Source organism: Canis lupus, chromosome 22, assembly GCF_011100685.1.
Source record: "Canis lupus familiaris isolate Mischka breed German Shepherd chromosome 22, alternate assembly UU_Cfam_GSD_1.0, whole genome shotgun sequence".
Classification (NCBI taxonomy): domain Eukaryota; kingdom Metazoa; phylum Chordata; class Mammalia; order Carnivora; family Canidae; genus Canis; species Canis lupus.
Genome location: NC_049243.1, coordinates 61,127,366 through 61,242,649, shown reverse-complemented (window position 1 = coordinate 61,242,649; position 115,284 = coordinate 61,127,366). Strand labels below are relative to the sequence as shown.

Sequence of the window (115,284 nt, the reverse complement as noted above, 5' to 3'; positions counted from 1 at the left end):
CCATACTATGAGGTGAGAGAGGTGGGAGGAGGCCGAGGAGGTGAGAGGAAAGTGTTGCCGTGTGGAAGGTTCTAGCTGGTCAGTTTGGGGTTTTGCTGGGGGACGGGGGGCACACCATCGGCCAGAGTGTCTGCAGAGGGGGCCAGGCCCGAGGGCTGGGGTGGGAGGCACATTTGTCCTGACTGCCTAGACCCACTTAGGTTGGACACTGGGCAGGGCCAGCCTAGGCCTACGAAGTCCTGAGGCCATAAGGGGTGCTGGGAGCAGGCCACTATATCATCCAAGGGCCTGCGGATCTGTTTTTATTTTAAACAATGTAGAGAAACAGTAAGAAGGAAATCACAGTTAACCCAGTTTCCCACTTCTTGGAATTAACAGCTATTTTAATATCTGGGCTCATTTGCTTCAACATTTTTTAAAAGAAAAATGTCTCTAATAGAGATATTTAGATACAAAATAAATTACTTGGTAAAACTGACACACAGTCCTTTTAAATAACTGGAACTCACCCGCTTCTAGGTCACCCAGACTCCCGCTCACAGCTTGAGGGTCACACAGGAGCTCGTGGGCTGGAGCCCGGACGCACACAGCGCCCACTCGAGTAGGGGCTCCACGTCGGCTGCTTGGGGCCTTGACGGTGTCATTACTACCACCACCTTCCCCCAGACCTGTAGATGGGAGAGCTTCCGTGAGGCAGTGTCACCCCGTGTCCGTGCACATGGCCCGTGTCCTGCCCATTGCTACTCACACAGGGGGTCTCGCCTGTATCAGCTAAGATGTTGGGATCCCTACCTCACTCCCAAATCTAGGCTGAGAATGGGTGGGTCTTTCCTAAGCAGATCCTGATGTTCCCCATTGCTTCTGAGTGGATGTGGTCGTGGATTCAGCCGCACTGGAAGCAGCATGGTGGCTTTGTCTTCTGCCCCTGGGACCGGACAGTCCCGAGTCCGCCCACCTGGCCCCATGGTCTTGGCAGCCCACCCGATGCCTCTGCTGCCCAAGAGAGCCCGCTGGCCACGGGCCACAGAACCGGGCCTTGGCTGTAGGCGGCCGCTTGGCCAGTGGGTAGGGGACTGGGGGTAGGTGGGCAGTCTGTCCTGCTGCTCTGCTGTCCTACCATCTTGGTTTTCTGCAGAGCTGAGGCTTTCTGTCCAGCTCTGTTCACAGTCACTGTGGGGTCCCTGCAAAGGGAAGGAGGACAGCTGACTTATCCCAGAGGCAGCTATGATTGGAAGTGGACACCCCGGAGCACACCCCAGAGGGAAAAGCAGAGGCCATGGTCTTCTGAGAATGGACAGGGCTTGGTGTGGGGAAACCTGGAGATGGCCTGTCTCTGGGGCCGAGGGGAGCGTTCTGGTTTGGCTGGTCTATGAGGTCTCTCATGGTCAAGGAGCCCCTCCGGTTAGGCCTCCCAGCGCAGAGGATGAAGGCCCTGGGAGGGCTGGAGAAAGCTTGGACAGCTGGTGGGAAGGCAAGCCCAGCTCTGCACGGGAGTCTGCTGGTGTGTGCAGGAAGCTGGGCCGGATAGGGGCATGCACCTGTGGGGAGGGGTGCTGCCTGTGGCCCAGGCTCTGAACTCAGGGGTGGGGGGATGCCTGGCTCTCATCTGCTGTGGCCTCCTCTCGGCCTCTAGGACCAAGACCAGCTGGGTGTGCTGCATCCCGTACTCCACCAGAAGGAAGGCGAAGGAGAGCGTGTAGCAGCCTGGGACAAGGTAGTTTGCACCGGGACTGGGTGGAGGCCTACCTCTGCAGGAGGGAGAATAGAGGGGGCTGCTCTCCTGACCTCCCAGCCCTCTCAGTCCTGCAGAGACCTGCGATGGAGGGACGAAGGGATGGGGTTGGGGATGCCACAGGCAGCCCTGAGAAACAGCATTCAAACCCTTTCAGGGCATTGATGACCACCCAGGTGTGAACCACTGATCTGCTGGCTAAGCCATGATGCCATCTTTTAAAAAGACACAATAAAGTGTGAACAGAAGGTGTTCTCCTTCTCTGGTCCCGCTTGACAATTCTCTGAAACGTGATGGAGGGACGGGGTGTGAGCTCAGGGACAGGTGGCTGTGCCTCCCAAATCACGTGTGCACGATGGCAGCTGTGATCACCCAGCCCTACCCTTCAGATCCTAGGAACACCCGGAAGCAAAGTCAGATCCCTTGGGGTCTGGGGGCAGGCTCTACTCTCAGAGATGGCCTGCAAACTTGGCCCCAGTGAGAGCAGCCTGGAGGGAGGCTGGCGTGCTCCCCGAGGCCAAGATGTGAGCAGGCCCAGAACTAAGCCATTCTTGCAGCTGGACGTGGAGGTCCCAGGGCCCGTGCCTCACAAGGGCCCCTGCCTTGGGCATCAAGGCTCCGGAGATGCTGCTTGCGGGGACAAGGGGCAGGGGCAGAGGATCATACAAAGGAAGCTTGACAAGGGGTTCAGACTGTGTTTGTTCAAACCACCACAGGCCAAGTGAGCAAATATTTTTCATTTCATGTGGCCCAACCAAATGCTGAGAAGGCAGCACACACACCTTGCTCACTCTTATACACACACATGCATGCTTGAGTGCACAAGCATGTGTACATGCACACTCACACATGCATGTGTACATGTACACATAGTGTGCATTGTGCATGGATACATACATCTACACACCATGCACGCACACACACGTGCACATGGACACGGGCACACATGCACACATGTGTTATATGTGGGCGCATATACACTTGCACACAGAGCACACGTGTGGGCAGTCACACCCACATATATATACACACGTGCATGCACACACACAAGCATACAGGACCACGTGGTCTGGTGACACGCAGCATCTGAGGGTGAGGAATATCTGGGCCCGGAGGTCAGAGGGGTCAGACAGATGAACCTCTCAGGTGCCCATCTTGTGTGCAGGTGGGTTGGGCACCACGGTTCCTCTGCTCCAATGCTGTCCGTCTGGGAACAGGGAGCCTCAGAGCAGCTGGAAAATGCGTGCTGAGTTGCAAGCATGGAAACTGGCTTCCCTGGCCGGGTGTATGGGGCTGCAGCCTTGCTGTCACAGGACCAGATCACAGACGCACGGAGGACCTCAGCCACCCTAGGCACAGGGGCCGCTGCTTGTCCCCCTGGAAAGGAGATGTGGAACATCTGTGTCCCAGCCCCCAAACAGGCAGGCCCTATCCCTGCCCAAATTCGAACTGCTGTCACCAACTAGAACGGCACCCAGGAAGCTTCTGCAGAGACAGCTGTGCTGCCCCTTGCTTGGCCAGGAGGGAGGAGTAGACCTCCATGTCTGGGGCCCAGGGGTACTACCACACAGAGCAGCACTGCCAGACTGGCTTTGCTGGTTCCTCTGTGACCATGCTCAGCTGCAGGCCAGGAGGGAGACAGGGCCTGGGTGGCCTGCTGTCCATTCGTCTGTCGTTCATCCCTTGTCATGGTGAGTGGCTGCTGGCCTCTTAGGGCCTAGGAAGCAGGGAGGCCCCACGTGTGCACAGCATGGCTACCTTGGTTGCAGCCTTTCAGCAGTTAAGATGCATGAGTCTTTTCATTAAGCCTCTGAACCTCAAGGTTTGAGGTAGCTCTGTTCCATGTGGCCTGGGGCTGTCTGCTGGGGAACCAGTCTAGGGCAGGCCTGGGGGTAACTGGAGAGGCTTGGCCTGCAGATGTGGTGGTTTTGGCTCCGGTCTCCTAGCCACATGCCCAGTCCCTGAGCTGCCGGCAGGGGTGGCCCTGGAAGCCAGAGGGTCTTGTGGGAGGGGACACACCAGGAAAATGTCAAGCCTCCATCGCAGGCGTGCACCTCTGCCCTTGCCGAGGCTTCCATGGAGCAGGCACAGCCCTCTCTTGCCAGAGAAATGCACCAGTCCCGGGGGCGAGGTGGGGTGGAGCAGGCGTGGACACCGAGCAAGAGCACTCAGCCCTGAGGGCACCTGTTCTCGCGCAGTAGGGGCCAAGCACTTACTGCCGGGGACATGGCACGCTTGGAAGCCAGAAGGAAACCAGAGCGTTCAGCTCGAGGCCTTCAGCAGCCGCCCAGGGTACGGCCAAGCTGCTGCTGCCCGGCCTGTGCTCAGACGCTCAGCCAGGGGGCAGTGGCCAGCAGGTGGGGGGCGGGATGGGACACCTGCTGGGCAGTTTTGGAGTTTTGGGGGATGTGAATGCCAAGCTGGCCAGGGGAACCCTCCTCTTGCCTCCCTGCTCAGAGGCCCCTGGTCCTCGGGGACACTGATGCGGCTCACTGCTGGCATTTTGTCACAGGCTTGGCTGATGGCCCCAGGTGATGGCTCCCAGCCTGACCTGGTTTCGTCCTTGACTCTCTGCCGGCCTCCACCTACTCTGCGAGAGGCCCACAGAACCGCCCTGGGGCAGGGCCAGGATGGGCGGCTCACCGCCCCGCTCACCCTCCTTGCCTCCAGCCTTTCAATGTTGTCCCCTTCACTTCAAAGCCAATATGCATCTTCCTTGTGGGGACTAACAAAAACCATTGAATTTGTTCTCTCTTTTAGACTCTCTGTTAGAATTTTCATGTATTTCTCTCTCTCTCTCTCTCTCTCTCTCTATATATATATATAAAGAGCTATGTATGGAGACAGATGGATAAATACAGCTCGTTTCCAAAATCGGCATCACATTGCACCTGTTTATTTGTTTACAAGTTTTCATTCTGTCACAAGCATTTTCCTGACCTCATCTGTGTGCCAGACCTGGTGACTGAAGCACGCTCTCCACCTCTCGGCGTTTCCCTTCCCGGGGGCAGGGCGGGGAGAGAGTGGATGTCCAGTGTATCTTAATTTATTTACACATTGTTCTGGGGAAACTAACTTCATCGCAGTGAGAAATGACCTTCCTGCCACACTGCCCAGGGCACAGGGCATCACAAAGATAAATGTGATATGAAAACAGTGCCCGGCCCCCGAGGAGTCATGACGGCAACAGCCACAGTACAGAGCAGGTGTTGGCTCTGCATCAGGCACAGGACACGGTCTTGGCAGTTTTGCAGATTTTAAGTCCTTAATCCCACAGCAACCTACAGGGTGGGTTCTATCCTCAGCCCCGTTTTGTAGTTGAGGACTCTGGGGCGCGTCCTGGTTGAAGCCCTCAGAGGTTACTGTGCCCCTGAGGGCGGACCTATCTATGCTGCTCCGGCTGTGGCGGCTGGTTTGTGGTCTCCTCCTGCTACCACCTAGACGGCCGTGTGGAAGGCACATCTGCTGCCGTCAGCTCTGGACACCCGCCCCTGCACCCAGCCGCACCCCAGTGCTCCTGCCCCCAGCCCTGGACACCCCAGCGGCTCCCTCAGGGTTAGAGGCGCTTGCTCAGTGCACCCCTGGTGGCGGGCCTGGGGCAGCGCATCACCTCCTGTGTCCTTCAGCGGGGAGGTCACCGGCACCGTCCAAGAGGAGGCGACGGAGAGTCACTTCATCAGTAGAGAATTTTAACTCTCATGATCCACTAAAAGGGGAGGCTGGAAGGTGAATGCATTGGTGGCCCCCAGTTCATGGGAAGGCCCGGGGCTTGAGCCAGACCCGGCTTGCCTGTGCGTATCTGCTCCTCCAGGTCAGGGCGTGGAGCTTCCACATGCAGCCCAGAAGTCAGATACCCCCTGCACTGGCCCTCCCTGCCCTCTGACCTCCTGACCCATGACCCCTCTGTAGAACAGACAGACAGACCTTCTTGGCACCTGTATTTAGAGCATCCTGGGCGCCTCGCAGGGCTGGACAATCCTTGGTTCATGGGGAAACACACCCCCAAGTAGATCTTCCCACTATAACCTGAGATGTTTCACTCCACAAAAGATGGAAGTCCTTCAAACTGTGGTCGTCCTGAGGCCCTTTGTGAGCCCTGGTGTCACCAGATGCCCTGGTCCCAGTGACATGGCATCACGGAGGGCCTGCCTTGGCAGACAGGAGCTGAGTGCGACCGCCTAGCCATTGCCCAGGGACCTGGGGGTGCTGAGGCCTTGGGAGGTGAGAAGCTTCCCAGGGAGACAGGACGACCAACACAGCCAGCCCTGAGTCGTCTGAGACCAGCCCAGGCCCGGGCAGGAGGTGAGGTGCTCTCCCCCAAGGCCCTCCCCTGTCCCCCGAGGCCTGTTGCCCCAGGATGCCGCCTGCCTGACTATCCCAAGAGCCCTGGGAGAAGCAGCAGGAGAGAGGGAGAGCCCTGTGCGAGCGGAGCGGGGCACAAGCCCTGGTGAGGACTGCCTGGGCGTCCCCACATTCTCCCTTGGTCTTGGAGGGACAAGTTCTCTGGGGGGTGCAGCACACACACAGCAGGAGGTTGCCGCCTGTCAACTCCTTTTGGCCTCAGGACCCTGACCCACATGACCTCTGCTGGGAGCAGGGGAGCGAGCCCTCCAGGCTGCAGGGTAGGACCGCGTCCACTCTGACAGGGCCTTGAGGCCGGGGGAGACTGGGCGCTCCCATTGTAGAGATAAGAAGACTAAGGAGCACTAAGGAGACTAAGGAGGCTGCTGGGTCACGGTCCTCATTCTGGCCCACGTCACAAGTCCCCCACCCCAGTCAGTGGGGACCCGGCCCCGGCTTCTCACAGAGGTCCTTCAAACACCCCAACAACCCCGCTGCTTCCTTGGACGCTGCAGCTAGTGGGCCCCGGGGGGCAGCCTTGTTCCTCCCCGGTGGGCTCGCACCCCCGCACCCCGGGGCGTCCTGGCCCCTCCTTCTGTGTACACACCCCAGTGAAAGGCGTCCCGGGCTCCACCGGGTCAGCATCTTATTTGTTTCAAAACAGCCTCGCTGCTGTCAGGAGACAGGCTTCTGGGTCCAGCAACCCGACCTGGGCCCTGACAGCCCCTCAGTCGTGCGGCGGGGCCGGCCCCAGGGGGGAGGGGGCATGTGCCCTCCCGCCTTGAGTCACAGCCCCTGTCTCTCGGAAAGCACGTTTCCCCACCCCTGCCCCGGGGTCCGCAGTCCGCAGTCCGGGCAGGCCGGAGCAGAATTCCAGCGGGAGGCCCCGCCCTGCCAAGATGTGCCGAGGGACGACCGCTCAAGCCAAGCACACGCGGGGCCCAGGAGGAGCCCCTCCCGAGCCGCAAAGCCAGCGGCCCCCCCCCCCCCCCCACCGCCTGCCGCAAGGGCCGGGCCCCGGTGATGTGAAGCGGTCACCTCCCGTGGGGCTCGAGGACTGTCGTGGGGATGTCCGCGAGCGTCCTAGGGCTGCTTCCTTCCCGCGTGCAGTGGGAATGCCAGTCCCGGGGCCCGCGGTGGGGGACGCTCAGACATCCTGCTCTGTCTTCCTCGGCCTGCAGCTTCGGTTCTGGGCGAAGGGACACAGTGTCCGGCTGCTGGACCTGCCCCTCGGTGCCCGACTCCTCCCTTACAACCTGGGCTCCAGGCACAGGCAGGTTTTCCAAGTACATAATCGGGAAATGCGGTTCCCCTGGCTCCTCTGATTCACACGTTGTCTGTTGCAGCCGCTGAACGAAGCTGCAAAATACAAACCAACCTCCAACCCTGAGACACGTGATGGTGTCAGGGGCCGCTTAGGTTTTCTGCCCCCAAAGCCCCGGGAGGGCCCTACCTCTCTCTGGCTCAGGGCTGGCTAGCGGGCGATGAGGGGTGGGTGCAGGGGGGTGACAGGAGGCCCGGAGACACAGCGGCGGTGGTCTGAGGTGGAGGGGCAGATCAAGGTGGAGTGGGTGCAGGGTGAGCGGGGTCACCAGCCAGTGTTACTGCGACGACCTTCCCAGCCCAGTGCCTGCTGGCGTCAGTCCCAAAGCACGAGGGGCCGGCAGCACTGCCCTCCCACCCTGGTGCAAGCCCCGCTAGAGCAGGGGTTCCGAGGGGACGGCTCAGGCCCGGCTCTGTTGGCATCTGTACCCCACATGAAGCCCTGGGGGGTCTGCAGAGGTCAGAACAGAGTCCCCCTTCCCTCTGCTGAGGCCTCCCCTCCGCCGCCACACGGCCTGTGGGAGCCAAGAACGGGCGATGCCAACACCGCTTCCTGACTCCCTGGCACTTGTTGGCTGTCCTCGATCCCGCTCTGGCCCCCGCTGCCAGAGTCAGCGTGGCCCTGCAGGCCCCAGGCTCCATCCCACAAGGCACCACCGCCGCAGAGCCAGCTGCAGCGGGGACCCCAGGGCACCCCACACCGCCAGGGACCGCAAAGCAGAGCTTAGTGAACTTCACGGTCCAAGAGCTTTGATCTTCGTTGTCGATGGATCTCGTCAATGGCCCATGGTGACCGGCTCTACCACCAGCAGCCCGGGGGGCCTGCGCACCTGGCCAGGAGCCAGAAGGCCAAGTTGGGGGAGGGGTCCTTGTGAATAGCCAGCGACACGCCTCTCCCTCGGGAATCAGGTTCTCCGTGCTGGATTCCGGGCAGAGGGTGGCCCCTTGGCCTACCTGGCTCTCCATTTCCCTCATGCTTCCATCAAATATATCTTAAGTATTTAACATTTTTGATGCCAAAAACATGAACTTGCAGGTACTTCCTTGCCCTCCCCGCCCCAGGACAACCCCCGCCCCCACAGCAAGCGCATTGCCATCTCCCGCAGGTGTTCTTGAGGAAAGCAGGGGAGCGCTCCCGGCAGTGGGCGTCTGCGCTATCCGTCCAGCGGTGGTTTTCCCCCTAGATCACTGTGTCATATCCCAGCTGCAAATGTGTATTTGGACAGGTTTTGAGAACTTCACACCAGCTCTTAGGAATGATGAGAAATGCCCCCAGGCCCCACAGTGGGATGTCCGAAGACAGCCCGAGCCCTGCCCTACGGCTGGTTTGGTTCTCCAGGACTTCCAGCATGCCAGGGCTTGACGTGGGTTCCTGGAAAAGGCAGGATGAGCAGTCAGGGCTGACAGTCCAGAACTATGGGGGAGGGGGCTAGGAAGACACAAATCACACCCCCAACCCCTACCAAGTGGATGCAGTAGGGTGCTGACACCCAGAGACGTCCCTAAGGTGACCCCTGGCTGACGGTGCCGGAAGTGGCCACGCTCCAGGTTTCTCACACCCCTACTGCCTGCTCACCCACACAACAGTGTATCCAGGGGCCTCTCCCGTCAGCCGGAAAACCTCTACAGCCTCATGCATTGCACGTTTGAGAATCAAACATGAAGGTGCAGGACCACAGCCAGCAGGTGAGCCCGTGTGTGCAGGAGTGCCTGCCGGGGAACACCTGGCCTGTTCAGTGAGTTTTCTGAGTCCTGGCCCCTGGTCCCTGCACCCCTGCCTTTCCCAGGTCCTCTTGGCCCCCCGGGTACTCCTTCCTGAGTCTGTGCAAGCCCTCACTCTCCTGGGTCTCATCACCTCGGATGAATAAACAGGCTTATTAGCCTCGGAGCTCCCCACTTCCCAAGGAGTCATCCGCCAAACCCTTGGTGACCACATGAGGCAGGAATAAAAATTCTACCCCCGAGCTCCTGCTCCTTCGGATGGCAAATAGGGGCAGCACCCTCCGCCCCATCTGGGTAGGGGTTTGGTTTTCCCACGCCCCTGGGGCCTGCACCACTGCCTTACCCACCCAGGAGCCCAGATCTGAGCCTGGCCCTACAAGCACTCCTGCCTCCTGTCCGCTCCGAGCTGTGTGGTGAGGGTCGTCCCCAGCAGAGCTCGGGCCCTCATGTCCAGCAGCCTCCTTGCCTGTTCTTATGACTCAGCGGAAGACCAGCGCGCCCGTCTCCCTACAGAGAACCTGCTGCATCCGGCCCTGGGTGTCACATCTGATCAGCTGCAGACAGACTTCACAGCCCCGGTGCTGGATGGTTGTCATACGTGCCACTCTTCCCGGCCGCCTTCCTAGTACAGGGCCCCTGGGCCTGGGAATTTCGGCAGGAACTATGCACTGGTTAAACCTCTTCCCAGACGGGATGCGGCAAAATAGCCGCAGACACAGACTGGCCTTGCCAGGGCGCTCAATTAGCATGGAGCGGAGTAAGCCAAGGATCTAACCCAGCTGACTGCCCCCCGGCTGACCATGTAACCCAGCTGACTGCCCCCCGGCTGACCATGTAACCCAGCTGACTGCCCCCCGGCTGACCATGTAACCCAGCTGACTGCCCCCCGGCTGACCATGTAACCCAGCTGACTGCCCCCCCAGCTGACCATGTAACTCACATGACTGCTCCCCGGCTGACCATGAAACCCAGCTGACTGCCCCCCGGCTGACCATGTAACCCAGCTGACTGCCCCCCGGCTGACCATGCAACCCAGCTGACTGACCCCCGGCTGACCATGTAACCCACATGACTGCTCCCCGGCTGACCATGTAACCCAGCTGACTGCCCCCCGGCTGACCATGAAACCCAGCTGACTGCCCCCCGGCTGACCATGCAACCCAGCTGACTGACCCCCGGCTGACCATGTAACCCACATGACTGCTCCCCGGCTGACTATGTAACCCAGCTGACTGCCCCCCCAGCTGACCATGTAACTCACATGACTGTCCCCCAGCTGACCATGCAACCCAGCTGACTGCCCCCCGGCTGACCATGTAACCCAGCTGACTGCCCCCCGGCTGACTATGTAACCCACATGACTGCTCCCCGGCTGACCATGCAACCCAGCTGACTGCCCCCCCAGCTGACCAAGTAACCCAGCTGACTGCCCCCCGGCTGACCATGTAACCCACATGACTGCCCCCCGGCTGACCATGTAACCCAGCTGACTGCCCCCCGGCTGACCATGTAACCCAGCTGACTGCCCCCCGGCTGACCATGTAACCCACATGACTGCCCCCCGGCTGACCATGTAACCCAGCTGACTGCCCCCCGGCTGACCATGAAACCCAGCTGACTGCCCCCCGGCTGACCATGTAACCCAGCTGACTGCCCCCCAGCTGACTACCGGACCAGCCACTCTAAACCAGTGTCTGTCTGGGAGAGGGTTCTGTGGTCACCTGGGGCAGTGTGCTGCTCAGCACTCACAGTGGGATGATGACCCTCACACAGTAGTCCCACCATACCTGGACGTGAGGTCAACCTGATCCCGTCTAGACCTCGGGAGCCACACTGATCACATGATTCCAGAGGGATGCATGTGCCTTTATACACATACCTGCAGACTTCACCTCCACACTCCTCTGATGCTCATCCACCATGTGTTCTCTGGGCAGCTGTGGGGTCTTTGCCAGAGAGCTTGCAGATGCCAGGGAGGGAGCTGGGTCTAGGAGGCACTAGAGCTTTTGTAGGATAAAATGAAAAGTTCTTGGCGATGTATGTCCAATTCTGGTAGCATCTTTAGCCTTGGGTGCTCGTACCCGTAGTAAACAGGTAGCAGTGGGTTTTCCACCCTGTACTTTAGGTCACAGGGGCAGTGAACTGAACCTTAGGGATGAAGCATCCTCCTCTGAGTATTGACCAACCAGCTATTGGCCTCAGAGTGGTGCTCATGGCTGACCACTGGGTTCTGCTCTAGATCTTGGCCTGTCTATGCGCTGGACGAGGCTGACAATTTTCAGAAATGTTCACAAGTTTGGAAGAGAGGGTCAATATGGAGAAGGCAGACTCAAGATTCTAAATCTCTCACTAAACGAATGGGCGAACTTACAATTCAGTGTCACACCGATGCATCATCTACACTTTGCTTTACTTAGAACAAGTCTGGGGACCTTGACTTGGCAGCAGGTCATAGAAGGAAGATCCTATGGTTCCGGTGGACCACAAATCATGTGAGCCATGGTGTGGCCATGTCGTATCTGGGAGAGGGCACCATGCCTGCCATCTTTAGGAGGGCACACCCGGAGGGTCCTCCCGTGGGCCCAGGGGCCACTCCCAGCTCAAACACATACCTGCCAGCACAGTTAAAACTCAGCCCATGAGCCACAGTGTTGACCACCCAAAGGGCACTTGCAGGGAGGTGACATGGATGTGGAAGCAGCTGAGAGGAGCAGCACTCTGACGGGATGAGGAGCGCCCACAGAGGGTTCCCCAGCTGCTCAGGCTGCTCTGCTTCTGCAGCACCGGGACCGCAGGCTGATTTTAACTCAGCGTGAGGACCACTTTGTACACGGGAGCCTGCACGCTGACGAGCTTCCTGCCTGCCATCGTGGCAAGCCTGCCCTGCGGTTGGTGTTGGAGAGCCGGAAAGAGAGACTTCCAGGAACTTCCCTGGTCAGGGTGGCTGGCTGCCAACGGTCTTCCCGGGGCGTCAATCCTGAGTCTCCGCACACTCTCCCCTGTGGTTTAGCGCAACAGTGGTCGTGTCTGCTGTGGCTTGGCTGGTTTCTATTTCCCGCTCCCACGACTATTGGCTAAGGGAAGTCCTCCTGAAAGGAGAGGTTTCCGCTTGTCTTCAGCCGGTCACTCTGGCATGGACTCCAGCACCCTGCGAGGTGGACTCCAGAACCATCTCCACGTGTGTCGCAGGGCCAGGATCCCTCTGTGGCCCCCGGCAGTGCCTTCAGGCTATGCCCTGTGTCCTCCAGCAAGCTCTTACTCTTCTAATTAGTTTATTTGGGAGCATTTCCTGGTTGTCCACCTGCATAGGATGTTCCAAGCTCATCTGTTTTCCCTGCGCCACTGAGGGCTGAGCCAGCCTCGTCTCCAAGGACCTGGGTCCCCTTGTCAGTAAAAGCTCCAAGTGGAGATTGCAACCAGAGGAGAAAACAGCCTGAAAGGAACCCCCGCCCCCTGCCATCTGGCCCAGGCCACCGCTGTCCCTGGCGGGACCCAGGCCCAAGCCTGCGGCTGAGAGACAGAGGCAGGGACAGGGCAGGCAGTATGGATCCCTTGTGCTGTGGAGGCCGCTCTGCCGGGGCCGGGCCGTCCTCGCCCTTTGACGGGTACCGCGGAGGTGAACCTGCCACAAGTCCTCACCCAGATGCACGGCCACTCTCCCGCTTGGTCTGAGGGGAGACCGTGCTCAGGCGGAGGCACTGCCTCCAGCCACCACCCTGAAAACCTCCTCCCGAAGGACGTGCTGCACTCGCAGAGTCCCAGGTGGCAGCTTCTGGGGGAAGCTCAAAGCAGGAGGGTCTTCTGCTTCAGTGTGGGGCCTGGCCGGCCAGGCCCCCTCGCCCCCGTCCTCCCCAGGCCTGCTTGGCTTCGCCCCGGACCCTCCCCTCCCCACACCGGGAGTCCTTTCCAGGGGACACTGCTGACTTGCGGAACGGCTATGCCTCAGGACTGTGGCTCCCACTCAGCTCGGAGGTGGCTCTGGGGACATGGCCGGGGACATGACTGGAGCCTGGTCCCTGAGGCGTCAGGACCCGACTCACTGGCCAGCTCACTCACGGGGTCGTGTCCTGCACCTGGATCACTCTGCCGGCCGGGCTTTCTCTAGGACGCCAGCAGATCCCTTTCACAGGAACCACTATCACCTTTACAGGACCTGAGACCTTGGACCCCTAGGTCCTGTGTAAAGCCTCGGAAACAGGGATGGTCACTAGCTCTATTTTGCAGATGACAGTGAGGCCACAGAGAGGTTGGTACCGTGGCCCAAGACACAGTACATGAAAAGGAACCTGGGCCCCACACTCTCCTTTTTGGGACTAAGACTTATAGTTATGCCCACTTCACAGGAGAAAAAACTCCAGGCAGCCTCAGGTCTCCAGGCACCAGGCCTACGGAGGCACCGGCCTAGGGTTCCCTCAGGCCTGTCCTACATCGCTGTCCTGGGTGGTGAACCCCAGCACCCCCGTGCTAAACAGTGACCCTATCATGGAACCGGGGACAAAGGGCGGGTTCAGGAAGACTTCCCAGCTATAAGGGAAGCTGAGTTTCCAAAAGGGAGCAGGGTCAGCCGGGTGAAGGCTATTGGGAAGGGGTGCTGGGCAGCAGGGACGTGTGAGCCAGGATGTACGGCAGGAGGCACTGTGTAGTTCACCACGGGAACCCAAAGGACCCTGACCGCAGTGACACCTGCGGAGGCTCACCTCTCCCCCAGACACCCATGTGTCCAGGGGCAGGGGGTGCCCTTGGTGGTGACCCCAGGGCCCTTGTAGGAAGGCAGGCTGGTGAGAGGCAGAGGGAGACAAGGTGCTGCCTGTGGATTCAGAGGGAACCCAGTGAGTTCATCTGCTCTCATCTGCTCTGACCCCAGATTTACAGGATGACAGTGGTGGTAGCTCCAGCTGCTCCATCTCCGTTATGATGGGCAGTCACAGAGTCCAGGCAGAGGGGAGGGGATCTGATTACCCGGTGGCCAAGGTGCCCAGGTGTGAATAGGGGTCTTGGAGTCCAGGTCAAGTGTCCTGTGTTAGCACCCGGCGACTTCCCACTTGGGACCTGGACTCACCCACCCAGGCCGGCCCCTGAATGATTGCATCTTGGCTCCTACGCATGTATCTGCCTCTTCCTACTCCACGCTCTTGAAAAAGGCTTTGAGCTGGATGGAAAGCTAGGACGAGTCCGTGTCCTGCACTCGGGAGCCTCAAACTCAACGGACAGTGCGTTCTTCTGGCGGCCGGGGCCGGCACAGCTCCTCTGGATCTGAAGTCAGCATTTGGTTTGGGGGTGTCTCATACAGCACGAGGCTTTCCTGGCCATGAGCACAGTTTCGGAAGTTGCTGGTGGGAGCTGAGCTGTGGCAGAGCGCCCGGCGGGGCGGCCCCGGTGGTTGGTGCTCTGGGAGGCATTGGGGCTGTGGTCCCGCTCTGCACCAGGCCCATCGCCAGAGCAGAGAAGGAAGGCATGGAAGCCAGCACACAAGGCCTCCAGGCCCAGCAGCGGACCAGGAACCCCGGGGGTGTGTCCAGTTTACCCCCAAACAGTGGTTGCTGTGAGAACAGGAGTTCTGGAGGCCTGGTTGTTGTTGGGAGACGGATGTCGGTGGCTCCACCAATCCCATCCTCAGGAGGAGGAGCTCAGTTTTCTGAGAGGTGTTTAGAGGATGATTTGAAATCCAACAAAAGCAGGAGCTGTGGGATCAGGATGGGGCTCAGACAGAGGCACTGTGCCACAGCTTTACTGGTTAGGCACAAACGCCGGCCAAGCCAGCCCCAGGCCAAGGAAGACTTTCAGGCCCATTTTCCACTTTCCGGCCAAGTGGCTGACGGCCCGGGGCTAAGGCACAGAGGACTGCCTGCTGCAGGAGGAGAGACCACAGGAGGCTGCTGTCTGTGGCCAGGATCCGGGGCGCGCCTAGAGGAAGAGTTATAGGGTCGCCTGTGAGGTCAAGTGTGCGGGAGGTCCAGGCGCCAAAGAGCGGGCTCCAGTAGACGGGGAGGAGGGTCCGGTTCCTTGGACTTGGCAAGAAGGAAGAGCTAGAAAGTGTTTCCCTACAGGACCATACCCCATCCTGACTCTGGAGGGCTGTGGAGATGCAGGTCCCATCTTAGGATGTGGGCCCTCTTCCCACTACAGCCCCTCCCAGCTGGTTTCTGAAGATCCTCAGTCAGCTTGCCTGGTGAGTCCTACATCACCTGAGTTCCTCTGTGAGTCCGTGGGACCCATGAGCTTGAGCGGCTCACCTGAGCTAGTGGTGCCATGCAGAGCAGGGAGGCCACATGAGGGCCTTACGGGGTGAAGGAAGGTAGGGTCCAGACAGGTACCCTATAACCAGAGGGGGCAGGTCAGTGCCACCCTGGGGTCAGCCAAGGAGCACGCAGAGATGAGGTTGACACATCAGGTAGCGCCAGGCTGCCAAGGACCTTGAAGGCCAGACAAGAAGGAGGAGTTGTACCCTGGGCTGTCAGCCAGGAAGGTTTGATGGAAGGTGATGCAGAGCCCATGGCACTTTGAGGACACCGAGCCCCGAACAGCTCCAGGAAGGACGGCACTGGCCACAGAGGATCCAAGGAATGGCTAGGAGGGTGTGACCCTGTATACTCATGTTGTTTTTTTTTTTTTTTTTTTTTTTGTTTGTTTAGTTGTTTTGTACTCACGGTTTTTAAAGTATTCTTTTCTTTGGTGTGACTTTATTGCATTAAAGTCAAAGCACAATAAACTACATAAAGCTGGAGTGTGTGATTTGGTTGCTTTTGGACATATGTGTACACTGAAGAGACCATCATCACAAGATCATGAACATTTTCTTCACCCTTCGGGGCTACATGTAGCTCACCCATCTCTGCCTTGTTCCCAGAAACCAGTCATCTGCCCCTGGTCACTAGAAACTAGTTTGCATATTATGTATTTTATATGATTGGGATTATATAGTATGTACTCAGTTTTGAGATTTATCCATGCAATTGCACATATTCACCCCAAATATACTCCATCATATGGCACACCACAGAGTGTGCGGGCATTCTCCAGGGGTGGACTCAGGGCTGTCATGGTTGCACGTGTCTCACATATAGCTTCGTGCACACATCTTGGTGCTGACTTTGTGTTTCTTTCCTTGGGGTAGTATCCCGTGGAATGGTTGGATTGTGTAGTGGTGTACGTCTGTGTGTTTTGCTTTTTCTTCTTCCTATGGTGTCTTTTGAAGACCACATTTTTAACTTTGGCAAAAGCAACTTTATCCATTTACATTTTTGTTTTATGCTTTTTGTGTTCTAAGAAATTGTTGCCTACCCCAAGCAAAAGATGATGCCTGTTTACATGCAGATAATTTATACTTTTAGAATTTACTTAGACCATAATCCCCATTCAATGATTTGTGTGCATGTATCCCCTGAGACCCATCCTGCTTTCCCCCACTAAGTCGATCCTTGGGACCAACACTTTGTGGATAAAACTGTTTTTCCCATTCAGTTATCTTGACATCGATGTCGAAAATTAATTTACCATATTTATGTGGGTCTACTTCTTCTATAAAAAGTGATTTTTCAACAGAAAATTAGAACTCTGCTTCAACTCTTTGTCCAGATTCTGTTCCACAGCTTCCTCCTCCACAGCTTCCTGTTCCTCTACTTCCTGCTCCACAGCATCCTCCTCCACAGCTCCTCCTCCATATCTTCCTCTCCACAGCTTCCTCTTCCACAGTGTCCTAAAAAGTTAAATGTGTGCCCACAGGATGACCCAGCAAGTGCACTCCTGGGCATTTAACCTAAAGAAATGAGATATCTATATTCACACAACACTGTACACAAGTGAAAGCAGCTTTATTCATGGAGCAAAATTGTGGAAACATCCCAGATGTCCTGTAGTGGCTATACAAACTGTGGCCACCCACAGAAGAATAAAAAGGCATTAACAGAAATAAAAAGGAATTAACTACTGAATTAATTACACAGCCTGGATGTGTCTCAAGAGCATCGTGCTTGTTGAACGATCCAACCTCAGAGGTTGTATATGATATTCCATTTACATAGTGTTCCTGAAATGACAAGTTATAAGATGGAGAAGACACCAGGGGGTGCCAGGGTTAGGGAAAGGGCAGCATGCAGGAGTCCTTTCTGTGACCAGGAGGTTTTGTGTCTGGAGTGCGGTTGTGGTTTCAGGAAACTGCATATCACAGAATCACTGCACAGTGTCATATCCAAATAAATGCACACATCTAAAGTCACGCCAACACTGCAGGCTGGTTAATTGTTTATGCCAACATTGAGCCACTGGTTTTGGTAACTTACTGTCATTATGCAAATTTTCATCATGGAAGGTTATGTGGAAACTTTCTGTACTATTTTGTAACTTCTTGTGAATTTATAATTAGTTGAAAATCCAAAGTAAAATACAGATACTCAGAAATAAATTCAACAAGAGATATATACAAGATTTATATACTGAAATTTAAGAACATTGCTGAGATGAATTAAGGAAAACCTAGCTAAATGAGGAAATATGGTATTCACATCAAGGAAGACTCAATATTGTTAAAATTATTAAAATGCCAATCTCCCCAGATTAATCTTTGGAATCAACACAATCCTTGTCAGAATGCTTGGAGGTTTTTGGTAGAAATTGACAAGCCAATTCCAAGGTTTATACAGAAAGGTAAAGGATTTAAAGTTACCCCAGTGAACAAGAAAAGAAGAAAGTTGGAGAGTTTACATAACTTGATTTCAAGGCTTATTAATAAGGCAGCAGTAATGGAGGCTGTGATGCCATCATTGTTAGAAGGAGGTAGATCAGTGGCCCAGATCAGAGACCCCAGGATAGATCTACTCAGCTACTGTCGATTGACTTTTGACAAAGATGCCAAGACAATTCAGCGGGAAAGAATACTCTTTAAACAAATGATGCTGTGTCACTTAGACATTTATGTGCAACAAAACAAAACAAAAATCCCCAAAACTCCTGTCTTACACCACATAGAAAACTTAAGTTGAAACAGATCATAAATCTAAATGTGTGAACTATAGCAATAAAAATTATAATAAAAATATAAGACTAGGGATGCCTGGGTGGCTCCGTGGTTGAGCGTGTGCCTTCAGCTTAGGTAGTGATCCCAGGGGTCCTGGGATCGAGTTCCCCATTGAGATCCCCGCAGGCATCCTGCTTCTCCCTCTGCCTATGTCTCTGCCTCTATTTGTGTCTCTCATGGATAAACAAATAAAATCTTAAAAAAAAGAATTCTTACAACTCAATAATAAGACCATTCAATTTAAAAACAGGCAGAAGAATTGAATGGATACTTAATCGGTAACAGATGTGTGGATGGCCCCGAAGCATAGAGAAAGATGCTGCACAATGAGACACTGCAGCACAAGCACTAGAGCAGCTAAAATTAAATACACAGGCCGGCCAAGGGTTGGCAAGCCCCTACAGCACCTGGAAGTCCTGTAGACTGCTGGCAGGACTGCAAAGTAATAAAACCACTTTGGAAAATACTTTGGTAGCTTCTTAAAAAATGAAACTTCTGAGCATATGACCCAGACATTCCTGGTACATGAATGATGACAACTGCTTTACTTTTAATAGCCAGAATCTAGAAGCAACCCAAATGTCCACCAACAGGTGAGCAGATAAACAAATGATGACACGCACAGGAGAACGCTCCTCAGCACTAAAAGGAAATGAATCGTTGGGTTCATTTGAAAATAACCGTGCAGCATCAATAAGGTCGGGCAGTAGAAGCATCCGTGATGTATTCTGTTGATGAAGACTTCCAGAACATACAAATTAGTCTCTAGTGGCGGAAACGTCAGCGATGCCAGGGCTGGATGAGGGAAGGGGAGAGTGGACGTGCTGGGGGTGATAGACAGGTTCACAGTCGTCTGATTGTAGGAACACCTCTGTGGGTGTATCCGTATGTCAGAACTTGCTACCTGTATATCTTCACTATGTGTTTTCTTGTTTGTCAAATATGCCTCAATAAAACCTCATAACAAATCACACCTAACTGTAATAAGGGGGATTTAGGGCAAGATGATTTCCTTAAGGGGCATGATGCCTGCTCACAGGTTTTGCTGTTTTGTGTGATTGAAGTAGGCATGAGTGGACACTGTGCCAATGACCCACAAGTTACTTTATGTCACTTCTGGGAGACGATGTGGAAGTGACAGGAGGATGGACTTGGAGTCCTGTGGGGCCCTGCACCTTGCAGAGCATGTTCACGCCCTCCAGCTGAGGGTTTCCCCACAGTAGAGGTGGCCTCTTCTTCTAGAGTGGCTGAGTGTCTTGTCCATCATCTCTCGCATCATTAAGGCCCCACCCTTTCTCACCTGGACAATTCCAAAAGTCCACAAACTGGGGAGAGGATGCACAGATCATGTCACGCCTGCCTGGCAGGACTCTATCCAGCAAGGACGACCATTGTGCATCACAGAGTGAGTGGTAAAGAGAAGAAGCCAGACCTGAAAGAACGCACAGTTTGGTTCTGTCTGCACGAAGGCTCAGGACAGATGAAAGGAAATAGGCCAAGGGTGGCCTTGGGATGCAGGGGTGCCTGGAGTTCGCAGCAGTCTTGCAGCCATGCGTGTGGCATGTTTCAACAGACAAGTTTAGTCGATCCAGTCACAACAAACGTGTCTAAATCTGTCCTCCCAGAGGCTTGAACGATCGCCTGGTGTGTCCCAGAGGCACTCATGGGCCCCTGCCTGGCTTGGGGACCTGCCTTGACTGCCTGCTCACCTACCCCCCGACTCCTTCGAGCTATTTCTGGCAGCCCTCAAGGCCCACTTTGGATCATCCCAGGTGGAGCCAGGTCACATCTTCCCCATCTCTGCCATGGGCCGCAGCTTCAGAGTCCTCACTCTGGTCTGGGGCTCTGGGGCTCAGCTTCCCCTGGTGCAAGGAACTCAGGAGGACCTACCAGGGAGAGAGGCATGGTCCTCCAGTAGCCAGGAGTGGAGGTGGCTCTGGGATCCCAACCCCAGGAAAGCATGGGATCCATTTGTCCACAGGCACCAGGGAGACCCAGCAGAGCATCTCCAGAAAGAGACAGGTGTGTGTGGCACAGCCACCATGGCCAGCATACCCAGAGTGGTCCTCGAGGGCACAAGGAAGTGACCAACTTTGGGAAGAGATTGTACCGTCTTGGTGGCTTGTGTGGTCTGCTGAATGAAAGGACACTACTCGTCGACCAGTATTGGCTAGATGGAATATTGGCCATGTCTTCGATGGGCTTCCCTGCAGACACGGGAGATGTGGAGGGGAGGAAGGGCTTTCCTGGGTGGGCGGGGTAATGGTACCAGGGGCGGGAGGGCTGCGCGGGACCTGCAGCTATGAGGCTGTTGGTTCTCCTACTGGACAGAGGAGGAAAAGTCTGAGTTGATCAAGTAGCCACATTTGAGTCCCCGGCAAATACAGGGGAGTCTCACCATTAGAGCAGTGGCTCCTAAATCTGCAGCATCTCTGGACAGACTCAGAAATGCAAGGCCCTTCCCAGACTCAGTAAGAGTGCAGGACCCTGACCCAGAGGACACAGCCCCACACGGCACGGCACGGGGGTCCATGTGGGAGGAAACCACTGAGCTCCAAGCCCTGGCTCATTCCCTGCCTTGTCAGATGGGTTGTGCATCTAGGAGTCTGCACTGTTGACGACCCCAGGACACAGGCTGTGAGGTCCTTCCAGGTAAGGCCGGCTTCTGAGGCTCCCAGAGAAAGGAGGCAGCTGCCCATGTGGGGGTGGGGGGCACACAGTCCGACAGCAGGCTGCCACATGGGAGATCTGTGTACATGAACCTGAGGAAAAACCACCGGAAAACCCCTCTGGGATCAGGATTCCTTTCTGCCACCTAACTCCATTTTGCTGATGCTGCCCCTCCAGAAGAAGGAACCTCAGCTCCCCTGCGGGCCCAGGCCAGGACAGTGAGGGGCAGACAGACGGCCAGCTGCAGGTGGCACCTGCCCTTGCTGGGAGCTGGGCTGGCCCCAGGAGGGGCTGCATTCTGCAGGTGGGCCCGGGATGAGGGCTGATGGACAGATGCTGTGCTGACTGCTCGCTCAGGCTGTTGTGTGACTTTATGGAGCCTATCATCCTGGTTAGTGCATCCAAGGCTTAGCTGCCTCTGACCTTGGCCTAAATCCCAGTCCCTCAAAGGCACAGACTGGATGTCTCCTTAACCAGATGCTGGCCCCATCTTTGGCATCCAGCCCTTTCCCATCCTGGACAGAGTGGTGGAAGTGAGGACCCAGGGAACGTGACACTGAGGGTCAGCAGCAGAGACCCCTCCGGACAAAGGCACAGGGTCATGATGAGAAAGCAGGCCCTGGGGGAGGCTGGGGGCACTGGTGCTCTAGCAGAGTGGTGCAGCCCATCTCTTGAGGAGAGCTTGCTCATGCTGTCTGCTGCAGGAAGGTGCACCCCGGGGAGGTGGCTGTCCCTGCATGGTGGGTAGTCCGCTGATGAGGGACAGGAGCTGAGAGGTGCTCCGGGGCCCATGTGGTCTCAAGGCTGCCGCGGAGAGCCAGGCCCCCTAGGGGAGGCCTGTGCCTGTAAGGAGAGACCACGGAGCCTGAGCCTGTCGGTGATGCTGGGACCCCCACGCTGGCCAGTCAGCCCCACTCCATCGGCACAGACTTGCTTCTTAAAGAGCCATAAGAACAAAAATGCCCAGCGTCCAGGTCAGGAGTGTGCCCATCTTCTCTGATGGCATGGTCTCACCCTGTGCTGTGTCGAGGCCCGAAGCCCTCGTGCTCCACGCCCAGGAACGGTGCTGAGTGTGCGTCTGGCTGCGGAGATGTGACAAGTAGTCATCACTTAAGAGAATAAACAAAAGTTCCACTTCCCATTTAACTACTCTGGGCCATGTTTAGAGTCAACGTTTCAAAACATCTGGAAAAACATGGCAGGTTTGCTTCCAAGAGCTCTGCTCCATTTTGTGGGTGGCAGCGCGGCGCCCCGTGTGCTTTTACCAGGAAACATGGCTCTGCTGAGCCACCTTCCCGCGGACCACGTGCACGCATTTCCCGGATTGCAGGAGAGCTGTCCTGGGACACTGACGAAGCTGGACATAGAAGTGGTCTGACCGTCCAGGGCCAGTGGAGCAGCAGCCTGCCGTGAAGTCGGGCCTGGAAGCCAGCGCCAGTGTGGGTGATGCTGCACTTGGCCTAGGAACTGGAAGCTCCGGCACATTCAGGCCTGCCTGAATCTGCTGAGTCATCGCTGCCGATCACTTTGGTCTCCCTGATGCAAGGCGACTGCCGCTCCCCAGCACAGTGGGTGTCTGTCCTACCACAGGAGGTGGCCAGACCAGACGGGGCAAGGCTGGGGTGCAAGTCTCCCTCACAAACAGGCATCTCCAGGCCTTCAGTGGGGTGGGAGGAGGTGGGAAGGGAGAGAAGGCCCAGCAGCGTCCCACTGGCTGGGGGTGGCTGGGGGTGGGGGGGTGGGGGGGGTCCTTGGTGTGCAGATGATATCCCCAGAGCAGCACAGCTCAGAGGCCCCTAGCTCTGCTCCAGCCCTACAAGCCAGTGGCTCACCCCACGCAGACAGCACCCATCCTGGTAGCCCTTGCTAGGGGCCTTCCTTGGCCTGAACCCCTCCAAACGTCCAGGGGCAACAGCAGGCAGCCTGATGCTTCGTCCCAGGGGCTCTGGGCAGGGAATCGATGACCTCCTGCTTGAATACAGCCGCAGGTGTGATGCTTTGACCCACACGTGCGTGAGGTGTGCTCTGTCCAGTGGCACCCGGCAAGAGCTCCAAGAGCCAGCGGGGACTGCGGCTACCAGATGTGAGCCCTGCCCCGCCCCTGAGGCTGAAGCACAGAGAGGGCAGGCGGGCGGGCAGCTGCTCAGAGGTCCTGCGACAGATTCAGAAGAGGCCGCCTTCAGCAAGCCTCAGACTCCAGGCTGCCTGGGGCCCCGGGGGCCCGACATGCTGGCAGAGCAAGAACCGGAGCCTGTAGGGGGAGAGGTGGGAGAGGTTTGCTGGAATGATGTCAGTGACTCACTGTCGCAAATGTAAAGATAGATTCGCCCATAAACTCTCTGTTTTCTGTGTACCTTATCGAGGTGAAATTCATGTAACAATCAACTGCGTTAAGAGGACACGATTGTGTGGCATTCACAGTCTTGTGCCACCTTCAGCTCCCTCTAGTTTTACAACATTTTCGAGACACCCCAGATAAACACCTCATGAGGGTTCTGCAGTCGCTGCCTACGCCCCCGGTCCCTGGGGACCGCCAACCTGCATCGCGTCCTTGCGGATGCGCCTCTGCTGGATATGTCGTATGAAAGGGAGGGCAGGACATGCAGGCTGTGGTGTCTGGCCTCCTTCACGGAGCATGTTCTCAAGGTTCAAACAAGCTGAGGGGCGTCGGCCCTTCATCCCTTCTCACAGGCGAATACTGTCTGATGGTCGGAGTGCACTTTATTGTTCATCTGTTGACAGACATGGGCTGTTTCCACCTTGGCCACTGTGAATAGCACTCCCATGAACACTTATGTACGAGTTTCTGCGTGGATATCGTGTTTTTGTTTCTCTTGGATAGACACCTAGGAACTGAGCTGCCAGGTCATACAATAATTCTATGCATAACTTTTTTGAGAAAGCCCCACGCTGGTGACCACAGCAGCTGCTCCCTTTTGCATTCCTACGAGTCATATCTGAGGGCTTCAGTTTCTGCACATGTTTACTTTCCCCCACTAAAAATAATTATAGCCACCCTTAAGCTTGTGGAGTAGCACCTCATTGTGGTTTTGATCATATTTCCCTAATGACTAATGATGTTAAATTTCTTCTTATGTGCTTTTTGGCCATTTATGTATCTTCTTTGGAGAAACATCTGTTCAAGTTCTCTGCCCATGTTAAAAATCTAATTGTTTGCCTTTATGCTGTTGAGCTGTCAGAGCTCTTCATACACTCTAAACACTAAACCTTGATCAAATCTACAATTTGCAGTTATTTTCCACTGTTCTATAGGTTGTGTTTCTACTTTCTTAATAATGCCTTTTGACGCACAAAAGTTCTTAATTTTTGTGAAGCTTATGTACCTGTTTTTTTCTTTGGTGCCTGCGCTTTGGTGTCAAACCTAAGAATCTACTGACAGATTTGAGGTTACAAGGATTTATTTCTACTTCTTTTTTTTTTTTTTAGATTTTATTTATTTATTCATGAGAGACACACAGAGAGAGGCAGAGACATAGGCAGAGGGAGAAGCGGGATCCTCACAGGGACCCTGATGGGAGACTTGATTCCCAGACCCAGCATCACGACCTGAGCCTAAGGCAGGCCCTCAACCACTAAGCCACCCAGGTGTCCCTATTTCTATTTCTTTCTAATACTTTTGTAAGTTTTAGTTCTTATATTTAAGTCATCAATCCATTTCAAGTTACTTTTTTTATATAGAGTGAGGTGGGGGCCCAAATTTATTCTTTTGCATGTGATTCTCCAGTTGTCCCAACACCATTAGTTGAAGAGACACTGTTTATCCCCAGTTGAGTGATCTTAGCATCCTCACTGTAAATCAACTGGTCCTCAGTGTTCAGGCTTATTTCTGGGCTCTTGATTCTATTCCCTTGGTCCATACATCTGTTCTTATGTTAGTACCACCTTGTTTTAATTACCATAGCTTTGTAATCAGTTTCAATATTGGGAAGCATAAGTGCTCCAACTTTGTGCTTCTTTTTCCATACTATTTTGGGTATTTGGGATCCCTTACTATTCCATATGATTTTGAGGATTAGCTTTTCCATTCCTGCCAAAAAAGACATTGAAATGTTTGTGATTTGTGTTTGTGACAGGGATTGTATTGAGTCTATAAATCACTTTGGGAAGTATTCCATCTTTACAATATTTTCTTCCAATCCATTGAAATGAGGTCTTCTTTAATTCTTTCAGCAATGTATTGTAGCTTTCAGCCTATAATCTTTCAATTCCTGGGTTAAACTTATTCCTACATATTTTATTCTTTTAGGTGCTATCACGGGTGGTATCATTTTCTTAATTTTCATTTTGGGTTATTCATTCATGATATATAGAGACATAACTCATTTTTTAGTTGATTCTATATCCTAAAAGTTTGCTGAATCTGTTTATTAGCTCTATTTTGTGGATTATTAGGGATTTTCTGTATTCTGGAATCATACCATCTGAAAATATACAGTTTTACTTCTTCCTTCCCAACTTTGATAACTTTATTTTTTTTTCTTGTTTAATTGCTCTGGCTAGGACTTCCAGTACAATGTTGAGTAGCAGTGGTGGAAGTGGGCATCTTTGTCTTATTGCTGATCGTTGGGGGAAATCTTTAATCTTTTACCATTGAGTATGATGTTAACAGTGGGTTTTTTGATAAATACCCTTTATCATGCCTTCTATTTTTAACCTGAGTATTGTTTGTTCATTTGTTTCTTTCTTTCTTTTAAATCATGAAAGAGTGTTGGGCAGCCTGGGTGGCTCAGCGGTTTAGCGCCGCCTTCAGCCCAGGGCCTGATCCTGTGGACCCGGGATCGAGTCCCATGTAGAGCTCCCTGCATGGAGCCTGCTTCTTCCTCTGCCTGTATCTCTACCTCTCTCTCTCTCTGTGTCTCTCATGAATAAATAAAATAAAATCTTAAAAAAAATAAAGTGTTGAATTTTGTCAAATACCTTTTCTATATGGAGATGACTATGGGTTTTTTCCCCCTTTATCCTACTAATACAGTGTATTACATTGATTGTTTTCTTAAGTTGCATCACCCTTATACTCCTGATAAACTCCACTTGGTCATGGAATTTAATCCTTTTTATGTGCTGTTGGATTTGGTTTGCTAGTATTTTGTTGAGTTTAACCTCTGTATTAAACTTATAATAAGGGATACTGGACTGTAGTTTTCTTGTAGTGTCTTTCTCTGGCTTTGTTTTCAGGGTAATGTTGGCCTCATGAAATGTGCTAGGAAGTATCCCCTCTTCCATTTTTTGGAAGAATTTGATAATAATTGGTGTTAATTTCTTTTTCCACAGCAGGCACAGGGCAAGCATGGCTTGTGGAGAGAACATCTGTCTGTTTGGAATCACTTGAAGAAGCCTGGAGATGTGAGACTAGTCAATCAAGAGGCAGGTGAACTTGTCAGATGGATGGGATTGCCATGGGAGGGTGCTGGAGAAGAGAGCAGGACAAGAGGCAGAGCCTGAGTGTATCCCAGCTAGGGTGTGAGGGGAAGAGGTGGCTTCAGGGAGACAGGGGGAGGCCGGGCAGAGTGATCTACCCATGAGCCAGGGGATGAAACATTTCAGACTAGACAGGGAGATAACTTATCCAGTAGGGAACAGTATCAGGCTGAGAAGAGCCCCAAGGCTGAGGATTAGGTGTGAGAACACTAATGTTTGAGGACAGTGTTAATGCTGCTGTTGGGGAAGCCAGCGTGTGAGACTTGCTGTGCGGGCCTCCCTGCTAGCTGCACAGGTGAAGAAGAGCAGGTATGAGGACCAATGTCACTGGTGGTTCTCTAGTGACCCTTCAGGCAGGGGGAGGGCAGCCCACCACACATCTCTGAGTTCTGACCCTGGACACTAGAGAATATCTATGTGGTAGGAATGACAATACACTCTTTGACCAATGGCAGGTTCTCACTGCAGAGCTGCTTAGAGTGAGGGTGGGTGTATAATAATGCAGGACAGAACCGTGTTAACAAACGACCCAGTGTCCCCAGGGAATCAGGTGAGTTAATCTGCCAGGAGATTAGTCCTTTCACTGCAGGAAGGAGCAAACACCGTGAAGCCATGAAAGGATGTGTTTGTTTCTCAATGAGTAACAACTTATCTTGGAGAACCCTGTCACTGATCATGAGAGCAAGTTCAGCAGCATGTTCTGAACTCAACTGGGTAATGCAGGCTGAGGTTACATACCTTGTGAAGAGCCCTAAGAAAAATCTCTAAGCCCATGTTAAGACTTCTGCTTTTAGAAGGAAATTAACTGGACTTCATGTGTGAAGAGGATGGCCAGGTGGAGGCACATGGTGCAAAAGCAAGTGCAGGCTGAGTCAGAGTGAGCTCTGTGAATGTAGAGTCTATTCTTGTCACTGTTTCTCCCCGCCCAGAGCTATGCCGGCCCATGACAGATGCAGAGCAGTGAGCACTGTCAGCTGTGAAACTGACTCCAAACCTTGACTAGGAGTGAATGAGAGAAACACCAGCCCCACTATTGAGAGCTTGCTGCTGGGACAAAACTCTTTTCCCCGAGTTCACGCACTGGAGCCCTCATGCACAGTGTGATGCTGCTAAGGTGTGGGGCCTTGGGCACAGCATTAGATGAGGCCATGGGCACAGAGTGCCAGCAGTGAGACCAGTGTCCTTACAGGAAGGGGGAGACCAGGACCAGAGATTATTCACTCTCCATGAGGACACAGTCTTCCCTGGTGGGAGCAAATCTGCCAGCACCTCTGATGTGAAATGTTGGAGTCCAGGAGCAAATAGTCAAGAAAGAATTCTTGAGACATCTTTGGTGCAAAAAGGTGGTTTTATTAAAGCCCTGGGACAGGATCCAAGGACAGAAAGAGCTGCACAGGGGTCATGAGAGGTGACTGACTGTATACTTTCAAGTTGGGAGGAGGTTAGGGAGAGCTTAAGTCTCAATGGAATTTAAAAGCAAGGTTTCCAGGACCTGAGGGGTTAGCTATTGTTGGGAAAAATTACTACTGTTCAGCAAACCCTCAGTCTTGAGACCCTTCTAATGTGTATCAGGGGGTCATATGCTTGGAGGATGATTGCTAACATATATCTTGGGGGCTAGAATATGCAAAAGGAAGTAACCAGAGGAAACTCTGTATGTTAAGGTAGACTCACAGGGTCCTGGGGGTCAGGTTTGCCATGAGCAAAGTGTCAGCATCCAGGCAGCCGAGCTCCTAGAGGGAGGTCACTCTGCCTGCCCAAGGACCTGTCCACAGGCTGTACTTTAGAAGGAGGTTTAATGGTTTTCTCTATTTCCTTTGCCTTTGTTCTGCACATGACCTTCATCTTAGACGTCCAGCCTCCAGGCCCCTGAGAAACAAACTCCTACTGTGTAAGGCCCAGCACTGATTGGAGCTGTGGTGTCCGGGTTCTCAGAGGACCCTGGCCTTGCCCAACCAAGGCAGCCACACCTGCAGCTTTCCACAAAGGCCAGACTAGAGGCAAAACACACTATTGGAAGAGGGACTCCATTTCACAAAGCGGGGTTTAGGTCATCATAAGAGGAAACAATTTGTTTAAAAGAAAATAAAAAGAAAACATTATTTTGACTGTGAATCAAAGACTGCATTTCAAAGGATTCCTGTCAAGTGAGTTGTTGGTGATCGTAATGCCCTTGAACTTCCTCTCTCAGCCAGAGAGTAACCAGTAAAAAGAATCCTCCTTTCTTCTATCAGGAAGACTGGGCACAATTCCCGACTCTTGGGGATTATTTTCAACTTTGAAATTGATTCCCCCAAAAAATTATGGGTCAAATGTGAAGATAGAATGAAGATGTGTTCTGATACACACAATTTTTACTGAAAGTTACAGGAGGATATGCTCCAGAAACATGAAGGAGAAAATAAATAAAGAAGAAGACAGATAAAAAAATAGTGGATCCAGTTCAGAAAAGCTGTGTCATGAAGTGCGAAGAGCAGAGCCACTGGGGCTGGAGAAGCCGCTCTCAGGGGTGTGGGACAGGGTGCCAGGAGCCTGTCCTCATGGAAGGCCAGTCTGTGGACTGCCCATCAGCGAGGGGAGAAGGAATAGAGCCTGTGTTAAGAGCACACAAACAAATATGAAATCATATCAAGGGAAAACGTTAACATTGTCAGGGGGATGAAGCAGGGGGACTGTGTTCACAGAAGGAAAAACAATCTTAGTGCTTTCCTGGCTCTGCCAGAAGTGGTATCTATATAGTTGTGAAAATGGAAACACTGCTATGGACTTAACTAAAGATAGGGTGCTGTAGTGGCAGTGGGAAGGTGGAAGCATAAACACCTGCCATAGGAGGGAGTAGCAGGTGTTGTCTAAATTTGATAAAGAAAAGTATAAAAACAGAAGCCTATGATTCACTGGTAGAAAAGTCCTTTTAGGATAAAGTCTCTAAAGTGCAGAGCACTTTTCTCTGCGTTGCACAAAGAGAAATAAGACATGGTTATGTGGGGACACCTGATTATCAGTTCCAGGTAAGCTTTTTGACCCTGTTTCATTTTACAGTGTGATTTGTGTTATGTTGCACAATTATTTTATTTAAAATGTCGTATGATAAGATAATTAAAGTATAAAAAATAAAATGAAGCGTCCAGGGACACCTGGGTGGCTCAGCGGTAAACATCTGCCTTTGGCCCAGGGCATGATGCTAGATTCCCAGATCAAGTCCTATATCGGGCTCCCTGCAGGGAGCCAGCTTCTTCCTCTGCCTGTGACTCTGCCTCTCTCTCTGGGTCTCTCATGAATAAATAAATGGAATCTTTAAGAAAACAAAATGAAGCATCTAGTTCCAGCAGGAGCATGGGGAGGGGACCAGAGGTTGGTCAGGTGTCTGGCCCCTGACAGGTGGTCAGAATAGCTCTCGGTGTCACAGCAAGGAGCCCTGAACACAAGGTCATCCCCAAATCATAGCACAAAACCAGAAAGCAGAGCAGGGAAAGTATTTGCAGCAACTATGACACAAATGTTGGTAGTTACAGATTTCACACCCATGCAAGGGCTTTGAGCACGAAGAATCACACGTGCGCCTGTACAAGCAAAGTAGGAGGGAAGCCCAGGTCCCCCAGACGTACCACACAAAGGCAAGAGGAGACTGTCACTGAGGAAATGCAAATACAGTGTGTTCTGCTGCATTTCCACCACACTTTTACATGTGGCTAGAGTGAGGGTACATGCAGAGGCCACAACCCTGGGAATGCAATTGAACAAAAATTCATGCCTCTCAACCAATTTAACCCATACAGAACTAATTTACAGAACGTATAGTAAAGCTGTTTATGTACAAGTAGAAAACAGTTCAAAATATCCAGCAATAGGGCAATTGAGTAAATCACATACCTATTTTATGGCTTTTTATCATTGGTAAGTGTAAATTTGTAAAGATACAAATAAAAATTTCTTATCTGAAAAAAACTGGAACATTAAGCAGTGTATGAACAATATTGAAATCATGTAAATGTATGTACACATACGATTAAAGGTTTGAGAACAGGGATAACTCATAAGGCTGGTAAAAAGAGCGAGCAACTTTTGTGTCTTCAGTATTTTATTTTATCATATGTATTTTATTTTATTTTTTTAAAGATTTTACTTATTTATTAATGAGAGGCAGAGAGAGAGAGAGAGAGAGAGAGAGGCAGAGACACAGGCAGAGGGAGATGCAGGCTCCATGCAGGGAGCCCGATGTGGTACTCGATCCTGGAACCCCAGGATTACACCCTGGGCTGAAGGCATGCACCAAACGGCTGAGCCACCCAGGCGTCCCTGTATTTTATTTTATTTTATTTATGTTACAGAGAGTGAGAGAGCAGGGAGGGGAAGAGGGAGAGAATCCCAGTCAGACTCCTGCTGAGTCCAGAGCCGTGCACAGGGCTCAACCTCACGATCTTCACTGAAACCAAGAGTTGGATGCCCGATGGATTGCGTGCCCCAGGCACCCTCTTTCTCTAGTACTTTATTTTATTATTATTTTTAAAGATTTTATTTATTTATTCATGAAAGACACAGAGAGAGGCAGAGACACAGGCAGAGGGAGAAGCAGGCTCCTTGCAGAGAGCCTGATATGGAACTCGATCTGGGGTCCCCGGGGTCATCTCCCAGGCCAAAGGCAGATCACAAATCCCTGAGCCACCCGGGCATCCCACTAATATTTTAATAGTAAAATGAAATTGTCCTGTACATTGAACTATAAATTTTCACCTGACATAAGAAGTCAGTAACTCCATTTGTTAGAAGAGGAAATGTGTGATCACAACTGAATTAACTGGGAGTAAATATTCAGAACTGTAATTCAACTCCTGCCCAACTCATCAGGCACAGAAAATTACAAGCATCTTCAGATGCCCTGGTTTGTTTTAAATATTTTATTTATTTATTTGAGAGACAGTACAAGCAGGGGGAGGGACAGAGGCAGAGGGAGATGCCCTGCTGAGTGGGGAGCCCAATGTGGTCCTAGCCCAGGACCCCAGGACCGTGACCTCAGCCAAGGGCAGACACTTCACCAACGGAGCCACCCACATGCCTCGAAATTCCCTGTTTTTTATTTGATTTATTTAGGCAGAAATAGTTGAGCCACCTCTCCCACACGCACCTCAGCAGCCACCCATCTGCCCCTGTACCTGCGAGCCTGTTTGCTGTGTACACACTCCATATAAGACAGAGCATGTGGCGTCTGCCTCTGACTTACTTCACCGTGCCCTTGTTTTCCACCCATGTCATCGCAAATGGCAAGATCTCATTCTTTTTGAGGACAGGGTCCCTGCCTCTGGAGTTTTGTGCCTCCTCTCACTAAAGCCTCGTTTGCCCCATTGTCACTCCTGCAGCAAGCACTGCTCTTACCTGTGTCGCCCTCTGGGGAGGGAGCAGGCCAGACTCAGACGGGCAGCAGTGAGGCAGGGCCCCAAGCCTCCTGTGTTTGGGGGCTTTCTCACTACGGTGTCCCTGCCGCTGCCCGCACTCTGTGCTGGGGCCACAGGGATGGACAGCGCGGTGGCTCGGGTGAACGGGGGCCGAGGTTGCCAGCTCCAGCCTGCAGTGGCTGCTCCTTCCACCTCTCCCTGGAGCCCCACGCCTGCATCTCTCCTTGCCCTCTTGCAGTGGGATTAACCCTCCTACCTTCCTCTGGTCAGTTAGTAAATATCTGTCGAGTTAAATTCCACGTCCACCCAGGAATAAAGACAGCAATAAAATTCCAAGTGGACTTTCTGCCCTAAGCCTGTCCTCTCGTGGGCTCTGCCTACAGGCTGGCTGACGGCCAGCTCTGAGCAGCGACAGGCACATAAAGGTGGCCACATGGGGACCTTAAACCGGTGGCCTGAGCTGCAGGCTGTCGAGGGCAGGGCTGAGAAGAGGGATTGACAGGCTTCCCAGGGGAGGTGAGGGGAAGGCATTCACATTCCATTTAGGAAATGATGTGTTTTTGATAAAGCAGTAAAAACCAAATGATGAAATCTCTCATGTCTGCATTTTAAAGCTTAGATATAGCCTTTTCCTAAGCTGCAGTCTGGGAGCTCTGCCCTCTTGGAGCTTGAAGTGAGCCACTAAAGCGGGGCAGGCCCTGGAGAATTAGAGGTTCTAATGAAGAAGAGGGAAGACAGGGTAGGACTATACCAGGAGGGTCAAATTTCACAATGAACAAAAACAGAGCATATGACTATTTACTTGAAGCTGGGGTGGGGGCAGCAGGAAAGGAATCAAGGCAGATTGCGACACACTGTATTTAAAACGGATTTTCCTGGCATAAGGAACAGTCATGCCTGCTTTTTGGCACCAGGCTTGCCTGAGTCCAGAGTCTTCGATGTCGACATTCACTAGCTCTGTGGCTTCTGTCCGGGCACCCATTCACCACTTTGGGCTGCTAGCCCAGGGACATGGGTGTAGGGCTCCTGGCCAGGTCAGGGACCAACCAGAAGATCCTTCCACCTATGGCCTCACTGTGTTTCAAGCCAGTTTAAAACTGAGGTATGAGTGTGATCTGCTGGAGGTGCTCTAACATGAACCAGACACATTTTTAAATGCCCAGCCTCAACAGCGATAGAAATATTTGCAATGATCTTTGGAACTGATTGAGCATTTGCCATGGGCCAGGAACTAAACGAGCACTTTCCGTAAGTCTTCTTTGTTAGGACCTCATGGACCCTGCCTAGCTGCCACTGCAATGCTCGGGAAGTTGTCCCATCCTGTAGCCCAGCAAGACCATGGAAATGAGAGATCAGGGCCCCAGAGCCTCTGGCTGAGGCCCACCCTCTACAGCACTGTCCAGCCACCCTGAGGTGGGGCCGCAGGAGGAATGGGAAGGTGGCTAACCCCAGCTGGCATGACCAGGAAAGGCAGGGATGCTGACCAAGGTGGCTGTGGGGCCATGACTGTGAGGGCTCTTATGTTACACACCAGCAGGGGCAGGGGATAGGCCAGGCCCAGGCATGGACGTGAGGACTCTCAGGGACCTGACTCCTTGACACAAAGCAGGGCAAAACCAGTGACCACTGCAGGAGCCCCCCAGCACCCTGGAGCCAGGCCGGGGGTGGCCCTGTGTCCCTCCGCAGCAGCCTGGCCCACATGCAGCACCTTGTCTGGCACTGCCGGCTGCCACACCTCTGCACCTTCTTCCCCTACTATTGGCTCGGGCCTTGCAGGTGAGACCAGCCGGTGGCCCACGGCATCTCCAGACCCTCGGTGGCCCAGACAGGGACTCAGCTGTCTACACCTCTACTTGAGAAGGAGCAAACTTGTCCACCAGAATGGCACACCTGCAGCTGCAGGGGCAGGATCAAGGTCATCCCAGGGTCCCCTCCCCTCCCCTTGCTGGGGAGCCAGCAGAGGAGCTGCCCAAGTCCCCAGATGCTCCAACTGACCCAGCCCGCCCACCAGTGGCTGTGGACAAGCCAGAGCTGGGTCATGTACCCTCCTCAGGGGCAGAGACAGAAGGGCGGGCCAACGTCGTCGTTGTCACTTGAATTGCAGGAAGGGCTTCCCGCCAGGAGAGGGGCTCCTGGAAGCAGAAGAAACACAGACGGAAGAGTGGGTTCCTGGGCAAAAGGCCCCCTGAGGATAAACCAAAAGAGCATGTTCCCAGAGTCAAGTCCTGGGGCTGAAGCAGGGTAGGGTCTAAGGAAGGGCCCTGGGGAGGGGTCCCGGGGCAGGCTTCCCAGGGCAGCCCTGGGGTTGGTGTGAAGCTGGGTCCCTGGTGCAGCCCTGGTCTGAGGGAAGCCAGAGTGGGCAGTCGTTGCCCCAACACATCATGGCTTCATTGGGTCAGAGACCAGAGGCCACACTTTTCCCACACATTGTGGGGCCTCTGGCATGGCTCCAGAGCTGGTGTAGGGGACTCGGACCCAGGCCCTTGAGTCACGCAGCCTGAGCCGGGTTGTGCTCAGTAACCAACACTGTGCTCGGGTCAGCCAGGCTCCATCCCCACCGGCTTGTGACCTCTGAGACTCAAGCTGAAGGGGTCTCTGGATGCAGGGAAATTGGAGACCCCCTGCCAAGAGGAAGGGCATGTGGCAAAGCGCATGGTGTCCCCAAGGCACCTGCGCGGATGCGCAGATGCGACTCACATTTCATCGGCTTAACCCAGTCTTGCAGTCGAACCAACCAGAGTGCAGCGGCAGGGAGGGAGGAGCATTAAGTCCTTTGAAAGACAGACCGACCAGCCTCCTGCACACACAGCCCTGTCGGTAGCTGTCCCCCCTGGTCAGGCGGGCAGTCGGGGGCCCCAGGATGTTTTTACTGGAGGGTGGCCAGTGGGCAACCTTGCCCAGCATTTCCTGTTCAACCTTGTCACTGCAGGCACAGCACGGCCAGGCCCTCCTTTGCAGACGCCAGACTCCTTATCACTGTGGCTTTGGAACTTCTGTCTCCACAGAGCCCACTCTCGGCTTGAATTTCTCCAACGGCCCTCAGCCCAGCCACGTCCAGACCTCAGGGTCCTCCAGGTCTCTAAATTCTAGGGTGTCTTCCAAGGTAACAGCTGCTGGGCTGGGTACAGAGCTTCCTCCCTCGGAGGTGTGACCCACGCTCCCAGCCATAGATGCTGCTCACCTCCCGCCCTGGGCCTGGAACTGTGTCCCTTCTGCCTCAAGTGCCCTGGGGCCTATTTTCCTTTCCTTTTTCCTTCATTACCACACTTCTGGTTGACTTCACTTACAGTGTGAAGTGGGGAGGAGAAACCGAATCGACACCAACCCCCTGGTCCAGGACTTGTCTGGAAATAGCAAAACTAAGGAATCTTCTCTCTTCCTCCAGTGGAGGATGGTAATTGTTCTTATAACCTCTCTAGAAGGGACAGGTTCCTCAGGCCACTGTGGGAACAGTTCTCCTACCACTGGATCCAGAAGCAGGAGAAAAGCAGAGACATTGCCTGTGTAATTCACCAAGCTCAGCTGTCCCCTTCAATGGAACTGTCCTTAAATCCTCCACTGGGTAATTGGATCCTGCTGTGAGCCTGGGCTTTGCTCAGCAGAGACTTCTGAGTATTACCAAGACTTTTGTAAGCTCTACTGTGAAGTTTCCAGATTTTATAAGCACTTTCTCCGTAAGATAAATAGGATGTTGAAAGAGTTGGCATCCTCTGAAGGCCTATTGTTATTGTAGCTGCTCCAGGAACTTCACATCAGTGAGGACAGTTTCACACCATGGTGGGAACATAAAATGTACAGTGAACCTCCCCACGGCTGTCCACCCCATATCATGATGGGCCCCCATGCTTTTTCTCCTCCTTGCTGTTTGTTTCCTACGAAACCACTCTACAGTTTGAAACCACAATTGCAAAGAAGAAACTCACAGAAACACAGCAGGATTATCTAAATTGTTTGTCAAGGACATACTGGTCTTCCAAAATCCTCTTGTACTTTTCTACGACCTTGTCGTGGGCCAAAAAACCAACAGCCATCCAGACAGTCAGGGAAAGACAGTCAGTAAAGGGCTTCATTCACTGTTCCTCCACCAGCAGTGAACTTTCTGATGCCAGGAAAGATATCTTGATTGACAGTGTGATTAGGACATGCTTGATGCCTTTTGAGCTAGAAATGCTTTGAATTGTGCTCTTGAGGGAGCAGAGACTGTGACCAAGGAGGAAAACATAGGTGCCTCTTTAAATGCAAACATAATAATACCTAACGGGGTTATGATCACCTGGAAGTAAATGCCCTTAGTGGTGTGTCTGTGTAAGACACACCAGATACCACTAGGACTGCTAAGCACCAGGACATCAAGTCTGTGCTGGCCAACACTGGTGGGATGCCAGCCTATTCATCCTCCCACCCGGGCTGCCTGACTCCCCAAGCACTCATTCTGCATTCTTATCCACCACAGGATAGAGCATTCTTTCCAACTTAAGGATTTGTTTGAACCAAGCATGAGTTCTCTTTCCATAAAACACAATTAGTACATAAATGCCATGTACAGACATGGTGAGAGGGATTAAGAAAATATGTTTACTTTGTGAATCCAAAAGCAACACCTTTAACCCTTTGATGTGCCAAGCATCCAAATGCTCAGCTGGAAAGGAAGGATAAACCATATTGCTCACAAGCTGCTGAGGGCGGGGGTGGGGGGGAGTAAACAGCAGCCCAAAGGCCTCCCTCCTGGCAGGTCTTTAAGGTGTTGGACTGGTCAGCGCAGAGCACAGTGGCTAAGTCTGGGCCTGGAGTTAGATTGGCTCAGGAGGGATCCTGCATCAAGACATCGCCTCAGCTGAAGCACCTGACCTTGCCATCGGAGGAAACAACTCCACAGGGCATTTGAGCAGAATAATGGGCTAGTCCATCTAAGACACGGGAACTGTGTCTGCAGAATACAGAGTTATAATCGCTGCCATTATGCGAATTATGACCATTACATGAAGACGAAGATCCTTTGTACAAAAGTGGAGCCTAGAAACTGTTCTTGTGAGCATAGAGATATTTAAGATCAGACAGTTAGAGAACCTAACAACAACATGCAACCCTTGCTCAGGTGGCTTGTCTACATTTTAGGAAGTGGCTCCATGGGAAGGAGGGTAGGGTAACTGGGTGGGCTCCTAGGGCAGCATGGCATGTCTGAGGGCTATGTGGGAGGCTGCAGCCACCAATGGTAACCAACGGCCGGAAAAAAAGGACCTCCAGAATGTTCTTCAAGTCTGCATTTCTCCAGTTCTCTCTGGACATTCACTTGGTTTTACAGCTGGAGATAGCCTGACCAGACTCTGGCCTGCCCTTCTGACATCTAACCACACAACCCTGGTTCCTGCAACCTGTTCCACCTACAAGTTGAGCTCCAGCTTGTGCCCAGACAGGAGACAGCAGGCCATGTGACCAGCCAGGTAGGTAGCTCTCCTGAGAAGAGGAACTGAAATAAAACTTAATAGATTTAATAAAATAAATCTTTATAGATTGGCTCAACAGAAAAAAAGAAAGGACAGAGGAAAGAATCTGTGAACTCAAAGAAACAATAAAAACCATCCAATCTGAACAACAGAGAGGAAACAGACTTAGAGAGAGAGAAAGAGAGAGAGAGAGAGAGACCTAAGGGACTCTAAAAAAAGATCCAACATTCATGACACCAGAGTCCTGGAAGAAGAGGTGAAAGAGGATGGGATGGAAGAAATTCAAGTAAATAAATATGTAATGGATCAAAACTCCCCAAATATGCAAATGACATAAACCTACAAAATTAAGAAGCTGATAAAAAAAATTAAGAAGCTGAAAAAATTCCCAAATAGGATAAACACAAAGAAGTTCACATCAAAAAAACAACATTGTCAAAATTCTGAAAACTAAAGACAAAAATGAACTGGTGTTTTACCCATAGAGGAAAAACAATTCAAATTATAGCATATTTCTCATGAGAAAGCATAGAGGCCAGAAGAGAGTAGACCAATATTTTTTGAACACTAAAAGAACTGTCAACCTAGAAGCCTGGATCCAGCAAAAATAACCTTCAGGATTACAGGGGAAAATCAAATCATTCTCATTCAAAGAAAAACGAAGAAATTTTGTCACCAGCATACTTACCCAAAAAGGATTAAGGTTTAGTTTCCCAAAGCCAAAAGGAAATGATGCAGGGAGGAAACTTGAACATCAAGGAGGAGGAAAGAACATGGCAAACAAAATATGTGTAAATATAATAAGCATTCCTGTCCTCTTGTGTTTTCTAAATTGTGTTTGACAAGTGAAGCAAAAATTATAACACTGTCTGACGTGGAGGAAATAAGAAAATGACATCATAGACAGAAGAGGGTAAAAAAACATACAGGGAGATAAGGTTTCTAAGCTTCATCTGAACAGGTAAAATGGTGATACTAATAGGCTGCAATAAGCTAATCATGTATGAAGTAGCATCTAGAGGAATCACTAAACACTAAAATAGCTATACAAAGAAATATGTTCAAAGGGGCCTCTGTGTGGCTCAGTCGATTAAGCATCTGCCTTCTGCTCAGATCATGATCCCAGGGTCCTAGGATGAGTCCCACATTGGGCTCCCTGCTCAGGAAGTCTGCTTCTCCCTCTCCCTCTACTTCTCCCCGCCACCCCCAGCTCATGCTCTCTCTCTCAAATAGATACATGAAATCTTTAAAATATATATATGTTCAAAAACAATACAGATAAATCAAAATAGAATTCTAGAAATTGTTCAAGTGATCCACAGACAGGAAAAAGAAAACAAAGGTGAAAAACAGAGAACAAACAGAAAACAAAATCAAATATCAGATGGGAGCCATAACATACCAGTAATTACACTAAATGTAAATGGCCTAAGGAATGCAACACACTGTAAGATTGGCAGAATGGGTTAAGAACTGGGACCTATGTGCCATCCAACAAAGCCTCACTTCAAACATAACAATATTGGCAGTGGAAGAGGATGTATCATACAAACATTATCCAAAAGAAGCAGAAGTGACTATATTACATCAGATAAAATAGGCTTCAGAGCAAAGGAAATTTCTGGAGAAAGAGAGGGACATCATAAAATGATAAAAATCTCAATCGACCAAAAAGACACAGGAATCCTAAATGTGTGTGAACCAAACAACAGAACTACAAAGTAAGTGAAGCAAAAGCTGATGGAACTAAAAGGAACAAAAGGCAACATCCACAATTCCAATTGGAGACATCAACATGCCTCTCTCAGCAACTGATGAAACAGACAGAAAATCACAAGGACACAGGACTTAACAATATCATCAACAAACAGAATCAACGTTTATCAAACACTCTGCCAACAACACCAAATATACTTTCTTTTCAAGTGCCCTTGGGAGATACATCAAGGTAGGCCACATCCTGGGCCATAAAACAAATCCCAACAAAATTTTAAAAGTTGAAATTACAGAATGTGTTCTCTGACCAAATGGAATCATGAACAGAAATCAGTAACAGAAAGATAACAGGAAAACCTCCAAACACTTGAGAACTAAACATTGAAATTCTAGATAATCCCTGGGTTATAAAGTCTCAAGAAAAATTTTAAAAACACATCAATTGAATGGCAACATGTCAAAATTTTAGTAATACAATTAAAGCAGTGTTGAAAGAAAAGTTAGTACTAAATACATCCATTAACAAAGGGGAAGTGTCTCAAATCAATAATTGAAGCTCCTACCCCAAGGACCCTGAAAAGAAAGAGCAAAATAAACCCAAAGAAGCAGAAGGAAAGAATGATAAAGGTAAGGGATGAAATTAAAAACAGGAAAATAAGAGAAAAGCAATGAAACAGAACCAGTTCTTTGAAAAGATAAAAAGAAAATAGACTAATCTCTAGCAAGGCAGAAAAGAGAGAAGACACAAATTACCAAGATGGAAAATGAACAAGGGTTGTCCTCATAGACCCTGCAGACAGAAACAGGAGACTAGCAGAGTACAAACAACTCTACATGAATATGACCACTTAGATGAAATGGACCAAGTCATCAAAAAACAGACTACTCCAACTCTCACAATATAAAATTAGAAAATTGGAACAGCTTTATAACTATTAAGGAAATTGAATTTATAATTTAAAAACTGCCAAAAGATAAATCTCCAGACCCAGATAGTTTCACTGGAGACTTGTACCAAATGTTTAAAAAATTAGCACTAGTTTTCCACAATCTCTTTTGGAAAATAGAAGAGGAGAAAACACTTGCCAATTCATTTTATGAAGCTCATGTTAACCCTACATCAACACCAGACAGACAGAACAAAAAAGAAAACTGCAGGTCAGTATTTCTCATTAATATAGATGCACAAATCCTTAACAAAACATTTGTTCATAGAATTCAGCAGTAAATAAAAATAATTATGTGCCACAAATAAATGGAGTTTATTCCAGGGATGCAAGGCTAGTTCAATATTCAAAAATCATACAGTGTAAACCATCATATTAGTGGACCAAAGAATAAAAATCACATGATCATATCTATTGAGCAGAAAAAAGCATTTTATTTTATTTATTTTATTTTTTTTTTAGAAAAAAGCATTTTAAATCAATACCTATTTGTGCTTGATCAGGCAACTACTAGAAGTGAAGATGAATTTGGTGGTGTTGCAGGATTGAAGCATAAAATAAAAAAGAGGATTGCATCTCTACTTATCAGTAGAAATGCACCTACATATATATGGTCAATTTATTTTCAACAAAGGTGTCAACATAACTCAATGAAGAAAAGACTGTCTTTTCAGCAAATGGTCCCAAGACAACTAGATATTCATATGGAGGGAAAAAATGCAACATTGACCTTAAATTCACACTATACACAAGAATTAACTCAAAATGGATTAGAGCCCTAAGTATAAAATTAAAAACCATAGAACTTGTAGGAGAAAAACCTTTGAAGCCTTGAAGTGGCAAATATTTCTTAGATAGGACACAAAAGGCATGACCCATAAAAGAGAAACTTAGGGCGCCTGGGTGGCTCAGTGGTTCAGTGTCTGCCTTTGGCTCAGGTCATGATCCTGGGGTCCTGGGATCCAGTCCTGCATTGTTCACCCCGCAGAGAGCCTGCTTCTCCCTCTGCCTATGTCTTTGCCTCTGTGTCTCTCATGAATAAATAAATACAATCTTTTAAAAAAAATAAAAAACTTAATAAATTGTACTTTTTTTTGAAAGACACCATCAAGGAAACAAAAAAGAAGTAGATCAAAAACAGGAAAATTATTTGTTTATTGTTTTACCTATACTAAAAATACATTGATATAATTTAGCAGACTTATTTAATAAAAATATTGATAAATAGAAATAGCAGGAAACATCCTTGACATGTTTTTGCTTTTTTAAGTTGATCAGAACCTCTCTTGAATCTGTTCTACATGCCAGCTTTTATTCCTTTCCTGGCTGTACATCTAAAGTCATAAATCTTCTCTGTGAAGTCAAGCCTGCCTGCCTCTACCTGGAAGTTGCCCAGATGTTTTTGGTCTATGCATTTCAACATCTCTTTATGCTCTGAGATAAGCAAGTGAAAAAGATGGAAGAGGAGGAGGTAACTCTTATGGCATTACTAGGCCAACTGTCCAGGGCAGACCCTCCTTTTGGGAGGATGGGAAGGAAGGGCAGACACCCTCAGGCAGAGAGCACCAGCAGGAGCAGCTTGCACTGTTGAAACCAGACAGGAGTCCTAGACCCTGGTCTGTTGACCACCATGGACTTCCAGCAAGCAAGATCAATGTAAGATGCTTAAAATTGAACATCTGAACCATGCAACATGGAAAGACTCCTGACTTTCTCTTAATAGTGCTGCTAGGCTGTCCGTCATGAGAGCGGTTCAGGCTCCCAAAATCTGGGGGAGGAGACAGCCATGAATTTTATCCTTGGAGGAATTCCTGATGAGGATCATGAAATAGAAGCAGGTGCCAGCAACGTTGGAGAGGAAGCACTAAGCTCTCCCAGTATTATTGGCAGGAAGACCCTCTTTCTCTATTGTTACTCAGCATTCCAGAAGTTCTACCCAAGGTAGTAAGACCAAAAAAAGAAATAAGAGATACAACATCCAAAAACAAAAAGGAAAGGAACTTCTACTATTTGCACCTGACCTGTCTGAGATACATATTTACATATAATGTATATACATATATGTGCATGTATAATACATTCTTAAACACATTATCTCACTTCACTGTGACACCATTTTAGTGAGGTGTCATTTTACAAAAATTACATGCACATTTTACAAAAATTAAACCTGAGCCTTCAGAAGATAATGACTGGCATTGGAAAAACTGAATATCCATGCAAAGGAATGAATTTAGATCTCTATTTTACACCACTCACAAAAATGAGCCAAAATGGATTAAAGACTTCGATGAAAAACTTGAAACTGTAAATAAAGTTCCTAGAAGAAAACATGAGGAAAACCCCCTTGACATTAGTCTTGGTGATGACTTTTTGGAGATGACACCAAAAGCATAGGTAACAAAAGCAAAAATAGACAAGTAGAATGACACCAAGTTAAAAAGCTTCTGCACAGCAAAAGAAACCCATCAACAGGGGCATCTGGGTGGCTCAGATGACTAAGCATCTGCCTTCAGCTCAGGTCATGATCCCAGAGTCCTGGGATCGAGTCCCACATATGGCTCCCTGCTCAGGGGGAGTCTGCTTCTCCCTCTGCCTATGCCTCTCCCCTCACCCAGGTTCTCTGTCTCTTTCAAAGAATAAATAAAATCTTTTTTAAAAAAGAAAGAAGCTCGTCAACAAAATGAAAAGGCAACCTATGGAATGGGAGAAAATATTTGCCAACCATCTATCTGTTAAGGGATTAATATCCAAAATATGTAAAGAACTCTTACATCTCAATAACAAAGCAAATAATCCAATTAAAAATGGGTAAAGGACCTAAATAGACATTTTTCCAAACAAGAGATCCAAATGGCCAACAGTTATATGAAAAGACTTTCAACATCACTACTCATCAAGGAAATGCAAATCAAAACCACAAGGAGCTATCACCTCACACCTGCCAGAATGGCTATTATCAAAAAGACAAGAGGTAAGGGTTCTAGAGGATGTGAACTGTTTGGTGCACTGTTCGGTGGGGGCATCACTTGGTGCAGCCACGGTGGAAAATAGTATGGATTTTCCTCAGAAAATTAGAAATAGAAATACCATACGATCCAGCAATCCCACTGGTGAATATATATCCATAGGAAGTAAAATCACTGTCTTAAAGAGATGCTGGCGCCCTCCTGTTTGTTGCAGCATTATTCTACAATAGCCAAGACATGAAAACAGCTTAAATGTCCACAACAGATCAATATCACATTTACAGGGCATGTGGGCCACTCGGTTGGTTAAGCATCAGCCTTTGGCTCAGATGGTGACGTCAGGGTCCTGGGATGGAGACCTGACTCAGGCTTCCTGCTCAGCGGGGGGTCTGCCTCTCCTGCTCCCTCTGTCCCTCCCCCAGCTCATGCTCACTGTCCTGCTCTCTCAAGTAAGTAAATAAAATCTTTTTAAAAATCAGTTAGATATATATTTTTATTTATCCATGTTATGGAAGTATGTATGTATGTATGTATGTATTTATAATGGATAATTATCCAGCCATAAATAAAAGAAGGAAATCCGCATTTGCAACAACATGGATGAACCTTGAGGAGATTATGCTAAGTGAAGTAGGCAACAGAGAAGGACAAATACTGTATGATCTCAGTTATATATATGGAGTCTAAAAAAGTCCGGCTCACTGGGACAGATTGTAGACTGGTGGTTGTCAGGGGCTGGGGGAGGGGGAAATGGGGAGATGTTGATCAAACAATACAAATTTCTAGTTATTAGATGAATAAGTTCTAGGGATCTAACATGTAGCATGGTGACTGTGGTTAATGACACTATATTATATACTTGAAATTTGCTGAGGGTAGATCTTAAATGTTCTCATCACACCCTACACACACATGTGGTAACTTTGTGAGGTGATAAATGTACTAACTGACCTTAATGTGGCAACTTTTCACAATATATATACAGGATCATTAGGTTGTACAGCTTGAACTTACACAGTGTTGTCAAGTATATCTCAATACAGCTGAGGAGAAGAGAATATAATGACCTGCCCAAGACCTAGATCTAGCAAATGGTGTACCTAGAATGCAAGCACAGGTCTGGCTGATTTCAGAATCAGAGCTTGGAGCCATAAAACTTCCTCAAAACACCCAAAAGAATGGGCTCAAATTGATAAAATCAGGAGAGGAAATGACAACAACAGACAATAAAATTAATGCACAAAGCCAGTGGTGCTTCCAGATGGTAGCAATACCCAGTGGGCAACGGTGCTGAGGATAGAAGATCCATTCAAAGTTGCAACACTATCTATTAAAAACCCAGGTTAGTTAGGTCAAGAAGTGTGCATTGTGCAAAAGTTTGTTTGCATTGAGGAAACAGTACACTTAGTAAGAGACTGTAAGAAAAGCTTAAGTAAGTTGAGAGTGTAAGTGGAATACCAAAACCAGAAACCAGAGGTGGGAAGCTTAGTAGAGCTGAGCACATAAAAATATAAAATGTATGACACTATGAAGCCCACTATGAACACATTTGTAAAACAAATGAAAGCATAAAACTTCTCTAAGGAGCATAGAGAAACACTGCACTCTTTGGACACTTTGCTGAAATATTTGGTCAGATAAGGGAAAATATTGGTTAAGGTAGGGAATCGTCACGGTGATATTTCAAATGTTTCATTTTAACCAAACGTCCACTAGAGTTCGTGTGTAAGGGGATGACAGTGAAAACGTATAAGCAGTTCTAAAAGTCCCACACTGGGCTAGAAGCTAAACTATTTCCAATAATGAAATGCTGTGGAGCCTTTGAAATGGTGCGTTAGGAAAGTTAGTAAACTGGAAAAGTGCTCATAATATTGCTAAGTAGGAGAAGCATGTTACAGAACAGTATATATTGCAGGAACACATTTTTTTGTGAAAATATGTGTCTACATATTTATGCATTTGCATATTATTAAGATATCAAGAACATGTGTGAAGATCTTAACGGTGTTTTATGTCTAGATGAAATTTATTTCCTTATTTGTATTTTCTTGTATTTTTCAAATGATCTGCAATACACACAAATTACTTTTATAATTAGAAAAAAATGTAGATAAATATTGTTTGGATTTCATAGTGCCATCTTGGTAACTTTTCAAATATTTATACTATTCTTACATTTTTTTTCAATGCTAATGCAGATTATGGTTCCACCTTTCTATTAGATATATTGGATCTGCTCTGTGAGAAGTCCTATTGTACTGAGAATTTACTTGAGGTAGGAAATTACCCTAGGTTTTAAGTTAAATTTTAGATTTTAAAGGACTTGCCTACATTTTTTTTTAAGATTTCCCTAATAAAATGAGTAGCATAGCATGCCCACTTGGCAAAATTTTGGGACGGCTGTTGGCAGGTCAGGGCGTCTGGGTGTGGGTGAGGCAAGGGCCACCTCTCTGTGCTGCTTCTGCCCATCTACCCATCTCCTTTATTTGTTGTGCACCTGTGTTCACACAGCAGGAGGTATGATTATCTCTTTCCTTAATCCGAAGTGTGGAGGGGTTGTGCAAACGGTTTTAGGTGGTATGCAGCTAGAACAATTTTTTTTTAAGTTGCTAAACTATTTCAGTGCCCTGTGACTTTACAGATACTCCTCCAAATAGACAAAACATTAAGTCTATTAAAGATGCAGTAAGTAAATAATAATGATGCAAATGACACAGATATGGCAAAACCAGCATTTGTGAGCAGAAGGCTGAAATTTGGAAAGCACTGCCACGTGATACAGTGCTTGGGTTTTGTGTTCGAAATGTAGTGTTTTATATTTGTGTATTCACTGCTTTTAAATAATGTTGGGGGATCCCTGGGTGGCTCAGCGGTTTAGTGCCTGCCTTTGGGCCAGGGCATGAGCCTGGAGACCCGGGATCGGGTCCCGCGTCAGGCTCCCTGTATGGGGCCTGCTTCTCCCTCTGCCTGTGTCTCTGCCTCTTTCTGTGTCTCTCCTGAATAAATTAAATAAATAAATAAATAAATAAATAAATAAATAAATAAATAAAGTTCACAGTATTTCTTGTATATGTACCTTTTCTGTTTTATTTAAGAAATTAGCCAACTTCCCTCAGCTTAGGTATGTTTTCATCCTTCTTTTTCTTATTTGGTTTCAATATTATTGCAATATGACACAGTGAGATTTTGTTGAATTTATTAAATGCATTGTTACTTCCTAGATTCAATTATAATCACCCTCTTCTAATTACTGCAATCTTGAAAAAGAAAAAATTCTTCTTCAACAGCATATGTGGGGTCCCATAAACTCCCCATGGTAGGTGGGGATTACGGTTTGGCGAGCCTGACAGACCAGGGGAGGTTTGGACAGCCTGCAGGCCACATCCGACACTCCTGATGGCTTCACGGCAATGGGCGTGACTGATGTGGGCAGCGAGTCTGGGAGTTCCTGCCGAGCTGGCACCCATTTCATTACCTGTTTCAGAGAGACTCCTTGTCTGAGGACAGAGGAGGTGTGACCCTGCACATGGGGGTCTGTGGAGCTCCGGTGAACACAAAAGGAGGAAATGAGGGGCAGGACAGGTCTTCAGGGGGAAAGCCAGGTTAAGTCAGGTATGCTATGTTCGAAATACCTACTGGGAATACAGATCAGAGACGTGATACCCAAACTCTAATGAACACTTTCTAGAGTATTCTCATTGCAGAAGTCTAGTGGATGAATTCCAGAACATACAGGTCTCAGCTCTCATTTCTTCATGGTGTTTATAGGATCCTCTCTCTCTCTCTTTAATCTAAAACCTTGACAAGTAGGTGCCTGGAATTGGAAAGAGGGGTGGAGCCTTTCTTTTAAAATTGCTTTTGGGCAAGTCTCGCTGCCTGTATAGTATCAATGCCAAGATTCACTTTCGGTCAGGAAAGTTTCTGGAATTCACTTTTGAATTATTCATTTCCACATTGCTGTAAGGGCTTGAAAGTTATATGTGGGTTGCAACGTGGCCCTGCTTGCATATGGTGTGATCTTGTGCAAGCACCGAATCTGTCCATGTGCAAGCCTCAGTGTCCATGTTTGTGCACTTGATACAGGACACCTGCCTCCCTGGGTTGGGGAGATTAAATGAGATAATGTTTGCATATGCACCAGAGTGAGGTTATTACTTCCAGGACCATCTTTGGTACCGCTGCTGCCACCAACCACCACCTACTCGACAGCAAGGGGACCTCTGGCTTCTTTCCCCAGGTCTTCTGGCTCCTTTGGTGTTATCATTGTTATGTGCTTCCACCTTGTTTTTGGACAGTGACCCACATGACATCTACTATGATCACAAGCTTAGTATTTGAATACCAGTAACCCGTCCTGCCTTCACTGGCATTTACATTTCTTTTTCTTTTTAAAACAGTTCGTGTAAACCCAAATGCACTGGAGTAAGAGTTTTCAGGGAGGGTCCCAGCCCAGGGACCCTCTTCCTCACCCTTCCCCACCTCCCCATGGAGCAGTTATTGGTAACTGGACCAGAGATGGTATTTTTCTCTAAATTTCCTCTTAATTTTTAGAGAGTTCCTCACTGGACTTTGTTGGCTGTCCTTTATTTGGGGTATTACTCTCACTTTGAGTATTTAGCCCAAGGAAAGCTATACTTCTGACCATCTTCCTGAAAGTCTGTCTTTCCTAAATGCTACAAAAGTGACACACTCCAGTAGGGTACTGATTATTAAGGACTGACAGATCCTCTGTCTTTAGTAGTATGCGTATTTGGAAGAAAGTGAGTCCAAAGTTGCAATGTCTGTCCTTCAGCCAGAGAGGCAGATACCAGGGACTATTGTTTGGAAATTTATGAGGACTTTGTTGTAGCGTGCAAATCCCCTGGCCACCAAAGGCAACCTCATAAGGAAAGTATGCACTGAAACAATGGAGGTGTTGGAAATGGTTTGCATTACATCCAGGAATGATATTAATAGACCAAAAATATTAATTCCCCGGCTGAAGTTTATCAGTGGGATGTGGTGATGGTCTGGCTCCATCAGCACCGTGTACTTTGGCAAGTTGAGATCTTTTTCTGTCTCCTCATCTGTGCAGAGAGGAAGTACACAGGTAAGTCACCCATCCTGCTCTGAAGACAGGAATGGGAGATAACTGTGTGCAGAGCCCTGTGCCCTGGTGGGGACCCCAGGTCATTACTGGTTTGTGCAGAAATATACTGTGTGGTGGAGGAGGTAATGCACACAGGAAGTGATGCCAGAGTAACTGCAGTCAACACACACACAAGCAGAAGCTACATACAAAGTGCAGCCAACATCCTATTGGGAGTTTCCTGGTATAAAATGCTCGTTACAGGAAATTTGGAAAATAAAAAACAAACGGAAAAAAAAGAAGAAATCACTTAGAGTCCCATCACCCAGAGAAGACCATGGTGAACATTTTTGCCCTATTTTCTTTGAGGCCTTTTATATTGTAGCACAAGAAAAAAAAAACTATTATCATATGTTATGTGTATGATCTTATTTGCTGGAACAGAATACACAGAACACTTTACTGTAACTCAATGGATAGATGAGTGCATGTTGTTAGCTCTTGATAAGTATCATGTTTATTGTTTTAGGATCATCTGGCATGAGGATTTACCACAGCCCACCTAGTAATCTCCCTCTTGGACATTTGGTTGTTTATATTTTTCACTATTACAAATAATGCTATCCAAAATGCATATTTTGGTGTATCATGATTTTTTCCATTTTTAAAATTTTTTCCTTTTGAATTCCTCTCCTGGACAAATGCTGGAACATTTGTACTCTGTTGGAGAGTCATGGGAAGGACTTTGTCCTCTACTCTGAGAACTCTGCAAACAGTGCTAAGTAGCACATAGCTTGATGTTTAAGAGGGGTCTACTGGGAGGGTTGTTTTTTCCTGTAGTTATGGAGCAACTACTACTTATACCCAAAGTGTTAAGAAAGAAGGGGTCTGAATCTTCAGTGGGCATAGGGTCCCCTCCAGGAAGTTCTGGCCCTGTGGTGGCGAAGCAGGTACTCCATTCCAGAAGAGCCTCTCCAGATGCCTAGCCCCTGCCTGCCTGGCCAGACAAAACTGGCATGCTGGGGAGGTGAGGGTGGTGGTGCGTGACCCAAAGTCCCAGGGCAGGAAGGTCTTGAAGCAGATTCACTCTGCTACAAGGGAATGACACAGAATAGCCCTGAATACCTGCCGGAGTTTATCTCCATCCCTATGCATTTTCTGCTGCATAGAAAACATGACTCTCCAGAGGCGTGACCATATTCCTCCTCTTTTTCCTGGACGATTGGCTCTAATTTTCGATTATTCATTGCTTCCAGGTTGGATAGCTAGTATGTTTGTTTCCTGAACTGACCCGACAGGCTCCAGGGAGCAGGATGAGAGAGGGGGGTTCTTGGGGCTGCAGAGGAGGATGGGCGGGTGAAGGGCGGTGGCAGCATCGCACATGGAGCTGGGCAAGACCTTTCTGCTCCCCTCAGATCTGAGATCCTGTGATCTTCAGGGCTGGCTTCCAGCTGGCGGAGCCCCTGGTGCAACTCAGCCTGTGGTCCCTAATCTTGGAGAGCGTCTTTCATCTTCCTCCAGCCTGTGGGTGGTCGTGATGAAGCTGAGTTTCACCATCTCAAAGCCTGAGGTCCAATTAGTGATAATATATTCTTTTCCAGGCCTCTAAAGTTTGGAGTGAGAACCCAAGCCCCCTCCCCCACCCTGAGGCCACAACCTTCAGTTTGTTGACAATTCAGAGCATCTAAATTCCTGCTTCTCTGTGAAGAAAAATGAAATCTCAGCAATAAAAGTCCAGTCCTGACTGCAGGAGAGAACTCTGCACACTGTGCTGTTTAACTGTGGGGGTGCCCCGGTGCTGCTGCCACCTGCCAGCCCTCCACCTGTGGTTCCACCCTCCTACTGAGGAGACTATCACCAGATCTGACGACCATCTTGGTGGCACCTGCTGCTGGCAGGGCTTTAGGATCATTGTCCAGAAAAATCTCAAACCTCGGGTTCCTGCATTTCATTCTTTCCTCAGTGTCTGTCAGTAACTCTCTGTTCAGTGGGGCTTTAGTACAGGCACCCTAGGGCTGCAGACATGGTCACTGGCCAGATGGAGCAGACACTATCGATCTAGGAGTGGCCAAGAAATTGGGGCCCTCACCCTGACGCGAGCTCCCTCCCCACAGAAGAGAGGACTCGTCTACATTTAGCCAAACAGCTATGGGGCAGCATATCTTTCCAGGGAGGAAATGATATGGGGTCCAGATGGGGCCACGGTGCCTCCTGAGGACTGCAGTATGGAGCAGGGCAGCTTGGGTGAGTCTCATAGCACACTGAGGGAGAGAATCCAGATGCAAAGAGTGCAAACCGCGTGAATCCATCTCCACAAAGTTCAAACAGGCCACACTTTTCATCGATAGAGCCGTGAGCACCTGGCTGCCTCTGGTGGAGGTGGGGTCACTGGGAAGGGGAATGAGGGGACCTCTTGGCAGTTTGGAGAGTTCCTGTCTCTTTTTTTTTTTTAATTTTTATGTATTTATGATAGTCACACAGAGAGAGAGAGAGAGAGGCAGAGACACAGGCAGAGGGAGAAGCAGGCTCCATGCACCGTGAGCCTGACGTGGGATTCGATCCCGGGTCTCCAGGATCGCGCCCTGGGCCAAAGGCAGGCGCCAAACCGCTGCGCCACCCAGGGATCCCGAGTTCCTGTCTCTTATCGAGGGGAGGGCTACACAGGACTTTCAATTTATCACAATCATACCACGTATACACATTACCTCCAAAGCCCCGAGTCAGCCAGAAAGAACAGTCCGGGCCTGGGAACCGTGATGGGGTTAAGCAACATGCCCAGACTCAGGCCCTGCAAAGTATTTCTGGGATTCTTCCCTCCTGGTTGGCTTCTCTCAACCAAAACTAAGTTCTGCTTAAGCTCTGAATTGTCAGAATTCTTCTTTGGAAACAATTTCCCTCCAAACACCTCTCTTCCTCACTTGGCTTTATTTGCGTAGGCCCAAGTTTTGATAGCTGAAATGTATGATGTGTGATAGCCTCTAGAATAACTTTTCCAGCCAAGGAAACCCACAAGCCATCCACCGTTTTTGTTGGATTGGAAGCAAGCGATCTCTGAAGAGCAAGTACTGCACAGCAGGGAGAGTGCAATGTTTGTGTTCTGCTCTGACTGGTCTAGTCTGTGCGAGGCTGTGGCCGCAGAGCCCTCCGGCTGCAGAGCCCAGCTCTACCTTCCAAACATCACAGCCCCCGCCGCTCTTCTCTCTGTTGGCTCGTGATGGAAAGCACAGGGTCGACACCTCTGCCAGCCCTCAGCTTATCACTTTTGGGATGTTATTCGAAAAGTGGGGCTCTGAGGACAGGATGATGGGCACTGGGTGAGACGCGTGTGTGGCACCCACTGCTTGTCCTCCCCCACCAACGGCCCCTCCCCTGGGAGACCCTGGAGGGAGCCTACCTGGTCCAAATGGTCTGAGCAAGGGCCAGAGAGCAGAGAGGCCCAGGTCTGGGCACCTGCCAGCTCTGTCCCTGGGCTTCGGCTACACGGGCCAACAAAGGAACTCACATTTCCCATTCCCCATAAGCTGCCCCGGGCTTTCTGTGCCTGCCACCCAACAGTCATAAAGAACTATTCCGTTCACCCCCCCATGCCACCCCAGAACTGGAACCCCACGCTAACTCCTGCCACCACTGACCCTTCTCCGTGCCTATGATTATGCTTCAGTGTATCACCAGGAGCCCTGCTACCAGCTTCCATGGGGACACGTTTCGTTTCCAGGAGTGAACACCAAGGAACGTGCTGCTGTGCCGCTGGGTGTTGGACGGGGCTGTGCGGCTCTCCTGCAGCCTGCCTGTGCCCTCGTACCCTCTGGCCCACAGCTGGCATGAGGCCAGCTTCCCGCTATCCCCCCCCACCCCCCGTACGTGACCTTGTCACTGTCTTGACACACGTGCAGTGATAGCTCATTGCAGCTGTAACTCACATTTCCCTCGTGGCTAATGACGGTGGTGAGGTGTCTGATCACATCTTTTGCTCACTTTCTAATTAGCTTATTTGTTTCTCGCAGCTGAATTCAGAGTATATTTTAGATTCAAGTCTTTTGTTAGAATTGTGATTTGCAAATACTTTGTAGCCTGCTTTTTATCCTCTTAAGGTATCTTCAACAGAGCAGAAGTTTTAAAACTTTCCTATTTGGGTGACTTCTCCCAGACACACAGGCCTTGCTCTGTGTTAAGTCCAGCTGAACCCAGTGCTCCCACAAAACCTACCTTCCGCATACTCGCTCCTCTGCCACGCGCCGGGAATGCTGGGCATGTGCTTCCGGGGTTCTGTGTCCTGACAACTCAGGGCACCAAGCCCATGGATGGAACCCCTGAGTTAGGTCTGCTGGGGCAGAGAAAGCATTCCAGCAGCTGGGACACTGTGCAGGGTTGGTGGGATGGAACGGGGCAGCCAGGGTCCCAGGCAGAAGATGCCCCGCAATGCAGGTCTAAAGGACTTTGGCCCACAGAGTACGCTGCAAATCAGAGAAGGAAGAGTTACCCACTCGGGAAGCACACGGAGGGAGGACGTGTGGGCAGAAGCAGCCCTGTGCCACACGAGTTGCTCCAGCCAATAACCCCAAGGGCAATGGAAAGCTGTTGAGGAGCTTTGCCAGGGTTAGCAGACCTGCCAGCAAACTGCCAGTCTCTCTCCCTTGTCCCCATGCATTTTGCTTGTCACTGTCATCCTGTGTGATGGCTGGTTTCCACTTAGCCTCCTGCAGCATCCTCTCAGCTCACCATGAGCATCCCTGCCGGCTGCCCTGCCCGCCTGCCTGGCTGTGAGGTGCACCATCCCAGGCACATCCTCCCTGGCTGCCTCCGTGTGTCCTGACCCTGGCTCTGTGAATCCCCAAACCCCAGTGAATGTTGCAATGCCTCCTTGTGTGCTTGGCCTCCTAACTCCACACCCCACCAACCCCGCACCATGCGCCCCACTGCCCAGCACTGTGCTCCCCACTAACCTCACATCATTCGTCCCACTATGTAACACATGCTTCCCACTGACTTCACATCATTCTCCTCACCAACCTGCACCATGCTCCCCCATCTACCCTGTGCTGTGCTCCATTATTAATCCTACTAATGTACACTTCTGAGATTAAGGACCCATCACAGTCTCTTACTAGGTATTCACATATGTGTTTGTGTGGACTGCTCTGGAGGGCTCCAGGGAGAAGCAATGTGGTGATGACCCTGGACGTCCAGGGTTCTGCATTATGACTACCTGCACATGCTTTCCACACCGGTCAGGAGCCACAGAATTGTTCAGCTGCTCAGAGACATGGACATGATGTCACTGTTTCCCTGCTGATTTCCCTCTGTGGAATGTGATGGGCAATGAGATGAGCCAGCCCTCCCTCAGTGGGCCTCAGTTGGGAAGAATCACTCCTGCTTCATCTGCCAAGCCAACTGCTTTTCCTCCTGCTCACCTCTCAGCAAAGCATACTTTTTCTCACCACAAAAGTGTGGGATAAGGGGAAAGAATGTACCAGCCACCAGCCAACTCTTTCTGGAACAGAAATCTTCCTATTTCTTCCAGCTTTTCCATCTGATTTAGTTGGTGCATCCCAGAGAGCAATAGTGACTCTGCAACTAACAGTAGAATCTTATTGGTGCACCACGAAGGCAAATTTGGTACAGATGGAGGTGCCTTGGATCATCAAGGGAGGTTAATTATCTTAGTGCCACCAAGAGATCCCTTTAAAAGTGTTTCCTAAAAAAGCATCTCAAAGGCCCAAAACCAAAGACTGCATTGCTGGGCAACTTGCCCAAACGTGGTCTTCCAGGAGGCAGGCTCCCAAGGCGCCTTGGTGCTTGGACATTAGACAACTGCAAAACTGATTTGATTCTGGCTTTCCAGAGTTTTTAGCTGCATGACCTTAAATAACTTAGTTAACTTGATTTCAATGATCTCATATGTGAAATAGAGATAGAAATACTTATATTTAGGGATCCCTGGGTGGCGCAGCGGTTTGGCGCCTGCCTTTGGCCCAGGGCGCGATCCTGGAGACCCGGGATCGAATCCCACGTCGGGCTCCCGGTGCATGGAGCCTGCTTCTCCCTCTGCCTGTGTCTCTGCCTCTCTCTCTCTCTCTGTGTGTGTGACTATCAAATAAAAATTAAAAAAAAAAAATTAAAAAAAAAAAAAGAAATACTTATATTTAAGGGTGAACACTAAGGATTAAAAATAAAGTATTTAAGTGATAAATTATTCAACAAATGATATTAAGGCAACCAACAATCCAATTGGATAAAATACTATTCCTACTCTTTACTCTTCATTCCATGTAGTAAAGTACATTTCAGATGGACCAAGGATTTAAATGTGAAAGAATTGAGAAGAAAGCAAGCATGTGAGTAGGCCCATATTTTTGTAATCTCCCAACAAAGAAGGCAATACTAGGGCAGATCTGGACACCTTTCCAAAGGCGCTGAGAAAAAGGCTGACAAAATCACTCTAGTACACTTTTTAAACTCTTCATGGAAATAAACATGATACATAAAGGAAAAGCTGAGGGGAAGCTTTCTATGCACTTGGCAAGTGGTAATTCCACTTCTCATGTGATGGACCGTCCATGCTTTGACCTATCAATGTTGGTACCCTACTTGTGATGCTTGTTCCACGGTTTTGCTAACTGTTACCATTGGAGAGACACTAAGTAAAGGGTCCGTGGAATCTCTCTGATTTGAATGTAAATCTTCAATTATCTCAAAATAAAAGATTTAATTTTGAAAAATCATTTTTTGTAATTTGCAGGATTACAGATAAAGGATTAATCCATAGGATCACCTCAACAGATGTATAGAAAGCATTTGACAAAATTCAGCACACATTCACAAATTAAAAAAAAAAAAATCAGCAAACTAGAAGAGCCAAACTGAAACACAGCAAAACGGAGGGAATTGCCTCAATCTGATAAAGATCATTTAAAAATATGTAGTTGATATGATGTTTAACAGTGAAATATCAGTTTCTTGTTAAGATAAGAAACAAGTTAAAAAAAAAAACTGCTCTTTTAACATGTGCTGGAGGTAATAGCCAGAGAAATACGGCAAGAAAGAACACCAGATAAACAAAAACCTCACACCAGAGCCTAAAGTCCCAGTTATCTCAGCTACTTTTACCTGATACATCATGTCCAGCTTTCAACAAAAAATTACAAGGCATGTTGACAGGAAAAAACACTGTCTGACCAGATAAAACAAGCATCAGAGCCTGCTCTGGTGTGGCAGAGATTTTAGAATTATCAGATCAGTAATTTAATATAAGTACAATTGATAAGCCAAAAGTTCTCATGAACCAAATCAACAATATGCAATAATAAATGAATAATGTAAACAGAGAGATGGAAACTCTAAGAAAGAATAAAAAAGAAATGCAAGAAATGAAAAACACTGTCATGAAAATCAAGCAACCCTGATGGACTCCTTAGTATAGCGATGAGGAAAGGGTTAGTAAGTTTGAAGATATATCCCAGAACACTTGGATAAATGGGTCAGAGAAGAGGCTTCCAGAGAAATTAAGAATTATTTTGATTAAATGAAAAGAAAATGCAACTTTTTAAATACAATGTGGGGGTACAGTGGAAGTGGGGCTCAGGGGTCATTTGTAAGTAACTGCAGAAGAAAGGTCTCAAGTACATGATCTAAATTTCTACATTGTGAAACAGGAAAAAGATGAGCAAGTAAATCCCAAAGTAGCAAGAAAAAAAGAAATAATAAATCTAGGAAATTGAAAACAGAAAAACAATTGAGAAAATCAATAAACACCAAAAGCTAGTTCCTTGGAAAGATTAATAAAATTGATAAATCTCCAGCATGACTAAGGGAGGGAGGGAAGACACAAATTACTAACATCAGAAATGAAAGAGGGGCCATCAACACAGACTACAGACCCCATGGACATAAAGGAATATGATGAACAAGTCTAAGCCTGCATGTCTGATAACCTTGATGAAATGGGCCAATTCTTAAGACACAGTCCACTAAAATGCACACAGAAACAGATGATCTCAATAGGCCTATGTATTATATATGTGTATTAGAGAAATTGAATCAATAATTAATAATCTTCCAAAGTAGCACCAGACCCAAATGAATCCACTGGTGAATTGTACCAAACATTTAAGGAAGAAATGATATCAATTCTTTGCAATCTATTACAGAAAATACGAGCAGAGGGAATACTTTCTAACTCATTCTTCAAGGCCAACAATACCCTAATATAAAAATAAAAGAAGAAAGAGTACATACCACTATCTCTCACGAACATAGATGCAAAAATTCCCCCCCCCAATACTAGCAAATTGAATTTAACAATGTATAAATAGAGTGTACATCATGACCAAGTGCGATTTATCCCAGGTGTGCTAAAGAGGAAAAATTCATACGATCATATCTGAAGATACAGAAAGCATTTGATTAAAATCCAACTCTTATTTATGAGAAAAAGCATCAACAAATTAAGAATAGGAGAGAACTTTTCTTTTCTTTTCTTTTTTTTTTTTTTTTTGATTTTTTAAGGAGAGAACTTTTCAACTTGATAAAGAGCATCTACAAAAAAACCTTTAGCTAACATCATACCTCATGGTGGGAAACTAGCTTCTCTCCTACGGTCAGGAGCAAGGCAAGGATGTCCCCATTACCACTCCTAGTTAATGTTGTACTAGAGGTCCTAAATGATGCAAATAAGACAAGGAAAGTAAGTAAAAATTATACAAATTGGAAAGGAAGAAATAAGACTATCTTTATTTGCAGATGACATGATTGGCCAGGTAGAAAGTCCCAAACCACTAACAGTGGCTACAAGTCCTGGAACTTGTCCACTACAAGTCGTGGACAGCACGGTTGCAGGAAACAACGAACAATGTCCATTGTTTTTCTACATACCAGCAACAAATAACTGAAATTTGAAAATAAAAACACATCATTTACATTAGCACACACACAGGAGAAAAAGAGAGAGAGAGACATATAGACATACTTGTTTTATTGAGCTTTGTAGATACTGCGTTTCATACAAATTGAAATTGTTAGTGACAATCCTGAAATGAGCAGGTCAGTTGGGGCCATTTTTCCAACAGCATTTGCTTACTTTGTGTCTCTTTGTCACATTTTGGTAATTCTTGCCATATTTCAAACTTTTTCATTATTATTTTATTTGTTACAGTGATCATTGGTTATGACTCACTGAGAGTTAAGATGATGGTTAGACTTCTTTAGCAATAGAGTACTGTTCATTTAAGGTATGTACATTGCTTTTTAAGACATAATTCTATTGCACACATAATACACTAGTTAAACATAACTACATGCGCTGGGAAACCAAAAAACTCATTTGACTCATTTTACTAAGGTATTTGCTTTATTGGTGATCTGGAGCCAGACCCACAGCATCTCTGAGTGCCCCATCCTTAGGCACAACCTAACAGAATATATAGACGTATTACATCTATTTGAGGAAAACTAAAAAGCTATGATGAAAGAAATAATAAAATATCCAGATAAATAGAGAGATACTCCGTGTTCATGGGCTGGAAGACTCAATATTGTGAAGATGCCGGTTCCTTCTAACTTGGTCTATAGATTCAACACAATACCCATCAAAATCCCAGCAAGCTGCTTTAAAAGTTTATATGGCAAGACCCGGAATAGTCAACACAAATACCGGAGAAGAACAAAGTCAGAGAACAGATACTATCTGACTTCAAGGCTTGTGATGAAGCAACAGTAGTCAGGACCGTATGGTATTGGTGAAAGAACAAATGAATAGATGAGTAGAACGGAACAGAAGCCACACAAACATAGTCACTGATTTTTCACAGAGGAGAAAGGACAGTCTCTTCAACAAATGGATCTGGAGCAACTAACGTCCACAAAAGAAAAAAAAAAAAAGAATTAGACACTGAATTTAATGTAGGGAATTAAAGACTTCTGTTCTGATGAAGACACTGTTAAGAGAATGAAAAAACAAACCATAGACGGGGAGAAAGTATTTGCAAAAGACACATCTGACAAGAGACCCATATCCAAAATATACAAAGAACTCTTAAAACTCAACAATAAGAAAACAAACAGCCCAAACAAAAATGGCTACAAGACCTGGACAGACACCTCCCCAAAGCAGGTGCACAACTGGCAAATAAGCACATGACAAGGTGTTCCTCAGCATTGCCATCAGGGAACTGCAGATTAACGTGACAGCAGGACACCGCTGCCATAGACCAGCATGGCCACGATCCAGAACACCCACAGCACCCAGTGCTGGCGAGCACGAGGAGCAGCAGGAGCTCACCCACTCTGCAGAGGGAGAGCAGAATGGTGCAGCCACCCTGGAAGACCGTCTGGTGGCTTCTCACGGGGCCAAACACATATCATAGCAAAAAATGATGTTAAGGCAACAGATTATCCAATTGGAAAAAATCATATTCCTACTCTTTACTCTTCATTCCATGTAATAAAATACATTTCAGATGGACCAAAGATTTAAATGCGAGAACTTGAGAAGAAAGCAATGCTAAGAGTAGCATCCGATCCAGCAATCACGGTCCTTGGTATCGACCCAAAGGAGTTGAAAACGTGTCCGCACAAAATGTGCACATGGGTGTTTATAGCAATTTTACTCGTCATTGCCAGAGCTTGGAAGCAACCAGGACGTCCTCCGGGGGGTGAGCAGGTGACCAAGGCTCCTTGAGAGACAAAACCCTCAGGGCAGCGAGGAAGGGGACCGTCCTGAGAGCCGACTGCATGGCCCTGGGGTCTCAGGCTCCTGCCCCCAGAACTGGCAGGCCTCATTGCCTGGTGGCCTGTTACCACTGAAACAGTAAGCCACAGGCTTCTCAAAAGTGTTTAACCCAAAATGAGCCCTTCACCATTTCTGAGTCTGATCAGCTCTTCCCAGACCACTGCCTGGTCCACATCCTGTCAAGACCACCAGAGACCCTGCCCCAGCCCCAACTCCTGGCTGCTGCCATGTCCCCCCCAAAATTTGGCCAGGCTGGTGCAGCCCCCACCTGGCCCTCACTGTCCTGGGGCCTCCCCATGGCAATGCCCTCCTGGCCAGCTCTGAGGGCTGCCACTCCTCCCCCAGGAGCTTCCCTTCACCCTCAGGAAAGAAGGAAGGAAGGCTGGCACCCACTGGGATATGCAGATTCCAAAGTCCTTCGTCCATCTGGCACGCAGCCTACCTTCCAGTTGTATATTATATTTGCCCCATGAGAACAAAGGTAAACTCAACGAGAAAGGCCCTATATTTATATATTTTGTTTAACTTTTGACCCTCATCTCCAGCATCTTCCTTGGTTCCTGGAAGATAATGTGAACTTGATAAGTCATCACTGAATGGGTGAATGAGCAAGAGAACCGGGAGGGAATTCAGGCTGCAGCTTGGTAGGCGACAGTCCTGGGTAGAGGCAGGTGGGAGGGCTGGCAGGGGTCTCAGAGGGAAGGAGCCCCAGGGGCACCCTCCCCTGCAGGGAGAGGGGAGGGGAATCCACGTTGACTCCAGCTTCAGGGCTCCAAAAGGAGCTGGTGGTCCAGAGATGAGGCTGACAATTCCCCAGAACTGTCTCCCCACCGTCAGGGAGCGGCAACAGCAGCCCTACTTCTGACCCTGGGCCCCAGAATCCTGCCTCTGTCCCCACCCAAGGCTGGAGGCCCAGCAGAGGCCCTCTCAGAACTTCAGAATCCAAGCCAGGGCTGCCCCTGGTTGGCGCCACACCCAGCAGATGGATGTGGACAGGAGGAACCCAGCACTCAGGATGTCTGGGTTCTTGCACACACACGTCAGTTTTACTGTCTTATTCGTTCTATGGCTGACATTTCACGGTTCACCCAAACCCTATTTTGACACATGCACCAACCCACAGACCCGTCTGGGAGGCAAGGTGCAGGGTGGGAATATACACAGTGGTTTTTATGTGGCTCATGTGGACATCAGTCATGCCCTTGAGACATCAGCCTGAATCCCCAGAACTGGGGTTACCTTGCCGACTTGAGGATTTTAGGCCAGTCCTTATGAGGGCAGGAGGGAGGCTGCTGGCGTGAGGCTAAGGAAGGGGCCGTGGGTGCAGGTCCACCCAAGCTGGCATAGTCAGGGAAGGTGGTCTCCCCAGAACCCCCAGAAGGAAGCAGCCCCTGACACTCTTCTTGTAGACCTCTGCCCTCCAGAACCGTCGGATGACAAATTTGTGTTAATTTTTCATTCATGAGAATTTAACTGGGTGTCACATATGTGCCGAGCCAAAGCCAGAGACATGAGCCACCCAGGTGAGGCCCCAGCACCCAGAACGCGGGTCACAGGCAGATACCACCTGAGGGGACAGGACACTAGTTGTGGACTCAGGTCCAGGTTCACCGTGTGGGCCCGGAGCAGGCGAGTGGGGATGGGCCCAAATCAGGAGCACACGGCGCTTGGGAAGAAGCCCTCTGTGCAGTGAGGCCCGGAGAGAACCCTTCAGCCCCAGAAGGCTGCAGCAATGTCTCCAGACTCGATGGCCTGCACCCTGCCACTGAGCCAGGGCCCCCTGCCCTCTGCCCTGCACATGGATCCCTGGGGGGCGAGGGCAGTGCCCAGTCCACTGTGGCCCAGGGGAGGGGGGTCACAGGGAGGGGCCATGGCTGGCGGCTGGAAGTTCTCCTGGGCCCTGCCCAGCTGCAGACTTGGCCTTCCTCTGCCTCGGGAGCTATGCTCAGAGGGCCTCTTGCCCAGGGCGAAGGGCGATGGTCTGTGACAGCAGAGGAAGAGGAAGTTGGCAGGCTTCCGCCAGCTGCAATGAGTGGCAGATCCTGAGTGTTGTTGTGAAGCTGACAGATTCCTGAGTGGAGAACACTCCACCTCCGACCCTCCAGACAGCGCTCTAGGTCTCGGTACCCCAGGTTCCCTGCCTGCAGCTTCATGCCTGCCCCCAGGGCCCTGCCCGGCTTTCTTCTCAGGCAGAGCACCTGTGACCGGTGTGGATGGGGCCGGGTGCCCACCCAGGGCACCAGGGTTCCTGGCTGCAGCCACAGCAGGTGTGTGTGAGAAGGGGCGGCCCCGACTGTTAGGAACCACACCCAGACTTTGCAAGAAGGAGGGGCCAAGCACAGGCACCCCTGCGGCCGCTCCCTCATCTCCCAGCCTCTGTCCCTGGTCCCTCTGCTTTGACACAAGTGTGTTGAGTTGCAAAACGAGGACATCTCCCTGTGAGAAGAAGCCATGGTGGGGCAGTGGGCAAGAGAAGTTTCTTTGTTCTGCCCTTGGAGTCAAATGTTTGAGAAACAGAACTGAGGCAGAAGGAGGAACCCTGTTTTCTTCTGAGGGAACCCTGCTAATTCCATTTCTCCTGTAAAATCCCAACCAGGGAAAACTGCTAAACCTTGAAAGTTGCCCATCAAGCAACAGCACAAGATACAAATGTGGAGGGAGGCAGGCCGGGCCATCGAGGGACAGAGAGGTGCGTGCTGGATACTTGCAAGCAGACGTCACAGGATAGCCTCGGCTGTCCCAGCCTCCACAATGGGCTGAAGCACATCATACGCAGCAGAGTCCAGGAGTTCACACTGAGCCTAAGGATAACAGCGTAAGTCACCTTTGCAGAAGCTAAAAAACTAACTTGCTTTTCTGAAAGCTGGCAAATCAAGGGAAAGAAGAAAGCATTTTCCTGCCTTTCCCAGACAGACTGCTCTCAGGGTGGCTAGACAGTTGACAAAGGGGCATCTCTCTTCAGAGGGGATACAGCTAATAATGGACCCGGGGTGGCCAGCGGGCCGGGTCCTGGTGGGAGTGCAGAGCCTACGGGAGCCGTGTGCCTGGCTAGGCCCTACCTGCACACAACAGCAGCAGCGGCACCACCCTCCCGGGAAGCCTTGGGAGGAAAGACAAATAAATCATAAAGGAAGGGAGGGGAGGAGACGGAAAGATTAAAACAGCCTTGGAGGTCCTCACTGGAAAACACAACTACTTAGAAATGTTGCAGAGCCAGCAGGGAAGCGTGAGCTCTGACGTCTGGTGACCCCAAGGGGTCACCGGCAATTATTTTAAGTGCAAATATGGAATTGTGGTGCATGGGAGTTGTGCTCAGCTCTTATCTTTCATAAATACTTTCTGAAATATTAGGGATAAAACAATACGATGTCTGGGACTGGCTTAAAATAACCCAGTGAGGAAGTGGGTGGGGTGTAGACGAAGCCAGCCACAGTGGGCTGGCATACGTCGAGGCCAATGGACAACAGGGCTCACTCTCCCGCTCTCTCTGCTTTGAGTGGGTTTCCTTAATCAACGTGGCAGACGTGGCTTTGTGCATCAGCTTCCCCCGCGGAGGTCTCAGTGGTGACTCCCGGGCCAGGAGGGCAGCTTCTGTGAGCAGGCATCGGGCACATGCTTCGCCGGGAAGGAGAACCAGGAGGTCCTAGAAGACACTTTGCCGCTGTTTGAACCTCAGGCCCGAGCGGGCGCATCTAAGGGTCCCCTCCGCTCCTGTCTCTATCATTTCCGCTGGCTCTTCTCTTCGGGATGCCGCAGGCCACTAACTCCTCAGACTGGTCTTGCAATTGTCTGGGGAGCTGGGGAGGGAACACACAGAGGACATCGTGCACTTCAAACGACCTTGAGGGAGAGGCCGGATGTCAACACAGGTCCCAGAAACTATACAAAGCCCTGTGCCTGCCCTGCTCACGGTGTCCCCTCAGGCGGCCACCTCACCGTCCAAACCCCAAACCACATTCCGACCCCAAGGGAAGGAGCCTCAGCTCCATCTGCTAACCCTGGCATCCACCATGTTTACAAACACCCCTGCCTTGCGAACAGAGGAAGTGATTTATTATCATAAGACAGGCTGCCTGCTGGTAAAATCAGATAAGCCACGTTGGACAAAAGCGTTTCCTTCGCCAGCATTCCACTGGAGACCCGGCGTTTTCAGGTTGCTGCAGGGACTCACCGGGACTCTCAGCACAAAGACACAGGGCGGCGCAGCTTTTGTCTGGTGCCTCCTCCAAGTGTCAGCAAGGCAGACAGCCCTTTATTTACCTCCTTCTGTTGAGATTTACCCAGATCTCAGGAACAGACTGGGAAGCCTCAGATACCGGCTCAGGATGTGGCCCTGATTTTGCAGCCAGGTGGGCAGGCATGACCTCAACTAACCCCACAGCAGCTTCCCCGGCAAGGCCTCTGCACTGTGGACGTGGGCGGAGGCCTGGGGGCTGCCCCGGGGTCCCAGGCCCAGAGCACCTGCCAGGGTGTCCATGCAGCACCTTGCTGTGCCTTTGCTGTCAACAACGCCTGAGCGCAAGCTCCTTGCCCAACCACGTGGGTGGGCTCAGGGCCAAACCTAGTGATGGTTAGGAACATGGGGACCCTCCACATCCCCCAGCAGCCCGGTGCTGAAATAGCAGTTCCAGGCAGCAGCTCAGGGAACCGGGACCCGGGACGATTCAGGAACCGGCCTGGCCCCACGCCAGACCTGCTCAGATGACGGACTCCCAGGGCTGAGCATCTGGGGTGGAGGACAGAGGGAGAAAGGACAGCAGGCATCGAGGCTGCTCCATCAGCCTGAAGCTCTGTGAGTTTTACACACAAATAAACACTAGTAGCAAAATGTCCTGAGGCCTCTTTCATGGATTCCTCATGGAGCATGGAGAAAACATCCGTGTCCCAAGCAGACAATATTATTATAACTGTTATTATGATGGTGATGACTTTTTACTGCATGGCATCTAGTGGTCGGTGATCCCTGTGACCAGTGCCGGCCAGGCCATGTTGGGACCAGAGACAGAAGGAAAAATGTGCACCCAGTATGAATGCTTTTATGTATGTCTTTCATAGTTTTTCTGGAACACTGAAGTATTTAGAAAAGATACTGAAAATAAGGAGGTATATTAAAACTCAACGATGTTAGGTTTAAATATTTTATTTATACCAAAAAGAAAATGTATTAGCATTTAACTTTATCAGATTTAATGGAATGGAAATAATAATATTTTCAAAATGGGCTTCTGGGAAAAGATTAACCATTGACTGAGAAAAAGACATGAAAATGTTATAGGTGGCTCTACATGTGGAAAAACAAGAAAATACACGAGCAGTGTTCAAGACAGCCAAAACGGGGATCCCTGGGTGGCGCAGCGGTTTGGCGCCTGCCTTTGGCCCAGGGCGCGATACTGGAGACCCGGGATCGAGTCCCACGTCGGGCTCCCGGTGCATGGAGCCTGCTTCTCCCTCTGCCTGTGTCTCTGCCTCTCTCTCTCTCACTCTGTGTGACTATCATAAATAAATAAAAATTAAAAAAAAAAAAGACAGCCAAAATGTGGAGACCACCCAGATGCTCATTGATGAATGAGCAGGCCAGATGTGGTCCACCCACACAACAGAGTATTATTCAGCCACGAAAAGGAGCACAGCTCTGATGCAGTCTGCACCGCAGAAGCATTTGGGCAACACCCAACGGCACACACTGCGTGACGCTGTTACGTGAAAGGCCCGGGACAGGCCAGTCCACAGAAGGGACACACACTGGTAGCTGCCAGGGGCTGACAGGTGCTCATGATGGAACATTCTGGAACTAGGTAGAAGTGCATTGTGAATTCACTAAATGCCACTGAGCTATTCACAATGAAATGGTTGCTTTTATGGGACTTCCACCTGAATGAGTTCTTTTTTTAAAGATGTCTCACACACGACCAGGGAATTGATGAGACATTGGCTAGATGGTCAGCCGGATGACGACCAGCAGGGTCCCGGCATGTTCCCAACGGCGGGATGGCGATGCCTGCACACGAGGTGGTGTGGCGGTGCCCCCACTCTGCCACAGACTGTGCAGGCCGGACTGGAGACAGCCAACCCCACAGAACTGGATTCCTATCCTGTTCACCCACTTCAGTGCCAACATCGGGCCTCTGCCCACACCCTCACCGTGAACTCAACAGAAGCAGTGTGACTGTCCTGAACACTGCCTTGGCTGACCCTGGGGCCCTCAGACCCCGCATCTTCCAGCGTCCACTGCCCAGCCAAACACTGGGCACCTAGTTGGCCCTCACAACCTTCCTCTATAAAGAGATGTCGTGCCCTGGACCTACACACAGAGGAAAGGTAAAGGTGCGCACCAGTGAATGCTAGACCACATCTCCAGCCCCAGCTGCACAAAATCAAGACAAATGAGGGAGGGCGCACTCCTGCTTCCTGCAGACACACAGGAGACACAGTCCTCCCACAGTTCAGACATGCTTGGAAACTCAAGCACAGCATCTGGGAACCTGTCCACGCACACAGCAAGTCTCCTTGCAGGATCCCTCTGCATGTCCACAGTCTTGACCAACGCACAGTCCAGAGGGGCATCCCCAGAGGCTGAGGGAGGGAGGCCCAGCCCTGCTGCAGCTGAAGAATGCGAAAGCTGGCCTTTGTCTCTTCGGCTCCAGCCTCTACATCCTCACACACCTGGAGCAGCTTAAAAATCACAAACTGGCATCATACTTGGCAAACCACATATAGAGTGGGTGTAACTTCAACCAGCCACTTGTTTTGTGAAGTCCTAGGCATCATTAGTTCATTCTGGGCACCAAGGTGTGCCGGTCTCGGAGCACGTCCCGAACCCCACTTGGCTCTGTCCTCTGGGCTTCAGGGCTCACTGGTCATGTCCCCTTTGCCTGTGGCACTAGAAGGCCTGTAGAAGATCCACTTCCATGTGATGCAGAAGTTGCGCGTGTCCCTCCCTGCCACACTGGGGTCTCCTCCTGAGCCTGGTTCACCAGCCGAGCAAACGGCCTTGTCTCACTTTGCCACTTCATATGATTTATAGATTCAGACTCTAAGCTCTGTGTTAACTCACAGAACTTTCCCCGGGAAGAGGCAAGTCATTTCTGCCCACAAGGAAAGATAGGTTCTATAAATATATATATATGTACATTTAATACCATACACTTAATCAATAGATGTTGAAAATATAATCTAGATATTTAAATCAATAATAAATGGAATTAGCTAATTCCAAATTGATAATTAAATATTATTAGTATTAGATATTTATGGTGGGTGTTATTATAAGTGATATAATATTAATAATTAATTAAAGCTTTATTATTTATCAATGTAAATATATTAAAATATAAATTGATAAATATGTGTTTAATATGTTTCATGGCCTCGAAAGACCTTGACTGGTGTTGTGTCTGACTTTCCCCTTCAATGCCTCTGAGCACCCACTCCCCTAAAATACTCTTGGTACAGCTGTATCAACTTTCTGGTTCCCTCAGTAATGAGTTACTACATCTCTGACACTTTTCATTCTATTATTTGTGCGACGGTCAGTTTTTGACATTTTAAAACCGATACTTTGCCATATACCCATGAGATGGAAGGACAAACCAAGGCCCAATGGCAGCTTGGGGTGGGTGTGTCCAGACTCTCCCCGCTCTGGATCTCCCAACCGGTGCTGCAGGTTGCATGTACTTCCAAATCACCTCAGGTGCACAGAGAATTTGCGACCTGGAGCAGTGATTGCAGCGGGCCCTACGCCAACAGGGCAGGTGACCTTGAAGAAGGGACGAGACGCCAAGAGAGACTGAAGTTATGTGCCCCCAGGCCAAGAACTCCAGCAAGCTGCGGGAGCTGGAGGGTGGGGACGGTCCACCTGAGCCTCCGGAGGGGTGCAGCCCTGCCATGCCTTCATCTGGACATGTGGCCTCCAGAACCGGAGACCATGTGCTCAGACTGTTAAGCCCCGCAGCCCCCCCGCCCCACCTGTGGCCCTTTGCTGTGGCCACTCCAGTGTGCTGCCCTTCCTGAGGACAGAGCACCCAGCGGCTTGGAACATCACTGCGGGGTAGCCGGCCACAGTAAGGACCGCCAGTCTGTGGGGGAAAGCCGGGTTGTGTCAAAGGCTCCCAGGCAGCTGTGAGAGTTCAGATGCTCTCTAAAGTAATGTCTTTAGATGATTGCAAACTCTGTCAGCAGTTGTTAAATTTAATGAAAGCAAAGCTCACGAGCCTCAGTGAGTGTCAGTGCCTGTAGGAGATGTGCACTGTGGCTGCTGTCTCTGCTGAAGCTACGTGACCAGCACACACATCCAAGGTCCATAGCCATCGGCTGGTGAGCATCCTCAAGACTGAGGTCATGGATGCTCTGGCCATGCACGACTGCCACTCACCACTGTGTGAGCAGGGTGTGAAGCCGGTGGTGGAAGGGGGCTGCGCCGGGCTCTTCCCTGGAAGGATGAGCCAGGGTGCTGTGCGCCAGGGAGGCCCAGCCTGATTCCATCGCCCCGGATGCCCACACCTCCTTCCCAGACGGGCCCTGAGCTCCCCCGTCGGGCCTGCAGCCTGGTGTGCCCCCTCTCCCAATTGAGGAAGGGAGGCTTCTGAAAGTTTCCGGAATTGGTAAATCCCTCATGATTGGGGCTGTGCCCCGTTTCTACCAGGGAGACTGTGAAGGAGCTCTGTGCCACTGACACTCCCGGGGTAACTGGCGGAGGGCAGCACCCCAGCTACCTGGGTGCCCTCGGACACTGGGCTTGTGCTCGGAACTCGGCGTCAGTGCTTTCTGCAGAAAAATCGAAATCACGTCCCAATTTGCTGAGTCTTCAGAGGCAGCTCACCGAGGACAGTGCTTTCTGGCATGAATTTCTAGATGAATAAGCTAAGCGACATGACTTTCAAAGGCCCTGATAGCTGTTACAGACAAAAGACGCAGAAAAGTCATCAGTAATTCTCCCCAACAGAGAAAACAATCCTCACTACCCTTGCAATCAGCCTGAGACACCGGGCACGTGACACGGGCTGGGCACACAGCCTCCCTCCTGGACAGTGCCGTGGCCAGCGGGCAGGGCCTCTGCCCCGTGAGCTCACCCTCGACCACTTAGCAAACACTTGGAAGCGGCTCCAGTGATGATAGTGACATACACTCATCGTACAAAACCACCGCGTGTCCCAGGCCCAAGGACCAGGCGGGCTCACGTGTGCAGCCGGAGACTCCGGGCCTCCTGGCCCTCCTCTGGCTTTGCCCCAGGCCCCACATGTGGACCTGATCAAGCTTAGCGCCGGGAGGGCTCTCCCCTGCCATGCAGCATCTCTGTCAGGCCTGTGAACCCAGAGTCCTCCGAGAGCCCAAGCATGCCCTGCCCCAGGCCCCTGCTGGACGTCACCACCGCCCCCTCGGTCCTCGGTTTCCAGCACTTCCCGTGGGCTGTCCCACCTGCACCGTGTTCTGCCTCTTTCCTTCTGGTGCCACAACAAGACCTGAATTGTCAGTTCCTGAGGGGACAACTGAGATCTCTGTCACAGTCAGCTGGAGGCTGGAAGGATCTTCCCATCCAAACCAAAACTGTCCCCACAGTGCTCCCATGCCCTGTGGTGGGCTGGACAGCCCCACACACCACCAAGGAAGGTCCAAGTGCCCCAGCTGGGCACACAACCCCTCTGCCTTCCGTCCCTGTTTCTGCTCGGAGCTCACCTGCACACACTCACCTGACACTCTCTGGGGGGGCGGTTTGTGACTGTTCTGTACTCACAGCGATATTGAAGAGACTCCCACACCTGTCTCAGTCCCCAGGACACCCGACCCAGCCCCTGGGGATACTCGTCCCAGCTCCCAGGGACCCGCCCCAGCCCCTGGGGACATCCATTCCAGCCCCCCGGGCACCCCCGACCCAGCCGCCAAGGACACCCGACCCAGCTCCCAGGGTCACCCAACCCAGCCCCAAGCACCTGTGGGTGTCTCCATGAGGGCCCGCCAGCACATGTGCCTTTCCTTCCGCTCTCTCCTGGTCTGCCCCCTGACCCCCAGAACACCAAAAGAAAACCACAGGTGGAACAGGAAGGGGCACCTGAGGCAGGAGGCCCAGTGAGAAGGGAGGGCCGGCGGTTGGAGGAGCCTGGGAGGAGGCTCCAAGGGTCCAGCAAACACCTGGCCTGAGACAAATTCAAATCCAGCTGCTCTCAAGCAGCCAGCATGTCCACCTGAACAGGTGCAGCTTCACGGCACCAGGTGAAAACCCACTCCTGTGGTGGAGGTGAGAAAAGCAGCCAGGAGGAACAGGCCCTGAGGGTGAGCAGAGACACAGGTAAACCAACCACCCCTGGGAGGAACCTGTGAGATGGCTAAGTAGTGAAAGTCAACAGGACACACGGAAGGTAAAGCAGAACATTCAATGGTGTCCTGCCACACAGAGATGCACAGAAAGGCCACCCGTGCCCTCCACCCCCACCCTTGGGCCTGCAGCTCCATCCAAGCCTGACCTCAGACCCTCCACCAGGTACTGAGTGCCTCGGTGTCCCCTGTGGCCACGGGCACATGTTCCCTGGTGAAGTGTAGAAGGGCTTCTGGGGCTTCTTCTAGATGCTGGGGACCAGGCTGCATGTGCCCATCCCCACGCGCCCCATTGGCCGTCTGGGAGTGGGTGGGGTGCAGCAGCACCCCTGCTCCCCACACCCTGCCAAGTGTGATTCCCAAACCACCGCCCAGTTCTCCTGTGGCCCCTGGGACTGCCCCCACTGGGAACCCCACATGACACTGCTACAGAACAAGCAAACGGGCTGAGTGGGAAGAGTGTACTCCTGCCTCCTTTTACATACGTTGTGCTTCTAAAGGGATTTTGGGACTTCTGGGTGGCTCTTTCGCTTAAATTCCTGACTCTTGACTTCAGCTGAGGTTGGTGACCGGGGGTCGTAGGGTCGGGCTCTATCCCTACTATTTTGGGTCCTAGATGCCCAGGCCCCATGTCGGGCTCCTCGCTGAGCATGGAGCCTACTTAGGATCCTCTCTCTCCCTCTCTCTCTGCCCCTCCTGGCTTGCACTTGCACTCTAAAAAATAAGGATTTCCTTCAGAGCCAGGGACTGCAGTTTACTCTGGAAATCTGGTATTTGGTTATCTTCACCAACATTTACTGTTATTATCACAGTAGCCAGAATCCCTAAAACTATCCCTTTTAACAGACCTGCCCAGCAGGTCCCTGTGACAGTAACAGTAAGAGCAGGGGCCATCAGAACTGGTAACATGGCTGAACACTGACAATGCCCAGGCCCTTGCCCAAGGGCTCCATCTGCACTCGCTGTTCTCATTTTCAGGGCAGAGCTAGTGGCCCCTTCTATAGACAGAGAGACTGAGGCCAGGGGATGTGGGGTCCCACAGATTCAGGACCTCTGGTCCCAGCTGCCCACCAGCACACAGGCCTGTGATAAGGCAGGAAAGAGGCTGACTGCACATCATGGGAATTTTGGGATAAAACAACACACTAGAGAAAGCTGTCGGGGTCACTGCCCAAAGAATGGGGTCACTGGAGGTCAAGAATATAGCTCACCACAGAGCTGGCGGGTCATTAATGACACAGGAAGTGTGTGCATGTGGCCCCTCTGCCCACATGGACCTGGGCCACCACAAGGGTCTCTCTTGCAGCTGGGGAGAACCTCCCATTTTCCTGCCTCCTCTCCACACAGTCAAGGTAAATAGTAAATAGATCAATCTTGGGGAATGTGTGCTCTGAATAAATACGAGTAACCACGCAGCCCTGGGCTGAGGGGACCACCCACCCACCCACCCTACGTCCTCACCCCCACCCTACGAAGGCAAGAGGAGGTAGGTCTGTGTGCTGGGTTTGGTGCAGGAAGCAGAGGCGATGGGCAGCACCAATTCCAAATTTGTCACCCAGCACCCGAGAAAGTCCTGGAAATTTCAATATTTCAAAAAATAGCAACTAAACAGGTTGGCAGTATACTAAAATATAGGAAGCCAGAAAAGGGGGAGATGGGAGTCTGAAGGGGGTGAAGGAAACCCCGGGAGGATGCAGGGGGATGTGCAAGCTCTGCCCCACAGGCTGGTGTCGGCAGGTCCTGCTCGCTCCTTCCAGGCACCAGCTCCCAGTGAGCAGCTGCTCTGAGCTGCCTGGGACCTCCTAACCTCCTTCTCTTCCTCCCAGTGCCTTGACTTCCCAGGACCCCACTTGATCTGCCCCCGGCACCCCTGTTCTCCCCTCGGTGGGCCAGGTGGACTCCTGGAGCCATTCCAGAACCAGACTGCTAGGGACCCCCAATGGCAGGGATAGAGCAGGCCTGATAGGGACCCCCCAACAACAGAGATAGATCTGGGCTGATAGGGACCCTGCCAACAGCAGGAACAGAGACATTTCACGTTACTTGGATTGAAGTGCCTTCAGTTACTTTGCTAACAGAGGTTAACTGAGATGCTAAACGGGCAAGAAAAGATGAACATTTTCAAGGAGGCTTTGCAAATGTGTATCTTTGTCCCAGTAATCAAACAAAGTGCCTGGGCGGTTATTTGCGGCACTGAAGGGGACCAGAAGCTGGCACCAGATGCAGGTCTAGTGCCGGGGGACAAGGCTCGTGTAAATGATCACTCCCTCAGACAAAGCTCAGAACAAACCCTACGAAATCATGTCAGCATTTCAGGTCACTACAAGCATACCTCTGAGCCAACTTACATACTTTTCCAACAAATTCTTTTATCAGCCAGAAGGAAAAAATCTTTCTGAAAAAGTTATTGTTCTGGAAGCTCTAACAATGTAAACTTCCACATTATGGTGCACTTATCTCCACTTCCAATACAAAAAGCTTTTCTTCTCCATAAGGGGCATCCATTGCATTTTGCCTGCCTAGCACTTTGCCTTTTTGGAGCTCTTCCCTGCCCTGAAGGGCTGTGAATCTCACAGCATGTTTCGAGCTGGAGCTGTGCACACACATGGCCAGGAGTGTGAGCTCGGCCCCCACACCTGCAGCAGGAGGCCTGCCTGTGGAGCCTCTGGGTGTGGGGACATGGCCAGCCTACAGCAGCTGCACCATCCCTACCACACACACAGGAAATGTTAGCTGCAGGATAGCACAAGGCTGGGTCATGGTATAACCAGAACCCTGAGGTCAGCACAGGCCTGGGCTGGCCCGTGACCCAAACCAGCATGTTCCCATTTGCAGTGTTAGCACATCTGGGTTGGGTTTCTGTGCATGCAGGAATGGCTCTGATGAACATGTCTCTGAAATGCTCAAGTCTTGGGGCAGTTGCCCCTGGGCAATGACATGATAGGGCTTGTGCTCAGTCACAAACACAAATGCAGGTCCATCAGGATGACTCTGACAGAACAGTTATACTCTACAATGCTACCTTGGTCATACGTGCTTTCTGGGTCTGCAAGTCACAGAGGTGATCCCACCTGCCTGTCCTGAACATGGTACCCTTGTCCATCCAGCTGCACCCACACCCTCCCGTGGTCCTTGGCTCCCACGAGGTGCCCCTGTCCCGGCTCCTTAACATAGCAGTTCCCCTGCGCTGGGCCTGAAGATAGGAATGTGTTTCGACTGGTTAGCAGAGCCCCTCCAGCTACTGTCTACTTTGTTAGACCAACAGAGACTGTTGCTCCTCCCTCCTCAGACCAGTAGGGCATAAGCAGTGGAAGCTGCGTGGCTAGAGCTGGTCCAGGGAAGCACAGGCAGGACCCCATCCCTGACAAGGAGCTGTCATCCACCATCCCATCTGACTATCACACTATGCACCAAGAGTCAGTAAGCATATGCTATTTTGTAGAGAAGGAATTTTTTTAAGTGACCTCTACATCCGACATGGGGTTCAAACTCATGACCCTGAGATCAAGAGTCACATGCTCCGACTGAGCCAGCTGGGCAGGCTGCAGATATGGAAACTGGGGTGGAGAAGAAAAGTGGCTTGCCAAAGATCACTGTAGGTAGAGGAGGTAACTCTCTATCTGGCTCAAGGTTCTGCTCTTCCCACCATGCACCTCCTCCTCTGTCTGGGCTGCACATTCCCCAAGATCAGGGCCTGGGACTCAGGCGAGTCTGAGGCTACATGTTTCAGATGAGGGAGTTAACTAGGCTACAGTCGACAACCTTACCTGGACACATTGTTTCTACATGAAGATCCCTGCGGCATTCCATAAAACCACTTATGTGGGAACGTTTGGCTCAAAACCCTTTGTAAATCACAGACCACAAAGGGATCCTCAAGGGGGTGGCACAGGGGGAGTAACCTTCTTGGCATGCCCCAAGCTGAGAGGGTCGGAGACCTAGCACCTTTGATTTTAAAGCTGGGAACATCTCTGAAAAACTGGGACATGTTGGTCATCCTCAGAGAAGACTCTGGAGGACTTACCCACAAAAGGACTTTCAACTTAATGAGGTCTGAGCATCTTCATTACCTAAGGTAAGTAATGTTGTTCAAACTTTTTGACCACAACTCACAATAATAAATATTTCTTACAACTGTGATCCAGTCCACACTCACAAAAATAGATATTGTGGAAATAAAGAACTCACATCCAATAAAACTCTGATATTGTCTATTCTATTCTGCGTCATTAAAAACCACTGGTTACCAAAACACTGAATTCTGTTAAAGTAAAAACCCACTATGGGTGCCTGGGTGGCTCACTCAATTGGGCATCTGACTCTTGTTTCAGATCGGGTTGCAGTCTTGAGGTTATGGGATCAAGCCCTAGGCTGGGCTCCATGTTCAGCAGGGAGTCTGCTTAGGATGCTCAATCTCCCTCAGTCTCTGCCCCACCCCCTGCTCATGCATGTTCTCCATAAAAATAAATAAATAAACAAACAAATCTTTTTAAAGACTCCACTAAACCAATGAGTTGCAAAACATGCTTTTAAAAAAACTTTCATTAAAATATGACTGGGGATTTCTGCTTCTTGGACAAGATAGAGTAATAGACCAGATTCACCTTCCTGCCTGGAACAAATGAACAACCAGACAAATACATGAAATAACAGTTTTCAATACACTGGAAATTAAATAACAAAAGAGTGAACCCTGGGGGACAGGAAATAAATGAGGTGGGCCCTAGGATTGCCAAAGTCACTGCCTAGACAGAGGTGAGGCTGCCAGGCATGGGGAAGCCACCCATGCAGAGCCGCCAACTGCATGAGGGAGAGGGCTGTGCAGACAAAGAACTTCAGAGACCTGCAGAGACCCCCTCAGGTCTTCAGCTGATCATCACAATGAGATGAAGGTGGGCCAGACTCAGCAATGATGTTCAATAGGTTAGGTCATTAAATGCATTTTTAACTTAAAATATTTTCAATTTATGTTGGGTTTATCAGGATATAACCCCATTGTAAGTTGAGGGAGATCTGTAGTAAAAAGAGACAAAATTTCAAGTCAATGACCTCAGCTTTTATCTTAAGAAACTAGATCAAGAAGAGAAGATGAAATACAGTGTAAATGAAAGAAATAAAATTATAAAAATTAGATTGGATAATGAAATAGAAAACAGAAAAATAATGGAGAAATAACATTAAACCAAAATCTGATTATTTGAAATCAATACAATTGTTGAATCTCTGAGCCAGAACATTATTCTGAGCCAGAACAATGAAGACAAAAAGAAAAAAGACACAAATTATCAATACTGAGAATGAGAGAGGTGTCATCACTTCAGATCTACAAATATTAAAGGAATATTATGAGTAGCTTTGTGCCAACATATTCAACAATTTAGATGAAATGGCAAATATCTTCAAAGGCACAAACTACCAAAGCTCAGTCATTAAGAAACAGATAACTCCAATAATCTTATATCTATGAAAGAAATTGAATTTATAGGTAAAAATTTTCCCACAAAGAAAATTCTAGGTATGCATGGTATCACTGATAAATTTCATCAACCATTTAAAGAATAACTAACACAAATTCTACATAAACTTTTCCTACTGGAGTGTTTCCCACTGAACACCTCATTTCATGATGCCAGTATTTCTTGATGCCAAACCAGATAAAGAAAATATCCTCATAAACATGGTTACAAAGATTCTTAAAAAAGCAATACATCATGACCAGGTGAGGTTCTTCCCAAGGATGCAAGGTTCACTTGATATTTGAAAATCAGTGAAGGCAATTTATATAATAATGAATGGAAAAAGGAAAAAAAATATGATTGTCTCAACAAATGCAGAAAAAGCATTTGACAAAATCCATTATTCATTTCTAATGAAAAAAAAAACTCAGAAAATTAGAAATAGAATCTCATCTTGAGAAAAAGCATCTATGAAAATCCTACAGCTAACATTACACTTAATGGTGAAGGACTGACTTGTTTCCACCGAGTTTGAGTCTCCACTCTCACCATTGTCAACACGGTAGTGCAGGTTACCATACAGCCTATAACACAAGACAAGAAGTAAAAAGCAGCTGGATTTGAAAGAAGATTTGCTATGTTTACAGACAACATGACCATCTATGTAAAAAATTCTATTGAATCTACCAAAAAACATTGAAATTAATAGTTTAGTTAAGCAAAGTGGTAGGATAAAAGATAAATATACAAAAAGCAAATATAAACAATCAGAAATTGAAATTAAAAAATCTACAATAGGGCAGCCCCGGTGGTGCAGCAGTTTGGCGCCGCCTGCGGCCCAGGGTGTGATCCTGGAGACCTGGGATCGAGTCCCACGTCGGGCTCCCTGTGTGGCGCCTGCTTCTCCCTCTGCCTGTGTCTCTGCCTCTCTCTCTGTGTCTATGAATAAATAAATAAAGTCTTTAAAAAAAATCTACAATAGGATGGAAAATCGTGAAATATGTGGGAATGAATTCAAAGTGGATCAGTTTTAAATGTAAAATGTAAATCTATAAAACTTTGGAAGAAAATATTTGTGGCCTTGGATTAGGCAAATATAATTTGAAAAGCAGAATTCATTAAAAATAACATGATAAATTGTACTTCAAAACTAAAAGAAAGCAGAGTTTCATTGTTTAATAGAATGAAAAAGCAAGTCACAGACTGGAATAAATATTTGCAAATCACAATCTGACACAGGACTTGTGTCCAGAAAATATAAAGAACTCTAAAAACACAGCAAATAAATTAATAATTGGAAAAGCAGACAGCCCAAATAAAAGATACAAGATGATAAAATTAAAATGGACTTTTCACGAAAGAATATATTTGGATGGCAATAAGCACATTAAAATTTGCTCAACATCATTAGTTATTAGAAAAATGCAAATTCAAGTCACAAGGGAATGCCACTACAGATCTGCTCCCAGGGCTGAAATTAAAAAGCTAACCACAGCGAGTACAGGTAGGAGACGCACAGGTGAATCCCCCATATACTGCTGGTGGAAATATACAACATAATTTGCTTTGCAAAAGTTTGTCCGTTTCTTAAAAATTTAACCACCTACCATACAGTCCCACGTTATGTCCTAGATACTTCCTCATGAGAAATAAAAGCTATGTGCATACAATAACTTATACACAAATGCTCATAGCCGCTTTGCCCCTAATAACCAATACCTGTTAAATGAGCCAAAGTCCTTAAGCAGACGGAGGCTGAACTAATTGTGGTGTATCCACACACCAGAACACTCCTGAGGGGAAAAAAAGGAATAATCTATTGATACATGCAACAGGGTAGATGAATCTGAAAATAAATACGCCTAGTGAAAGATGCCAGACAAAAAAGCACATAGTATATGATTCCTTTTATGTAAAATTCCAGAAAATGCAAACTACTCTATAGTCAGAAAGAGGACCAGCGATTTTGCCTGAGGATGGAGGTGAGGATGGAGCAGGGATGACTCAGGAGGGAGGAATTAGTGAAGGGCATGAGGAAATGTTTTTAAGTGATGGGGGACTGTGGTGGTGGTTTTACAGGTATATACATTCATCACAGATATGTCAAAATATATTACGCAGTTTACTATATTTCTATTATGCCTCAGTAAAGCTGCTTTAAAAACAAGGAAAACCCAATATGATTGATTTGGTCAGCACCCAGCACACTGCCTTTGAAGACAGAATAGCAAGCACTTGGCTCAGTTTATTGAGTGGATACATATAAGGGAGTGGTCCTAGCACCTTGAAATCATCACCTGCAGATGTGATGGTAGAAGGAAGAATGCAGAACTTTCATCTACAAATTATAATATATTATATATATTATATATATACATATGTATATTTGTATATATATGTATATATATATATTTGTATATATACAAATTATATATACTTGTTTCCTATACCCTCACTTTGATCCCACCTCAACAGTTTCATCCCACTGTTGCCATCCCTGGCAAGAGGAGCCACTGGCTTTCCATCTCCAACCACGACTGTAGATGGTCCATACAAAGCACCCATTACTCTAGGTCTAACAGGTGAGTGGTCTACCTCATCATTGTTATTTCAGGGTATATGATATAGTCCCTGACAAGTCTTTCCAATTTTGGAAGTCATTATCCAATTTTTGTATTTCTGGCTTAGAGCAATTTTTCTGCATTGGTAAGAGTTAGCTTGGGTCAGACACCTTCCCTTGCTCCCTGAGCATTTGCATTCTGCATTCTGCAGTTATCAAAATGACCAAGTGTGTGTGAAGGCATTTTATTAAAGTAAGTCTCTACGTAATGGAAGGTGTTGGGGTTACTAGGATACCAACTTAGTACCAGGGGTGAATGGGGAAGGGGGTGAAGGGGCTTGAGGTCCAGGCTAAGAGGTCAGGGCCTCCTTTCAGTAGGGATCATGCATGGTCACCTGAAGCAGTGAGTCCCTACCCAGTATGGACCCTCCCAGGGGGGACATGAAGAGGCCTCCACACTCTTACTGGGATCAAACTCTTGAGAATTAATTGCATGGACTTAATAAATTCTCTTCACCAAACACACAGAAATAAGAAATCATTGCACACGCTTCCTGAAATCTATCCATGGGCCAGAGGCCTGGAACCTAGGAAATAACAGAAGTGTAATTAATTCATTAAAGGTCTGTATAAATACACACTAAAGAACTTATCACCCCACCCAGATTTGTGAAACCAGTGTTTCTCCTTAAGAACAACAAGCAGGAAGCCCGAGGTGTTTCAGGGCGCTCCCATCACTGGCCGAGGAGGAGGAAGAGCTTTGTGGCTGCAGATCTCAGGGGCCGGTGACTTACCTATTCAAGTGTTCGTGCTCTTTGCAGAGCGCTCTCGCCAAAGCTCATTTCCCGAGTTTAACGAATTAACGCTCATTAACCCCACCTTCAAACCTGGACCTCCGACAATCCGTAGCAATGATCCATCTCATCTCCCACCGCAGAAGGGAGGTCCGGGCGCTCGCGGAGCCCCCCAGCGCGGTGGCCGGGCGGGAGGAGGGCGCCTGGGCGCGCGGTCCTGTGGGCCTGGGGAGGGCGTCTCGGGCCGCCTGACCCCCCGAGCGGCTGCGTCCCGGCGTGGTTTGTGTCTCGGTCTCAGAACCAGCACAATGTTGCTTCCAGCCTAAGTATCTACCGGGAAACCTCAAGGTCTCCGCGTCATCGCCGTAGGAGACATCACAAAGGAAGTCGTGTCACCTCCCTCCCTCACCTCGCCGGGATTCCGCGTGGCCTCAGCGTCTCTCTTCTTGGGTGGTTCTAAGGCGTCTCCAGACTTAGATGGAGCGTCCGCAGCGGGGGCGGTGGCCCGGGGGGGGGGGGGGTGCTGGCGAGCGGTACCTGCTCCGGCCCCGAGCCTGGCGGTCCTCCTCCGGGTTAGAGGACTCGGGGGCCGCTCTGGGACGCGCGCTCCAGGCGCCCCTCCCCGCTCCCGCCTCTGATCCCCGCCGCGCAAACCTGCTCCGGAGCCCGGCGCGGGTGGGAACCGGCGCGCCCCGCCCCCGCGCGGCCCCGAGGCCGGTCCTGCCCGCGCGCCCCGCCCCGGCCCGGCCGCGAGCGCCGAGGTGCCGCCGCCGCCGGGATGTGACCTTCAGAGCCGCCCGCACGGGATGACCGGAGCCTCCGCCCCGCGGCGCCCGCGGCTCGCCTCGGCCTCCCGGGTGCTCTGAGCGCGCGCCCCCGGCCGGGTGCTCGTCCCCACCCCGGCCTCGGCCCTCGCTCGCCCCGGCCCGGCCCGGCCCGGCCCGGCCCCGCCATGCCGCCGCCGCCCGGGCCCGCCGCCGCCCTGGGCACCGCGCTGCTGCTGCTCCTGCTGGCTTCCGAGTCCGCGCACAGTGAGTACAGTGAGTACCCGGACACCCCCGGCCGGGACGCCGCCGCCCCAGGTGCCAGGGCGCGCCGCCGCCTGCCTCCCGCGCCCCGGGCCCCGCGCCCCGCGCCCCGCGCCCCGCGCCCCCCGGCCCCGCGCCCCCGGGCCCCGCGCGCCCCCGCCCCTGCGCCACCCCGGCCGCGCGCCCCTGGCCTCGCGCTTCGGCCCCGCGCCCCGCGGCAGCATCCCCGGGCGGAGAGCTGGGAGCCCTGCGCGTGCGGGGCGGGGCGGGGCTGACGGCGTGTCCCGGTTCCGTCCCGACCCCCTCCGGTCCCGGCAGCCGTAATGCTGCGGGCGCGCGAGGCAGCACAGTTCCTGCGGCCCCGGCAGCGCCGTGCCTACCAGGTCTTCGAGGAAGCCAAGCAGGGCCACTTGGAGAGGGAGTGCATTGAGGAGCTGTGCAGCCAGGAGGAGGCCCGGGAGGTGTTCGAGAACGACCCGGAGACGGTGAGCGCGCAGGGCTGCCTGTCGGGGCGGTGGTGCGCGGCTTGGCGGGGCCAGGACACCCGGGGCGCTGTCCTTGCAGCACCGCAGTGGGGACACCGGGTCCAGGGCGTGCGCGCGCCGCTGGGAGCCTCGGCTTGCTCCCCGCTCAGACCGCCCTGCTCCAGCTCCGGGTGAACCGTGCATGGTGGGGGCCCCTGCTGCCCTCAGGTCTCACACCCTGAACCCTCGAAGGCCACTCAGAAATGGTGGAAGCACAGTGTCATAGGGCCCCCGAGCCTGCCCTCAAGCGTCCTGCACACTGTGTGCCCCATTTCTCCTAGTGACTCCAGTAGCTTCCACAGCTGTTAGCAGATGCCTGAGTAGGTCCTCTTGAGACTCTCAGCAGGTCCCTGAAGGCAGCCACTTTATTTTTTCAAAGATTATTGGGGGGGGGGGGGGCAAAGAGAGAGGGAGGAAGAATCTCAAGCAGACTCCCCGCTCAGCCAGAGCCCTAATCGGGCTCCATCTCACCACCCTGAGATCACCACCCCAGCAGAAACCCAGAGTTGGGGTTCAACTGAATGTGGCCCACAGATACCCTGGTAGACAGCCACTTGAAAGGAAGTACACAATATACAACACCTCTACCGTTTTTAAGATGTAAAAGAAATAGGATGGTTATGAAGCCAAACAGCTTCCTCCCTCTACCCTCCTTAGATGCATTGGAGGTGAGGAGTGGGCTGCCTACAACCCCTTGGACCCCCTTGGTCCGCATCGAGGGGGATGGAGTGTGTGCTTGAAAGAGGAACTGAGAGACATGAAGTCTAGAACTGCTTGCTACAGCAGGTCCCAAAATACCACTACAGGAATAGGACCAGAACATATGTGGGACGGGTGGGCAGGAGGGCTGGGGTCAGGGGGCCCGGCCAGGGTGGCCTGCATGTGCCGCCTTTCAGCTAGGTGCTCTCTAGAAGCAGCTGGGGACTTCAGGAGCCCTAGCTGTGCTGGCTCAGGACACATTTCTATTAATAATGTCCTTGGGGAACATGGAGCAGCACGCAGCCTCGGGCAGGGAACAGCCCAATGTGGCCTCAGCATCTGCCCGGGAGCTCTGCCCTCCAACAGGACAGGACCCACGGGACCTGCATGTGTGTCTGTCCTGGGGCAAATGCATTTGGAAAGTGAGAGTGGACTTTATACCATGAGGTCAGGGTGATTTCACAGCTGTTTTTGGTTCTACCCAAATTCTTCTTTTAAAGAATCCTGGGGAAAAATAAATAAATAAATAAATAATAAAGAAGGAAGACAGGAAGGAAGGAAGGAAGGAAGGAAGGAAGGAAGGAAGGAAAAGAGAGAAAGAGAGAGAGAGAAAGAAGGAAAGAAAAGAAAAAAGAAAAGAAAAAAGAAAAGAATAGAATAGAATAGAATCCTGGGATGAAATAAACCTTCAGGCAGTAAATGGATGGCTCTGTGTGGCCCAATATAGGCTTTATGTTCACTTGTGTTTCTTATCAGTTGACATGACAACCCCTCTCTGGCCCTCTCTGGAGCCAGCTTTGACAGGACAGCCAGCCACGAGCAGTTGTCCTTGGGCAAGTTGTTGCCATGGGGCCACTCTGTGGTGTCTTCCCTGGGGCTGCTGCCCTCCCCATCAATAGCAACTCAGTGTCGGTTTTGTTGTGAGGGACAAGGTTCTGGACCTTCTCTGGCCTGTTTTGGGATTTCTTTAATGATGAGTCCTGGTGGCCCAGTGAGCCATTCTCTGTGGAGCATTGCCGAGGACCAGTAGCAGGGCTGGGTGCCTGGCTGCCAGGCCCCTGCACAGCTGTGGGATTGTGTGACAGGTGTGGTGCTGCTCCCCCACCCCAGACCTGAACCGAGAGCACGAGATGGGGCTTCCAGGTGACCAGTTCACAGCAACCCTGCTACCAGCCACCCTGACCAGACCTGCCAGCCAGGCCCCACCCAGCCAGGATGGCAGGGCCCTGACCTGGTTTTTCCTTGTTGCCTGGACACACTGTGCATTAACCACGGTGTCCTTCCCAGAGCTTTAATGCTCTGATTTTAATAGCTTTTATGTTTTAATTATAACTTTATTTACAAATGTGTAATACAAAGGCAGGAAAAAGAAAGTGTGCTCATGATTCCCTGATTTTAAGGCAGTCAGCACTCTCTGGGCTCGTCCCTGCATGGGACATCCTGGCTGCCCTCGCCTCCTGGGCCTGGCATCCCTGCAGCCAGCCTAGTACAGACTTGTGAACTTCTCTCGTAGCAAAGCCATCTGTAACTTCCCAGGGTTCTGCCTTCCTTACTGGCCTAGCTGCAGTAGGACCTGCCTGGATCCTTCCTTTTATTGGCCCATTTCCCAGGTTAGACCAGCTACCTCGCTGTCTCCCCTCAAGGTCAGCTGGGTTTTAACCTATGTTTGTGTCGAAGGCAGTGAAGACTGTTGGCTCTGCTGTCTGGATTTAGCCCCTGACTTGTGGAGCGCTGGGAGCAGCCAGGCTGGGGTCAGGGCCAGGGGTAGAGGTCACCCTTGCCACCATGGGGGAGCTCTGCAAGCAGCCAGCCTGTCTTCAGTGTCTGGCTCAGTGGGAGCCATGCATGCCTGCCCGGTCCTGGCTCCAGTCTTTGCTGCTGCCAGGGAAGGCAGTGCTGCCCTCCTGTTCCAATCCCAGGGCTCTGGGGGCACGCTGGTATGTGAGCCCCTGGGCGGGAGTGGGGGAGCTCAGCCCTGCCCCCTCGGCTGATTGGGCTCCAGCACTCTGGGCTGCAAGTGTCCTGCTGCTTTCTGGTGTTTGGAGGCTGCTGGAGCTCTGACTGCATGCAGGGTGTTCCTGCCTGGTCTGGATTGTTCCAGACTAGGCTGTCTTCCTCTTTGGGAAGGGAAGTAACCTTCACAGCAGGTAGCTTCTAGCACACTGGCTGCTTCCTGATTGAGAGCTTGGGGAAGCTCTCTCACACCTCTGCTGGAAAGGAAGGGTCTGGGAACCTTCTTGACTCCCAGGCATCCTGGCCACCCACCCACTTCCCTCCTGGGGACAGACAGTTCCCAGGCTCCTGGAGAGGGTCCCAGGCTCCCCACTGCCATAGGGCTCAGAGGCGTGAGACTCCCTCCTTATCTGTTTCCTCTCCCTGCCTGGCATTTCCCTCCCGATCGCTCTTATGCAGTTCAGCGTCCCAGTGATGAGACCCCAGTGACTCTGCTGGGATCCTCTAAGCTCACCAGAGCCCAACCCAGCAGAGTCACCTTCCACTTAAATTCTTTAAGGCAGTCGGGTTCCAGATGCCAGATGCCATCTCCGTAATCAGCTTTTGCTTCCAGAAAGGGTTCTGGACAAAAGACTTAGCCAGTGCTGCAGGACTTGCCGCAGAGATCCGTTTCTCTACCTTGCAGCGTCTGGGTGTCTGGTCCTTGCAGCCAGCCACAGCCCTGGCAGGAGGGAAAAAATCCAGGCCCTGGTTCTTGACCCACAACCTCGTTTAGAAATGCAGTCAGTGTGGGTGACACAGCACAGCCAGCAGCACACCAGGAGGTCTTCCCAGCCTCAGTGCTTGGCCCCTGGCCAGTGCTTGAGCTCACAGGGGCCCATCTTAACCACCCCACCACCTCAAGCCCCTCAGATGTGGGGATCCCAGGAGCGGTACAGAGGGTTTTAGGGGTGCAGTCAGCTTCAAAGCCCTGCAGCACTGGCCTCTAAGGACACCTGTCACCCAAGAGCCCAGGTTCTTTGGGGACAGGCATCGCTATGGAGAGCCCTTCCCTCAAGTCACCCCTTGTTGGGGTCGCCAAAGGGGTCTCATGAAGGCCCCAGCAGGAGGGTGGGGAGGAAGGAAGAGGGGGACCTCGTGCCCCCCACCCCATGACTTGCCTCTGCAATGTGGGTGCCCTGGCTAGGGAGGTGACACCCTGGCCATAACCTCAGGATAGTCTCTACCTGCCCACCTGCCCCCCACACCCCATCCCTGCCTTGAGATCAGCTTCCGTGGTGCATAGTCACCCATGCATGTTCTCTGTGCCTGCACTCCCCACCCTGCGCAAGCCCAGCCCATTTCCTTCCTTGGGATCCTCGGGGAAAACAGATCCTGCTCCCACTGACCCCTGTGGACTGAGGCCTCCCCTCCTGGAGGCCTTGAGGAAGCCAGTCACAGGGGCTGGATTTGCTGTTGCGGGCTGGTTTTGCTTCATCTGAGTTGGGCCTATAGATGGCTGCTGAGGCCAGGACCGGTAGCAGCAGGCCTCCTGCCGCAGGACTATGTAGGGACATGTACGAGGCTCTCTACCCCAATAACACATCAGGCCCTGTGAATGGCATGTCGTCCTTGCCAGTGGGCCCAACATCTGCGCAAAACCAATTAAAGAATTTTGGAAAACACTGAACGTCTGCCTTTGTTATTTAGGAACAAAACAGCCTTTTAAGAATCGGATGCTTATGGCTTGTTTCTTGAGATTCCAGGTCACTGTGGCCAGGACATTCCAAACCATTCCCAGCTCATCCCTTTGCTCCAGGACCCCAGCATGTACCCCACTCTCCCCACGCTTCACTTTTTCCTCTCCCCTAATGTTCGGAGCAGGGGCGTCTCTGTGATAAAGCACCTGCGGGGCTCAGGGGGTAGCGTTTGACATTGGCCGTGTGCCCCTGCAGTACTTGTGTCCATCCAGGATCCTGCTGAGACCCCAACAGGGTACAGTGCGTCGAAAGTTGTTGAACTTTCCAAGAGGAGTTGGAAGTGAGGAGGTTGGGAAGCACATCAGGCCTGTGTGATCACACCTATTACAACCTATCATTCAAATGAAATAGTCACATGTTCCTCTAGTATCTGTTCTCTCAGACTTCTGTTTTCAAATTTGAAGAGTATTTCTTTGGTATTACTGCCCATGACAATAACACACATTTTTTCCACATCTGTCCCTAAACCTGCCATCTAGACTCAGTTTGTGGGGGCATATTCTTGGGACCAGCAGCCTTATAGAAATCACACAGCTGGACTCAGCGGCCCCCCGGGGAATAGGCCAGCTCCACAGCTGTGCACATTCTCACGGGGGCTTCTGGGGCAGGGCTGGGGCATCCGCCCAGGATGATGCGCATGAGTGGCAGACACAGGTGCAGCCCCTGGGTGCCCCTCTGGTTGGACACACATCTCTGTAGCACAGTGCTTCCCGCTGAGAGGAAGGAACCCATTAGGAGGTTGCTAGTGGCAGTTGTTAGGGGTCAAGACTGTGGGTTTGTGCTTCACCCACCCCATCATGTGGCAGAGCCCCAGGTTCCAAGGCAGACTTGCCATTGGTGACGGAAGAATCGCCTTGAGTGGGCCCCGAGCGCCTGCCGCGACTGCACTGGTCAGGTGCACTGGTCAGGTGCATGCTCCAGGATGCTGCTGCCTGCATGCACCGTGCTGCTTCTGTGCCCGATGCATAGTGACACACCTCACATGCTTGCCATGATTTAGCATGAATCTGGAAGGCACCAAAATGCACTCAAACTCTCCTTTCCTAAGCCAGAAACAAACACATTTTGCAGTAGCAGTTGTCATAGCATTGTTAAATGCCATGGTGAGCCTTCATTCCAGATGCCTGTGAAACCAAGGCCCTGGAATTCATGTGGGGATTTGTCCAATTTAGCTCCTCAGTAGGAGAAGGATGGAAACTCAGTTCCCTGGGCTCCAGGGTCAGGATGTTAGCACTGAAACTGTTGGCCTTCTGAGCGACTCCTGTGGGTTATGTTTCATCCTAACGCTGGTTATGAAAAGGGCCCCCGGCCCCGGTGGCTCAGTGGTTTAACGCCGCCTTCAGCCCGGGGTGTGATCCTGGAGACCCGGGATCCAGTCCCACATCGGGCTCCCTGCATGGAGCCTGCTTCTCGTCTGCCTCTCTCTCTCTCTCTGTCTCTCTCTTTCTCTCATGAATAAATAAATAAAATCTTTAAAAAGAAAAGAAAAGAAAGAAAAGAAAAGAAAAGAAAAGAAAAGAAAAGAAAAGAAAAGAAAAGAAAAGGGTCCCAAGACCCCAGCTTTCCCATGGGCTGTAGCCACTCCCTGGGAGCCCGCAGCCTCAGGCCCACAAGCATGTGTTGGGCCCCGGGAGATGTGTGGGGGCTGTGGGGGTATGTGCAGCTGTGGGGATCACTGCAGAGACCCAGAGAGCAGCCACCCTCAGCCTTCAGCCCTGCCACTGGGTGATAATCCCCAGGGGTTTGACCCCATAGGAATTCCCAGCAACAGACATGCACAGCAGTGTCTAAGGAAGGAGGCAGAACACTGTGGCCTTGTGAGGTGTTTCTGGGGCCTGCCACCTTGCAGGGCCAGCCCAGAGGGGCTCCTGGCTGGACAGGAGCCGGGGAGCGGCCCAGCATGGGCAGGGGTGCCGTGTTTCCTTCTGTCTTCTGGAACGCTGAAGCAGGCACCCGGTTTGAGAGTCCTAGGAGAGGAATTTGGGAGGAAGAAAGGAAAGAAGGATTTTGTGTGAATCATGCTTAGAAAAACATGCAGAGATGGAGTGATGGTGGCCTTGGGGATTGAGAAACCTTCAGGCCCATGCAGTCTGAGGGGGCCCTAGCTGGCCCACTGACAGCAGGGAATCTCTCTGGGAACTGTCATAAGAACAGTGAGAGCGCAGTTGTGAGTTCCTCCAGTAAGGGCGATTCAAGTTGACCTAACTTTGACAAGTTTTTCCCTAAGAAGTCAAGTTTGTTAGCTGGATAGCATTGAGGTCAAAGGATTAACCCATTTTTCTGACCCTTTCTCATGGAAAAGACCTGATATTCGTGTCATGTAAATAAGCAAACTTACTGTGACACACAGGTCTCAGCTTGCTTTGTCAAATAATTTAAAGATTTTTGGAAGCAAAATTTCAGGCCATCGTTTATTAAAGGAAGTAATACACTCTTAATCTATTGAGAAAAAACTGCTGCTTGTGGTACTTAATGTATAGCTCCTTTTACATTGTATAAATGTACACAGAAGTCCTAGGTAGGAGCTCTGCACAGCTGGTGTGGAGGTGTGTGCCTTCATCAGCACGCGGATGTCCCCACCACACTGGCTGTAAGCGTCCAAGCACAGGAGCTGCCACATCAGGGCTGGAGGCTGTCCTGGTTCCCCTGGTTACCTCGTCCCTGCAGGGACCTTGCTGGCCTCTGAGGACTCAAAGAGTTGAGGGAGATTTGGATGTGAAGGTATTTATGAGCTGTAGCTACCAAGTTCTAGAACCTTCCTAGCTGCACGTGGTCCTGTTGATAAGCTACATCACTCTGAGCCCATGTCATGTTTCTCTCTTGGTAATGTACATTTTGACCGACTAGGCTTGTGTGGGTTTTGAGCATTTTTGGAGGGCAGATCTGCTCTCAGAGTTTGGTAGAGAGATCGCTCCAGGGCCCACCAAGCCTCAGACCAGGCCCAGCGGAGAAAGTGCGCCACGAGGCCCTTGGGGGGCATTCCAGAGCTATGGGCTGGACAGGTGACTGGGCGAACAGGCTTGCGTAGGCCACCAGTGCTTCTGGAGCTGGCATTCCAGAACTGACTGCCCCAAGGTCGGGGAGGACGTGGCTGGCAGGTGATGACCCATGGGGATGCTCAGGGGGCACAGGCCCTGCCAGGCAGACGGGGGTCCCACTGGTCATGCAGAGCAGAGGCTGCTGGGAGACTCTGTCCACAAATGGGAATTCCCAAGGATTTCACCAGCCACCTGTTTGCTGTCCTTTCCTATGGGCCCTTTAGGGAAGGGGCCATCTGGGTGACAACATAACTAAGGAGCAGAGACAGAGGAGGTTGTCCCACAGAAACACTGGCCTATAGTTTCAGAAAAGATTGCCCAGCCTCACATTAGATGACAGTGGACCGAGCCTGCCCTTGGGCACAGATTCCCATGTTTGTAAACCCACAGGGAACAGGGGCATGGCAGGATGGCGTCTGTGGGGAAGGCAGGGCTTGTTGGAGCGTTCAATTCTGTTTATACAGGGCTGTGCTCTAGCAAGTGGGCTCTCAGCCAGGACCAGTGTGCCAAGCCTGCTGGAACCAGACGCTCTCCCATAGATGGGATGTGTGCTCCACACAGGGCTGCTTCCCTCACAGGCAGTCCTTACCAGTAGTGATGACAGCTCAATTGTCTCACGTGCACCATGGCTCATTGCCCCCTGGGAGTGCAGGACTCTTGGGATGAACGGCAGGAGGAAAGCAAGGCAAATGGCAGTTAATCTAAGGATTAAAAAGTGCACTGGCAATCTGTAAGCTTAAGGAAGCATAATACTGATACTTCCAAGTTTTGAAAGAGACAATCTAAGGGCATCAATTTAGATTTTTCTCCCAATGTGCTTACCTGTGTTATAAGTAAAATAAAGAATCTGATGCTTTGTACAAGTCAGGGAAAATTATAGACTCTTTGTTTGCCTGGTCATCCATCCATCCACCCACTCACCTGTCCATCCATCCACTTTTCCATATATCCACCCACCCATCCGTTTATCCACTTTTCCACCCATCCACCTACTCACCCATTCATCCATTCTTCCATCCATCCACGTACCCATCCATCCACTTTTCAATCCACCCATTCACTCCTTCTTCCATTCATCTATTATTCATTCACCTGTTTGGCAATGGCTCCTGCGGGCCTTCAGGGAGGTGGTTAGCACCAGATACTAGACATACAGGTACATCCTTTCTCTCTGGGAGCTTCAGTTCACAGGTTAGTGGCCTACAGTTTGCTCACTCCCTTCTCATCTTTAACTGTTTAAGTTAATCAGAAGTAAACCCCTGAGCAAAATGATTGCCAGGTGACAAGTGGCCCCATTTCCAACACAATGGCCCTGGCCATTCCCTGCTCCTGACCCCAACCCCACCATTTAGCAGCTCTGTGCCAGGCTTTGCTCCTTGTGTGATCAAAAAGAAAGAAGGCATGTTTATAGGTCACTGATCCCTGGTTCTGAACCTGGTTGAGCTATGGCCTCTGCTCTGGGGATCCCTGTGGGGTGACGCTCATGAAAGTAAACCCAGCTCCTGATCCTCGGGCCACGGTTTATGTGTAGCCGATTTGTGGCTCAGGCAGGGACAGCTCTGTGTTCCCTGTCCAGTGCCCGTCACTCACAGAGGTTTCCGTGGGTCCTCGTCTCTGGTCAGAACTTTGAAGGGCAGTTGGAAATGTCTCTTTCTCTTGGGAGAGTGCATAGTGATTTTAGCTGTATCCATCCCAGCTTTGCAGTTATTCAGGCTTAACCATTTCTGGCCTAGATTAGCAGCCAAATTAGCACCCTCCCCTCCCCAAATAAATCAAGTGCACAAATTAGAATAAATTGTCACCAGGTTATGTATGGCCCTAAGGTTTCAAAACTCTCATTCCCATAGGTGTGGTGAACTGAAGAGAGGTACACATGGTTTTTCTATCAGTGATGCTTTTCCACAACAATAGAACTCATTAAAACATATGGCACATAACTAGTAGTAATCATGGTTTTGAAAAATATAATAGAGCTTTCCGGAAAGGTGTGGTAATGCCACCATTTGTGACAGTTGGTACTCTGCTCATGGTTCTTCACTGCTTCTAGTCTCTTTCTTGGTTTTCTGAGTGGACACATGGTACATCCATCCTAATCCTAAATCTTTCCTCCTGAACCAGAGTCCTTCCCTTTGTGACAAAGACTGTGGCCTCTGTCATCCCTCTAAACCCAGAAGATGTCTCTGCCTGCTTGACCCCAGCTCCAGGGCTTTGTCAGAGCTCCCCTGGCCTCACCCACCTTCCGGGCCAGAGAGTTGCCAGCCCGTGACCAAAAGCAACCACAGGGGTGAGAGTGGGTGGTAGGGGTCCCTGAATGCTGGTGTGGAGGGGTGTCCCCGCCCTGGCTGTGGAGCTCTGCCCACCAGGTCGGGCCACTGTCGCATCTGTCTGAACGTCACTGTTGTGTCACACAAGCTGACGTAACAGACTTTCTCTGACCATTACTGTTCTTTTAAAGAAGTTCTGAGTCTTTTTGAACCATCTCTACCAGAACATTAATTTCTGAAAACACATCTGAGGGTGTTTAGCAAAGTGTCCCTGGCATCACTGCCCAGGCTGTTGTAAACAATGAGGGAAGGGGACAGGTGGGGTTGTGCCGGACCAGGGCATGCAGCTGGCCAGATGTGGCCAGCCCAGGGATCCCCTCTGCCTGTCACTGCAAATGCAATGCCAGATCTCATCAGCATGGTTTTGGATGACGATGGTGTGCCATTGGGAGCCCGTCCTGGCTTCCTGACCTTGGCCAATTGCCACCGTGCGTCCTGAACATCCATCTCCTCATCTCTGATGACAGGGTTAATTTAAAAGACCTTGACGTGGTTGTGGGGGTCGGATAGAATGATGTATAGTCACAGACCTGCACCAGTTCCACCTGAAACCCAGCACCTTGTGGCAGGTTCCATCAGGAGACGTGTCTAGGGCCAAGCTGCCCCATGGGGGACCCTGAGTGGAGACAACAGTGGACGGGTGGGGGCCACTTTCACCACCCTGGGGCCTGGCGTCTGTGGCTGGAGCTGTGGACCTGGGGATGGTCCCTGCTGCTCCCTGCTGCTAGCCAGGTCCTGTATTTGACAGCCAACTTGTACGGTGCAGGCCTCTTAATTTGCATGCATGGACAGAAAGACCCTGGCTTACGCCCTCATACCTCATTCCAGCATCAGTGTCTTACAAATACAGTAAATGCCAATCAGTGCCCATGTGCTGATGATCCTACCAAGGTCTGCACAGCTGTGGGAGGAGCCTGGCGGTGGGGAGGGTCTAGGGATTACACTGTGGTGCTCCTCACCCAATGAGACACTTTACTGGGCACCACCTACGTCCCTTAAATGACATCACCGTTGCTACTTCCAGAAGGTCTAATCGCGTCAGCAGCTTTGCAACACCATTCTGTAAAAGCCGAGTCAGCAGCCTGGGCTCCGCCCTCCCACTTTCTCTCCTTATGCCATGGTTTTTGTGGCAGAAAGCGGCTTTCTGGGTGGTTGTGTTCTGCTGTTGCTGGGCTGGCTGGAGAATTCCCTGCCTTCCTCAGACACCTGCGTCTCGGGGCATCTGTTTCTCCTGCTGGGGAGGAAGGCGCGGTCTCACTGCCCAGCTGCTCAGGGGCTGTTTGTGAGCCTGTGCTGTGCCAGTAAACTGTTGTTCTTTCTTTTTCTTTTTCTGCAGGACTATTTTTATCCAAGATACTTAGGTAAGTTTACATCCCTGCTTCTGTAGGTGTCACAAAAGAATAGAGGGGGCTCTGTGTCACACATCAGAGACATCTGGGCCAGCTCGTTACCCAGTCACTCCTGAAGGGGAGGTTGCTTAATCACACAGTGAGCTTGGGACCACCCAGAGCACGCCGGGAAGAACACCTGTTTGTGTCTTTCACGCCATAGGGGCCGCATTAACTCAGTCCGGTGCCATTATTTGCAGACGGCTTCCGTGCTCTGACTTCAGGATTAACTCACTGTTTGGGAGTGTGATTGATTTAGTGGCTCTCAGACATTTTGGTCTCAGGGTCCCTGCACTTCCAGAATTATCAAAGACCCCAGAGAACTTGGTTATGTGGGCTGCGTGTGTTGATATTTGCCAAACTGTTAATCAGCTCTGAGGACATGTTTTTGTTTAATTTGAACAAGAGGAATGTATAAGCAGACACTCCCAGTCACTGAGCAGGGACGTCACTGTGCGAGTAGCGGAGAAAAGGAAAGGACAAATGACAGCCGAGTCTAACCTGGATGATCAGAAAGAGGCCCTGGATTTCCCCGAGAACTGCTCCTCTAATTAATACCATTTTAAGATTGTTCTTAGATGCATGTCATTTAGAATGAAATAAACCTATTCCAGGGCCTTCCTTTTTGATTTTTCAAAGGGCATGTTAGTAGATTTTCCATTGGCTTTACATCCTCTCAGAGGTTCCTTCTCTGAGTCTGTATCTGGCAACAGAGAAGAGGAACTGTAAGTGGCCCTGCAGAGCTCAGGAACCCGCCCGCTCCCAGGCTGCCTGTTCCCCACAGACCTGGCCCCTGCCAGGGTGTGCACGGTTTATTTCCAGAGGCAAAGGGTGAGCAGCTTTGCCAGGAGTGCCCTCCAGCTTGCCAGGGCCTGGTCCTCCTGGGCAGGGTGGAGTGCCAGGGGCCATGGCAGCTCCACACCTGCTCTGCAGGCCTTCAAGCTCCCAGGCGCCTTTGCCCACGCCTGTCAGATGGATGGGGCAGGTGGGGATGCTCCCCAAGGCAGAATGATTTTCGAATTAAGGCTGGTGTTTCCAGACAGTGTCTGTTGCAATTGAAGTTTATCACTGTGACTGTGGTCAGAGTGCTCCCTGAGTGCAGCTCAGGATCCTTCTGGTTTGAAGCAAAAGGATCCCCTGAAAAGGCTGCAGACAGACTTCGGACACAGTTCCTCTTCTTTGGTGAAGGCATTCTCTTGCCTGCTGGGGTTAAAATGATCTGTGATACAAAAGCTGACCTGTGCCTCAGCTTCAGCACCCCATAAACATGACAGTCTCTTCTCCAGAGATATCTCAGAGGCCATGTACCAGGTCTAAGGTCTGTCCTGTGTCCTGCAGCAGGAATGACCTTCTTTCCATCTCTCTCTTGCAGACTGCATTACTAAGCATGGATCTCCGTACACAAAGAGCCCAGATTTTGTTTCATGTGTTCAAAGTAAGTCTGTCACCTTCCTGTCTTCTTCACAGCCCTGCGTATTCAGGTCACTCCAGGCTCTGCTGTGGTTTTCAGGGGGTCTTGAGTATTTCCATTGATCCTAGGGAGCAGTAGCACCAGCCTGAGCTCTGCTCTTTTTCCACTGAACTTTCTCTCATAAGCAAGTAAATTTGATTCTTTATTTTTTTTAAAGATTTTATTTATTTATTCATGAGAGACACACAGAGAAAGGCAGAGACACAGGCAGAGGGAGAAGCAGGCTTCCTGTGGGGAGACCAATGTGGGACTCAATCCCGGGACCCCAGGATCATGCCCTGGGCCAAAGGGAGGCACTCAACTGCTGAGCCACCCAGGGATCCCAGCTTTGGTTCTTTACATAGACAGGACGTGCATGCAGTACAAAAGCTAACCCTTTCACGGGTGTGAAGAGCGAGCGCATCCAGCCATGCCTCCTCATCAACCAGTTCGGCTTCCAGAATATTCTGAGACCTGTAAACACATAGGCACTTTTGGCTTTGCACAAATGCTAGCTTCCCATAGATGTGCCTGACCTCATTCTGCTGCCCTGCGTGCAGGTTGTCTTCCAGCTCAGCCTGTACAGAGTGCACACACGTGCACAGTGTACCGGTACGGGTAGGTAGCACTATTTCACCGTTTCCCGGCGGACTCACGGGCTGCTTATCACAGACAAATCTTACACTCATCGAAGTGTGTCTGTGGGACAGATTCCCAGGTGGGAGTGCAGCCCCAAGCCTGCGCAGCATCACTCAGTCTGATGCAGATCCAGCATTGGTCACCCCCGGGCAGTGGGCAAGCAAGATAGCCGTCCCCATGCCTGGCAGGCTAACACATGCTTTTACTTTTTGGTCTCCTTCAATATCAACGGTGAAGATTATGGCTAGTCTTTCTGTTTATGTTTTTCTCTTTATATGCTTTGCCTGTTTTTCTCAATTTATAGGAGCTCTTGATTAGCCATTTGTCCTAAAAGTACCACAATTTTTCCAAGCTCATTATGCATCTTTTTTATGTAGTAATGTCATTTTTTAAATTTAGTTATTTAGTTATTTTTAGTTATTTAGTTAGTTATTTAGTGTTATTTTAAATGATCGCATGTTGAAGCTGCCGTTTTGCTTGCTGTCCTGTCACTCAGCTGCCTGGTCGCCCCCAAGCCCAGCAGTCAGTCTGTTCATTGCATGTGCTGGGCAGTGGGCTCTGAGCGCCCAGCCCCAGCTGCAGAGGCTTGCGTTACACATGCGCCTGCCCCCTCAAGGCAGCCAGGAAGGCAGAGGAGGACCCACGGCTGCTCACAGGGCCTGGCTGGCCTGACTCGGTAGCAGAGCTGCTGCGTCTGGCCTCCCACCTGTCCACATGTGGGCACAGTCCAAAGCCAGCCCAGATGAGCAGAGAAATGATTGACTTAAATCAGGAAGGGGAGGTAAGGTGGCACTGCTGCTCGGCCCCCACCCCCTTCAGCCCCAGGCAGTGTCACCTAACAGGAGCAGAGCCCACTGGGCTCTGTCATTTTGGGTAGAAGTGCCTCTTAACTCAGGGCAGCCAGAACCAGCCCATGCATCATGGGCGACCTGGGGCAAGCCCCCTCCTCAGCCTCCCTGTGACATTGGCGTCTCCCAGGGCTGAATTGACCTCCCCAAGGCCTTAGGCAGACATCAGGGGTGTGTCGTGGCAGTTTTAGTTTTGTGTCATTTTGGCTTTTTGTTTTTAGCAATTTTTTTTATCGTTGTCAATCTGCTAAATCGGTTTCTTCCTTTCAGATTAGGTCTCCAAATTGATTAGATTGTTTAAGTTCCTGGGTCATAGACTGTGATTTTCTGGAGATCATAAACAGTTTCCCAGAGCTTCATACCTCCTGGCGGTGTGAGCATTGCAGTTTCTAGATGGCAGCCCCTTGTTCCAACAGCATTTGTGTAAAATCACCCAGGTCTTGCTTAAACGGAGGCTGTCACAGTCCTGGGCCATGTCATGCCCGCTAGAGATCTCATGGTTAGAGGGACTTGAACTGTTTGAACACCACAGATTTCTTCTGAGTGGGCTGGAGGCTCTGTGCTCTGGTGGCAGGTGGCCAGGAGTGCGGGAGGAAGGGGAGTTTCTGAGCTGGCATCAGAGGACAGCTCTCATGCCACTGCCAGGCTGCAGGAGATCCCAGCCCATCGGGACGCCGCCTCCCACTCCTGGCCTCTCCATCCTGCCCCGGGTCATCCTCCATGGGTGTGTGACCACATGCTGTTTGTGCTCCGTCAATTCTCTGAAGCCTGACGTGCCATCCTTACTCAGCTGCATGTGAAGATAGCTGAGGACAGGGACCCGAGGCCTGGCGCTCAGGACCCACGCACGCCCTACTTGCCCCCAACCCCCAGAGCCACACCCCTAGGCCTCCGTGCACAGGACGCTGGAGGCACTTCATGCTGTTTTCATCGGTTCCCTCCCAAAGCCATCTTATTTCATGGCCACGAGGCACAAGGCATAGCTGGGTGCTTGATTGCTCATTATTGTTAAAGTCAAAGCAACAGCCTCATGGAGCGGGCCTCTCAGCATGCCCGGGCCCCCCCTCAGCCCCACTCACTCCTGGCCTGGGGCTTTCCTCCCACTGACTCTCCACCTTCTGTCCAGCCCCATTGGAGGAGCCCCTTCTTGTTAGTCACGGTGGGCACCGCCCTGGAGCCCATCATCACCCTCAGATCTGGAGAACAGGGAGCTAAAGCAGCCGAGAGAGGCTCCTGCCAGGGGCAGCCCCGCCGGCTCAGAGCAGCACCGCCACCCGGGGCTGTGGGTGCCTGTCCCCAAAGGCCTCTTGTGTCTGGCGCTCAGGCTGGGCAGGAAGTGGTGCCCTTGGTGCCTGCAGAGGCTTGTCCTCACCCACGCATCCGAAGTGTCGCTCATTCTGCTGCTTGCTGGGTGCACACACGGCTCTGCGGCCCCCTTAGGTCCTGGAGAGAAGCTGTGCAGCAGGGCGGCAGACACAAGCCATGGTGGGGTTGGGAGGCTGCTATGCTGGAGCCCCACCACAGTGCCACCCACAGAGGTTTTATTAAAAGGGGTTCAGGCATTCTAGGTAAATTCTAGTTAACCAGGCCTCACGCCAAATGCTCAGTTACACACTTGTATATAACTCAGGCTTTAACCACATATGTCGAGTGGAGACACACCACCTCCCACTCCCTCCCTCCCTTGGGGCCCCTTGGGCCCCGGCATAGGACCCCTTCTGCCTTCAGAGTCCATCTCTGGTGCTGGCGCTGGGCTGGCCCTCACGGCCTGGCCCTCCTGCACTCAGAGTGTCACCGGCGGCACAGCCGGGCGCAGTGGCATGGCTGCTGGGCTGACTGGCCAGCTCTGGGCAGGGGGACACGCTGTTCCCATGCTCCGTTTCCTCACTCTGGACTCAGTCCCTACTTGCTCACAGTGGAAGGCAGTACCTTGCCCTGAAACTCTACAAGTCCCCAAGAAGTGGGGCCCCTCTGTGACAGGGTCACTCACCTGTGTGGGACAAAGGGACACAGCTCCGCTGAGTCTGGACTGGTACCACTGGGGCCGGTGGAGGCCTGGACGGGCTGGGGCACTAGGGGTTTGCTGCTGCTGAGCAGGAGCAAGTCCGGTGGCAGAAATGCTGTGCCCAAACCTGGTGTTGGGCTAGAAACGTCATCGTTTTAAGAAAGCAGTGATACATTGGTGCTGAGTTCCCACCTGGCCAGCCTCCCGCAGGATGGACACGGGACTGAGCCATCTTACTGGCCCTGTTGATTTGGAGAGAAACGCTGCAGAGCTGTCATACCCTGGTCACCCAGGAGTCAGACGAGCCAACGCTGCCCACCCACCCCACGGTTTGCAGTGGGCAAGTCACTTCTGTCGTATAAAGGGAGCAATTGTACCTGGTGAGGGTCCTGCAGGACATGGCTCTGGAAAGGGTGACGTGGGGTGAGGATGGCCTGGGCTAGTCCCTCCATGGCCCGGCCGCCCCCGCCGGGCCCAGGGATGTGTCTCCACCGCTGAAGGCCACAGTCCCCATGGCTGCTGGAAATGTTGTTGGTCGCCCCCCAGCGACAACAGAACAATCCAGAGTAGCAAGGTTTTGCCATGGATTGTCAACGCAGCTGAGGGGCACAGGCTCAGGTGCAGCGAGGTGTCACGGTCCCCTCAGCCCTGGCCCTTGCTTTGGGCCTCAGCCATGGGCCCCATGCTGTCCAGAGCTGGATGAGGCATGTGTCCACACAGGAAGAGAGCAGAGAGAGATAGGGACCAACAGAGCCACCAGGACACATTTACCGTCTGCACAGCTGTGGCGTGTCAAAGAACAAAGCCTGGAGCAGACCCATAGGACGGCTGGGGGTCAGGGCAGGCTGACCTGCAGTGGGACCCTCGTGCCTGCCGTGTGACCTGCAAGACAGGCATTGGGGAAGTGGGTTGGGCCCGTGTGCAGCACAGGCTGACAGCGACCTCAGGAATCAGCTCCACTCGCTGAGAGTCCCTGGAGACCCTGCATCTCCCTAAGACCAGTGGCTCCTCTGCCCTCCATGCCCACCAGCCCACCCAGCTCAGCCATAGCCCTGTAGAGGATTCTTGGAGTGCAGCTCCCGACCACCAGCACCCGGAGTGCACATCTCCGTGGGTGGGGCCCCACCTCAGCCTCTGAGCTGGTGATGCTCCCTTGGAGCTGGAGCTTCTGTGGATGCGTAGCCCCCCAAGGAGTGGAAACGGCTCCCGTGATTGACACTTCTGACGGGGAGACACCCTCCAGCAAGGGGATCGGCGCAAACCGACTGGTGCTCCTCTCTGGGAGGGCAGGGCAGGGCAGCCCCTCTCCAGGGAGCCAGTGTGGGGGCTCCTGCAGCAGCCACGCCCTGCCTGGGAGGTGTTGGCGAGTGTCCATGGCAGGGTTTGAGTGGCCAGGTGCCTGGCCTGGGAAGGTGGAGGCCTGTTCCTCATGCGACCCCTTGGGTCAGCCAAGGGTCTGTGGGCCTCTCCCTGAGGGGTCAGAGCACGTGGAGCCTGGCCAGGCCCCGCCCTATCCTCCTCCACTGCCCCATGGGGAGGTGGTCACTCCCTCCAAGCTGATCCAGTTCCACTACCCCACCCCGGGAGTGGGGTCTGTGCCACCAGCCTGGGCCTACCTCAGCGTCCTCGCCCCGGGCCAGTCCCTCCTAGCTGACCATTCTCTCCCTTCCTTTGACACAGACCTGCCTGACCAGTGTTCCCCGAACCCCTGCACCAAGGAGGGGACACAAGTCTGCCAAGACCTCATGGGCAACTTCTATTGCCAGTGCCGAGCCGGCTGGGGGGGGCGGCTCTGCGACAGAGGTGAGGCGGCCCTGCAGCCACAGCTGTGCAACAACGAGGCAGGGGCTCCCAGGGCAGGGACTGTGGCCCATCCCTGTTTCCACCCTGCCCTACCCCCGGGGACCTGGCCCCCCCTCACCGGCCACCCTCCAAGGGCTCCCTTGGCCACTCAGGGAGGCCAGCAGGCCCCTCACGTCCCCTGAGAGCAGGAGTATTCAGAGGGTGTGGGCCGGCCCTGCTCTCGCCTCTAAGTGCTGGGGGCTGTCCAGCTGGAGGACCATCGGGTGCTGCCAGAAGTAGGGGGTGCGGCCTGGACGTAGGAAGGCACCACCATGGGGCCCGGGCTGTGGTGACGAGATAGTCTCAGGGCCAGCCTCCCCATCTGCCCCAGGATCCAGTGACCTGAGGCAGCCCCTCACCACAGTGCCCGGCCACCCTGGGGAGGTGTGTCCGGGCTGAGTCTGGGCCCGCAGGCTGCCTGGTCACATCCATCCTCTTTTAGCCCTTGCCCTCCTCCCGGGTGCACTGGCGGCCACCAAGCTGGCCAGGGATGGTCCCATCAGGGTCTCCCTGTGCCCTCACACTCACGGCACAGACAGGCATGCAGATGCCATGGCATGCTCCCTGCGGACACTCCCCGGTCTCTCTGTGTCCTGTGCCCAGATGTCAACGAGTGTGGCCAGCAGAACGGGGGCTGCAACCACATCTGTTTCAACAAGCCGGGCAGCTTCCACTGTGCCTGCTACAGCGGCTACGCGCTCTCCCATGATGGCAGGACCTGCCAAGGTAACGCCCGGCCCAGAGCCTCCCCCTCGCCTCTCAAGTTCTCCCCGGGTTTGTCTGTGCAGTTGCCAGACTGCTGAGGTTGGCAGTCACATCTGCTCCTCTGCAAGAGGCTGCTGCAGGCTCTGGGGGGCGGGACAGGTGGGGGGGGCATCCAGCTGAGCACATGCCCGGGCATGTCAGCAGCCATGGGGAGCTGCCCTGGCCCCAGCGCAGGATGATTCACTGGGATCTGTGCATGGCCAGCCTGGCTGAGACCTCCCCCGCCCCAGGATGCAGCTGCCGGCATCTGGTTTATCTGTCCAGGAGCCCAGGACGGAGCCCAGATGCTGGGGCCAGAGCACACAGGCTCCCTCTCACCCAGGGGTGGCACCTGTCTACACCCACCCAGCTGGCTTCCCCCCTCACCCACTTCCCTCTGGCAGAGGCGGGCTGGCCACTGAGCAAAGCAGAAGGCAGCCGCCCTCCTTAGTCTGGGGCCCCTGGGGTCCAGTGCCCTGACCACCCCAGAAAGTCTGCACACTGTGGCTGGCCGGGCTGCAAAAGGGGTCCCCGACTTTACAGGGGGGCTGTCTCTTCCTCCCTCCGCCCCCTGCCCTCCAATACAGACCTGCTGACACCTGCCACTGGCGTGTCCCTGAGAATCCGGGCAGTTCTCTCGTACTACGGGCCTGCCCGGGGCAGAACAGATCTACTGAGGGAGAAGCGGCCTCAGGAGCAAGGCTTGCGCAACAGCCGGTGACAGGGTGAACTCTGAGTCAGACAGGACAGGGGGCCCTTCCCACTTTTGGGAAAACAGCTTCCACTTTTGTCATCATTCATGGCTCCTTCCCACCTGCTGCCTCAACCTGACAACAGCTGTCCTCTCCTCGAGCTGCGGCTGGCACCCAGGCCAGACGTGCACGGCCACGGCCCCAGGGACTTCCGGCCTGCGGGCTATGTCTGGGGCCATGTCTGCATGTGATGCACCCACAGCTGCTGGGAGTTCCCGGAGCCATGGTGTTTGCACGCCCCTGGGCGATGTGCTGTGTGCCGCGGGCACCTCCTGCTTTTGCCTCCTCGGGAGACCCTGAGTGACGAGGGTCTACTTAGCGCTCATTCACCAGGTCTGTGATGTGTGGGAGCTGACAGATCCCCTGCACCTTGGTGCTTGGTGCCTTCCCCCAGAACAAAGGTGTTCTCCTTAGCGTGATGGATTAACAGCAAGCATGGCAGGTGCCCCACCTGCGCGGCCAGGGTTCCTTGTGCTGACACCAGCTGACAGACACCTCCCCTTCTCTTGGCCATCGCCTGTTTCCTTGGGGACCTTGGGACCCCAGACCCAGCCAAGGGAAGCTGTGGGAATGAGGGGCCTTGCCAGTGTGGTGTGGAAGGGCCCAGACTTTCCATCTTGTCTTCCTTGATCAGACTCTGAGATGCTGGGAAGGAGGGGCTGCGGTCGCTCCACTTCTACAGCCCCCCAGCACCCTGGGAATGGGGGCTCTGGCCTTTCTGTCATTGCTCCTTGACTGCAGAGAGGGATCTCCAAGCCTCGCAGGTGGGGCCCTGTCCTAGGAGGAGAAGCAGATGAGGGCCTGGGCGGGGGGCAGAGGCAGGGCCTGTTTGGGGGCCTCGGGCCTCTTGGCCTTGGTGCACAGTGTAGGGTTGTGTCTAGGCTTGTGCCCCATGCCTGGTGCCAGCCCCACACACTGCCTGCCTCCGTTTTCCTGGTCACCGTGCTCTGATGAATGGTCGGACCGCAGCATCTCCAAAGGGCCACGTTTTGGCAGGATGCAGCGTGGAGGTGCTGAGAGGCTGGAGTCAGAGCGGTCCTCTGATAGAGCTCGGCCCTATGCATCACAGGGGTGCTCTCTCCCGTGGGAGGAGAAAGCTGGGTGTCATGGAGCCAGATGGGCACGTGAGGAGGGGCTGGCCTGGGAAGTGCAGTGTGCCAGAACCGCGGAGAACCCTTCCCCCATGCCACTGCCACTGTGGGCCATTCCCTGGTGGGTCTGGGCCCTCCAGCCACCAGCCCCTCCACCGTCACAAGCCCTGCAGGGGCCGTGGCAGCTCCTTACGGGTGGTGTTCAGAGAGCCTGTGCTTACGAGGCATCCTTCTTGGGGTGGCCCGTGTCCTGCAGCCAAGCTGTATGCATAGCACCCACAGCCTCCCCGGGGCAGTCAGGACTGTGGAGCCGGGTTCCTATGCTCCTGGACATGGTTGGCCTGGCTCTTGGACTGAAATTCAGGTTCAGAAGCATCCACACTGAGTCAGTGGACAGAGGGAACCCGCAGCCTTACGCCTGTGTCTCAGGGCCGCGTGCTGTTGCCAGAGCGCCTTCCTACGCTCACTGAGCCACGTTTGAGAGCCTATTTGCTGGCAGGCTGCCCTTGTGATGAGCTCCACCTGAGGCCCCGCAACACGGGTGTCCCGCTGCCGTCTGAGGGATCCATGTCGTCTGGACTAATAATTGCCTGTCCCAGATATTCGTTCTGCCCCTGGAGGAAACAGGATTAAGTGCAGAGGTTTTTGTATTTGTTCTTTGCCAAAGTAGCAGATGGATGAGCCTCAGGATGAGCCTCAACAATTCACCACTAGTGAGCTTGGTTTCCAACGGAGAGATGGGGTGTGTGGCTGGAGGTCATCCCTCAGGAGGTGAATGGAGCCTGGGAGCCTCCACTGGAAGTCCCCATCCTGGGCTCCAGTGCTTGGCCCTGGACGAGCTCAGCCGCATCCAGCAGTCTGAGATCAACCTCCTCAGCCGGGACCCCAGGCAGAAACATCCACCACGCCCGCCGTGCCTGAGCCTGGGGCTGCAGAGTCCAGTGGACGGGAGGAGGGCTTAGTCACCCTGGGAGCTGAGGCCACCCAAGGCTGTGGCTCACGCTGCAGCACCTCCCCTACCGACCAGGAGACAACCCTGGTCAAGGGCCCTGGCTTCTCTTGCAGACGTGGATGAGTGTGCAAATGGAGCTGCCTGCGGGGAGGCGCGCTGCCAGAACCTGCCTGGCTCCTACTCCTGCCTCTGTGATGAGGGCTACGCATTCAGCTCCCAGGAGAAGGCCTGCCGAGGTACCCCTCCACAGCTGCCCGCAGGCCCCGGCACAAACACCTGTGAACACATGTGTGCACACATGCAGCGCCCCACACATGACCACACATTTGCACACACATCACACATGTGTGCATGCCATGCACACATACATCCACAGGTACCTCTTAAAGCAACTAGGTGCCTTCTCCAAACTGCTGCAGACACAGAATTTAGGAGGAACGAGCTCTCAGGCCACACTGCTGTGTTTGGGGACAACTGACGAGCACTCGCTGTGTCCAGGGCATCTTCCTCCCCTTCCTTCCAAGAGGAAGGTGGGGTGGTCCCAGCCTCTGTCTCCCCTGCAGGGTGTCCCTGGGGCCCCTTTAGACCCTCAGGCCAAGCACCTCGTAGATGTGGTTTATGCGCTGAGCTGGTACCGTGCTCCAACCCTCCTTCAGCCTCTACACTAGCTGCTTCCCTTGAGAAACTGCAGAGGGTGTGCAGACATTGGAGACTGCTGACCAGCACAGCTCATGGCCAGGGAGCCAGGGGGGCGTGGGGTGGGCTGGGGAGTGGGTGCCTCCTGAGGCTCGTGCTCTGGAGCTTGTTTTCACAGCAAGCCAACCGCGTGCACGATCAGAGAAGGCATGGGCACTGCACCTGGTGAGGTTTGCCCATCTTCCCTGTGGTGGCAGATGTGGACGAGTGTGCGGAGGGACGCTGTGAGCAGGCCTGCGTCAACTCCCCAGGGGGATACAGCTGCCACTGTGATGGACGTGGAGGCCTCAAGCTGTCCCCAGACATGAACACCTGTGAGGTAAGTGCCCTCGGGGCAGCCGTCCTTCAGGAAGACAGTGCTGGAAGAGGTGTTTTTATGGGAAGGCCCAGTGTCCCCTGGCCGGTGGCAATGTAGGATGGAGGCATGTCTGTCCTGGGCATGAATTCCCTAGGCCTGGTGGCTCCCTACCCCCAACGACCTGGGGGCTACACCCAGAGTACACTCTGCCCTCCCTGTCTGCCCGCTCAGGCTCTGCCACACGTGTGCAGTCGGAGCCTCCTGCTTTTGGCCAGCCTGCCCACCTCTTGGACTCGTACCTGCTGGTCTCTCCGGGCCGTGGCGGTCTGAGTGTAACAGAGTCTCTGGTGTCTGTGTGCCACCTGCTGTGCATCTGGCTGGCGGAGTGGCGGGGGAGGGCCCGATTGCATCCTGACAGGCAGTGTGATGGGGAGGGGCTGAACCAGGTATGCCCCTCCTGACACCCCTTGCTCCCACTCCACAGGATATTTTGCCCTGCGTGCCTTTCAATGTGGCCAAAAGCATGAAGTCCTTGTACCTGGGTCGCATGTTCAGCGGGACACCCGTGATCAGACTGCGCTTCAAAAGGCTGCAGCCCACCAGGTGAGAGGCGGCGGCTCACACAATACAGAGCAGAGTGGACCAGAGCCCGAGGAATGGCTGGCCTGATGCTCCCTGGGCCCACAGACCCCTGGGCCATGCCCCAGGCTGCACCCCAGCGGTCTAGGCAGTCAGCCCGTTCCCTGCCCAGCCACAGCAGCACGGCTCCAACTCTGGGCCTCTGGGCGCCCACCAGTGCTTCTGGCATTCAGGGAAGAATCCCAGGCTGCCTGCACACGGCTGCTCTCTCCCTGCTGGTCTGGGTCCCTGGGGCAGGAGGCCGTGAGCCGCCAGCCCATGCATCACCTGTTTCTTTTTCGTGCTGGCCCTCAGGCTGGTCACCGAATTCGACTTCAGGACCTATGACCCTGAAGGCGTCCTCTTCTTTGCTGGAGGCCATCAGGACAGTACCTGGATCGTGCTGGGCCTGCGGGCTGGCCGGCTGGAACTGCAGCTCCGCTACCATGGTGTCGGCCGTGTCACCAGCAGTGGGCCTGTCATCAACCACGGCACATGGCAGACGGTGAGTGTGGCCACCACTCCAGCCCCAGGCCGGCTGGCATATGGGACTCCCGGGGAAGGGCCCTGGCATTTGCTCACGCGTTTGCACAGTCAGCAGTGAGTGGACACTGCACAGGCCCCTGCCCTGCGAGCCCGCAGGTGATGGGGCAAGAGCTGTGGTCTCAGGGGCTGTTCCACCAGGAGCTGCTGGCTATGTCCTGGTTCTGCTTGTCAGAGCTGCTCTTGGCAGCAGAGTCAGAGCCAGAGGGCTGCTGGTCACCCTGCAGCACACAGGATGCCCCACGTCTCAGAAAACCGTCCCGTTCAGAACATCCACAGTGCTGAGGCGGGGGTCCCTGGGCTGAGGTCTGGGCGCAGCTCCTGTCTCCATGCATCCACACCGTCCCAGGACCTGGCTTCTGGGGCCTGTGCCATTCCCACAGAAACCCCGGCACACTCCCACCCACGTGGGCGCCTCCTTCTGGAGAATGCCCTGACCATCCAGAGCCTGAACCATTCGCTCCTGGTGAGACCGTGCCGAGGGCAGCTTCTTGCCACTGCCCTGTCCTGCATCCTGATGCTCAGAACACAATAGCCTGTGACACACAGGCCCCTCCAGAAGTCCAGAGGCCCCCAGTTGGAAGTGGGCTTTTAGAAGTAAGCACTTGAGAGAGAAAAGCATTCTTTTTCCCTTTAGAAGTCAAGATAAAATGGGAAATTCTGAATAAAGGTGATGTGGATGTTTGCTAACCTCTGCCTTCTTTCCTGAGCTCTTGAGGCCCAAGTGTCTCCCGAGCAGTGGGAGGGACACCAGTGCAGAGCTCAGATAACATGGCAGAGCCAGAGGGAAGCGGCTCCCTCGGGGTCGAGATGACAGGAGCTCTGCCCAAGGAACCTGGCACCTGTGGGCTTGGAGCCTGAGGGTCCCTGACGCACTCCTGCTCCTGGCGGCCCTGACACACACGCCGGTGTCCTCTTGACCACACTCTGACTCAAGGACCTACATGTTTCCCTCTTTAACCAAAAAAGAAGTTGATAGGCTTCTGGTGGGTTAGGAGGACACCCTGAGTTTAGAGATGGGTTTTTTAATTTCCCTGCATGGAAAGGAGGAAAGAACAGAAACTTCTTCTTTTTTTTTTTTTTTAAGATTTTATTTATTCATGAGAGACACGGGGGGGGGCGGGGCACAGACACAGGCAGAGGGAGAAGCAGGCTCCATGCAGGGAGCCTGATGTGGGACTCGATCCCGGGTCTCCAGGACCATACCCTGGGCTGAAGGCGGCGCTAAACTGCTGAGCCACCCGGGCTGCCCAGAACAGAAACTTCTGGAGTGAATCCACATGCCCATGCGGTATCCAGGCTATACCTGGCACCTGAATATCTGCTGGGATTTAGAAATGTGTCCTCCTGCCTTGGGTGGGGCACATGGGACTGCACACTGCATAGAGGGGACGCAAAGCACCACATGGAAGGCATGACGTCAGGTGGGATTCCTGCTCCCTGCAAGCAGTTCCTGGGGGGCTTAGAGGAGCATCAGGATGGGACCAGGGAGGTGGCTACAAGTGGTTTGGGTGTGGGAGGGGGAGTGGAGGGGGAGCTGGGGCTGGGGTGGCCCAGAGTGGGGGAGGCGGGGCTGGGGAGACCCAGAGAGGGGAGACAGGACTGGGGAGATCCAGAGGGGGGGAGCCGGGGCTGGGGGTGCCCAGAGAGTGGTGGCAGGGCCGGGGGGAGCCGGTGCTGGGGAGCCCAGAACGGGGAGGCAGGGCTGGGGAGAACCAGAGTGGGGAGCCGGGGCTGGGGGTGCCCAGAGAGTGGTGGCAGGGCTGGGGGGAGCAGTGCTGGGGAGCCCAGAACGGGGAGGCAGGGCTGGGGAGAACCAGAGTGGGGAGACGGGGCTGGGGGTGCCCAGAGAGTGGTGGCAGGGCTGGGGGGAGCCGGTGCTGGGGAGCCCAGAGCGGGGAGGCAGGGCTGGGGAGACCCAGAGTGGGGAGACGGGGCTGGGGGCCCCAGAAGGGGGAGGCAGGGCTGGGGGAACCCAGAGTGGGGAGGCAGGGCTGGGGGCCCTGGAGGGGGCATCCAGGGCTGGGGGGGGCCCATCGGGGCCTGGAGGGGGCGCCAGGGTCATGTTGGCACATGGGGATTGTGAGGTGTATGCATGATGAATGTTGTTCCCTGAGGGTGGAGGTGGCTTGGCCCTCAGTGGTGATGGGGGCGTGGTCCCCAAGGTCAGGGGTCCCTTTTGGAAGGTGTACCCCCTGAAAGCACCTTCTTCTTCAGATCTCCGTGGAAGAGCTGGATCGGAATCTGGTCATCAAAGTGAACAAAGACGCCGTCATGAAGATCGCGGTGGCCGGGGATCTGTTTCAGCTGGACAGAGGGTTGTACCACCTGAACCTTACCGTGGGAGGCATTCCCTTCAAAGAGAAGGACTTGGTCCAGCCCGTGAGTACTGAGTACTGGTATCAGCCCAGCACAGGCGAGGCCACAAGCTCACTGCGCTTGGGCAGCCATCCCCCCAGAGGTTAACACGCAGCAGGTGCGCCTCTGCCCGAGATTCATTTCAGTCCTCTGAAATGATACTAAAGATGCCTGTTTTTCAGTGGAGATAAAACACAATGAAATCGTTCTTTAACGAAAAGAATAGTCAACTTTTTTGGACAATTCCCAAGAACATTTGTGTTGTTAACCCTGCCATAGGGGAGCAGGACTGACGGGGTGGTTGGTATTAGTCGCTCCTCGCTGCCCTGCCCGGCCTCAGCCCCCCTGCACCCCGCCCTCACCCTCACTGGGATTTCTCCCTCACCAAGCCTGTGGACGTCAGTGGCCAGAGTCCCTCCTGTGATTAGGACTCCCGTACAATGGAAGAAATGGGTTATGGGCATGTTGCAGTTCCCCTGGTGGGAGGTATTGGCCTGGTCCTCCCTACAGGAATGGAGGAGGAGGTGCTACACATGACTTCGAGCATCAGCCCCATTCCAGGGTCCCATAGTTGCTGTTTACACCTCCTTGTTTCACAAATACAGGCAGGGGTGACCGATTTGCTCCAAACCATGTAGCAAGTGCCTGGTGCTCTGGAATCTGCATGCCCGGCCCCTACACTCACATTTCCATAGGTACCAGAGACCACTGTGTACCCATCCCCTCGTCCACTTCCTTCCAGGGGGTGGTCGGTGCTCTGATCTGGGAATGAGTGGGCAAACCCCATGCAGACACAAAAGGTGGGCGTCCATATGGGATGCACAATACCCTTACCTTGCTTGGGTGAGGACCCACTGTGAGTGCTGGGTGTCCTGCAAGGACTCATTTTGTCCAGTGAGGAGAGTTTTGGGAAATAGATACTCTCCACAAGTAGGACTTGTCCATCTTGTAGTAGCCAAGAGGGCATCCCCATCCATCCGAGCAGGGTGGTCCCAGGAAGCCACTGGGATTTCTCCATCCTTCCAGATAAACCCCCGCCTGGATGGCTGTATGAGGAGCTGGAACTGGCTGAATGGTGAAGACACCACCATCCAAGAGACTGTAAAAGCAAACCCCAAGATGCAGTGCTTCTCTGTGGCGGAGAAAGGGTCCTTCTACCCTGGGAGCGGGTTTGCCTTCTACAGCCTGGATTACAGTAAGTCTCGGCTCTGGCATGGTGCTTATGCTTCCAGATCATACACAATGCAAGTGGATAAAGCAGGGAACAGCTTCCCTGGACAGCAGAGTCCAGGAGAAGCTGAGCCCCGCCCCACCGCCCAGCCCTATGACTACCTCTCAGGGTGGCTGCTCCCAGTCAAGGTTTCCAGGGAACCAGTGAGGGAGAAATGACAGGCAGGAGCAGACAAACTGCCCTGCTGGCACTGGGACAGCTGGAGATGGGCAGGCAGGTGGGACGTGAGGGACCTCAGGGGATGCTGGCAGAACCCTCAGGGTTCTGGGACAAAATGAGCTTCGGTGTCTGCACGTTGGCAGAGAAGGTGTCAAGAACACGCTTGGCGTTGCAGTCAGCAGGACCTCATGAAGAGTGGACGGGGCAGCATCCAGAGGGCTGCCTCTGGGGCTCCAAGGAGCTCTACATTGAAGGAAAGAGAGGAGGAGGAGGAGGGCCGGCCAGGAGGCGCCGGAGGGGTAGCCAGCCCTGTCGTGTTGCCGAGAAGGTGCGGGTCTCAGCAGAGCTGGGTCCAGCCACGCCAGCATTGAGGACCATGCAGGAGAAGAAGGGGAACCTGCGGGAACAGACCTTTTGGAAGCTCCTGTGATGCCCACGAGCCCTAAACTGTTGCCCGGAGTCAGGAGGGCCCCATGCCTGGCCCAGGAAAATGCAGGTGCACCTGGCCGTGCGGGGCCCCCTGGGTGGGGTCACGGGCCCAGGAACCTGCCATGCAGCCCGTGTCCAGACCCGTCTGAGGATCATCTACACTTTGTGTGACACAGCATAGGCCACACAGGTCATCTGTGCCTTGGCTACGCCACCTCGCGGACCCCAGGGCTGCCCACTATTTCTGCTGGGGGCTCTGCTTGTTCAGGTACAAGACTGCAAAGGCCAAATGGTATTTGGAACTCTGGGCCCTGTTAGTAAACCTCCAACGGTACCATTTTATAACACGGCAGGGACCCCTCAGGAAGTCACAGACTGTGGCAGAAGAGCCCTCACCTCCTGAGTGGCCCCACAGAACCACGGAGGCCCGGTGTGCCCAGTCCTGCCACGGGAAAGCAGCACCAGGAAACACTCTCCTCTGTCAGAAATAAAGGCAAAACTTGGCCACAGGGAAGATCACTGAGTTTTTTGGTTTTATTTTTGGTTTTTGCCCGCTTTTTCCAGTTCTACATGCATTCAGGGGACAGTTATCGGGAGCCGACCGTAAGAGACCCCAGTCAGGGCTGGGGGCCCACAGATGGTTCGGGACGCGAGCTTGCAGCTCGGTGGAAATCTCCAGGAACCTGCCTGCAGCCGAGCGCCTGAGCTCCAACGTCCGCGGCCCAAATGGACTCCTCCGTCAGGATGCTGACGTCCCCGAGACGCGCACTTCACTCCGTGGGGCGGAGTCTGTCCTGCGGCGCCGACATCAGCGGATTGAAGCGTAGGGAGGAGGTGTGCTGTGGTGTTGGCCCCCAGACCACCACGAGCCGACCCTTTCTACCAGAATGTGTTTTCTGGAACCATCCATGCAAGATGTGCAGGATGCTCTACGCGTCCTTCACTCTGATGCTCGCGCATCCTATCCCATATACGTCGCATGCGTTCTGTATACAGGAGGTGCCTCCATGTGGAGCTGCTCCCCTGAGGCGGGGCGATGGCAGCAGCGCTGCCCCCCATGGCAGGAGGCCATGGGTCTGTGACGATGGCGCTCAGCGCAGCTCGCAGAGACTCCCAGGTTCTCTAAGCAGCCTGACCTGCTGGTGGGCCTGACGGGCGCAGGGGGCGGGCGGCCCGAGGGCCCACAGCTCAGGCTGTTGTGCGGGGGAGGAAGGGGAGAGCCCGTGGAGGGCGCCGTGGCTCATGGAGGCCAGCAGGGACCCCGGAGCCCGAGTCAGGAGCGCATGTCCGCGGCGGCTGGCTCCCCGGGGACGGGGTTCTCCTGTGGCCCTGTGCTCAGGTGGGGCCCCTGCGGCCAGGCGGGGCCGGCGACCCCCTCACTCACCTTCTGATGCGCCGCCCTCACCGCAGCTCGGACCTCGCTGGACGTGGGCACTGAAGCAACCTGGCAGATAGAGGTCATGGCTCGGATCCGCCCCGCCGCTGACACGGGGGTGCTGCTCGCGCTGGTGGCTGGTGACCACGTGGTGGCCCTCTCCGTGGCCCTGGTTGACTACCACTCCACCAAGAAACTCAAAAAGCAGGTACCGCTCACTGTGGCCCCGGCCTCCCTCCTGGGTGGGGCCCAGTCCTGCCTCAGGAAGCTGACCCAGGGCCGCGCAGCCTTCACCAGCCCGACGGCCACGTGGCTGGGAACACTGGACCCGAGGTCACCCAACACAGCCTGAGGTCAAAGCTGTGTGAGGCCACTTACCCCCGACAGTTGGCCAACCTGGCGTCAGGAAGACGAGCGTCAGTTGCTCGTGTTGGTGTCCGACCCCTTCACTAACATGGTCAGGCTCCCAGTCTCTCCTGCGCCCTCAGACATGTAGGCCCAAACCCCTGGGTGATGCAGCCGAGCCCTGAGTGTGGCTGTCCTCTGTCCAGCTGGCCCTTCATACCCAACCCAGTTGACCACCACTGTGTGGGACGCATTGTCTCCACAGAACAGCCAAGGGGCAGAGGAAGGAGCTTTTTCTTCTTGCCTCTGTCCAAAGTGGGAGGACCCGCCCACCGGGGAGGGAATGGGCACACCCAGCCAGCCTGCCCCCGACTGGTCCAGGGCCAGCAGCAGGGACCCCCATCCCCACCCTCACCCCCACCCCCACCCCCAACCCCACCAAGTGCCGTCCGCATGCACGCTGTCTGCACCTGCCCCTCCGGCCACCTACAAACAGCTGGAGCTGCCACAGGGGGAGGATCCTCCCAGGGCACAGACACCGGCAGACCCCCGGCCACACAGCCCTGCCCAGGGACCCTGCTGCTGGGGCTTCTGTCCATCTCACTGTCAGAGCCCCTGCCCATCCCGCTGTCGGGGCCCCTGTCTGTCCCTGCTGGGAGGGCATCTGTCTGTCCTTCTGTTTGGCCCGTGTCTGTCCCCGTGTTGGACTGTGTGTCTGGCCCGCGTTATCAGAGGCACGTTCTGCGGTTGTGGACACTGGGTTACGTGGCCAGCTGTCTTCTGGAATGTTTGCATTTACCTCCTCACACCTCCAGCCACTCTGCTGTGGCTTACGGGTCAGGGTCTTCCATGTCCTGTGTTCTGGATTGTGGACGCGCAGACAGCACATCCACCTAGATGGCTGGACAGTACGGTGCCCTGACTCTTGCCCTGGGATAATGTTGCCCACCCCCACCTCACACTTGTGGAAACTGAGTCCTGGACCAGTGTGCCACAGAACGCAGCGCCCAGGCTGCAGGGGACCCCACCCCCACGGAGGGTTCGGGGTGTGGGCAGTGGGACAGGAGGCCTGCACGCTCAGGTGCGCATGTCCCCACAGCTGGTCATCCTGGCTGTGGAGAGCGTCACCCTGGCCCTGATGGAGATGAAGGTGTGTGACGGCCAGGAGCACCAAGTGGCCGTGTCTGTGCGGAAGGATGAGGCCACCCTGGAGGTCGACGGCACCAAGGGCCAGAGCGAAGTGAGTTCTGCGGGACTGCAAGAGAGCCTGGCCGTGCTTGGGAGACACCTGCAGGGCTCCGTGCTCACCTTCGTCGGGGGACTGCCAGGTATGGCTCCATGGCCTCATGCTCGGGTGCGGCACCTGCTGTTCCCACCAGCCCCAGTGTGTCTTTCTGTATAGGGTGAACTTTTAGATGAAGAGAAAACACAGGTACACCCCTGGCTGGCATCATGATGCCTTAGTGTATCAGTGCCCGCTTGGCAGTTCAGGGATTGAGGCTGAGACCAGCTCACAGGGACAAGCACCAGCTGAACCTGCTCAACCCGCATCCTCGGAGAGCACCCACCTGACTACGCATCACACAGAGGCTGTGGCTGTGGCCTGTAGGGCAGGCCTAGCCTCCAGGGGCCACACGGGAGTCCAGGTGTCCTGGGACGCCCCCACCAGCCTGCTCCCTGGTCCAGATGTACAGCTTCTGGGGACAGGGTCACCTTCAGCTCCTGCTATGCCCAGGAAGGGGCCGCATGCAGCCACCTCCTACAGACTGGGGACCCGATTCTGACCAGGCGCCGTGTGCTTGCCATGGCCGTGAATGATCAAGGGCCAGCTGCTGACCTGACCCCCAGCGGCCCCCAAGGCCCCATGTAGGTTCTCACTCACTGTGCAGGCCAGGACTCCTGGCTCGGCCCGCAGACACAAGCTCCATTTAGTTTGAACAAACAAACCTTTGAGGAGGATGGGTTGGGAGCCCTGCGGCACGACTGACTCACTGGAGCCAAGAGGAAGATTGCATTTATTTAATCGATTTGACTATCTGGACACACTGGCTGGGGACCTGCTTGCCTACAAGCATGCAGCCGAGCTGGTGCCATTCTGGACAGAAGACACCTGCGCCCCTGAGGAGGAGGGTGGGGGAGGAGACGAGCCTGCGGATGCTTGGAGCACTGGGCGGGGGGACGGGGGGCCCAGGGAGCCCGGGCTCCCACAGACGGGGTGGCTCATCTGCTAAGATGGTGTTTGTTTCTTCTCACTGGCCCAGATGTGCCTGTGACCTCAGCGCCAGTCACGGCTTTCTACCGCGGCTGTATGACGCTGGAGGTCAACCAGAAGGCGCTGGACCTGGACGAGGCCGCCTACAAGCACAGTGACATCACGTCCCACTCCTGCCCCCCGGTCGAGCAGGAAGACGGGAGGCCTCGGTCTCCCCAGCCCAAGCCCACCACATGAGCAGCTCTGGACCCCGCACTCCCACAGGCCGAGCTTCCTTCCAGACTGTTTTCTGCCTTGTAACATACATGTATATAGCTGAGGGCACTGCTGTTAGCCACCAAAGCCACAGCCCCGACCCCGGAGCACCCTCCGTGTGGAGGGCTGGCACATGCCAGAGCAGACCCAGGGGATAGTTCTCTGTTATTTTTATTACCAAATGCTTCTTTCTGGCCTAAAAACATGGAAAAATAAAATATTTACAGACCCTTTTAACTGTGCTGCAGGCTTGGCTCCTTGCTTGTTACCGTGCAGTGGCTGGTGTCAGCAACACGGCGTCCGGGGTGCTGGGCTCAGCTCCGGGCACCTCCCCTGCTCCCCCTACCCGGCTCCTGGCTCCCGGTGCCGTGGACATGACTTGGGCAGATACAGGGCCACGGCCACCCCTCCTGGAACAGAGCTGGTCGGTACCTGCATCTCTCTCCCTAGACAAACCCATTCACCCCTCAGCCTCCCGTTTTCTCCGTGTAAAAGGGAAATCCCTGTTTTCTCTATTCCAACGGGCACTACTCCTGGCACAGAGCCACTGGACTCAGCACACAGGTCCACCTGCTGCTCTGTGAGATAGATAACCCTCAGCCCTCTGACCCCAGGAACATCATCATAGGAAATGCACGGGGCGGGGGGGGGGCAGGGCTACCAGCACACAGCTGAGGTCACAGAGGCCCAGGGGTGGGGCAGGGTGGGGCAGAGCAGGGCGTGTCCCTGTGCCTGTCGGGACAGTGCTTGCCCCATGGCTGGTGGTCACTGTCACAGCAGGCGTGGTGCAGAATGTGCCAGAGAAGTTTCCAGCATCCACTGGGGATTGTGCTCAACAACTCAATGGCTCCTCCAAGACTGAGATTCTTTTTTTTTAAGATATCAAAGACCAGCAAATGTTCTGAGGCTGTGGGGCAGGTCTGGGTTGTGTTTTCTTTCAGATGTTGTACCACGGATGGCAGCAAATTGTCCCATAGCCCTGTCATTTCTCAATACAGAGTGATCCCTGGAAGCCGCATCAACCAAGCACAGAACAGTCCGAGTTCTAGTGCCTGGGTGTCCCCCTGGCAACTGCACACGAGTCCCTAACTCACAACCTGATGCAGAGACAAGCAGGTGCAGAGGGGAGGGCAGAAGGCTGAGGTGTCCGCCCACAGCTAAGTGACGAGGACACAAGAATCCATGTGAGTGGTGCATTGCTGGAGGAGGGATTCCCGTCCAGGCTTCTAGAGAGCAAGGTATGGCTTCAAGAACTGGCAAGTGGAATGGCCCCAAATGTCCTGATGGGAGGAGGTGAGCATCCCTCCTCACCCATGGCTGGCCCACCCCTGAAGGGGTTTCCAGGTCTCTGGGAGAGCTGGCCATCACAGACACCCACCAGGGGGACCCCTCCCCAGACCTGCTACCCTCGGAGATGATGGCAGAAGGCAGCAGATGCCACAGCAAGGACACAGGAAGGCCCACGGGCTGTGGGAGGCCAGGCCACCGAGGCTGCCCAGGGGTCCCTGGCACCTCCACCATGCCCTCGGCACTCCCTTGCCTGCCCACAGCCACATGTGTGTCTGGACACCACCACTACCTGCCTGAATTGTTTTCCTAAGTATTTAGTAGCATCTGGGTGGAAATTCTGTTGACTCAGGACTTGAGAAAACTAGTCTAAGAGGTTCTTCAGGTAGTTTTACATGCCGGTGCACGAGAAACAAGGGATGCAGGGAAGCTGTGTCCTTGGAGGGTGCATGTTGGGCTGTCCCTGGGCTGCTCCAACCAGCTGTGTCCTCAAGAAATGTCCATCTTCAGCCAAGGTCCTAGTGGATGGGCCCCTTCCCACGGCACTTCCCCACTCTTGGTCTGCAACCGGGGTGGATCTATGTGCCCACTTGCACCATAAGGAGACCCCCAAACCCAGGCCCCCTCTGCTGGCTCTAGAATGGGCAGGTAGCTGCGTTGGGCTGAGCCCAGACAGCCTCCAGCGCCAGTGGGCTACAGCTCTAAGAAGTGTGGAGGTGGGTTCTGCCTGTGGCCCCCCGGGAAACACCATGCTGCCCACCAGGGGCCTCATGAGACATCGGGAGCCCAAAGCAGCTTTGGGGCCTGATCCATTTCTCAACTTGTCATTGCACCATTCCCCGTGGTGTTGTCTGGTTTCCCTCACTGTAGAGGCAGCTCTGGAATGTTCCTGTGGAATGTTCCCCTAGCCAGCCCCAATCTCTCAAGAAGGCCAGGACGGCCAGAGCTAAGAGCACACACACACTGAGCTGCAGAACCCCGTGGGCACACACAACAGAGGCCATGGCTCAGGGGCATTCTGACCACCATGGGTTCATCTCCCATCCAGTGGGGCTAGGCACAAATGTGTTTCCTGCTGTGGTGGGCGCTGGGGGTTATTCTAACTACTACCAAGAAAAAGCTTATGGCCATAAACAGCTGAATGCGGCAGTACATTGCCCACCGGTGCCAGGCATGTTGGCACCCTCACCACCATCCAACCAGGCAGGACTGGCTACAGAGGACTCTGGGACAGACGAAGCTCCATGCCATTTGACTGTGTGCCATGGGGCTGGGGCAATTCTGCCTGTGTGCTGTGGAGGGAAGGGAGGGAAGGGGAATGATTCTGACTGTGAACCCTGGAGGTGGGGCTGGGGTGATTCTGAGCGTGTGCTGTGTTAGAGCAGCTGGATGAACTGATTCTGCCTCAGGGAGGAGGATCCTAGACCATTTGATTTGTGCTATGGAGCTGCAGTGGGGAATGGATTGTGCTGTGTACAGATTTATGGTCTGTGCTGCTTGTTTGCTTTACAAGTGAAGAGCCACAATAATTTTGTTTGCTCTTTGTTCTTTGTGCCCCAACCCCCACAGCATGCATGACAATCACAAATGTCTCCAGACATTGCCAGATGGCCCCCAGACACAAAACCATCCCTGTTGAAAGCCGCTGCATTAAAAATAAAGGAAATTTGAAACTTAACTCACATAATACAAGGGTAGACTATCTATTTAGATCTAAAAGTGATCTATAAGGCACTTAGAAGATCATGTGAAACTATAGCCAGTCAGTGAGTGTTATCCACCCCTCCTTCTTAGTAAAGCTCATTGGCACACAGCCAGGCCCATGAAGGTACTAATGTCTACACCTGTATTGGTCCACAGTGGCAGAGTTGAGTAGTAACTACACACCTACTGGCCTCTAAGCCGACAATATTTACTATCTGGCCTTCTACACACAGACTTTGCTGACCCTTGTGACAGAAGAGTGTTATCAAGACCTAAGATAGAGACCTATTTCTTAAATAAAACACAAAATGCCCTCATGATGAGAGAGAAGATTTAAAACTTGAGCAACATTAAAACCAAGAACTTCATGAACTCACAAGATTGACTGTATGTGACTTCAGGACCTACTGCAAGATACCACGATCAATACAGACTGGTATTGCCAAAAGAATAGACAGATTGATCCGTGGAGCGAACAGAGAGCCTAGAAATAGACCCACATAAATACAGTCACGGGTCTTTGACAAGGGAGCAAAGGCAATACAGTGGGGCAAAGATCATCTCTTCAACAAATGGCACTGGAGCAACTGGATGTCCACTTGCTGAGAAATAAATCCAGACCTTACACCTTCACAAATAACTCAAAAAAGGATCACATACCTAAATGTAAAAGGCGAAACTATAAAATTCCAAGGTTGGGCATGGCGATGACTTTGTAGACACAGTACCAAAGGCATAATCCATAAAAGACAGATTGGGCAAGCTGAACTTTAGCAAAGTTAAAACTTTTGGAAGACAGAAAGAAGGAGAAGACAAACCATAGACGGGGAGAAAGTATTTGCAAAAGACACATCTGACAAGAGACCCATATCCAAAATAAACAAAGAACTCTTAAAATTCAACAGTAAGAAAACAAACAGCCCAAATAAAAATGGGCAAAAGACCTGGACAGACACCTCCCCAAAGCAGGTGCTCAGGGAACTGCAGATTAACGTGACAGCAGGACACCGCTGCCATAGACCAGCATGGCCACCATCCAGACCACCCACAGCACCCAGTGCTGGCGAGCACGAGGAGCAGCAGGAGCTCACCCACTCTGCAGAGGGAGAGCAGAATGGTGCAGACCGTCTGGTGGCTTCT

The 115,284-nt window shown here is 52.0% G+C and overlaps 2 protein-coding genes and 2 long non-coding RNA genes across 15 annotated transcripts in view; 2 read left to right on the top strand and 2 right to left on the bottom strand.

The window, feature by feature from the left end:
• The window catches only part of C22H13orf46 (chromosome 22 C13orf46 homolog), an 11,415-nt gene extending 6,805 nt beyond the window's left edge, over positions 1-4,610 (top strand). For 3 of the 6 annotated variants that reach the window (XM_038570143.1, XM_038570142.1, XM_038570140.1), the window contains 2 exons: positions 1,634-1,714; positions 1,890-1,997. In XM_038570143.1, the coding sequence (XP_038426071.1) occupies positions 1,634-1,700 (67 nt within the window). In that variant the 3' untranslated portion in view covers positions 1,701-1,714; positions 1,890-1,997. Of the gene's footprint in view, positions 1-1,633; positions 1,715-1,801; positions 1,833-1,889; positions 4,025-4,244 lie in introns of those variants that run through there. The other 3 variants (XR_005376639.1, XM_038570144.1, XM_038570141.1) reach the window with 3 other exon arrangements.
• A 27,804-nt stretch (positions 4,611-32,414) lies between these two features.
• On the bottom strand, positions 32,415-78,288 carry LOC111091731. Of its 5 annotated transcripts, none has more exons than XR_005376637.1 (4): positions 77,704-78,288; positions 56,340-56,430; positions 51,981-53,861; positions 32,415-33,815 (listed from the first exon to the last, which is right to left on the bottom strand). It is a non-coding gene; the product is annotated as an uncharacterized LOC111091731 (long non-coding RNA). The 5 variants fall into 5 exon arrangements; XR_005376638.1 differs by lacking the exon at positions 32,415-33,815 and adding an exon at positions 45,887-46,181; XR_005376635.1 differs by lacking the exon at positions 32,415-33,815 and adding an exon at positions 46,188-49,339.
• Positions 78,289-78,415: 127 nt separating this feature from the next.
• On the top strand, positions 78,416-111,390 carry GAS6 (growth arrest specific 6). 2 transcript variants are annotated; one of them, XM_038570136.1, is made up of 15 exons: positions 78,416-78,658; positions 78,965-79,131; positions 90,260-90,284; positions 91,684-91,746; positions 96,934-97,056; positions 97,699-97,821; positions 100,748-100,870; positions 101,528-101,649; positions 102,113-102,231; positions 102,562-102,751; positions 105,007-105,171; positions 106,174-106,342; positions 108,377-108,549; positions 109,786-110,014; positions 110,948-111,390. In XM_038570136.1, exons 1-15 carry the CDS (start codon positions 78,571-78,573, stop codon positions 111,133-111,135), a joined length of 2,067 nt encoding a protein of 688 aa, XP_038426064.1. In that variant the 5' UTR covers positions 78,416-78,570; the 3' UTR covers positions 111,136-111,390. The 2 variants fall into 2 exon arrangements, with proteins under 2 accessions (XP_038426064.1, XP_038426065.1); XM_038570137.1 differs by having other exon boundaries at positions 78,424-78,649.
• LOC111091730 lies at positions 90,173-98,576 on the bottom strand. Of its 2 annotated transcripts, none has more exons than XR_005376633.1 (4): positions 97,624-97,949; positions 95,631-96,135; positions 95,239-95,391; positions 90,173-94,702 (listed from the first exon to the last, which is right to left on the bottom strand). It is a non-coding gene; the product is annotated as an uncharacterized LOC111091730 (long non-coding RNA). The 2 variants fall into 2 exon arrangements; XR_005376632.1 differs by lacking the exon at positions 97,624-97,949 and adding an exon at positions 98,429-98,576 and having other exon boundaries at positions 90,174-94,702.
• Positions 111,391-115,284: the final 3,894 nt, after the last annotated feature.

Excerpts from the sequence above, each read along its gene's own strand:
- GAS6 (XM_038570136.1), top strand. The coding sequence starts at position 78,571 with ATGCCGCCGCCGCCCGGGCCCGCCGCCGCCCTGGGCACCGCGCTGCTG. Across the intron at positions 79,132-90,259 it reads TCGAGAACGACCCGGAGACG|GACTATTTTTATCCAAGATA; the intron begins GTGAGCGCGCAG and ends CTTTTTCTGCAG. Across the intron at positions 105,172-106,173 it reads AGAAGGACTTGGTCCAGCCC|ATAAACCCCCGCCTGGATGG; the intron begins GTGAGTACTGAG and ends CCATCCTTCCAG.